The sequence below is a fragment of the Lytechinus variegatus genome, chromosome 12 (assembly GCF_018143015.1).
Source record: "Lytechinus variegatus isolate NC3 chromosome 12, Lvar_3.0, whole genome shotgun sequence".
Lineage (NCBI taxonomy): Eukaryota > Metazoa > Echinodermata > Echinoidea > Temnopleuroida > Toxopneustidae > Lytechinus > Lytechinus variegatus.
In genome coordinates this window covers 21,495,256-21,609,295 of record NC_054751.1, presented here as the reverse complement: position 1 = coordinate 21,609,295, position 114,040 = coordinate 21,495,256, and the positions used below count along the sequence as shown (strand labels likewise).

At 37.3% G+C, this 114,040-nt stretch overlaps 2 protein-coding genes across 7 annotated transcripts; both read right to left on the bottom strand.

Moving 5' to 3' along the window:
* Window positions 1–22,107: 22,107 nt before the first annotated feature.
* LOC121424809 (neuroblast differentiation-associated protein AHNAK-like) lies at window positions 22,108–66,057 on the bottom strand. Of its 2 annotated transcripts, none has more exons than XM_041620598.1 (6): window positions 64,659–66,057; window positions 37,455–37,987; window positions 36,427–36,523; window positions 27,961–28,235; window positions 27,115–27,394; window positions 22,108–26,612 (listed from the first exon to the last, which is right to left on the bottom strand). In XM_041620598.1, exons 1-6 carry the CDS (start codon window positions 65,695–65,697, stop codon window positions 22,123–22,125), a joined length of 6,714 nt encoding a protein of 2,237 aa, XP_041476532.1. In that variant the 5' UTR covers window positions 65,698–66,057; the 3' UTR covers window positions 22,108–22,122. The 2 variants fall into 2 exon arrangements, with proteins under 2 accessions (XP_041476532.1, XP_041476533.1); XM_041620599.1 differs by having other exon boundaries at window positions 27,961–28,232.
* A 6,848-nt stretch (window positions 66,058–72,905) lies between these two features.
* LOC121425637 lies at window positions 72,906–104,964 on the bottom strand. Of its 5 annotated transcripts, XM_041621761.1 has the most exons (11): window positions 104,676–104,964; window positions 101,805–103,056; window positions 94,391–94,699; window positions 91,247–91,294; window positions 88,332–88,466; window positions 86,225–86,233; window positions 83,581–83,788; window positions 82,881–82,997; window positions 80,418–80,637; window positions 79,520–79,720; window positions 72,906–78,527 (listed from the first exon to the last, which is right to left on the bottom strand). In XM_041621761.1, the coding sequence occupies exons 2-11, from the start codon at window positions 103,042–103,044 to the stop codon at window positions 78,243–78,245; spliced, it is 2,772 nt and encodes a 923-aa protein (XP_041477695.1). In that variant the 5' UTR covers window positions 103,045–103,056; window positions 104,676–104,964; the 3' UTR covers window positions 72,906–78,242. The 5 variants fall into 5 exon arrangements, with proteins under 5 accessions (XP_041477695.1, XP_041477696.1, XP_041477697.1 ...); XM_041621762.1 differs by lacking the exon at window positions 86,225–86,233; XM_041621763.1 differs by lacking the exon at window positions 91,247–91,294 and having other exon boundaries at window positions 104,676–104,963.
* Window positions 104,965–114,040: the final 9,076 nt, after the last annotated feature.

Genomic DNA, 114,040 nt, shown 5'->3' with positions numbered 1-114,040 from the left:
CCCCAGCCCCGTCGTTCTTCGAATGTTTTTGCGACATGTGAATTGTGATTGATAAAGTCTTTGATTTGAGTGAAAAGAAGCATTTTAAACGTATCCTTTTCAAGTCGATCATATCTTCAACGACCATGACGACTGCTGGGATCATCAGCATTCTTTCAGAATCTGGGGTAACTTCAATTAGCGCGCGCGAATTATTCGGAGCCTAGATCGAGAGCGCCTTTTAAAAGTGTCAGCAATCGGATGCCGCTCGAAACAGTACAGATAGGGCGAAAGGGGAGGGAATGAACACTGTGATGTAAACAGACCACATTTCGGACTCGGTCCGTTCGCGAAGCTAATCCACCAATAATCCAGTCAAGGTTGCAAGTGGACTCGGTCGGGTCTCGGGTAGGAAACTTTCAGATGTAACAGGGTTGTCTATAACTTCCTTTGAACTTTTCATTTAAGGGCATGAGTGCCATTATAAAAGGCAAGGAGTTGAAAGAGCCTACACTCTGTAATTCACTTTGGGTGATGCTAAGCATCAAGTGAAAAGGGGAAAAGTGTAAATAAATTTTAACCAGTTTATATCACAAGTAAATCAGAATAATTTTTTGTTCTGAAGGCATTAAAATGCAATCTTTGTGGGGGTTTGATTCATACTATTGACTGAAATGACAATGAGTACAAGTCTATTTTTGTTTTTTTTTAATGCTAAATCTGGTAAAGAGTTGAACATGAACGCATCCCAAGGTTACTCAAGTCAGATGGCAGTGTATAACCCTAGAAATCTGCAATGATTTGACCCCCATGCACCCAGGACATACCAAAGATGATACTCTAACCCTGGAATATCAAATCTCTCAGTTCTGATTCTCCTTTCAACTTCAAGATATGATTCTACTGATAATTGTAATTTCTAGGCTCAGTTTGAGAGGAAGGGATGGTAGGATATGCATGATTGGGGAAAATGGTAACTTGACTTTGAAATGGGTTGGTTGTATGGAATGAAGATCAAAGCATACAGACCAGTTCGTAGTTACTTATGGACAATTTCGGTCAAATGACCTTTTATTTGTTTCAATATGATACTTTGATAGGCAGATTTCAAAGCAAGATATTACATAAGCTTGCCTTACATAGCAGGATGAAGAAATTGAATAGACCAGGTGACTAGAATAGCACACCAATGAACACTTATGAAGGTATTTGTTGAATTCCTACTTTGAACAAGGAGATATCAATATCTCCTTGCTTTGAATGCATATCATTAGCATGTTGCACAATGTACTTGGCAAACAGTAAAATACCAGTCGTTCGTGGACGCATTGTTTTTTTTTGTGCATATAAATGAATATCACTATTCAAAAGAATATATGAATAATCAAGACATCAAAGTTGGTGCTTATCTCATTAGATTTTAAACCACAATGTCACTTTAGTACAAATGACCTTCCTCTGATCATGTGTAGAATCTTTTGATCATGGGCAGAAAGGAACTACGAACTGGCTTATTGCCCTAGTACAGGGTACAAGTTATGTTGACCCTATGACTATTATCTAGATTAGGCCACATGCCATTATTGATAATTCAATAACTAGGCTTAAATGGTTCTTTGGTAATCATAAGAAGTAAACAGTATAGACAGACAAATAACCTTATTAATGTACTGAAAGAAAAAAGGAGGCCATGTGTATGTGGGATGATATCAAAACTTTCATGTTTTCCAAATTTTATCCTCTGAAAATTTTCAGCAATATGATTTACTGACAGCTGATAACTTGATATCTAAAGTGCACAGTTCTGCTATGTTAGAGGCAAAATATTTCATGAAAATTTCGTCTCCAGGGGTTCTTATGAAATGAGTTATTTCCTTTCTCTTGAGTAATATTCAATACAAAACTTCACTTATGACCATGAAATATAATCACAAACCCTCCACCAGGAGCATCACCATACTTATAACTTCTCAATTGAATGAGAAACTCAACTGTGACATCAAGTGGTTTAAAGGAGAAAATTGAGACAATCAAAAATCCACCAATAAATAAGTTTTGATTTTTAAAGTAATTTTGTATTATCACATAACAGCAGCACTCCATATGTCATTATTCTATAAATTCTACTTTCATCAGAAAGTGCATTCAATTTGTAATAAAGGCCTACTTGAAAAAATTCAATGAAAAAAATATTATTAGTTATTATGAACCATAAAATGTGATTTATCGAAATTATAAAACATGACCTCTAAAGAAATTGCTTGCGTGTCGCGTGATGTCATTAATTAAAGAGCAAAATGAAATGTTATTTTTTGATAGAAATATTTGAAAGAAAATTCCAATAATGATTTTAATCCATTATCAAAATTCAATCAATACTTACTCACAGTAGGCCCCCCCTTGATCTAGGGCTTTGTTATATCATATTAATTAAACAAAATTAATTTAGATAATTGAAAAAGAGTCACAAGGAAAAAATCTAGAAGAATGTTTAAAGAGAAATCTTACAAACTTAAAAAAAAACCTCTTGTAATATGCAGGTTTTTTTTATCATTGGATATACTCTATAATTTTTATATTTTGAAGTGGTAGAATCATTGCTATATTAAATGTGTTGCTATGTGGATTTTTGTAATTTAGGCTTCCAGCCAGGACCTATTTGGATCCGGTCTTATTGCATCCAATAGCAATCTATTGATCATGAAAATTGATTGAAAATTGTGATAGAAACCATGAAAATAACCTGCTCTTCTAGTCCACACATCTGGCAGACACATGGATTTCATCTAATAAGTATTTGGTTTTGTAAGATAAGAACAGATACTTTCAAACATCACTCTACTGAAAGTCCTATGATGGAAGTGCTTTGAGCCAAGTTTTGCTTCTGTTGCTACCTAAAGTGCCATATTTCCCCCCATGTTCCAGCTAACTTCCAACAGGATATCAACTCTTTCAAGCCCCCTTCTTTATCTATCATCACAACGTCTCTGTCACAACCATCATCAACTATGTCAAGTTATTTTCAGAAAAATGAGAAGTATGATACATGTATATCTGTGAGGGAGGCAAACTTAGTGCCCCCTTAATATCCACACCCTCCCCCTCCTCCATACAGATGAAAGTACACATTTCAGATAGCAGTTCACTTCCAAATGAAGTTATCGTGTGTTTTTTAATTGATTTGATTTGAAAATAAAAGTTTCTGGAATAATTCATATGGCAGCCTGGTGCCAAATTGTGAACACTACAAGTAGCATTAAAGCATTTAAAATCAGATTAACATTTAAATGTGGAGGTAAAAAAAAATTTCATTTAAAATAAAAACAGATCGACTTTAGAAATCCCCTGGAAAGAAACCAACATGGGATTAAAATTTGTTGATGAATTCTAGTCTTAGATATTCATCGTATCTGGCTTGTGTCATGTGTTGTTTTGTCTCATGTTATGTTATATATTATATCAGTTCATGACAATGTTGTATTTTGCTGCATAGCAATAATGCAAAAATGAGTCAAGTCAATATCTCACTTTTTCTGTACAGTCACCCCTAATGCACACATTTACAGAACTACAATATCACCTGTATGAGGTCATCTACAAAGGGGGTGGATAATAAGCATCTAGGGAATAGGGCGTCTGAGGAAAGAGAAGTTCAGCTCGGGATGAACCAAAATACCTTGTATGATCATGATACGATCACAGTCAAAACAAATATCACTACCTGTAGTATTTTCAAAATAGGTTATTTCCCTATCTGTTGGAGCTGAAATAACAATCCACAAATATATGGATACTACATGATAGTATCTACCCTCAGAGACACTACAAAAGCTTCACTCAATCTTGTTTTTCAATCAGAGGGTCATGGGTTTAAATCCCAGCCATGGCATGTTTTTCTTCAGCAAGAAATTTATCCACATCGTGCTGCACCCAACCCAGGGGGAAGTGAAAGATGGGTACCCAGCAGGATCCCTGAATGCACTGAACACAGGAGGTAGCAGCTCGAACCAAAGCCAAGGAATAATAATACTATGCATCAGAATAGATTATAGCTCGCTAGATCTTATTATCTTCATTTAATTACGGATTATAGTCTCTTAATGAACAACATATTTACACATATATATAATTACCATATTTATAAAATCTACACCTCAATCCTTTTCTTTGGAAATCTATGATTTATAAGACAAATGTAGAGTATGCGAATCAAAAGTTATTTTCAGAGAGAGGTCCTATATACTAGCCTCATGAAATTGAGAGGTGAAATGAGTACCAGGGGACTGGTTTTTACCTTGAAATTTATTTAGAATGGAAGAGGGCAGAAATCAGGGAATAAGCTTGTCTGCAGATACAATCTGCACATGAATGAATAAATGGCAGTTAAGAATGAAGATAATATCTATAACAGACATAATTACTGCAAAGGCTTGCTAAATGTCATAAGTTATCAACTCATCTGCAGAAACTCGACTGCAAGAATTGTGTTTGTGGCTCATTGAAAAAAAATTAAGGAATATTGGTCTTTTCCAATCATAATAGCTGAAATGGCAGGCATTGACATTCCACGATAACCATTCAACAAATTGAAAGTATCAAATTTCTCATATGGGAAAGAAAAGCTATTCACAAGGCATCTCTGTCTCTTTACAGAACAACTATTTTAATTTTTATCAATTTCAAATATCTGTGACAATTCAGCATCTTAACAAACTGTGCCATGCCTTTTATCAAGAACCAACACTCCCTATTGTTTTCTCTATGCTCAAATGAGAAGATTAGCAAGGGAAGATTAATGAGCGGGATTCCTTGCAAAAGACGCTGCTCAATCTGATCTCAGGTGCCAGAAGAAAAAGGTCTCACAACTTGCATAATAATGGACTGGGTTTAGTTTTTTTTTGTTTTTTTTTTTGAAAAATGATTAGATCCCATAAAAGAAATGAATAGGCCTAAATCAATCTTTGAATGAAAAAAAACTTCCTGAATTACCAGAATACTATACCATTAATCATCAACAAGTGGTCTTTCCACACAGAATTCATCAAACCTGAGATGCTCAGTACAAGTTACAATAGAGCAACCCAATTATTTTCTAGCAGGATTTGTTCATTGCTTGAGGTTTTATTTCACATTCCTAGGCAAGCTTCAGTATTGCCTTTACGTGTAACATCATAATGTTAACCTTTTGCACATTGTTCAAAGCTTATGATTGATTCTAAACGTGAGAGGACACCAAGGTCATAACCACTTCTGATCCTGGTAGAATTACCATCATAATTCACATACATAACCATGATAACGAGAACCTAAATTCAATTTTTCAAACTCGTTTACACTGGTAAGAAAAGGAAAATATCAGTCCAATAATTTGAAACGTATAGGCCTAGACATAATTTCAATGAATTCATTAAATTATATCATGTGAATTTACCAGGTTGGGAAATATTACCTGTCCTTATTTTTTTATAATTAAAATCAAAGTGAAGTCCCCCCCCCTCTTCCCTGCCATCCAATACATGATGACATCGCAATCTACAAATCTCTCGGGTGCAGAATGATTCTGGGACTACTCAACAGATCCAGATTCGTTGTTTGACACAGAAACTTTTGGTTGCTTATGGAGGTCACAAAATTTCAGTAACTATCAGTTCAACAAGGATGTTGGCAACAGTGAGAGAGTTAACTTTCCGATGCCAAGGCCAACGATGCCCTATTGTTGGCTTTGGATAATTTTTGTGCAAATTTTTCTCTTTTTTCCAATATTGAAATACCTCTTTTGGCCTGTATAGTCTACGGGAGTCACAAATATTCAGAAATCGATCAAAGACAATTATTTACATCATTAAATTATACTGTATAATAATGGGAGAGTCAATTTTCAGGGCTAAAGTTAATCCATGGCCATCAAAGGCCTTGGACCCATGAGGTGGTTTCAGAGCATCTCAAAGTTCCTTGGTTCAAGGTATTTTTGCAATGTGAAAGCAAATTACGAGTAATCTCCCTGAAAGGAAATATCCGCTAAATAATAGGTATTTGTCAATGTATTTGGGGATATTTCCAAGGTCATATGTATTTTTGCAGTGTGAAAGCAAATTACGGGAACATTTAGCCCAGTGTGTAGTTGGCGCGGGCTCCATGGGTGGCTGCAGAGCTAGCAATTTGAATCTTGCACCTTGCTTGCTTCAGACCATACTGTGCATGCTTGTAACTTCAGGAACTTTTTCCAGACGGTATGTTTCGGGAGCGGTGTGAATGCAGGAATAATTAATGGCTATATTTGAGCCTGAAAAAGTTATCGTAATTTAACAGGGATTCTTGTGATCAAGGCGGTTTAAAACCACCTAGTGATACCCTATTGACTGGCCTAAAAATTCAAGACCCAAACTTTGTAGATGTAAATTGGGTTCACATGCACATGTAGCATACTGCAAACATAGATATACCATGGGAGATGCCAAGCCGTGGGGGATCGGGTATGTGTTGATTCATGCTCCCCTCATGTCCGATAATATTACCCTTTACAAGGTATGAATGTGCGATAAAATCACATATTTTCATTTCTTCTTTTTCTTACGGAGACAGAACACACAAAGCAATATCTTTGTGCCCGAAATATCCGAGTATCATTTTTCTGCAAGGTTATTTGGCAACAGAGTCTGGTAAGGTAATGTAAACCAGGTCAAGTTTTGAATAAAATTCAATTGCTGCCAAAGGCAATTCAGGTATACCTTTCTGTTTTGTTTGCTTTTGTTTGTTTGGTTAGTTGGTTGATTTTTTTGTTTGGTTGTTGGTGTATTTTGGGGAAGGGGGGCTAAAGTTATCAAAATTTGAAGGATTCCAACTGCAATCACCTATGATGAAGCAAAAGAGATTTGCCTCGCCAGATGCTTTGAGCCTTGTATGGAGAATGGTTTACTGACAGTTGGTCTAATATCACTTGGTCTAATCTTCAGATGGGCTAACAACATTCGAGCTAAACCCTCGGGTCTATCCATTAGGCCTATCCATTTTGTTATATGTTAAATGAGAAATGAGAGGGGATGGGGAAGTAATAAGAACAAGCAAATAATACATTAAAAGGAAATGAGAGTGATAAAGGTTGAAAGAAGCCCGGTCTACATTTTTAAAAAAGTTGAAGAAAGTTTTTTGAGGAGGCGAAGGAGTAGAACAAAAAACAGAATGAGAAGATAAGATGAATAGCGACTAACAAATGGCTTTGTAACTTTTCGAATCCCCCAAACTGCATTAACAAGGCCTATTTGCTTATTTTCTGTCAAGTTCAAGTATCGTCTGTACTGGTGCATAATATTGATTATAAAAAAAGGCATAAACATGTTTACCAGATACGTATCCACACAATCAGTTACATTATATTTTCGTTCCTTTCTTCATAATGTTATTCTGATGAAACCCCTGCCATTTGAACATGATAAGCTACAAGGTCCCCAACTTGTTGTTCACCAAATACTTAGAATCTGTAAATGTGCATGCGGTGATGTAATGATTATGAGTATGATATAATTTTCAGCATCACAGACATAATCGATATAGGCCTAATTATAAGAATTATATTTGATTAGAATAATTCATTTGATGAGTGACTATCTCGTCATCGATAGTCCTTCACAGAGAGGTTTTGCGTCCGCCACCAGCCCTTCCCCGGTTCTACCTCTCCGGATCCTATCAACATGTATTAAGTGATGCATGGGGCATTTATTTATTGATGACCATATTTGTTAATTTTAGATCAAATCACTCATAATGAATGATTTTATATTAGACTAAATGGACATTAGACCAAGTGCAAATTAGACAAATTATCATGACCATATCAGGCCTCTACAAAAAATTTTTTCGTCACTTGCCCTGTTGGGCAAGTGATGAAAAAATTTGCTTGCCCGATAGAAAAAACTGCTTGCCCAATTTTTTAAATAATACCTGTTCACTTATTAATGAATTATTAGTAACATTGTTTAATATTGTATGATTTTTAAGTATTTTTTTTCACTATGCTTAGAATCTTGGGTGTGTGTGTGTGTGTGTGTGTGTGCGTGTGTTTGTGTGGGTGTGACTGTGAGTTGAACTTTGATTTAAATGAATTCAATATCTAATTTCTACTTCGCCTATTCCAGTACAATAACCTGTACTCGGCCATGTAATAAAGGCCCACATACCTTAACTTTTCCTGAAGTTCTTTGAAAACGCAGACTTCTACGAAAATTGCATTTCTCTATGGGGGAGTCTTAATTTGTTGAGAATGTATTCATTAATAACTTAAATATACATGACAATGAAGAAATCATCAAACTTTATTGGAAGTTTTGAATAATATACCCGAAATGTAAACTCTGTCTGAAACAGAAAATCACCATCATTGTGGCCTTTACTGAGCGAATTGTCCCCCAGAGCTCTGGCAGAGAGACAGAGCTCAGACTGGCTAGCTAGTATGCGCACGTGTGTGAGCCTCCCGCCGGCCTTGTAAAATAGATGGAGCTTTGTTTGATGATTTATTGTCTGATATTTACCTCATCCCCTCAAAAAGGGAAACAAATGAATTTTAAGTTATAATTAACAAATACGGCAAGTTATTTTGGATGTTAATAGGCCGTTTTGAAAAGCAAAGCCGAATGACATGACAACTCACCAATGCGAAGTTACTAGACTCTGTGATTTATTTCCTGTGTAGTTCTAATTATTTTATCACAGAATTGTGATATCGGAAGGTGGAAAATGTGCATTAGAAATTGCACATGGTGGTAGTCATAATGGACCCCTATACTACATTCAACTGTTTCCCAGCCATTGCGTTGATTTTTTTCATACCTGGTACCACACCGTACCATGTATGGAAATACGTGGTACAGAAAAAATAACGCAATTTCGGAATTTGAAACGGCGCTACTCCTATTTTTTAAGGCTTATTCATGATTTTGAGTGTGGATTTTGGATGATTTGTGGAAAAACGAGGTACGGTACAGAAAACAAAGACGCAACAACCACTTGCCCGATCGGGCAATTGACTTTGAGAGGTGCTTGCCCGCACGTCATTTTCACTTGCCCCGGGCAATCGGGCAAGCGGGTTTGTCGCGCCCTGACCATATGACAATTAGACAAAATGAAAATTTTACCAATTGATGATTAGCCCAACTGGTCAATAGACCATTGGCTATTAGACCAAGTGTTCATTTGACATTAGACCAAGTGGAGATAAGACTAAATGTAAATTAGACCAAGTGTAATTAAACCACAGTCATTAGACCATATGACAATTAGACGAAATGAAAATTAGCCCAAGTGGAAATCAGTCGAAGTGGAATTAGACCAAGTGGTGTTAAACACACTTGAAAATAGACTAAATGGTTTTAGCCCAACTGCTCATTATATGAATTGGATATAAGACCAAGTGGAAAATAGACGAATTGGATATTAGACCAAGTGAGAATTAGCCCAGCTGGTCATTAGACCAAATGGGAAATGAGAATTAGATGAATTGGATATATCTGAGGAATACTTGATTACTTAATTGATTTAATTCTAAACAATAATGTTTCATTAGAAACATAGGGCTGAGCTCTGAAATTTCAAAATTTGAGGATGGACTAAGGTAGAGTCGCAATGAAAGTGATATAATTTCAAGATAGTGATAAGGGAAATCGGAACCATATTTTTGGCACACAGGCACCATTGCCTTGGAGGATTTACTCTCAGAAAACTGGTTTCATATGGAAGTAGGTCATATGATATTCCAGCAAAAATGACAAGTGTACAATTTATGAATTGAACATGTAGAGGAATATATTGTTGCCCTTAGTTTCTGATATTTCATATTTATTCTACATTCCTGGCGAAGTTTGTTTACCATAAATTACAAGCCCTCATCATCACCTAATAGCCCTATAAAATGCAAGGTATGCCAAAATAGGCTTTTAGCTTTATGCTTATTCCTTTCAATGTCAGGTAGATTAGTCTACATTACTCTGCAAAGTTTAGTTTTGATACTCTGCTCTCAACCACACTTTCACTGAAGTAAAGTCTATCCATTTCACATTGCACTCATGTACACATATCAAAGTATGCACTAAATGATGAAGACTGACAAAAAAAAGGAATGAAATCATGACAAAACTCAACTGTAACCTTGTCATCAGCAAGTTTACATTTCTGAAACAAAATTGCATGAAATGAAAATGCTTAATAAATGGATGAAAATTTAAAGCCCTATTCGCTACAAACAAGAGAAAGAGACAGACAGATTAGGAAGAAGAGAGTAGAGATGAAGAAAAGGGGAGAGAAGAGAGAGAGACAGGGAGAGGAAGGGAGTGAGAGAATAGAGTAATTAAACAGAAAAGGGAAATAGAAAAGGAAAAATATGATTTTGTGACAAAATTTTGACGAAACTTCATGTTTGGGGAAGTAAAGACAGGCAGTAAACACACAAAGATGAAAGATGATATAAACCCAAGACAAGAAAGTAAAATACCATAAAGAGAGAGAAGACAAGCAAAAATGTCTAGATTTCATGGGAAAATAACAAGAATCAGAGCATAACCAGGATGAAAGATTCACAGCTAAATTATCATTCTTGATCTAGAACCTGGGGCATCTGGGGTCTGAAGCCAATACAGAGGTCACTTAGGGTCACCAAAGGGTCATCTGGGGTCATCAGGAGTAGTTAGTCCCCAGGGATATGAGGACAAGGCTTGGGTTGTTGGTCATTGAATATTTGGTGACCAATTAAGATGTTATGGGAAGAAACAAGTGGCCTGAAGCTCTTGATAGAAGGAGTTTAAAGAACTTCTGCAGTTGGCTGAATTACATGTCATGAGAGTATCGGTTTCTTTATTAGGCTTCTTCGGTTACTTTCAATTTTGGTAAGATTTTGTTTCACCTGGACCCCAATTTGATGAGGTTTTGATGGAGCACTTAAGAAAAGGTTTAGTGAAGTTATTCATGAAACAACTAAACTGAGAGGACAGATAGAGATAATTTGGTTTTAAGTTTATGATGATTTGCCTGAACTAGAGTTGGGACACTGAACTTGTGAGATTAAAGCCAAGCACAACAGATGGTGCCAGAAATCTACATGCCTGTATGAACCATTTAATTCCAGGAAAGATCAAATGAAAAGATCACAATTTATTTATATGTAATGTATAGGCTATATATCTGGGGGGGCGCTTCCACTGATTAAGAAATAAGGCCAATTCGTGTTGAAATGTCAATGAACAATCAGTTTGCTAGATATTAGTTTTCAGTCTACATTCTTGATTTTTTTTCTGTTTATTTGAAAATTTGAAATTAATTAATAACTATCTGTTGGAATTCATAAGTTACATGGTGGGTGTTTCAATAAGTTGTATGTAAAGTCAATCATGCCTTTACACACGACTGGAACATGTTCTTAGTTTAGTTCAGCTATATCGAGATATTATTTAGAAAGGGTCAACAGTGCATATAATAAAGTCATCCACAACATATTATGAACAGCTTTATGAAACACCCACCAGCATCTTAATGCTTGTGGGTGGAGATAGAACATAAAAATTTGTATCACAATCTAAGAAGATTCTTCCTTCTGTATAGGTTCTGTATCATATAGAGGGGTGGAAAATTTGTGGTTGAAAATTGTTCTTTTTAATTTGATGCAGATAAAAGTATTTAGGATGAAGGAAGTGACGGAAGAAAGGGAGGAGCTGAAAAAAACGAAGAAATAAGAATCGAACAGGGGAACCTGTACAGGAGCAAAGGTTGCTATGTTCACTAAACAATCTCACATTTCCATGATGACACCTACAGTACACTCACCTCCAAGTATGCCCATTCCGGCATGATCCCTGAGTCTATGCATGAAATGTGATAGCCACAGATGAAAATGGATACTGCTTAAACAATTGTGGCCTAGATTTTGTCCCCCACTATCATGCATAGCACAGAAAACACAGGGACTTTGATTGGATCACACTGATTATCTCTGTTTTCCCAATGTCTCGGCAAAACGGCCTATCATCCCTATAGATGTGATCTATGTTGTGGCTGACTCGACCACAAAACAGTGAATGTTTTGTGTGGTCATATATCAGTAATAAGCTTCAGTTCAAACCTTGGTGCCTTCCTGACTGCAGAGCATTTCTTCAGCAAATCTGTCTGAAGTATACAATCATGTAGTAGGCTTATCACTTGAGACAATTTGACAATATCAACATGTTCCAGGAGTGACAAAACGTCCCATGCAATAATATAGATATATAGACCACTATGAAAAGCACTGTTGTTTCTAGAGGTTCAACGGGACCACAACGTGAATATCCCCGAGGGCTTTGCCCGATGGCATGATCTTGTTACCCGCGAGCCAAAAGAAACAATTATGTCTCTAATATCAATCCAGTCCATATATATTAAATGAACAGAATTAATAAGTTAACTTCTCCAAAATAGTTTAGATCTATGTCAGATCTAAGATTAAACGGAACAGCTATTGTGAACCTAGATCTAAAAATTAGGCCTAGATTCTAGGCCTTACATGTCACATTGGGTCTCGAATATCAAATCAGTGTATACAATATATATTTTATGAACCAAATTAATAATAAGTCTAACTTATCCAAAATAGTCTAGATCTACGTCAGATCTAAGATTAAACGGAACAGCCAACGTTAGATCTAAAACAAAGTAGACCTATCATTACTAGGTCTAGATCTACTCTATGTTAGTCATAACGTCCCCTACCGTAACTAGTCGAACTCACCTTTTGCGAGCATAAAGCGCTAGGCTTGAACAACTTCAACAAGGCTTGAAGATTGATACAACCGTCATGTCCGCAATACGTTCCCTTTAGATTCTCTCCAATAATGTCTTTATTTTTTAACAATACTCAATAAAATATTGGGGATAGAAGCAAAAGTCAAGAATCTGTATCATTCCATCGATATGTCATAACCATTGCGCAAACTTGTACGATAAACGCGTATATGCGCGAGTTGCCTAATTTTTCTTATTAAATCGCGCTGATATTTATGGTATTCACCATCACCACAGAAAGCAACATTTTGCACACAATCATATGGGGATCTCAGCCAGATTTATGCCGTTCATTAAATGGCGGATTAGGGGGCAATGGGCAGAAATCTTGTTAACTATGCCCGTTGCCCTTGGTAACCACCTTAGTTTGTTGTTTTGCAGGTATGGTGAAATACATTACCAGATTTTGACCGATCAGAGGAATGGATTATTCAACATAGTTAAATAGAGAGGTTTATAAAAAATTCTACTATTTTTCTAAAGTTCCAGAAAAGAATAAGTAATGGTCTTTAACCAGAATTTGGCAAAAAAAATTGTCTTACTTTATTTGTATGTTTGATTGATTTTCTTTAAACAGGCTGACTTAACCAAACAACTTTATAAAGAACATATCATAATACCCCGCTTCTGAAGATGTATTCAAAGTTAAACTTTTTCAATGTACCCTCTATCTCTATCTCCTTAATAAGGAACTAACATTAACAATAACACGGACAATATGTTGTTCAGTAGTGAACACCATATCTACGAAGTAGCCATACTTACCTATTCCCTTAAAAGCCATTCGATCGCCACGCTCGAATACACCCGGCAAAAAATTTCTCCTATAAAAGGAGAATAAGTCTGCAATGCAGACTAGAGCCCCGCACGACAAGGAGGGAAACCCCGCCCTATATACTATAAGTATCTTGCGTGCGTGGCTCACTTCCTCTTTCTTAGGCAAACCAACCTCAGATACAGAAAGAGGGGAGGTGGGAGGGTAGCATAGGTAAGTATGGCTACTTCGTAGATATGGTGTTCACTACTGAACAACATAATCTACTTCAGATACGCCATACTTACCTATTCCCTTAAAAGCCAGATTCCCACGGAAACAACTATGGGAGGTGGTCAGGCCAAAGGCCAAAGCCAAGAGGCCCTACAGATCAAATCTATTATACAAGATACTAAAGACAAGCTTGTAAAGTTAAACTCATACCTTGGATTAGCGATGGGAACCGGACAGGGTGGCCCTCGCAAACTTGGATTCATCACCGAGGACATCCGAGAGGTAGCAGGATGTGAATGTATTAGCGTTGGACCAATATGCCGCTTTCATTATATCCTCCATGGGTACGCCCTTGAATAAAGCCCAGGAAGCAGCCAATCCTCTTGTGTCATGGGCTCTAACTTTCTGGTGGACGAGACGGCCCTGTGAGGGGGAATAAAACTAACAAAAAGTTGATCGGAAGCACGAAATTGTTTAGTCTTATCAAGATACCATTTTAATGCTCTTACCGGGCACCAAAACCTATCCTCCCTAATTGAAGAAAAGGAACTTATGGATGGTAGAACAATTTCAAGAGGGAGAGAGGACTCCCGTTGATTCTTGGCAAGAAAACGACCATGAGGAATAAGTCTAACCTTGTTTTTCTCCCAACGAATATGCCCAGGAGCTGTGGTAAGAGCATGGATAGAGCTACGCCTCTGACCAGAAGCCGCTGCCAGAAGGAAAACAGTTTTTATGGTTAAATCCCGCAAAGATGCATTATGCATTGGCTCAAAAGGGGGCTGACTGAGGGAGACTAACACCTGGGGAAGGCTCCAAGCAGGAGCAAGAAGCCTTCTACTGGGTCTGTTAAGAAAGAAGGACTTTAATAACCTTGACAGAAAAATAGAGGAGGAAACAGATTCATCATTGTCAAAGCCTTCATGTAGGACAGCTATGGCAGACCTGTAACCTCGAATAGTATTACATGCCAAATTCTTGTCATACAAAGATATAAAAAATTCAGCAATCTCACCTACAGATGCCTTGCATGGATTAGTCTTAGCCTGCCGACACCATCTAACATAGTGACTGAGTCTGGAGTCGTAGGTTGATTGTGTGGAAGACCGTAAACATTCTGCCGAGAAATTGGCAGCCCGTTCAGAAAGTCCAGCCTTGATTGCTGCTGCCCTGTAATGGGCCACAGTGTGAGCCTCAGTTTGTTGGGCTCGGGGTAGTAGTGCTGGGTCCCTGGTTGACTCAGGATGTCCTGCCTCATCGGTAGAATCACTGGGCTCCCCCACAGAAGGCTGACTATCGTTGAGAACCATGGTCGGCGGGGCCACCAGGGGGCGACTAGTAGTATGGTGGCTCCCTCCTCCTCTACTTTCTGAAGTACCTTGGGGATGATTGCAAATGGAGGAAAAGCATAACCGAAAACATTGTCCCATGGAATTGAGAAGGCGTCCGTCGCCACTGCTATTGGATCCCTGTGCTTGGTGCAGTAAGTAGTGATCTGCTTGTTTAGTGTTGAGGCAAATAGATCTATCTGTGGGTTGCCGAATTGATTGAATATCTCCTTGGCCACAGCCTCGTGGAGCATCCATTCCGAGGGGAGATAGCGTCCCCTCGATAAGAAGTCTGCTATGTGATTCTCCTTTCCTGGAATGTGGGATGCCTTCACCGTGATGTTGCGACTGTCGCACCATGTCAAAATCTCTAGAGTCAGTCTGCAAAGGGTCCTTGACCGAGTTCCCCCTTCTTTGTTGAGATATGTTACCACCGTCTGGTTGTCTGACTTTATCAGGACACACTTTTCCACTATCTCGGATGCAAAGTGTTGGAGGGCTAACTGCACCGCAATCATCTCCAACCTGTTTACGTGAAAATTCAGCTGATGACCAGTCCAGTCCCCCCACACCCTCTTCGAGTCTATGACTGCGCCCCAACCTTGGTTTGAGGCGTCGGTTAGGATGACCACTGATGGAAGGGGACCTCTGAAGGGCTTCCCTGAGGTCAGAGACAAGGGAAGAAGCCACCACTGAATGGCCCCTATTGACTCCGGAGATAGAGGGATGTAGGTTTTCTCGGCGTCCATGGGTGGGCGAAAAAACTTGAGGAGATGTAGCTGGAGTAATCTCATCCTCAGTCTGCAAAGGGGGACTGTATCCACTAAGCTTGCTAAGAGTCCCAGAAAAATCTGCCAAGTCTTCGCAGTCGAGAAACGACTGGACAGGAGTTGCTCCGCGACTGCTCTCGTTCTCTGAACCCGGTGGGGAAGGGGGGCTGCCAGCTGACGCGGGATGTCTATAAATGCTCCAAGGAAATCCGGAGTCTGAGTTGGAGTCAATCTTGATTTTTCCCAGTTTATGAGAAGGCCTAAATTTGTCGTTAACGCGATAGTGACCTTCAAGTGTCTGTGAAGGGATTGTTCTGAGGGGGCGAGGATCAACCAATCGTCGAGATAACAAAAAATTTTTACCCCTCTTCTTCTTAGCTCTGCAGCAATTACCCTGACGAGCCTTGTAAAGATGCGAGGAGCAGAGCGAAGGCCGAAAGGGAGGGCCTGATACTGGTAAGTGTCCCCTCCTATTGCGAAACCTAGGAGATGCTGAGAGGACCTTGCTATTGGAACGTGAAGATACGCGTCGGATAAGTCTATAGATGCCGCCCACTCGTGGGGGCGAAGCAGGGCAGGATCTTGGAGAGGCATTCCATCTTGAATGGCTTGTTTTCGATGAACCTGTTTAGTTTCTTTAGATTCAGGATCATCCTGAATTTTCCGGACCGTTTCCGAATTAGGAAGACATTTGACAAAACAATCTTTCGGCTGGAGGGCACCTTGGAAATTGCACGCTTTCTCTCCAGTTCGTTGATTTCCCTTAAGAGAGCCTCTCTCTTTTCGAGAGAGCGGGGGAGGGCAGAGGTGGTTCTTAGTTGTGCGAACGCGTCCCGATAATCTGGGTCGATCTCGACCCGGTATCCCTCCCGCACTATCCTGAGAATTAGTTTGTCTCTTGTTATGAGGCTCCAATTTTTTGCAAAGAAAATGAGTCTTCCTCCTACGGGGGCTATGGGGGCTTGTAAGTCTGGGGAAAACGGTCCGGCCAAGGAGTCACAAGTGTTTAGGGGGGTACTGAGAACCGCGGGACGATCTGCGTCGACCCCGAAAGGGCTTAGGGGTCCTTTGATTGGTCTGGGGCCTCCTATCCCTGACCTCGCGTTGTGGGGGGGCCTGCTGTTGCTGGTTACTCGGCCCAGAGGCCTGCTGACGTGAGGAGGAACGTTGGCCATAAGAATGTGAAGACAACCTGTACACTGTCTTATCAGCCGTGGAAGAGGCAGAGATGGAAGATTCTAACACTTCCTGAAAACGACCACTGAAAAGGTCATCCCCCCAGGCTGGCAGTCTTTCGAGTAGTCGAGTAGCATTTTTTTCAATCTGAAGTAGGTCAATGACCTGTGAACGTCTTGCTCTCGTGCAAAGTATGGCCGTTCTCGACGCCTGTTCAAACTGGTATTCTGCAATCTTCATAACACACTCCCATATGTCTCTGCGATCCTCTGGGGAGATACCTAGTCTCTCAGATTCCCGAAAGGCTGTCAAAAGATATGTGTGATAGGTTGCTAGGCGCATAGATGCCCTGGCTGCCTGGTCAATAGAGGTCAACTGACTCTCCATACGCTTAAATCTACGTGACCCGAGTGGATTCTGATTAGAGTAGCGCGATCTCTTAGCCCTAGCATCACCAACACAAAAGGCTGCATCTGGGACTGTGGGAGTCTTGAAAGCGTGCTTAAAGTCTCGTTCCCCAAAGCGAAAGTGCTTCTTAACAATTCTGTTGGTAGGACGTAAGTCCCTTCCCCTGTCATTAAGGTAATTCAGGCAGGATGAGAAGGGTTTGTCAAGCTTCACCGCAGCTGAGTTGACAGATTGTCTCCCAAGCTCCGAATCGAGACAGAAAATAGGCTTAGATTCCTCTGAGTCGGTAGTCTCTGCCTTAAGCTGGGGGCAGTATTTCGTAATCAAATCTGCAGCCGAAACAGGCTTGCTTTCTACGCTATCATGGCGAGAGTTGGGGCTGGAAGCAAAAATAGCTGAAGAAAAACCCTCACTAATCACTGAAACCCCCTCCTCCTAACGACCGCTAGCAATGCTCTGTCTCTCTGATCCTGAAGTGGAAAGTTGAGACAGCAAAGAGTCTGCCCATTTTCGCTTTCGGGATGCTATGGGCCGATGGTAGCCATATTCAGAGTTTGAATCATCCTCATTTATATCAATAGAGGGAGCATGACAGGTACTTGGGCTTCTCCCCCGAGTACGGCTTTCAATGTCCCGTAATCCTGGCCGTGGCAGCTTCGCTGGTACTCCATCACGCCTCAGCGGCCCGTCCGGTGTCGGGGCGCATGGGCTGTCGGGCCGAGTTTTGGTCTGCGCCACTGATCTGGTAGGGGCGCTGGTGTCGCCTGCAATCGGCTGATTCGACAAGTTCATACATTTTTGCGCCGCCTGGAACATCTTCATGAACCATGCCGCCGAGGCAATGTCCGTGTCGTCAGGGGGATGAAAACCCGTTTTTACGTCCTTCCCTGATTCCCCCATCTTCGCTTTCTTGGTGACGGGAATCGTCTCGAAATCATCCGAGTCGTCCAAAGAAAACTCGGCCCCCTTCGGTATCTTTCCCAGTAAGGTGACGGACGTCCCGAGGGTTAATTCGTCCGGAGTAGGGGTTTTAGCTGTCTTCCCCTTGGGTTTGGCCTGGGAGGGGGTCTTGACTTTTCCTTTGAGGGGGATTTTGAACCCTGTACCTCGTTTAGACCTGGCTATGTTGGGGGTTTTCTTTCCTCCATCATCTTTCATAGCTCCATCCTCTTTCGTATTGTTCTGGGAAGTGTTATTACTGGCTTGATTGGGGCCCTGACGGGGAGAGTCTTTCGATCCAGTTGTTTGGCTCATTATGGTGGATAATATAGACGTGGGGCCTGAAACGTACCTCCGTCTGGTTATGGCTGTGGGATCGGATGAGGCGTGGGTACCGAGACCTCTGCCTACTTCTGTGATGAGACGTGGGTTCTGAGACCTCTGTCTACTTTTGTAATGAGACGTGGGTTCTGAGACCTCTGTCTACTTTTTGTCATGAGACGTGGGTTCTGAGACCTCTGTCTACTTTTTGTCATGAGACGTGGGTTCTGAGACCTCTGTCTACTTTTGTAATGAGACGTGGGTTCTGAGACCTCTGTCTACTTTTTGTCCTGAGACGTGGGTTCTGAGACCTCTGTCTACTTTTGGGAAAAGTCCTTTACTGTTTGGGTGTATAGAAACTCTAACTGAGCGTAAGCGCCACACAACCGTTAGGTTCGGGCGCCGGCAAAAGAAAGAGGAAGTGAGCCACGCACGCAAGGTACTTATAGTATATAGGGCGGGGTTTCCCTCCTTGTCGTGCGGGGCTCTAGTCTGCGTTGCAGACTTTTTCTCCTTTTATAGGAGAAATTTTTTGCCGGGTGTATTCGAGCGTGGCGATCGAATGGCTTTTAAGGGAATAGGTAAGTATGGCGTATCTGAAGTAGATAAGAAGTAGCGGATCATGACAGTCCCTGAAAAATTTGCATAAAATTAAAGTCATTAACCATCCAAAATGTGCCAAAATCAATCAGGTTGATTGTAAACTGTACACCAAGGGGGCCAGTGCGTAGAGCCATGTGTGGGCTGGAGCAGGTGGCTGTGACACAGAAGGTGGTTTCAGACCGCCTCGAAGTTCATCAGTTCCAGGTATTCTCTGATCGGGAAATTTACCCCGATCAGAAAATACCAGGTATTTTGGTAATGTGAAAGCAAACTATGCGTAATTTCCCCGAAAGAAAATACCCGCTAAATAGTAGGTAGGCTACTTGGCGAAACTAAGAGAACTTTCGCGGGGATTTTTCCAAGGTCGCAGGTATTTTGGCAATGTGAAAGCGATTTTCGGGAACTTTTAGCCCAGCGGCTGCGTGGGTGGCTGCTGAGCTAGTGATTTTGAATCTCGCGCCTTGTCTGCTTATCAGACCATACTGCGCATGCTCGTAACTTAGGGAACTTATCCCGAAGGATATGTTTCAGGGCGGTGTGAATGCAGGAATAATTAATGGGTATTTTTTTAGCATTAAAAAGTTCTCATAATTTAACAGGGATTCTTGTGATCGAGGTGGTTTGAAACCACCTAGAGAGTTATGTCTACCAGAAGGATTTGGTATGGTGGTATGCTGAGACATACTGGGATAACTGCTCAGTCTGTATACATGTACCTCAGGCAACTCCTGTCTCACCGAAAGGTTTGCAATTATGACTACAGCAGTAGCTGGAGAGGTGACTTTGATTTTGAATCTCACACAAATTAGCTCACTACATTGAACAGGATCAGTCAACAGCCCCCTTCCTCATACCAAGTACCCATAAATGCATATCGATGGGCATACCAATACCGATAACACATATCACCTCTTTCCTACATTGCTGGGCCCCCTGACCATATCTTGGGAGAAAACAACCTCTGCTGGTATAAAGGCAGAAGATAAATACAAAGTGAGAAAACTATGGTAAAAAAACCCTCAGCCAGTAAAACTGTCAATGGTTTCCTTATCCTCTTGAGTTGTAACCCCAGGAGCAAAGTGGGATAGATGCAGTGTCCATTTTTGCACGTATACCAGTCGAATACCAGAACAGGAAAGATAGGACTCACTGATTCTGTCCTTTTATCATATTTTCATTTGATATGAAGGTCCATCACATACCAAAATGGCATGAAATGGAGGTAAAAGCACTTTTATCAAGTACCCCAATGACAGAGATGTGAATGGTTGGAAGAAAGAGAGACAGAGGGGGGGGGGACAACAAATATCTAGACCTATTCATTACATTACGGATTAGAGGAAAGAATGTCACCAAACATACAAGCCAAATTCCAGAGTAAATATGATTATTTAGATATTTCAGAAGCAAAATTCCAGGCATTCTCACTCGTTACTATTTTTGCTCACTAGGATAGAAATATCACATCAGGAGAAACTTCCCATATTTATAGTGATACACAGCATTGGTTGCTTAGCCTCAAGAATGTTGGACAAATCAAATTAATGAAATGAAGACAAGAATAAAGGAAAGAAAATGTTATTGCCACTAACTACAATCTCTACTTTTACAGAAACAACTTGGTGTAGTTTCATCTCATCATTCATCACCCTAAATCACATGTCAGTAAGTAAACTCTACACATGACCTCTGACCCTCTTGCCAATGAATGATGGACACTCTTGGCCTATGAAGGGTATTCGAGAAAGAATGTCTAAAATATAAAGTTTTAGATTACAGGACAGACATAAAAGTCATCTTTCATATCAAAACAAACAAAAATACATGTTACTCCCTACCCCACTTCAAAATTCAAAGTAAAACATTAAGAAAGTAAGTTCACTCCAAATCAAAATGGTGTAACTTAGAAACGAAAAGGTTCTGTGAAATTACTCAATTGAGGGATCCTACACTCATTGACTAGCATTTGTATGAATAAAAGTCACACACTAAATTGTCACTATTTTTATATCGTATTAAGATTGAAGGTAAAATTAAGCAGTTTCTGCCATTTGTTTCAATGTACACACATCAAACCATGACATCAAGATCACACTTTTTAGTAGAAAAGTCTGTATTTTTTTCTTCTAAATCTGAATGGATCGAGCAATATAAAATTCCAGAAAGCTGGATTAAAAAATTTGAGATTTTTTTTTTTTTTTGCTCAGCCACTAGTCATGCGTAACCAGGTTAGATTAAGTTGACTTTTACATAAATGTAGGTCCACAAATAATAGTAGAATAACTTGCCATTTTTCTGCTGAAAACCATTCAATTAAAAACTTATGTAACATTTATTTCTGGGGAACTTCCTTTTTGTGTTATATTTACATATAATATGGTGTACTTTTATATTTACTACTTTACACAAAAAAGAAAATAAAATCTCCACTGACAGAACAAGCTTACTGATACAAGCTTTTAACTAGCCTCAGGTGCGTAGCCAGGGGGGTAGGGGGAGGTCACCTTTGCATGGTATTAAAAGAGGAATTATTTGAAATTCCTCAATCTTTTCCCATTTGGGGGGCAATCATAATTTCTTTCAAAAACAATTTTCATTTTTAATTGCAGCAAATTAATTGAATTTGACATCTTCTTTTGATTTGAATTTGATGAGACATCAAAAACTTTGCGGTTCACGCAGGAGGGAGGAGAAACACCCCCCTCCCTCCTAGGGAGCGCACTTCGCGTGCACTTACCGCCCCCTCCAAAATGAAATACTGGCTACGTGGTTGACTAGCATGCACCCAAAACATGTCGTGTAAGCTGTCAAATTATAGCACTAAAAAAAAAATGTGATTGAAAGTGTAGCGAATTACATATCGAAACTTACCAGTGTCGAGAGTAGTATCAGCTCCAACATCTGCATCCTGTGTACTGCATAAGCCACAATCCAGATCTTCCTCATCACCAGGGATAGGTCCTATCTTCCCATTTGTATTTGGATCACTGTTAGCTTCTACTGACACCCCAGCAGTTAATCCTTCTCCTTTGATGTTTTCCGATACAGACACCTTTCCTTTGCTCTTCCCTCTGATTTTCTTGAGCTTACCCCCTATCCTCTTCCTGTATTTTCCTTTCTTGGCAGAAGGGGCCTCATCAATGGCTACCTCTGTACTGACCCCATTGACTTCTACAGTTGGTACAGTAACCTGTGCTTGACCTGATGGAAGGGATTCCTCTATTTTTTCAATTTCAGCAGGAGTCAAAGAATTGTCATTTTCCTTTTCTGTATCTTCTGGTGCAGTTTGACTTGGCATTTCAGATTTGTTAGGAGACAATTTAAAGTTCATTTTGGGAAAATTGATTTTCGGCATTCTAACCTTTTTTGACTTGGCTGGTTTGGAGGTAGATGAGTCGTCTAAAGAAACCTCAGCATCTAGACCGCTATCGTCGACTTCAACTTGTGGGGACACTAACTCTGAAGTTTCAGTTACAGTTTCTATTGTGACATCTTTGCATGGAGCATCCTCGGACATTGCCATGTCTGGCAATGTCTCTGTGACCGCCTGCTTGACTGAAGGAACAACTTCTTCCACAACTTGATCAACTTTTGGAGCTGCATCTATCTCTACCCTAGCATTCTCTGTAATGGCAGTTGTATCAACCGTGCCTTCCACAGATTCAGGAAGATCTGCATTCAGATCAGCAGCCAGAATTAATTTTGGTTCTTCCTTGGTGGATGGCAATTGAACTTCAACTTCAGCTTCTGGACGACCCACTTCCATTGCTACACCTGCTACAACTAATGCAGCCTCTAAAGCAGAAGGAGGATCTCGCTTCATTTCAACTTCATTTTCTGCATCAGCCTTGCCCTCAACATTCACTTCTGCTTTTTCTGAAAGTTCAGTTTCTGATAAAATAACCTCTGGTGTGATTGCCTCTAGTTTGGCTGATCCATCTACTTGACCATTAGGCACAACTACATCAGGAAGCCTAGCATCTACACTTGCAGGTTGCTTCTTCTCAGGCCTGAGATGAAATTTTGGCAAATTAATAGAAGGCATATGAAGTCCCTTCCTCTTTTTCTTTTTCTTCTTTCGTTTTTCTTTTGTATCACTGTCCTCATTGTCTGATGATGAGATGTTGAGATCAGCAATGTTTCCATCAACTTTCAACTCCTGATCTGCACCACCTAATGCAAGATCAAGTACATGATTTGTAGCCCCAGAGCTGACTTCCACATCCGGTGTTGGGACATCTGATTCAATTTCCAATTTACCTTTTCCATCATTATTACTGTCTTTGGTTGCTTCAACCACAACATCTGACTCGACTATTGTGTCATAAGCAATGACTACAGTTCCTGCTGCTGGTAATAAATCTGCTGATACATCTACATCAGGTACTGATGTCTTCTCTTCTTCTTTGCCTTCCATTTTAGGAAGATCAACATTGATATCTGGCACATTACCCACTAATGCATCAGCTTCAATACTTGGTGATTTGACATCAACTTCAGACTTCTTCACCACAGTATCTACGTCAGCACCAACACTAACCTGAGGGATTTCAATTTCACCAGAAATGTTCTGGTTGTCTTTGGCTTCAATATCTACATCTTTGCTGTCTCCTGCCACACTAGGTTCTCCAGATGTATTGACAACCATGCTCAGGTCTTGGGAAGTTGGGGTGTCAACGCTTGCAACGTTAACATCTCCTCCAACTTTAACATCACCCTCAATGTCTGTAGTCTCTAAGGTTCCTTTCTTTCCCTTTGATCGAAACTTGATTGGTGTTCCTTTTATGTTAAGCTTTGGAAGATGCATATTGGGCAAAAAATTTCTTTTCTTGGTTTTCTTTTCTCCACTGATATTGTTTGCATCTTGGACATTTGCCTCTGGTGATTCAACAGGAACATCTTCAGAGGATAATGCGTTTCCTCTTACTTCAATGTCTGGAACACTAGCATCTGTACAAAATGCACCTTCAACATTAGGACTATTAGCGTCTGGGATATTCAATCTAACATCTGGTTTTTCTGGCTGCTCCAAAGTACATTCTCTTTCAATATCTGTAGAAACTTTTTCACAGATGACTGGCAACTCTCCTTCTACACTCACTGGGTTAGTATCAAGTTTTATTTCAGATGAAGAATCTTCAATTGCCAGTGAAAGTGGGCTTGTAGCCCTATCTACATCTGTTGGCTCTGCTTCTGAAATTCCAGATACTTCAACCCCACCAACTGCTCCTTCAACATCTACCTCGGGGGAAGACTCTGCCATTCCTGAGACCTCGGGCATAACAACATCCAAATTAGTCTTAGGAATGTCTGCTTCTGCAGTGATGTCCACAACTTCTATGTCTGCTTTGAGCTCAGTCATCTCTGGCTCTTCCATTTCCTCATTCTTTCTGGGTCTATTAGGTGACAACAGTGAGGAGAATCTTGGCAGAGAGAAATGGAGGCTTGGGAAGTGGAATCTGCTTCTCTTTGATTTCCCAGGAGTTTCATCGATGTCTCCGGCAGCACTTATTTCATGCTCTGTTGCAATGTCTGCAGCAACTTTGGGATCAATGACATCAGATGCCCTTCTAGCCCTCATCTCTTCCCCTGACAGAGGTGATTCCGAAGATGTAGCTGTTGCAACATTAGGTAGGCTTGTTGTGACTTTACCACTAGCACTTAAAGATTTACTATCCTTGGCTTTTGATCTAAATCGTGGGTGTCTGGTCCACTTCTTTCCTGTGAATTTTGGACGAAAATGCATTGTAGGAAGGGATAGTCCTTTCTTTTTAGCTTTGATGCTGGCATCCTGATCAAGAGCAGGTGAAGGTGGTTCTTCAACCGTAACAGACACACTAGGACCTTCCACTCGAGCTTTAATCTCTGGAATATCTACATTAGCAGAGATGCCTTGCTCTTGCACTGATATTTCTTCACTTTCACAAGGAATTTCAACATTAGCTGCAACTTCTGGGACTATTTTCTCAATATTTACTGTATTAGTTGCAACTTCTGGGACTGTTTTATCAATGTTTACTGTTGCATCATTGCTAACTTCAGGAATCAATGACGGCGTATCAACACATGTATTACAGGTATCAATGTCAGTATTTATAGATGCTTTTGGACAATCCGCATCTGTAGAAACAGCTACAGCTGCTACCTCACCAACATGAAGAACTCCTGCATCAAGCACCACCTTGCTACATTCTTGCGCTTCTATTTTGCATTCTGGAATTTCTGCGTTTGGTACCTCTGGATCTATTGATATGTCTCCACTACCAGCATTTATCTCTGCATCCACCTTAGTCAGCAAATCACCTTCAACGTGAAGCGATTCATTTCCTTCAACCTCTGGAACATTTCCACCTTCTTTTTGCATATCTGGTTCGATCACTTTGTCCTTTCCTTCATCAATTCTATTCTCAGAACTTGCTTTAACATCTGCATCCACCCTGTAAGATTTTTTGCTTCCTCCAAATTTGGGCATGTGGAAATTTATGGAGGGTAACTTGAAACGTCCTTTCTTAGGTGTTGTAATCTTAGCATCACTTTGCACCACAGAGGTATCTTCTTTCTTATCTTCCAACCCATCATCTTCTTCTGATGTTCCCTCATTCATCACCACCACAACCTCCTGCTTCTCTGGCTCATCTATAGCAGTATTTGTGTCAACAGAAGGGCTGTTCACTGTGACAGCTTCTGACAGACCAGAGGTATCAACATCAGCATCTAAAGATGGTAACACAGCTGATACATGCACCCCTCTATCAACTTCAGCACTGGGTATTTCTGCCTCTATGACAGCATCACGTATAGGTTGATTGGTTTCGTCAACTTCTGTAACAATATTTAGGGCATCAATCCCAACAGAGACTTCTCCTTCAGCACTACCTGCTACATCATTCATTTTCTCATCAGCAATTTCTTTTTCTTGAACCACACAATCTGGGTCATCAAGTCCATCAGCACTGACTGCAACCTTATCAAGGACAGTAGCTCCAACATTGGCAGTGACACCTACATCAGCAGTGACGCCCACATCAGCAATGACAGCTCCATCAGTTCCAACATCAACATCCAGTCCATCTGTATTCTCGGCTCCATCTCCATCAAGTCGCTCCAGAACTGGTGTATCAGCCTGGGAAGGGACATCCTTGACCTCCTCTTCTTGTGCAATCTCCTGTTTCTTTTTGTCTTTCTTGCCACTCAGGTGCATCTTAGGGAGATGAAACTTAGGCAGATGAAGCTTGAACCTTGGGCTCTTTCCTGGTGATGACACACTTTCAACTTCCTGAGTTTCCTCTCCATCAGTAGCACCTGAAATTAAATAAGCAAAGGGGATGTAATTGAATAATTCCATAATAGTACCGACCAACTTTAAACAATGTAATTATCTGATGTTCCATGCAAAAGATATCTGATTCCAAATTATTAAACTACAATCATTCGGAAAGTCAAAACTTGTTTACTTGTTTACATATCCTTATATGAATCCATCAAGGTTTGTCTGGTATAGGAATCTAAGAGTAATAGATAGTGGCTTAATATATAAATCATACCATTATCAGAAAGCAACTAAAAATTTTGCATATATCAAAGAAAGTCTGGAGACTTCTCTTTATATTTCTTTTTTTTTTCTTTACCCAAGTTTGAAATAAGAGCGTATGTCAAACTTTTCAAAATGGTGATAAAGATGCTTATGATGGTGTCGATGGTGACGATCAGGAAAAGGATCAAGATAATGTGTATACAAATTTTACAATTTCAGTAGTTACCTCATTCATCTAGAAAAAATTACATAATGGTGGATAATCCATACCTTTTTCGCCATCCTTTTCTGTTGTGTCTTCTTTGGCTTCTTCCTTTGCTTCTTTTTTAGTCTCGTCTACCTCTACGGGCTGGACATCTGATCTATCTTCCTCTGACACTTCAAGGAGAGTACTCTCTGTTGGTACTGCTAGGGTTATCTGAGCTGATGGTATATTGATGCCCTGTTCATCCACTTGACTTGGGATATCAGCCTGGAGATCTAGTCCGGATCCATCTTCCTCCTCCTTGCCCTCTGGTGCAGTGTCGGCTAAGACATTCACATCCATCGCCTATAAAATATGAAGAATTGATAAGAATCAGGTAGTGATGATTCCAAAAATGTTGATTCATTCTCTTAGGTACCTTAACATATAATTGGGCCATGTTTAACCGTAGCTTGTAGCGGGAATTAATCCCAGCATCTTTTCCTTTCAATTCCTCTAGATTTCTGGACAGACAAACAATGGGGATCAGGAGAGCAGCTCTATGGACGTAAAATTTGTTAAGGTACCTAAATTTATTTCATGATTGATTTTCTTGGATGCTCTTATTTTCAATAAAGATCTTAATCTATTCAAAGCATAAATGTACAGTCTACATCTATGACAGCAGTTCAAAAGCATTTTAATGATTTTATTTGAACACCTACACTGACTCATAAATACTCAACTTACAGTCTAAAGTCATACCCAATTTTTAGACTAATTCATCACTGTTACATTTCAAATGACTTCAAAGACATGAACTTCCATTCTTCAAACTGATTATCCTTTTATAATAGTTAATTGTTTGAGTGCTTCATCTTAGAGGGAACGTATGAATGTTAAATGGGAAACTATTTCAAGTAAGATCTTACCTGTGAAGCTCTGAGGTTTTGTGCTTTTTCAATTGAAGTGATTGTCTCAGCTATCTGCTCCAAGAGTGCATCAGTGGTAGTAAAATCCTCCCCTGTGCTCTCAAATTCTCGGTTACCTTCTTCATCCTTCACCAGCTCTGCACAGTCTACAAGGACCTTCTCTTCAGGTCTAATATCCACATCAGCAGACCCTTGCATGGTCGCACTGGTCTCTGGTGAGGATACAGCAACATCTGGACCTTCGATGGCCACATCTCGTGAAGCAGTAACACCTACTGTATACAGAGAATACATGGAATAAAACATTTCCAGTTGTTAGAGAAAAGCTTTCTCCTGTACAGTACTGTAACAAAAACTGAGCACACTAAGGAAATCTTATGAAGCAGTCATACAAAATGTGGTGCAAATTTGATTGCAAAAATCATTCCCTGGAATACCTGGAATATTGATGAAATCAACTATTTTTGCCACCTATCCTATAGTAATAAGATTCTGCTTTGCTGAATAAAAGTTAAGTGGGAATAATCTTTCAATTCTGCTTTCATTGGTCCAATAATAATCCTAAGAAATCTTTTAATGGAAATATATGAATCAATTTCAATCATAAACCATGCTCTGCTCTGATCCAATGGGAAACCGTAACACAATTGACTCATTATTTGAAAACCATCAAATTAATAATCCTTGGTTAATTCAATTGTGTCAGACTACAATTCAATTTGGCAGATCCCAATTTTGCATGCCAACAACTTTAAAACGTCAGACGGAATCTACGGAGAGGATATAAAGTGCAATATGAATATATCTAGGGCGGGAATGTAACGCCCCATTTCACCTGAAACCATAGAGGAATCTGGATAACCACAACCAACTTTTTAAGGACAATTTTCTCTTTGGCTCAACTCTTGCAATTCCCCAATGATTTCAAGCCAGATCAGATTTATGAATTCCTTTTGAAATGCTGAAATGTGGAAAGTCAAAACTATTGCTGACAACACAATGTAATCCTAACACCATTCTATCCTTGTTTGGGTTACACAGAGCATTTCTGTGGGAAATATTTCTGATTTCATTTCATTCTCTGAGGCAATCATACCTGGTATTTTATTTAGGGTTCAACCCCACTTTGAAACCTATTGGGAGAAATCAATCTTGCCTGAGAGCTTATTTCTATATTTTGAAAAATGTAACTTGTTAAAATCATTTATATTGGTACAATATTTGTACTTTCGCTTGTTTAGTTTTTTTTCATGCTGGTCTATTTTTAAGAGAGAAATAGTAAAATCATTAATAGTATTACAAAGCCAGAGCAACACACTTAATCAAAACAGAACTTTCATTCGACAAGTCTTGCAAATAGAGTACAGAGTATTATTCTTTTAGTTAAACTATTCTTGTTTCCATATTTTGCTATCAAACTTTTTTGAACCATAATTTAATGAATAGCAATACAATTAATAGTATCAATAGTTTTACATTTTCGTTAATTGAAAATTTCCCCCTCCATCTGGGAAAGACTTCAATCTTTCTGTCACATTTAACTCTGATGACCGAGGGACTTTTTTCTCTACACAACAGCAGATATTATTTCTAGCCATAAGAGTTAAACCAGAGCACTATCAGATTATTTTCTAATAGTGGAATTCACATCAAAATACAGGTAAAAATTTGAACAGCAATATACCATGGATTTCAAAACATGCAGGGCTCGGGAGAGAAAAGATATGTTCAAAGGGAAGAGATGTTTGATGACAAAATATCTGTAGGCAATATTCAAGATCGGGACTTTCACTTACTTGAGGAGTTTGGAATTTTATTTATGACTACCATCATGAAGAAAGAAATAACAATTACATGAATGGGAACAAAGGTATGCAGGATGTTCTCTGAGCTATATGTGACATGAAAGCTTTGAAAAGAAATCCTGAATAAGCACAATCTATCTCAGATCAAGTTTATAAATTTCATGCTTCTTTAAAGGGGCATGATATATTTCTACATACAAATATGCATCAAGTTACAGAACCTTTAACAAAAAAAAGGTCTTTTAGACTTTAAGTCTCATGGAGAGCTAAAAGTGACACAAATATGTAGGCCTACTTGTAGACAGTCAATTTATCTAGAGTTTGATAATAGTCTATTCAAAATTAATGGTTGGTAATTAAAATAGTTTAAATTAATCTTTGCAGCATGGTACCAGAATCCTATTAATCATGCATTAATTAAGGAAAATGAAATGAGATATTTGACATATGTGGAACTAAACCACAATTGATTCTGAGAAATAAAGAAATAACACATAACATTCATATCATGCTTTATGAATGCTGCAAGTTATAACCAGGATTTAACACAGCTATCCTGATCAGTTGCTCGAGCATTCAAGGAATTCTTTCCTCCCATTTAATACACCTGGGTGAAGAGTGGTAAATGTAGATAAACACCCTGCCAAAGGATGCAAACTTGTGCTGGGTTGGCATTCGAACCCCAGACCTTCTTCAAAATCTGCAGATTTGTTGACTGAGCTAAATCTTTTAATCATAATATGTACATTATTCCTTTCGTTCCGAGTCCAGGGCTCCACACTTAACGTTTTTTCTACTGGTCCAACCTCTTCATGTCGGACCGGTAGATCCCCAAATATTCAATTTTTTACTGGTCCAAACCTAAAATTTTCTGGTCCCTCAAAATAAAGAAAAATATAAAAAGAGAGTTGAGTTTATTTTGCTGACTTTAATTGCCTTTATTGCCCTCCCCCCCCCACAACATAGTTCATGAGAGCCATTTCTCATTTTCGGAGAGCCATTTTTATAATTTACAAAAGAGAAAATATCATTTGTATCAGTTTGATATATTTTTTACTGGTCATGTTGGACCAGTAAATCTGGCTATTTCTAAAAAACTACTGGCCTGACTGCTTCCTCTTTAAAACTCACTCAGAGTGTAACAAGAGTGTGAAATTGAACTTCGCAAGGATGACTGCATGCTGCTCAGCCATGCAAATGTTTCTTCATCAGTTCACAGTGCAGTCAAACACTTCAGTGAGAAAAAATAAATAAAAAAAGGATTTCATGGACAGTATGTTTATAAAAAAACATCCTTATAAAATGGGGGGGGGTTAATACATTTAAAAAACATGCCATATCATTTCTAGTTTCCATCTATAGAAATTGCGAACTTGTGAATCCAGTTAGGGTATGGATGTGTCAAGCATACTCCCAATTATGAAAAATCCCAAAATAAAACTGCAAACATCACCTGTAAAAGCGCTATAAATATAACTATTATTATTATCAATAGGACTTTAAACTGTGCGACTTTGAGTTCCTCCCAAATGTTTAGTAATAATGAACTGATACCAGGTTTTGAAATCAAAAGCAAGTCCACATCCCACCTGTAATGGATGCCATAAAATAGTCATCATCAAAACATAACTGAAAAAACAGAACAATTTTAAGTTATTTAATATACTATCAGAACAAATAGGTGATTTATGACAAAATTAGAAACTACACAGGGTCGCAATTTACTTGTTTGAAAGGGTTCCTCAAAATTTTGTGTTCTCAAATGAGCGGGATGAATTTGAACTTTTCTCCATAAATTCCAGATTTATGCTCCCTGTCAAACTGGGCATGTTTATAAGCCACACCCATAATAACAAAAAATAAGCATAACCCTTGCTAGGCTGATAAAACCTCATATCTCAAAATTCAAAAATTTTGAGGGCAGCTTAGAAAAAGCTGTATTTTAGAAATATAGCAATGGTGGCAGTCTCATATTGTCTGAAAATACAAGTAGTCTCCTGATACCTGTGAAGAACTCTTTCAATGAAAAAGAAGGTTGCTACCCATGTAACTCGAAAATCTAGCTCATTCTGAGCCGTCATCAAATTATTGAAATTTTTAAACAAGGTTTTATCAGCCCAGCCACGATAAGTGGTTTGTGTTATTTCTATTTTTGAACGTAAGTAATTTTCAAACAAAATAATTGTGCACTTTTTATGGAGTATTCTTGAAACTTCAATCAGTTAGAATGTGTTTGCAAGTTTGAGCTCCACATAGAATAGTGCACAATATTATCGAAACATCACAAATAAATTATTCTGAGCTGAAACCAGAGAGCTTTTCCAAATGAGACTTAGCTGGATAAATTTGTGAAATAGTTTTTCATTTGCAGCATACTTTGCCAAAGATGATTTTGGGTTACTAAAGAAATCTGTTTGACTTTTATTGGAGTATAATTTGGTCTTGGAAGGTACACTTTACTACATGTAAGACTTGAGCAAGTTTAAAATCTTAAGTTGACTTAGGATTGCAATTTTGAAAATAAGCCAAAGAAATATCACACTTAATTACATATCCCTTAAGAATTATATCACAATCGATCTGATCAGGAAAATTTTCCAGATCAGAAAAAGAGGGATTATTTGAAATCTTGAGGTAGTGGAGAATGTATATTATGGTATTCATAGGGAAGATAATCTATCTTATGATACATAGACTGGCAGATGATCAATCACTGGACTGCAGGATGAAATAATCACAATATTGTCTGTTATCCATAGGTAATTCATTGACCAATACTAAGAACAATGAAAGTTGTTTGACCTAATTAGGTATTATTGTTATTTATGTCTGGATTATATTTACACCACCATTGATCCCCATATACATGTAGGCAGCGGAAGTAAAGAAAGCTAATTGATACAGAATTAGAACAATAATCAGTAAGCACTCTTACACCAACCAAATTTTAAAATATCTCTGGTTATTTTGAATCTCATACCCCAAACATGAAAAGAAGAATGATAATTTAAAAGATACTTATTGAAATTCTAGATATTTGCAGTGTGAAAGAAAAAATACAAGCAATCAATGATAAATTCTGGGAATGAAATATTGGTGCAAGTTTCATACAGGTCTTGTTGAACAGTGAATGTCCAAAGTAATTGTTTGAGGCCGGAAACAAGTCCTTACTAGTAAATGTTATATCATTAGTTTTTTGTTATAAGTTCAAGATGAATCATATGTGGAATGGTAAACAACAAAATAAACTATTTATCTTAAGTTTACACACAATTTCTGATAAGAGAGGTGTAAAAGCACAAAATATATCAGGGTTCTCTAGAGATACAGAAATTCACTAATTGAGAATGGATTTCAGTTAATTGAGTAGAGTACACTGAGCCAGAAGGGATATTGATCCAACTTCATCAGGGTCATTTGGTGTGTCTCGATTATCATTTCATGCAGAGTGTTTTGAACCAAACAAGTTAAACACATCCGCATGTACACATATCATGTCAGTATTCAACACAGAGTAAACCTTGCTCAGCTAAGAAATTTATTCAAGTTTTTTACTTCTAGATTCATTTTAATACTGAGTGAACATTTTTCATCATGTTTTCAAAGCGCATAAACTTGGCTTTTGTAATAATGTAAGGCTACACAGGGCAATTATTTGCACCTAAAGTAGGTAGATCTGTTTACCCCCCCCCCCCCCGACCACTTCTTGCATAAGGCAACAAAAAACAATTTCTAATTTTCAGGGGTACTGTTTGCAAACTGCCACATAAATCTGCAACATTAGATATATGTATGCTTGATTTTCCCTGGCTCTTCTTTTTTTTTCCAGGGCACTTTTGATCATTTCTGTGTCATAATCGCCCGTGTGATTATTTTGCCCGTATTGTATCATACATGTATATACTATCACAACTGATTTTTTTTGTTCAAACCAATGCCAGTGCACATACTTTTTCAAAGTGCAAATGCCTCTGGTGAGGCAGCCCGATAGAGTCATGGTTGGGAACTCAACTGTGAAATGGGAATTCATGGGCATCACTTTCAATGATACTCCCAAAATATATGGTTATAACATCCAGAAAAAATCACATCCTGAATTGAGAACATGGGGAGGGTTTCATGAAGAATTTTTGTTGGTGGTTTCCCAGGAAGATGTTATAAGCTATTGAAAATCCTTTCAAGCAATTGGTTGAGAGAAAATCAATCAGTGAAAATCAGACAGTAATCTTCATGAAATGCTCCCCTTGTTTTTTGCCATGAAAAGAGGAAGTTATTTAAACATTCAATGGTGCCATACATTTCCATAAAGATGAAAGGTATAGAAACAGAAGGGATTTTCATAAAATGAATTGGTTATAATTCTAAGGAAATAACATCCCGACAGCAACTGTATAAACTCAGCAGCAATCCCTTTTTTCCCTTTTTCTTAAATTTTCTCATTTTGGCATTCCTAATCACACAAATTATTGCACCTTAACCCACAAACACCACCCTCTTTCTTTACACATTTTTTTCTGGTCAAGCATATTGTGTACCCTATTATAGTTCAGCACCCCATCTCCCTGTTTTGTAGACTGGAATTGTGAAAAGATATTTTGCTGAACTAGAGAATCAAGTAAAAAGTGTACTATCATAACAGGAGTCAATGCTTTTCTAACTTAAAAAAAGTAGTCCCTAATCTATTTGTTTGTAAAACATGATGTTGGTCCTATATATTCAACAAGAACGTCACTAAGGTGAGCACATAATATGCCTGCATGTAACGCGGAAAAAGGAGTTATTGGTCAAGCAAGAAAAGTGGAAGGTGGCGACTTCACCTTTGACCTTCTGACCTCTAAATTGATAAAATTGCTTGTGTCTATGCTGAAGTTATCGCGTTTACAAGGACTGCAGAAGGGTAAGATGAAAACATGTCAGTGTGACGTTGACCTTTGACCATTTGACCTCAAAATCTAAAGGCTTCCTGGGATCCATGCTAGTATCATACACACCAAATTATATGCGCCTAGGTTAAGTCAAACTGGAGTTATCGCGTTTACAAAGAAAAGTTAACGGACGGACAGATGGACGGACGGACACTGAGCGTGATACCATGTCCCTAAGATGATGATGATGTGTATAGCTCCAGATAGTGTGTTTTAGTGTAAACGACTACATAGGGGCAAGGACACCTTATTTTTCATGAATGAGAATTTATGATGAAGCAAAGGTAAATGTTGTTTTCCGATGCCCTTGGAGTTTTGATGGAGATGAACCTTTCACTCCATAAATTTCAGAGTTTATCCTACCTCCCAAGGGTATTTGGAGTTTCTGAGCAGTAAAAAATATATATAGTTGGTCTTCACTCTCTTGAGATGGGGGAGTCTACAATTTATGGATATCATGCTGTTTGAGAACATGCCAGAAGAATAACACTCTTCTTTAATTGTAACCTATCACATGCAGGTAGAAGATGAGGTGGAATCTGGAAACATTTCATCACATACCAATTTGCATCCTAGCTGGTACACCTCATATGACCCCCAGCACTTTTCTTTCGTTAATCTTAATACACCTTTTCCTATAATTTATGAGTATTGTGACATCAGATGGTCTACAATAGCATTAATTTTCTTCAAACTTGGATATAACTATTTCCATAAAAGTTGAGCACATTTTCTCGCATCTGGATATTCCAACAAAAAAACTTGAAATATCCCTTATTTTTACTTTTATTTCTTGTCAAAACTGAACAAGGATAATTCATTACTACAGTCCACAGGCTGGAAGTGTTCACATTACATTTATAGTGTATCATGACAACAAAGTAAGAAGTATAGGCTAGGACACAGGTTGGAGAAGAGGAAAGAAAGTGTATGGAACAATTCGAGCTGAAGTGCACAAGTGCCATCTAATCAAATGAAAAACTTGTGACATTTCAATTAGTTATCACCTGTCACTGACTTCCAAACTATCACAGGAACAGAAACTGCTTATTCACACTTGCCTGGTAAGGAAACTACAGTACCTTATTTTTTTTTACGGCATTCAACCTTGGCTAAATTATTCAAAGTTCTTATAATTGTGAAGCTGGAACAACACTTTCGCTTTCCTATAGTAAAATATTCACATTCTTGGCTAAGTCGAATGATCTCACAATTCGCTTTTACTTTGTAAAACCCCTGCAAAATTTGCCATTTTCAAAAGTACCTGCTAATCTGCATGTAATTTCTTATAACAGTATCTCAAAAATGCTGCTTTCAATGATGGAGATTTTCTAAATGGGGTCAAAATCAGATAAATAAATGTGAGTTATTTTCCCTGATCTGGCAAGTGTGAGAGCACCATGGCATAGGTGTATCCGAAGAAAATTTCCCACCAATCTGAATCACGAAGAGAATGTGTATCACCCAGAAAAAAAAGTATTTTGATTTAGGGATCAATTCTTAAAAATTGCCATGGAAACTGGAGTTGGGTCAGGGATGCATAGCAACCCTGTGGTGATATGCTGAATGGAAGTCCTACAGACCAAGGGAATGTTTTCGTGGACATCAGGAACTTGAATAGATTACTCTTGTAAACAAAACTTCCTCAGCAGCAGAAGTTCACTTTCAACCACCAAAAAGGAACAAAACAGACAGTGCTCATCATGCATTCTTCCTGAACACATCACTTAAGTTACCTGATTGTGTTTCTCCTTCCTGCTGCTTTGGTTCCTCAATGGCTGTTGTTGCTTCTGCTGTAGCTTCTGCTGGATTCTCTTGTTCTTCAACCCGAGGCTGAAATTGGGAAGAAGGCATTCATAAATATGAACTTCAGGATATTCTTATTAATTTTTACAATGCTAAATACTATGAGATGAAATAAACATGTTTTTTTCATGGAATAGTTCCTCTTGAATTTTATCATACTTGATGATGAATGGTAATTAAAGATGTTATTCCATCCTCACAAAAATAGTATTGTTGACAAATGTTTACAGTTGCAATCTACATTAAGCCAAGAGTTATCAAATGAAAAAAAAATTGTCTTTCACAACAGGATCAAGCAACTTCTTTGCTGAATTGCTATGTTTTATCCATCTTCTTTTTTTCAAGAACAAGTGCTTGTTTATTAAATCCTAAATTCTACATAAATTAGGTATGGTCAAATTCCTTACAAAATCCCTTAAAAATGAAAACAAAAGGGAACATGTTGAAGATGTAAAATACATTCCATCTCTGGTGGTCTCTCAACAAGGAACTGTTAAAAAGGAACAAGAAGACATTCAGACTGACATAACTCTGTATGATTGCTCTTTTGGGACAGATTATATTTGTCCAGGACACAATCAACTTTACAAGAACATACTTGGTCTTTAGGAATAGGAGGGAAGCTGCAAGGACACCACTGGGAATTCATATACTATGATCTTCCTTATATTTCACAGTTGTTTACACATACGTCAAATGTGTTCCTAAAATGTCACATTAATAAAAACATGAACTTTATGCCATTGTTTTTCTCTATGAAGTTTACATTTTCTTAAACCTTTTTGATTATTTTTGATAGAATATTCCTTTTTTTAGCAATCATATAGTCCTATATGCCATTTTTTAAATTCTATTATTACTCATTTTAGACATAACAAATTCAATATCACCAAGAGAGAGAGAGGTTGAAAAATCATGAATAGGCATTATAATATCATTAATCCTCAATAACTCTTACTTCTTCTTCCTTATCCCCTTTCCTGTCAGGTGATCTAGCATCCTTCCTTTTCTTCCATCCAAACCTCTTTGGTGATAGGGCACGATCAGAATCTGAAGATTGATCAGATGATTTCTCTCCGGTATTTCCTTTTTTCGCTCCAAAGTGTGGAAAATGGATATTGAGAATGCCTTTCCTCTTCTTTTTCTTCTTTTGCTTGCCCTCTTCTACTTCCCCTTCATCTTCCTCCTCTCCTTCATCCCCTGAAGAGGTGGATGCTTTTTTCTCCTCTCCTGTTTCCTCATCACCCTCCTTAGGGGATGATGAATCCCCCGGGCTAGCAATGGACAGCTCCACTTGTTCTTTAGGAGGATCTTCTGGTTTGGATTCTTCCACTGCCTGTGTAGGGGTATCTTGGTCTGCTGCTGATTGATCCGTTGCCTCACTGGTGGGTAGAGCATCTGCACTTGAGGGTGCATTAGAGACTTCCTCTGATTGACTTGGCATGGAGCTTTGGTCCAATGAAATTTCAGTTTTATTTTCAGGTTCAGTGTCTATAAACAAACAAAAAGCAAAAACAAATTTTGTAAGATAAAGATTTAAATCAATTCAAATCACATTCATAGAAAGATTATATAATACATGCATATACCACTGAAATACATTCACCTTAAAACAGAGACTGCAGTCCAATAAAATAACATTGAACAATACCTTTAAATACAATGAGGTCCAGTCTCAAACTTACAGATCATTTCTGACCAACAGGAAATTGAATTCAATCTTTAAAGAAAGAGCAGCAATCACAACAGTCAGATTTTTAACACAATCAGATGAAAAAATAGCAATTAGGATGTTATAAGTTTTGCTACAGTTTGTCAGAGACTGCAGTCCAATAAAATAACATTGAACAATACCTTTAAATACAATGAGGTCCAGTCTCAAACTTACAGATCATTTCTGACCAACAGGAAATTGAATTCAATCTTTAAAGAAAGAGCAGCAATCACAACAGTCAGATTTTTAACACAATCAGATGAAAAAATAGCAATTAGGATGTTATAAGTTTTGCTACAGTTTGTCATAGTTTTGCTTACCGTAGTTTCACAACTTATGCATATCAAAGGTGATATGCAATTGAGAGAGCTGACAACATTAACAAAATTCCCATTTCATTGCAGAGGGTTCATATGAAATTTACATGTTTCAATTTTGTACCTTTGATAAAAAAGAAGGTCTTGAATGATAAACAGAATACAAGATAGTGGCTTCAGATGCAAAAAAAGGATTTGAACCATTTATTACGAGGAGAAATATACAAATATTTCATATCTTAACATATGGTGAATATAGCTGTATGCTCTCTCATTTGCTTGCCACCCGCGACGCACATAAAAAAAAATTAGATACATGTATGATTTAAAAAGTTTAGTGAATATAAATGTAGGCGTCATAAATTAAATCAGTATTGTTTAATTAGCCCTCGGGTTCGAACTACCAATAAGAATCTACGAGATGATAATTGAAAGAGACGCAACATAAATGCGTATTGCTCTTGAGACAAGAGGTTTATTAAAATCCTATCACTATGTTTCAATAAACAGAGATATATGTTTCAACAAAAAAATTGACACTTGTGTAAACAAATGAAAATAAAAAAAAGAAATATGACACAAATTAAAAATCTAATACTCAAAGAAAAATAACCAATACTTAAGAATGTCTGTGTAACTTGCGAGTGGCCACTCTATTAACCGCGGAAAATGGAATCGATGATAAAGAATAATGTCTTAACAGTAGCTGTCCTCACGAGCAAGATTTCCAAGGGTAGACATATAAAACACAACGAAGATAAAATAATCACAGGTGTCCACAAAACAAGCAGATCAGGGATGAAGAAGATGAAACACTCAAAGTCTTCCAAGGGTTGAGCAAAATACAGAAAAGCATGAACTAATAAGATTTAGAAGAAACTCAGGAAACGTTCTGGAATAGATGGGGTCCACAATAATCATGTACGTCTGGAAAGCGTCCTTCATATAATATATGTAGTATAAGCAGTTCACAGTTTACTTGTAATAGTAACAAAATGGCGAAGAAGTAACATATGCTGGATAGCGTCCACTCTCTATATCAATATTCTTCTTAGTTATTGTTATTAGTGAAGTTACTCCGTGTTCTATAGACCTTTTTATCCGTTAGCACAGCAGAATAGCAGACCAGGCACAAACAATGATAATAACAATATTACGGAAGACAGTGATCATGAAAAACCAATACACAGAAAATACCCTTCCTTCTCCTGACGATCTCTACACTGCTCTGCCCTATATTGTTCCCTTCCCAATATACCACACCCAACTTTTCTGGGGAGCATAAATATATTGAAAAATGAAACAGCAGGGCCTTACAAATTCAGAGGAGAGAGATAGAGAGAGAGGGGGGGGGACGAGAGAAGAGGGGTAAAGAAGAAAGTGGTCATTGTGCATTACATTAATGCACTACACTGATAGATTTATGGTCCAAGGGGGCAATAGCCTTAACCTCAGATCCCTCTTGTGCAGAGGGCTAAAGCCCTATGAAAGACATGAATGTATGGAATCAGGTAATGAAAGTTTGTTGATACATAGGTACATGTATTATTAAGTTGTGGGGAAAATGAAGTTTTACTATACATGTATGTATGAAACACCGCAACTTACACACACCCCTGCAAAGTTTTATCATGACTTCCACTGTCATGATAGAAAAAAAAAGATTTTTTTTTTTTTTTTTTTACAAAGAAGTAAAAGCAAAACACAGCTAAGCTCATTAGAAAAAAATGTTAACAGAATATTTTCAGGGCTACACAAGAGAAAAAAATAATAGAAAAGTAACAGCAATGATTGAAATATACATATATACACTACAACTAAAACAAACATTAAGAAGTCGCACGTTATATACATTACACTCCCATGGCGAGGATCATCACCAATCCTACAAATGTAGTTAGCACAGTACATGTAAAAAATGTTTTAACTCGCAACTTCAGGTAGAATTTCATGTTTATATACAGTGCCATTTGGCCCAAAGAGAGCAAAGATTATTGTTTGTCTCACGATATTCTACCACTCTGACTTAACACCAAACAATAATGATTAAAAACCTCATGATTATAATCCATATAGGAACACTCAAGATATATTTTTTTAGCACAAGGAAAAGGGACAACAACCTGATAGTAGAAATTGTACTCCAGACTTTTACTATTGTGAATGAGGTACACATCCAGGACTGGGTTTAGTCTTATACATCTATTATGTTTGTAATTGGGGGTTGGGTGGATTTTGGTTGGGAGAACACCATGGAAAGGGCAGATAGTGGTTTGTGAAACCAGCGATCACCATTTGAAGAGGTTGATCTGGCACATGGGGCTACATGTATTTGGTAAAGAGATGCATCATAGCGTGTTGGAGGCATACCTCGGGTCGACCTAGAAGAGGTCCTAGCTTGGGGTATGGGGATTTGGGATGGTTCAGTGATTTGTGTACCTGTTTCCTTAGCAAGGTTTGGCTTTTGAGGGAGGGATTCCTCTTCTTCACTAGGAGGAGGTCCAATAGAGCTCTGACGGGAAACTGTATCGGGGGACGAGGTTACTGTAGCTACGGTGTCTTGAGGGATGAGCACAGGGTAGAGCATGAATGGTTCATGTTGAAGAGGCAGGGGTTCTTCGTCGTGAAGGGGCTGATTGGGGGTTGGTTGTTCCTGGTCAAAAGTCTCAAAGCAACAGGGCTTCAATTCATTTCTGTGCACTAGCTTCTCCGGTCCATCTCCTCTTTCTGGCTTGATACAGTAGACAGGATTATCGGGGTTGGGCTGTGAGACTATGATGTATGGGTTCGGTTTCCAGAAGGGACCGATCTTCTTATCCTTCCTTGGGTTATGGTTGCGAAGAAGAACTCGTTCACCATCTGCTAGTGGTACCTCTTTTGCTTTTCTGTCGTACAGCATCTTTTGTCGATCTGCTGCTTGAGCTGCACTCCCTTGAGCCAACTTGTGGACGAACTTCAGCTTCGAGCAGTGGTCCTTCACCCATTCTGTCGATAATGGTGGCGTTTGGTCCACCGATAGGGAGGGAGTACTGAAGTGTAGGGGAATTCGGCCATGCCGACCGAACATCAAGAAAAATGGTGTATATCCAGTGGACCGATGAATCGTATTGTTGTAGGAGAAAATCAGTTCTCCAAGAAACTGTGCCCAGTTGGCTTTCTTCTCTTCATTGATGGCAGAAACCATCCCGATCAATGTCCTGTTAAATCTTTCACACAAGCCGTTTCCCTGTGGATGGTAGGGAGTGGTGTTACTCTTCGCTGCTCCATATAGAATGCACATTTCCTTCATTAGCTTGGACATGAAGTTCGCACCCTGGTCCGTGTGCACTCGCTGAGGGTAACCATACACCATCACAAAGTGTTTCCAGAACGCGTAGGCTGTAGTGCGTGCAGTCTGGTCACGTGTTGGGACTGCTACGGCTAGTTTGGTAAAGTGGTCTGTGATGACCAGTACATTCTCATACCCTCCCGATGAACGCTGTAGCGTCAGATAGTCCATCATCACCAATTCAAGAGGATAAGTCGTGGATATATTTACCAATGGAGCTCTGGTAACGCCGGCCCCTCCCTTCCGCAGGCAGCAGTTCGGGCATTGGCGGCACCATTCAGTTACCTCTGTCGTCATGTATGGCCAGTACCAATCTCTCCTTAGGACGTCGAGAGTCCTATCCGCAGCCATATGGGCTGCCTGCTCATGTCCGTGCTGGAAAACATCTTTTCTAGCCACAGGTGGTACAACCATTTGTTTATACTCCATTCTCTCCTTGTCATTGTAACAAGTGCGATACAGGATTCCATTGAGGACTGTCAACTTTGGCCACTCCCCTATCAACCTCCGAAAAGACCTGCTTCCAGTCTGGAGTACCTGTGCTGATGGGCCTCTGTTACTACTCACAAGTTCGGCGACGAAGGATGTCGTAGGGTCTCCAGCCTGGAGGTTGGCTACCCTCTGAGACAGCGATTGGGATCGGTGAGTAGGTCCAGTGATAGTCTGAGCATGTATGTTCAATAATTCCCCATCCTCCTGCTCTTCATCTTTCTTCATTTGTTTTTGGGTCAGCTCTTGACTGAAGTCCTCGCTAACCGGTAAGCGGGATAAGGCATCTGCATTTTGGTTAGCATGGCCAGGACGATAATGGACCTTGATATTGAAGTTGGCTAACTTTGCAGCCCAACGCTGCTCGGTGGCACGGAGGTCTGCCTTGCGAAGATAGAGGAGGGGATTGTGATCGGTGTAAACGTCTACTTGAGATCCAAGTAGGTAATCCCGAAACTTCTCCGTCACTGCCCACTTGAGGGCCAACAGTTCGAGCTTGAACGCACTGTAGTTCTCATCGTTCCTCTCTGACCTCCGGAGACCCCTGCTGGCATAGGCAATTACCCTCTCCTTGCCCTCCTGATTCTGAGCAAGCACCGCCCCGAGTCCGTGGCTGCTAGCATCAGTGTAGAGTCGGAATGGTGCATTGAAATCAGGATAGGCAAGGATTGGTGCAGAAACAAGGCATTGACGGAGGGTGTCGAAAGCTCCCTGACATTCATCTGACCAGATGAAAGGTGAAGGTGGACCTCTAGACTTCCGGGAGCCCTTCTTCGGTTGACCTACAAGGGCGAAGAGAGGTTTAGCGATTTTAGAGAAGTTCTTAACAAACCGCCGATAATACCCAGCGAAACCCAGGAACCTGCGAGTCTCTTTGGCATTGTTTGGGCATGGCCATGTCTCCAGTACTTTGCATTTATCGGGGTCGGTTGCAATGCCTTCTGCTGAAATCACATGTCCTAGGTACTGCACTCTCTGTTGGAATAGGTGACACTTGCTTGGTTTCACCTTAAGACCAGCCTGATGAAGTCTTGAAAAGACTACATCTAGATTCCCTAAGTGCTCTTCAAAATCTTTGGAAAAGATGATGATATCGTCTAAGTAGATAAGCAACGTTTCGTAGTTCAGGTCGCCCAGACACCGTTGCATGAGTCTTTGAAAGGTGGCTGGGGCATTCGACAGACCGAAGGGCATTCTATTGAATTCAAACAGCCCCATGGGCGTAGTGAAAGCTGTCTTTGGCTTATCTGCTTCCTCCATCTCCACCTGCCAATATCCACTGGCAAGATCAAGCGTCGAGAAGTACTTGGCCTGACCGAGGGCATCCAGTGACTCTTCTATACGTGGGAGGGGGAATGCATCATGTCTTGTTTTGGCATTTAACCTCCTATAGTCAACACACAGTCGCATGCTGCCATCACGTTTTCTTACTACAACAATTGGTGATGCCCAAGGACTGTATGACTCTTGGATGATATTTGCGTCAAGGAGCTGACGGAGGTGTTCTTTGACTTCTCGATACTGTTGAGGAGGGATTCTCCGGAATGCTTGTTTTTGGGGTGGGGCATCTCCAGTTGGGATACTGTGTGTGGTGAGATTTGTGCAACCGTAGTCATCACTTCCTGTTGAGAAAACATGTTCGTGTCGCTGTAGCAAGTCACTGGTCTTGGCAACCTGATCATCAGTTAAGCCATCTTGGCAGATATCAATCTCCGAAAGGAACTTCGCTGGGAGAGGACTTGTTTTGGTCATTGTCACCTGCAGTGTCTCGGCATCCACATACTCCAGTTCTATATCGTGCTTAGTAAAGATTGCACCCCTCTCCACAGTGTTGAGTATCGCCAGCTGTGTGTATCTCGTGAGAATGATGTCACGTGGGCTATGGTTGGCAACCCGAACAGGAACAATTCCTCCATCAACCATCACCAAAGAGCGGGCAGTCATTATCCCATTGGGCAGTCTGTTCTCTTTCATTGGCTCTATGACAGCCAATAGCTCCCTTGCTGATTTCATAGGATGGCAATACCCACGGACAATCGATTCATGGCCCGCCTTTATCCGTACCTTTCCACCAGCAACTCTTACAATGTGCTCACCATTGTTGATAGCATCAGACTCTGTGGTCGCAGCCAAGACTCTGCTCCACGCCTCATCTTTTCTAGCAGACTCACTTCTAAGGTAGCCCTTCCCTTCCTGACTGAATAGCCGCTCTTTACACTGGTCGATAATGTTGGTACCAATAAGGCAGGGGCACTTAGACGAGGTCGGCTTGTCCACCACTAACATGCTAACAAGTCCCAAGTCCTGTCCAAGAACTGTCATCTTCAGCATCACACAGCCTAAGTAGGGGACTCTCATCCCACTTGCTCCTGTTAACTTCAACCAGGGTATGCTTTCTGGAGTGTGTCCATTGCCCTTTAGGGCAAGCAAGAAATCCTTCCCAATGGTGGAGACCTGAGAGCCGGTGTCAAGAAGACAGGTAACGAGCATCCCTTCAATTTCGGCATCGGCCATCACATGTCCACCCAGGAGAGGGGGTCGATTCTTTGGAGGTGTCTTTGTTGGATCCAAGAGGGGGAGAGGGTCATTAAATTCTTTTTCCGGTATCAGACCCTTGGAACCGGAAGTATTTAGTTTCCCTGGTGGAAGTGGGGTGGGTACTGTGGCTGATATTGCTGGTAGCTTTCGAAAGACCCTTGTGCATGAGGATTAAATGAGGAGGGTGTTGGCTGGGCAAACTCCTGATAAAGAACCTGTTGCTGTTGGGTTGGTCTAGCCCTGGGTCTAAGAGGCTCCTTACACTCCCTTTTCATATGTCCTGCCCTACCACAGTTATAGCAAAGAAGTGATCGATTGGGGGTGTTTGATTGGCCTGCTCTTGGCGGTTGCCTATTGGGTGTCAGCTGGTCTACCCGCAATCGCAGTGCTTCAACCTCCTTGGTTAGATTGCGAAGGAGCTCTTGAGTTTCCTTCTCCCCCTGCCTGGTTGCTTGATTCTCACTCTCCATAGCTAGGACAGCACTCTCCACCTTGGAAAACTCATCCTGATTTCCCTTCTCTTCCTCTTCTGCAATCTTTGTGGCCTCATCCTTCAGATCTTCAAAACTCCCACCTCTGTTTTGACGCCAGTAGCGTGACACCGCAACCTTCACTTGGCCTTGCCGTAAACCTTCGACAAAGCAGCTTCTGAGTAAGTCACTCATGTCTTTTACATAGTCTTTGTTAATCGTTTTAATCCTTCCCCCAATCTCTTGCAATGCAAGCGCATACCTCCTCACAGATTCTTCTCTGTGCTGGCGTCTTCCATGTAGCCTGCCCAAAAGAGAGGGGATAGTTTCCTTGTCCCCAAAAGCACCGTCAAGGGCCTTGAAAACCTGCTCTGGGGTTCTTCGCTGGTCTTCGCTCAGTACGAGGATCTCCCTCTTTGCCAAACCTGCTAGGTGGTAGAGGATGACCCCCACCTGCTGATCTGTAGGTGTCCGCCAAGACTGGAAAGCAGCCTTGACTTGGGCGATCCACTGATTTAACACCACCCCGTCGTTATCACCAGTGAATGTGGGGATGGTCATGTAGAGGGGCACATAACTAAACGGGAACATTTGGTTGGGGGCTGAGTCAGCTCGACTGTCGGGATGTTGGGGCGTTGGAAGAGACATGATGAATATAATAAGAGTAAAGTTTATGGTCAAAAGAATACGGAATTTGACTTGGGCAAATTAATATTATCTTTATCTCTACAATTAGGAAACAATTATATCGAAGCAAAGTAAAGCTTTGTAGTGTAATATGTTATACTATACCCCAAACACTTGTCATACAAAAGCAAACCTCTTGTCCTATTTCAATATCAATCCCACCGCTGCCACCAAATTATGTAGGCGTCATAAATTAAATCAGTATTGTTTAATTAGCCCTCGGGTTCGAACTACCAATAAGAATCTACGAGATGATAATTGAAAGAGACGCAACATAAATGCGTATTGCTCTTGAGACAAGAGGTTTATTAAAATCCTATCACTATGTTTCAATAAACAGAGATATATGTTTCAACAAAAAATTGACACTTGTGTAAACAAATGAAAATAAAAAAAGAAATATGACACAAATTAAAAATCTAATACTCAAAGAAAAATAACCAATACTTAAGAATGTCTGTGTAACTTGCGAGTGGCCACTCTATTAACCGCGGAAAATGGAATCGATGATAAAGAATAATGTCTTAACAGTAGCTGTCCTCGCGAGCAAGATTTCCAAGGGTAGACATATAAAACACAACGAAGATAAAATAATCACAGGTGTCCACAAAACAAGCAGATCAGGGATGAAGAAGATGAAACACTCAAAGTCTTCCAAGGGTTGAGCAAAATACAGAAAAGCATGAACTAATAAGATTTAGAAGAAACTCAGGAAACGTTCTGGAATAGATGGGGTCCACAATAATCATGTACGTCTGGAAAGCGTCCTTCATATAATATATGTAGTATAAGCAGTTCACAGTTTACTTGTAATAGTAACAAAATGGCGAAGAAGTAACATATGCTGGATAGCGTCCACTCTCTATATCAATATTCTTCTTAGTTATTGTTATTAGTGAAGTTACTCCGTGTTCTATAGACCTTTTTATCCGTTAGCACAGCAGAATAGCAGACCAGGCACAAACAATGATAATAACAATATTACGGAAGACAGTGATCATGAAAAACCAATACACAGAAAATACCCTTCCTTCTCCTGACGATCTCTACACTGCTCTGCCCTATATTGTTCCCTTCCCAATATACCACACCCAACTTTTCTGGGGAGCATAAATATATTGAAAAATAAACAGCAGGGCCTTACAAATTCAGAGGAGAGAGATAGAGAGAGAGGGGGGGGGGGACGAGAGAAGAGGGGTAAAGAAGAAAGTGGTCATTGTGCATTACATTAATGCACTACACTGATAGATTTATGGTCCAAGGGGGCAATAGCCTTAACCTCAGATCCCTCTTGTGCAGAGGGCTAAAGCCCTATGAAAGACATGAATGTATGGAATCAGGTAATGAAAGTTTGTTGATACATAGGTACATGTATTATTAAGTTGTGGGGAAAATGAAGTTTTACTATACATGTATGTATGAAACACCGCAACTTACATAAAGAGAAAGAGAAAGTGAAAGGGGTTTGTCCGATTCTCAGATGGATGCCTTTGACCTTGACTGCTCTTAAGGTCACTTTCTTCCTCAAAGAAGTGTGAGAGGACACCTGGCATGTCACCTGTTTGCCCAACAGGAGAAATATTATTTTTGTGGGGGTCTTGCAGCGAGGATATGAATGTGGTGCATATATTACACCCGAATCTTTCACAGCTTTTAATGATGGATAGTTTCCAACTTTCCATGCCCTGCTCCGATCCCACGTTTTGATCAATGACTCTTTCAAAAGCTTGGCACTTTGGGCTCTAACTGCATTTAGGCCCTAATGTCTTAAATGTGCTTTATTAAGCTTTTTAGTTATTAAGTGCTTAATAATAGGCCTGTGGATATGTAGCTGACTTAGCACTTTAAGAACATTTACGAAACAGATTTATGAAAACACTCACCTGGGTCCCGTAACACAAAGGTTAATGACCAATCGCTAATTATTTTGAAAGAACAATTCTGAATGGTTCCTAATGAGTCTACTGTAACAAAATGCGCATGTAATGATCTTGAAAGGCCATTTCATTTAGCGATGAATTGTTAACCTAAGTTGTGTTATGATGCCCTCGCCCACTCTCCCAAATGTAGTTGTCACAAAATTCAAAATCATGAGGTTTTGAAGAAAGTTTGGAATATAGGCCCTATGTAATACTACTCTCCCAACTTCTTGCAGATTTGTGGGTGTTGGAAGCAAATGATAATAATGGAGAAGAATGGAGAAGAAAGTGGGTCGAGAGATAATCGCCTGAGACATACAGCTAAATTTGAGGATGGGGATGATGATGCTCTATTCAAAGCAAAATCTGCCTCATCATCATGGTCAATAGGAAGTTCAGATATATGAAATATGTTTTTTTTTCTGTTAGGCAGATTGTTTTTAAACCTGAAAGTATCAAGCAACATTACATTACACAAATCATATTTCGAATTAGAGGCATAACCATACCCTATTCTGTATTGCTTTTATGTAAATATTGTGAGAATTAATAAAAAAACATTTTAAAGCGTAAAAATGAACATATGCGGGGTGTTTTACAAAGAGTTAAGTATGACTTAGAGTCACACTTAAATGTCAGTTTCGCGCCGAATCAAAGGCATCACCACACTGGTCAAATCATGCTAAGAGGATGCGTTATACTGTGTATAAATCAATAAGATTGCGCGTTAAATAATCATGTGCGCGTCGGCACTAATCACGACTTGAAGTCATAATTAACTGTTTGTGAATCACCCCCTGTTTTATTTTGAAATAAACTTCAATACTATAGGTATTGCTTTATAAATGTAGCAAGCAAGCATGAGACTTGAAAGTGACAGAGTTCACACAAAACAAAATGCACACACATTTGATATGACTGGTGAGTTCATCAACCAGTGCTAACTGCCATTTCCAAGAAAAATGTAAGGTTTGTGTGGGTAAACATGGAATGTACTTAACTCATAGCATCATTAGGTGGTTTCAGACCGCCTCGAAGTTCGCCAGTTCCAGGTATTCTCTGATCGGGAAATTTACCCCGATCAGAAAATACCAGGTATTTTGGTAATGTGAAAGCAAACTACGCGTAATCTCCCCGAAAGAAAATACCCGCTAAATAGTAGGTACTTGGCGAAATTACGAGAACTTTCGTGGGGATTTTTCCAAGGTCGCAGGTATTTTGGCGATGTGAAAGCAAATTACGGGAACTTCTATCCCAGCGTGTCGTTGGGCGCGGCGGCGTGGGTGGCTGCTGGGCTAGTGATTTTGAATCTCCCGCCTTGCCTGCTTATCAGACCACACTGCGCATGCTCGTAACTTCGGGAACTTATCCCGAAGGATGTGTTTCGGGGCGGTGTGAATGCAGGAATAATTAACGGGTATTTTTTAGCCTTAAAAAGTTCTCGTAATTTAACGGGGATTCTTGTGATCGAGGCGGTTTGAAACCGCCTATTCATTTGTCTGTACTTGCACAGCCATCCCCTCCCCCTTTACATTCTACCTCAGTCTCAACAAGAAAGCTGAAAAAGGATATTGCTGATAAAATGATCATGGATCTATTTTTCTATTTTATGCATAAAATAAACAATGGAGATTTAAACTGTTTGGAAATCCTTTCAATGATGGGCAATGATGGGATTTGTTTAAGTGATGATAGCATTCTGAAATCTTAAACTTCACTTTGGCAAACTTTTTGGCAACCAGGAACTCTCTGTGAAGAAAAATAGCACTTGGTCTGGACGAGAGCATCTAAAAACAATAAATAAATCTGTGGGAAACTGGCCTGGCGCGAGGATCTACGCTGGTTGTAGGGTGGCTAACTGGGATGTAGGTCAGCGAGCTACCTCCTATGCTGCTGGGAGTGTTGCATCTCAGTGGTACAATATATCTGGGCAGGGCAGGGAAGGGCAGGGATGGAATTCAAGAAGTCCCGGATGATTTATGGGAGATCTTATAAACTTCTTTCTTTTATGTCCAACTGTCATATATACACACAGATAGAGAGATGCTCAAAGCAATGACATATGGGTTGGAAATATTTCATGAAGATGGTCAGAGCAGCTGTTAGTTGTTATCAAATTGTTTATGTTGTAAATGTAAGTTTGTTCAACGGTACAATGTAATATTGACGTTTTTTCTTATTGCAAGACTATTAAAAAATTCAAAGTTTTATGAGGTATTGCAAGATTAAACTTCAAGATGAATCCATCATTTTGTAAGGGTTGAATTTTGCCATGTTTAATCTAATTGTTTATTTTACACTTTACTTTCCATATCCCTCTTCACTTACATTTCTATGCCATTGTCACACACCTGTTTCTCTCATTCCTTAATTTCTACATCACATCATTCCATTGCCATTCCAACTCCATGCGGCTCCACATGTTTCTATTGTTCTTTTCTCATTTATATTCAGAACATTCTTCTTCATTCATATCATCCTATCTCATTCTCATCGGTTCACCTTTCACCCTTGGTTCTTCCACTTTTCTGGGTTCTTCCATTCTTTTTTCTCTATTGGTTGAATCGATCATATGACATTAATTTTGAATATATTTGAATATATTATTTGTAAAGGCAATGCCTATATAGTGAGGTCTGGATTTCAGGCCAATAAATCAGAGCATCACTGGACTTCATTTTGTCAACATCTTTATTTTGAGTTTAGTTCAGCTTCAATTTAATTTATTGTAGGTTCTCTTATTTGGTGTTTCTGGCTGTTTGATATGATTTGAGTTTGCTTGTTTACGACTGTTTTTTTTTTGTGTATCTTTGAACATTTGGCCACTCTACAATTTCATGTCCATGACTATGTAGATACATGTATTAGACTTTTTAATAAGTAGGTCGTACATCAAATGTGTCTCTCTGATAACATTATTGAACAAAAAAGGACTAATTTTGATCATTAAGAAATGTATCGACATAGTGAAAATCTCTGACAATGTTTGAAAATGAAAGCAATGATTCATTCTTCCAAAAGACAATTTAGAAATCTCCTGGTGACAACATATTCTCAAAGTCTGTTATAGCAAAACCTTTCCAACATACCCCTTACAATTTTTTGTTAGTATTAGGGGTTTGAACAAAATATCAAACCATTTAGACACATTTGAAAAAATACATGATAAAGGTGATTTATAGGAAATATGTACTTGTGTATTAAAGAATACAGTAATACACTCGTATCAGTGGCCCCGAGGGGATAGAGATGCAAACAATATTTGTGCTTGTATTTGTATGCATAGGCCTACATTTATCTACAAACTTTCTCATTTCCTCACTAAATTTTTTGTATGACGTCACTGAGATATGTACACTGTCTATTACACAAGTAAGCTTTATTATCCTCTGCTTCCCTCCTAGACATTTCTGTAAAATTCTGTTATTTGAAACTTAAATGAAATCCATTAACTTCATGCTTTGTGATAATCATCAAGGTCATTAATTTAGCAAAATGGTTGTCATTCGATACGACTTCCCCTTGAATACTAGAACTTGTAATTAAACTTTTCCTTCCCCTCCACACAAGTAATCTGAGCTTAACTTCCTCCCATCAACAAATCAGCATTGATGATAGATGCAAGTATTCCTGGTGCCAAACAAGGAAAGCTTAATAGCTACGCAAAATATGCTGACAACTTGCTCGCAAACTCAGTTCAGAAGCAACGGTAGTGATGGCCGACTGCCTCATCATTAGGAAGAATGTAGAAACTGAATTTTTTTTAATGAAAATGCTGAGAAGTTATATAGAAGAGCAGCAATCTATTCTTCAAAGTGAAGCCTACATAAGCTCAGATTTTTAATTTGCCAAATCTAAAGACAGGCTTCACATTTATTTGGATGTCCCATTTTAATAGCCACCCCAACAAAAATGATGATAAATATATTATAAATACATATTTTTCTATATCTTGCATATAGGTCCTATGCATTTCATCTGGATGGATGGATAGGCCTATTGCATTCCTTTTTAATTCTTCACTTGAACTTGGCATTTCTCTATTATGATCCTTTTGTAAGTGCAAGAATTTAGGTCAGCACATTTTTTCTGCCCCTGTAAAGTAACATGGGTAAAATTAAGATTCAAGCACTTTAAAATAGATTTCAATTGTGTGAAGAAAGTAATCCATTTCTATAAAATATTGGAAATTGGAATGCTCACTATTGAAACCAATCTCTTTTCAAAAATATTTTTTCGGTTTCTTTCATTGAAACTGTAGATGATTCAGCTTTATATTTTTCACTGGAAAAAAAGTGAAAGTACCCTAAACTTTCCTGATCCACTTGTCACACAATGACATTGAGCTTGGACCCACTTCACAGACACACACTTAATTACATTTTGCTCCCAAGCACTGATTGAATTTGACAGAGTTAGTTGTTGTAACAAGTGGAATTCCAACTTTGTGTAGGGGTCAGTGGGGTCACCCGCCACTTACAGGTTTTGTACTGTGACAGGACAAAAGAGGCGCGAGGGTGGAATCACATGGGTGGAGATGGACTTTGCAAGGAGCAAATTGGAAGATTGGGTCCTCCCATGGCGAACAAGTTCACGTTCCCATCATGCAACCATGACTTGATTTAGATTTGCAGTAAATATTCTGTTTTTATAAATAATGCTTACAACCTGTACAATTTTACATACAGGAGAGGTATATGGGTCCAAAATTCAGATTTTCGACCAATAACAACAACTTTCTTTTTTCATCATTTGATACATTTTTCAAGCAAATAATGGGTTTCCTACCTTTTCTCTCAAGGCCGAATTATGAACAACAAAACATTTGCAAGTTTCAACTTATCATGTTTCTTGGAAAAATCATCATCCTAGTACACAGAGTATTTCCCAAGAAAGGACTTTCAAGATCACTTTGGTAAATAACCAAAATACGGTAAACCAATCAGATTGGCACATCAGCTGAACTAGCCCTGTTATGATTAGGTGCTAATTGGTGTGACTACCATCGTCATGGAAACAGCCAAGCTGCTGTGCCAACATCAATTGTTGGCTTCAAGCTGTGAAGAAGAAAGAATACAAGTCTAGATGTATTCCTGGACCCCCTGATTTGTTGAAGTTTGTTTTGAACTCAATACTTCGGTTGTCTGAATGGATTGCCGATTAGTGAAAACAAAACATGTGACATGGTGACATAATGTAGTCCTACAGTGTACATGATACATTTTCAAGCACCATACAAAAAAATACAATCCATATACATATCAAACAAAAAGATTTTCAGATGGTCTATAGATTTTAACCATTTCCAGTATCAAAATTGGCAAAGGTAATCGGGTGATTCTTGGTCAGTTCATGGGAAATAAACAAATCGGTTATTTTGTCAATGAGTATTGCAGACTACACTAAAAATTCAATCATCTGACATAAGCAGGATTAAAATCTTTCAATGTTTGTCCATTCTGTATTAGGAATTTAAAGGGATGGTCCGGAATGAAAGTATTTATAGCTTAATAAATAGAGTAGAATTCACTGAGCAAAATCGGATAACAAATAATAAAGTTATTGAAGTTTAAAGTTTAGCAATATTTTATGAAAGCAGTCGTCATGAATATTCATTAGGTGGGCTGATGATGTCACATCTCCACTTGTTCTTTTGTATTTTATTACATGACTTTAGGTTTATTCAAATTTTTTCCTCTGAGAACTAGAAAAATTGGATTGACAACTGGTTTAGTGCATTAGATATATATTGCTGCAAGTCTGCAACTTATTTGATTATAAGGGAGACATATTATTCACAGAAGTATGAAATAATGAAGAAAAAATTATTTTATGTAATAACATAACAAAACGGAAAGTGGAGATGTGACATCATCAGTCCACCTAATGAATATTCATGATGATTTTTTTTTCACAAAATATTGCTAAACTTTTAACTTCAATAACTTTATTTGTCATCCGATTTTGATGAAATTTTCAGGATTTTGGTCAGTGAATTCTACTCTATGCATTAGATATAAATATTTTCAGCCCGGACCACCCCTTTAAAGCCGACTTTGTAAATTCCATGAACTTCCATATATAGTTTTACAAATTTTAACTGAGCTTAAATTAATCCAAGGCTAACTAGGGCTATGGCCTTGGATGCACTACTCATTCAATTTGCCTTGATGCCCCTCTCAATACATGGTTTCAGACTGCTTGTCAGTTCCAGGTTATTTGGGCAGTCTGAAAGCAAATTACACATAATCTCCCCAAAGAAAATACCCGCTAAATAGTAGGTTCTTGTCAAAATAATGAGAAATTTTGCTGGGATTTTCCCAAGATCGCAGGTATTTTGGCAGTGTGAAAGCAAATAACAAAAACTTTTAACCCAGCGTGTAGTTGGGTGCAGGCGCCGTGGGTGGCTCAGTGCTGAGCTAGCAATTTTGAATCTCGTGCCTTGCTTGCTTATCAGCCAACACACTGCGCATGCTCACAACTTCAGGAACTTATTCCGAAGGGTATGATTTGGGGCGGTGTGTATGCAAAAAAAAATAATGGGTAATTTTTAGTCTGAAAAAGTTTCTGTAATTTAATGGGGATTCTTGTGATTGAGGCGGTTTGAAGCCACCTATTGGCCTTGCTTGTTTTTTGGGGGGTGCCCCTAAGCCCCTTTCTGTTTTTCCATTTTTATTGAAATCCTAAAAATTTTGCATTCTAAGGTCAGACCTACTGTAGGGGACTATACATAAATCTCTGATGTTATAAGCCTCCATATTTCATGAAGGATACTAGTTGTTCCATAACTTTCTCCTGCATATATGATTTTAATCAAATTGTTGGTGTAAAATTTGCCTCTTTATGTCTTTTTATTCAATTAATATTAGACAAGGTTTTCCCCATTGATTACAAGAGCTGCTAATCCAAAACTAAAACTAACTACAGAATAAAATGCAACAATTGGGACTTAATATTTGAATTTAATACCTTAACAAGTTTAATATTATGAAAGTTATTTCAGTTTGAGGCAAGCACACTTCAATGTTCTATGAAAATGAAAATATCAAAACTAGCACTGAAGAAATTTAGAGCCTGGTGCATTTTAAAACCAAAATACCTAGTTACAATCAATGTTTGCCTTGGTAGGGAGCAAATTTGTGCAACACTTGTTATGTTTGTGAGCAGTAAATGGGCCTGGTTTAAATGCAGGGAATGGAATCAACAAGTTAAACTGAGACATCAAGTTCTCTGTTGAACAATTTCAAGGCTTCTTTCCTAAAATATGTCAGGTATGCACATATACTGATTACAAGGCCCAATGTCAATTGCTTAATAACTTTGACACACAAACAAAGAACTTCTCAAAGTCATGGAAAATGGAGCAGAAAAATTGCAGAGATTAAATTAAGTATTCTGAAAATAAAGATGTCAACATAATTTGGTTCATAAAGAGCTTTCACTTGAACTACCACTTTTTTTTAAGTCAAGGACAGATGTTTTGTACATGAATGATGTGTATACTTGAAAGTCTGAAAAATACTATCAACGAATTGAATTGATTTACACTAGACTTGTAGCTACAATGAGCCAAAATGACCATGGGTTGTTAAAACAAATTACGAATGCCAATCCAAATTGTTAACACTTAACATGACAACCCCTCCCCTGAGCCAAAATTATTTGAATGTTGATTGTTTCTATTTTAAATAAGATATTTGTTGTCATTTCCATGTGGCTTTATTTTATCAACTGACAGACTTCCTCTCTAGATGATAGGATAGAGTAGACTGGAATCAGATTAGGGAAGGATATACATGAATAATCCAAACGTCATACTAGCACTTGCTGGAGGATATCCACTCTGCTAATGATTGCCAAAGATTGTCATTCGGCCTGTTTTCATCAACCCTTATTCAAAAAGTTGAGTGCACTAGATGATCTGGGTACTTATAAACCTGACCAGGGTGCCATTTCATAGCTACACACGACCTCAGAGATGACTCAGACTGGTGACTTTTTCTTACGCTAAATGAAATCATATTGCACAAACTTTTCATTATAACTTTTAACATGCTAGAATGACAGGGCAGTTTCTATTCTAACCCTAATCAAATCTTGAAAGATACAGCTGATTGTTGGTAATAAGAATTGAATCTAGTCAGTCTACATGGATTGGATTCATATCTAATGGAATCAAAATGATTAGAACTCCAAGAAACAGTCATATCAGTCATCAGTCATGCATAGAGACATGCCTATTATCAAAACTTATGAGTGGCTTTTCATGAAACACCACCTAGAAATTACAGATTTGTAAAGAGGTTGCAATTTGGGGGTAATTTGTTGGTTTCATCTTTAGATTGCAAGCTGTAGTATGGCATGCTCCAGAACAAATTCCCAGGCGAAGGAAGATCTACTCAGGGTTTGGCCTGGGTTAATTCTTTTCATATTGAGGACATTTGAAACACATATCGCGTTTACATGCTACCCCAGCTTCTGGGACTAACCCACAATGCAATCTGACTCGCCTTTTTTTCTGTGTGTGTAAACGCGATTACCTTGCACCGCAAGAAAGAGCTGACGTGCCCTTTTTGCTTCGCCGAAATAGTAGAATCAGACCTGCAAACTTGGCCTGATGAAAACCCATCTAGTGAGGATTGAGCCTTGAAAGGTTGTTCACAATTCATCCAATGGATCATCAGTGGTCTCAACATCAAGGATATTTAATCCTTATTTTGGATAATCCCGTGCAGATCATCAATATTTTTGAAAAGCATACATGTATAGAGAATGACATTCATTTCATGATTGTGATTATCAAGTGTCTACAATCTAATCTTTCTAATATAGTGCTGATAATACACTGATGGCATGGGAATGGTGCACAAAGCTCCAGCCTCCAAATAACTAAAATATTTCAATACATTTTAGAGATTTGAAATATAGACAAGACTGAAAAATAAATGTCAAACAAAATAGGAACATATCCTCTCACAAAATTCAGATTAGTTGACAATTTTAGATTCATGGATAGACACATAAGTTGCATTTTAAATTTACAATTCCAAAATCTCAAATTTCAAGTCTATATCTCTGGAAAGTTTGTTTATTCACTGAAAAATCTTACTAAATATTTCTAAACTACATAATTCTGATAAACTTCATTTTTAAACTCTAAATCAAGCATATTATGCAAAAGGTTTAGACTGACGATCCAAAAGCTCAAATCATATGCGCCACAAAGAGAGAAGGTTCCCATGACCTGGAATCTTTACAAGTTGTCATCTTACATGGAGAAGGTCAAATTCGGGGTCACTTTGTAAAAACTCAAATCCCCCAAAAGTAAAAACCTATATAGCTGGCCAGGTCTAAAGCTTCATTTGCACTTGCGATGTCTTTTCTTCATAAAGTAAAAGAAAAAGAGACACCGTTCTCACTACCTTCCTAAAACTAGTTTAGTGGAAACTAGTTTAATGTGTAATGAGAACAGTCGAAGCAATCTTGGAAGCGATCTTCCAAACCGGTTCATAAAACCACCTCTTGATGTAGTTTTCAATATATTTGCCTCGTTATTGGTTTTAGCGTGAGGACACAACCGTTCTCTGGGAAGTAATCTTCGCACATTTTGAGCACGCTACTCCACACGACAGGTGTAGAATGCCTACGCTGCGATTTCTAATTTCATGCTAAACGTGTCACCCCACTGAGAGCGTTTCCATAGCAACAAGATTGCTTTACGTGAAATTATTTTGAAAACCACTTTCGTGTGATCAAATGGGAACGCTAGCAAAGCAATCTTCCAAAATGGTTTCCTGAACCAATATCCAGTAAACTAGTTTGAGAAAGGATAATGAGAACGATTTAATGCAGGTATTTTCACCATTTATATTTGTCCATACAACAGGTTATTTGAAAACAGTCTTTTGACTTCTACAAATAAAGGATGGTTATTTGGTAAATTCTTAACAACTAAAAGTGTGGAAGTAGTTGCTTCAAAAAAAAACCTAAGGAGGAAATACTCAAAGTCTATCATTTATTCATTCCTTCATGTAGGTCTACAATATGTATAGCTTTGTGCTCGACTCCTCAGGCAGCTCATTCTCTTCAATTTGTCCCTCTTCAAAATACAGGCACACACATAGGCCTATTTTATGAGCATGTACAGGCCTAATAGCATCCCAACATGCCTGCACTTGACATTGTGAGGCTTTGCCTTCTTCCTCAAAGAAGGGGTAAATTCTCAAAGAGGGAGTACATTATGGGGATAAGCAGAGGTGAAAAGGGGATGCTAGAGAGGGGTGGATTTATATGATCCCAGCCACATGGTACACAAGTGAAACTTTCTGAAACTGAAAAGGGAAATATGGAGGTATATTTAGATGAGGTACAGAACAAGAGAAGGGAGGAAGTGAGAAAGAAATCTGAACTAAAGGTATCAAAGGATGAGCAAAAGACTTAGGAGGGTTGGCGGGGAAGTTCACCCTGATAACAAGATGGTCTTTCCAAAAAAATCAATAAAACTTACTGCTTGCTGTGAAATTTCTTGGACTTATGAAAAGTAAGGCCTGAAATTGCACTTCAGACTTTCTTTTGGGGAGAGGGGTATTGTATGTACTTTGATTTTAAACTAGGAAATGCCTTGTTTTTCCGTTCTGATTGAGCTATAATTCCTATGGCATATTTTCTTATCATGTGGGTATGAAACCATCTAATGATTTGGGGTTAGTTCACATTACAAAGTGTGTTCAGGCAGCGCATGTTATCAAAGATTCAACGTTGCAGGACTGAATTTGTGAATGTTCCATCCTGTACCTAATGTTGAAAACTATGAAAGAAAATGGGGCAATTTCTATGCACAATGTCAAAGATTGTCAAAGTTGTTGTCAGAACCTGTTTGCCATTTTTTTCCTGTTCAAGCATTCTGACAAAACGAAGCTGGAGGGCTAGTAATAGGTTTGTGTTGGTTGACCTCGAATGACCCTTTTTACAGATTTCCACCACTAAGCAAACAAGAAAAGACCTCTTGTTCTGAATGGAGCACCGAAAATGGAATAAACCCCCATGAATTACTCTGCTTAGCAAAACCCCAAAGGAAGAAAATGCCGAACTTGATTAAAAACAACTGGTCTCTGCATTTTTTCAGTTACAAATTTACAATCCACATGATAAGGCATGGAAGAATGAAGACCTTTTTTATTTATTTTGTGCAAGTGAAGCTGTGTATATAGCCCAGGCCTACATGCATCAACAATTAGGGCAGACAGGCCAGTATAAAGAAAAATTATGGAGAGCAAAAAAATATGCCACAATTTGTCCTTGTTAAAGGTATTGTTTAACTTTGTGAGCAGCCCATTTAAAAAAATTCTCAAACCAAGATGAAACATGTGTACAAGTGCATGTATTAGAACTAATAAACCCTGAAAACAACCATTATTGAGAATGAAAAGCAAAAACTACAAGGCAAACCCCGATTTTGTAAATAGGCGTCTTATAGACACCTAAATAGTACACATAAGTGTATGGGATGAAATTAAGATGGTGTTTCCGGTCACTTTATATTTCAATTTTTGAAGCACTGAATCATTATTTTCAATAATCATTTTTGTAACATATCACACACACAGGTGACAAGTGTGACCTTCTAGCTAAGATTTTTTTTAAGTCAAACCAATGTTAACCAATTACTTTAACAGTGCATTAACATTTTGTTATGTAAAATTACTCAGAATAAGATGGTACTGCACAGGACTGCAATGTATTTTCATTTTGCTCACACTCCAGATGATGGTAACGATGTTGTTTGCCTTGACTATACAGACTTAACTACAGAGATCAATGAAAAGCAGATCACCAGCTTGCATTAGATACTCAAATCTACATTTCATCATCTGGTTCGCTTTTTAGATATCAGACAGCAACATTATAGAATTATGCTAATTACTCAATGCACTTTGTCCTACATAAATGTATTCACAAATAAGCTTTGAGCAGGGAGGTAGAAAATCAAATGTGCAGATAACACCAACAAGAATCAGCAGTGAATTATATTTTACAAAATAACCTGCAACCTGACTGACTCTGATCATTACATTTAAATCCCATGGGATCAATCAACCCCCTTTCCACCAATCCACAGGTAATCTGCACTATCAGCAGTAATATAATCCCTCCCTAAATAAAAATACTTGTTCAAAATGTACCTTTCAGCAAAAGAAATACAAGGTTTATTCATGTAAACATATCAATACATTCTAATCCTCATAAAACAGCTATGCTACCATAAAGAAAATCAAGGAAAATCTTGCAAGAACATGCATCTTTCACATATTTTCTAAGGAATATCCAAACAGAAGCATGAAAGTCCATTGATGTCCAGGGTGAGAGCGCTTTCGACCACCCAAAAAAGGTATTGAAATGCATCCATTAGGCTGAGATTATGAGGGGCCCTGGCAGAGGTAAATCAAATGGAGAGATAGCAGGGAGGAACCATGCTCCAACCATGGTTTGTAGTCAGTTTTCGATAGACATAACCAGATTATGATGGGCGTGGCAGCTACATGTAGTTTCATAGTTCTATTAACAAAGAAACACTGAAGAGGATCTAGAGAGATGGCGGCGTTCCCGATTCGCGACAGAGGAAGTGGATCCCCCAAGTTATGAACTTTTATGCAAGACTGGTGAAATGTTCTCCAGCTATGCCCCAAACTTTTTTTTTTGCTGTAATAACCTGCAAACCAAATCAAGTTTTGTCAAAAAATGAACTTTGCAATTCAGGCATTCAGTTGCTTGATCTCATAACACAAAATCTAATCTATAAACATTTCAACTTTCAGAATTAGAATTAGCACTCAAAAACATATCCCCCAGTACCAGTAAGTTACAAGCAGCTTTGAGAAACTGAATTCATACAATTAACATGCACTAGTAACTGTCACCCCCCCCCTCCCCCGGGAAACTAAAATTCAGATGGTAAACTAGCACATCATTAGGTGGTTTCAGACCGCCTCGAAGTTCGCCAGTTCCAGGTATTCTCTGATCGGGAAATTTACACCGATCAGAAAATACCAGGTATTTTGGTAATGTGAAAGCAAACTACGCGTAATTTCCCCGAAAGAAAATACCCGCTAAATAGTAGGTACTTGGCGAAATTACGAGAACTTTCGTGGGGATTTTTCCAAGGTCGCAGGTATTTTGGTGATGTGAAACCAAATTACGGGAACTTTTAGCCCAGCGAGTCGTTGGGCGCTGCGGCGTGGGTGGCTGCTGGGATAGTGATTTTGAATCTCGCGCCTTGCCTGCTTATCAGACCATACTGCGCATGCTCGTAACTTCGGGAACTTATCCCGAAGGATGTGTTTCGGGGCGGTGTGAATGCAGGAATAATTAACGCGTATTTTTTAGCCTTAAAAAGTTCTCGTAATTTAACGGGGATTCTTGTGATCGAGGCGGTTTGAAACTACCTAATGATGTGGAGCTCATCCAGCATCTCGCAACAAAATTTAACACAATTTTAATTTCATCCCAGTTGACACTGTAGTGAATTATATTGGTGACATAAATTGAGGATATAGCATTGAAATTGATGAAGAAATGACATTGAAGCATTTTTTTGTGATTTATGAATAAATTTTATTTGAATTAAGTATTAATAATTATCTAGTCAAGTTTCTTTAACTCTGTGTAGATCCTTGGTGAACCTAATGTAGCTCTCAGATGGAACAAAAAATTCACTGCAATCTATTTGTCATGGATCCCCCTGCTTTTCAAGCCTCTGGCTTTTCTAGGGTGTTTGATCCTCACATTTTACAATGTACATATCTACTCATGTGATTTTTTACCTAATAAATAAATTGAATTAAAAAAAAAATGATTAAAGAAGAAAAGCATTTTATGTGAATTTTTAAAAATATGAATAAATTTCCCATTAATTAGCATAAAAATTGTTCTAATCAAAATTTCAAAATTCTGTGAAGAAGATTGGTGAACCTCATGAAGCTCGAGCAGATGGAAGAAAAAAAATCTAAATCGGTCAACATATAAAGAAGAGGAAGCATTTTATGTAAAATTTTAGAAATATGAATGAATTAATTTCCCATAAATTAGCATAAAAAATGTTCTAGTCAAAATGTCAAAATTCTGTGAAGAAGATTGGTGAACCTCATGAAGCTCTACCAGATGGAAGAAAAAAATCAAAATCGGTCAACATATATAGAAGAAGCATTTTATGTGAATTTTTAAAAATATGACTAAATCAATTTCCCATAAATTAGCATTAAAATTGTTCTAATCAAAATTTCAAAATTCTGTGTAGAAGATTGCTGAACCTCATGAAGCTCTTCCAGATGGAAGAAAAAAGTCAAAATCAGTCAACAAATAAAGAAGAAGCATTTATGTGAATTTTTCAAAATATGCATAAATTAGCATAAAAATTGTTCTGGTCAAAATTTCAAATTTCTGTGTAGAAGATTGGTGAACCTCATGAAGCTCTACAGGTTGAAGAAAAAAAATCATTCCACAAATAAAGAAAAAGAAGCATTCTATGTGAATTTTCAAAAACATGCATGAATTAATTTCGCATAAATTAGCATAAAAATTGTTCTAATCAAAATTTCAAAATTCTGTGTAGAAGATTGGTGAACCTCATGAAGCTCTACCAGATGGAAGAAAAAAAAATCAAATTCGGTCAACAAATAAAGAAGAAGAAGCACTTTTTTGTGAATTTTGAAACATGTGCATAAATTAACATATTTAATGGATTTCAAATTCTGTGTAGAAGTTTTGAATCCCCCGCCTAGTGCTATCATATAAAGCAAACAGAATTGAAATCGGACTTGAAATGGAGAAGTAGTAGCATTTTAAAATCGTGGACGGACGACAGACGCCACGGCATAAGCTCATCTTGCCCTTCGGGCCGGATGAGCTAAAAATTATGTATAAAAATTCTTTCAGTTTACATAGTTTCATTTCAAGCTAAACATCTTCACATTAAAATAGGCAAGTCAATACACTACAATATGTCAACAGGAGGTACATTTAGAATAGCAATAGCTCCTGTAAGCCAATTATTGTAGGATGCTTCATCAGTTCACCTGGTAAGAAGGTTACTAAAAGTGTGCAACACCAGAGTTTAGATAGAGACTATTCAACTGGCCAATGAATGCAGACCTACAAAAACTTTGCACCAATCAATGAATGGTATTTGTGTTAAGGTGACAACAATGAATGTGCTGAACTGAAACTGGACATTCAATTTAGGACATTCAAAGCAGACTTATCAAGTATAGTACTAGTATCATTTGCAATGTGCAATGCAACTATGCAAGAATGCATAACTTGTTGATTAGGTAGTGAAATGAAAAGCATCATATAAGATACAAATCTTATATCAAACAGTTCTCAGATAAGTATCAATAAAGATTTAGATCCTTGGTGTCTTAAAAAAAACACCTCACAGTTTTAGTTCAAAGCAGTATGTACACTTCAATACATTGTCCTATACCTGGTGCCTATTAAAACCTGGTGATAGCTTCTAGGATTAACATATAACTTGCCATCAACACCCATGACAATGAAATGAACCTCAACCGGGAAATTGGAACAATCCTTACTCTCTCATTTCTTCGTCTTCTCGAAGAGCCTCTCATTTTGTGTGAGCTTCATGATTGTACAAGCTTGCCTACATTACAATCATCATTTCCTGGCAACTACCATGTGTACACTGTGTAAACTGCACCTTCACTCAGGTCAATGACACTGTGTAAATTGAGTCAATCTTTAGCAAACTCCATGTTTAACCACACACAGATAACAAATAGGAGACTGCAGCATCTTCTTAAAGTTGGTTATTAAAAAAAAACAGAAGTTCACACAGATCTATCTTAAGCCATGAAACAACCACAGGTCAATTCCTTAGCAATATAATGTGCAAGGCCAAGGCCGTGGTCAATATAATACTGGAACATATGACCTGAAAATTTAAAATAGGAATTCCAAATTCACATAAATTTTTAAACTAAGGTCAAAGTTAGAAAGGAGGTCTAAACCTGATTTTACTTAATCTGTAGAAATTGTATTCAATTCATCAAAATGCATGAAGTATTAATGAAAATCTAATTATGAGTTCTACAGATCAATAGGCCTAGATATCAGTAAAATGGTTCAGGAACAGGTGTGAAGTTTTTTTTTTCTTCTTCCTTATTCTGGTAATCTCTAAGCAGCAATATAGAGCTAGTACAAACAGAAAAGAATCACATATTCACAATCAAGTTGTCCAGGTGTGGCTCAAAAGGATGTACAACACACATAAGACCAGTCACAATAAACCATCAAAACATAATTTAAGATGTTGAAGCAGTTCTGCAGATGATTTAAACAAATTTCATAAGGAGCCATGCCATGTTTTTCATTCTTGACACAGAAAATGGTTAATTTATAACACAAATTCATGTCATATTTTTAATCTGATTAATCCCCCCCCCCCACCAACAGTTTGATCAGACTCTTGTTTAAATAAAAATCAATGTTTTTACTCTTTCTCAAAGATTTGGAAATTTGGCTTTTTAATCAACTTGAACTCAAGGTATACTATCCCATTCTGCATCATTTCAGAACAAAGAATACATCTAGAGTTATACCAGGAAAATGTAGATTGAGCGATGGAGCTATCAGTCTCTGTACTACATTTCCATGATTCTTCCTCTAGACATTCCAATAATTACCTGCTGTGGTAGTTGACTCTGGTTCCTTAGGTGTCACATCCACCTTCACCTCCATCTCTTCAGTCTTATCTGGCTCTGTTGTGTCAGTGTTCGGTACTGGTTCTGGACTTGGTATTTCCACTGCATCAGAAGTAGGATCTACAGTATCTCCAGCCTCTTTTGCATTTGAAGATACAAGATCATCACCACAACCAGAGGCCAATTCTTCTTGGGTTTCCAACTGACTATCAAGTCCTGTATCATTCATAGAAACTGTTCCATCAAGTTGATCTAGGCCTATTCTATCACTTGCAATACTTTCACTGTATTCACTGGGAGTAGCATTACCTTGATCACCCAGATCATTGGTTTTGATAGTTTGCTTCTTCCTGTTTTTCTTATCCTTTTTCTTTTTCTTTTTCTCTGGTGAAACATCAGGATCACTGCCCGTACTTGTGGCACTCACATCACTACCGAATGACAAACGGCTGCTGAACTTTGGCATGTGAATGTGTAAACCACCTGAGAGAAATCCCTTCTTCTTCTTAGGTGATTTACCCGAATCAATGCTGTCTGTTTCTTCATCTTGGCCATCATGATGTTCCTGCGAAATGGGCGATTCAGATGAGACCTTGTTATCATTCCTGAGAGAATCCACGCCTGCGGGAGAATCACAACCACCCGCCGGTGAGGGGCAAGCCTCGTCGGGTGTTCCTTCCCCGTTCACTACGACACTAATTTCGGCAGCGTTCATTTTCGGGTCCATTGAGTTTAGAGTTTCTCCTCCATTCACATGAACTTGAGATCCAGAGACACTTTCTTCCGCGCTCACATTGTTATGTTTTCCCTCCCCTGATCTGTGCTTTCTTTCTTCTGCTTCGTTTAGCTCCGACAGCATCTCATTCTCAACCTCGCAAATCACGGAATTACATTTTACTCCATCCACCACTTTCCCGTCGGGCTCCGCCCTGTCACCCAGTTCATTCTCATCATCAATCCTTGTGTTGGAGTTCACCTCAAACTTTGAAATGATCGAATTTGATTCTACACTAGTCGACATTTTTCAATCAAGATGAAGAATCTAGAACTCGATATACAACAACGGTGTCCATGAATGAAGATGAGACTTCATGATCTCCAGACTCTCACTCAAATCAATTCAATTTTCAGTTTTCGGCAGGGTGCTAAGGCACTCTTGTTTCAAGACCAATGTCACAATCAGAGATGTCCTCAAGTAGACGAGATCAAATTCTACACTTAAACAAGAACCAAAACCAACATTTGTAGAGGACTAACGATGTTGGGTCTTGGAGTTGGAGGTTCCACGAGCCTTTTCAGAGTTGTGTAGTCTACGGCAGTACACACATCCAATGCCAATTCGAAGCACTGAATGATCAAATTTCATCCCGGATCCCATGGCCGTCGCCAAAAATGGGACGAAACCGCGATGATGATGTTGATGTTGTCAAACGAAATCGGGGTGCTCACACACAATTTGGGAATCCAACCACATGGATTTTCACACACAGAGAAAGTTTACTACGAACTCGGTTGCAGGGTTATCGAAAAACACAATCCAACAACAGTTATTTTCATTAACTGCGCTTCGTGCACGTAACATCTGTATTCGAGGGTTGGTGCAAAGCGTCGACTCCAAATCAGTGATAACTTTCTGCGTATAAAATGGATAGCTTGCGCGCGTCAGCTGTTCCAAGCTTCGACAGACCCCCGCTGATTAAAAGTTTGCTCACTATTGATACCATGGAGCATCCACGGTGATGAATTCAATAATAAAGTAACATTTCAACCCCTAATTTCATAAACGGAACATCCAGTTGGTCAAACCTCATCATCACTTCCTCAACCTCAAGATTGTATACAGAATAATTGGTATCACATTTATTCAATTTGTCTTTCAAGTAAATTAGTACAAGAAAAAAATAAATCAAGAATGATTGGTTGATTGATTAATTGATTGATTGATAATGATTGATTGATGGATGGATGGTTGGTTGGTTGGTGGGTGGGTTGGTTGGTGGGTGGGTTGGTTGGTGGGTGGGTTGGTGGGTTGGTGGGTTGTGGGTTGGTGGGTTGGTGGGTTGGTTGGATTATTATAAGTAGGCCTACTGATTTGATGTAAAGTATCAAATTGCATTGACAGGATAACCCATGAAAACAGATGACTTTATTTCCAATGGGGTCCTTATGCAGAAATTGATGACAAAGTACATTTATGAAAACATTTACAAACTATACGTTAAAAAACTTGGCCACTAAATTATTTTAAAAATCGTAAAACTTAGGCACAGTACATAAAAAGAAAAAGACAAATAAGTTTGATATCTAAACTTTCACGCAAACAACAAAAATGATGAAAACTATACAACTGGGCCTATATCACGCTTTATAAAATGCTTAACATTTCTGTTAAAGAGTGGTGACCTGACGTTACTTAAATACATTTTAAAATGTGAAAAAGTTTTCACCAATCTAACATGATTATGGAGAGAAATCCAAACCATTAAAATAAAATGCGTTTCCAATTTGACCCGTTCTCTTTGGTAGGTCTACAACAAAATTAAATTGACTTTTTCTCTTTTTGTGCCAATTAATAAACACTAGATGACCGAGTAAAAATGTTTGAAATATTATCAAAAAATATTATCATGATGCTCGTTTGAATAGAAAATTTATGGAAATGGTGCAGTACAGTGGTTGAAACCTGAGGTAAATACGAAGAAAACAGCTCTTACACTTCCCAACATGATTGTGTTTTGAGGTGTAACATAAGAAGTTGATAAATCTTTATACAATCTTAAATCATCTTTAACTTTTACAGCTCTACCCTGCCAAGACTGCTGGGCCATGCTCAGTGGTGTAACTACGGGGGGGGCACGTACCCCCCCCCCATCGGCTGGCAAAAAAAACGGAGAAAAGAAGAAAGAGGAAGAAAAAAAGAGAAACGTAATGGGGAAGAAGAAATGATTGTATTATGTATATCATTTTATATATATATTATATTAGATAAGAAATATTTTTTCATAACTTTATGAAATTAATTTGCTTAGGGTCTATGTGTTCATCATTCCTGGTGCTCGCATTATCTGTTAAATGAGATATATAATCCCGTACCAAAACATTCCGCTTTCAAGTCGACACCAAAAATATTTCCTCGCACTTCGATATACAGTGCGTATCAAAAAAAGATTACACTTTGAAAAAGCCCTGGGAATTAAAAAATATACTACATGTGGGTAATTTTTTCACATATAATCTTGGGTTTGGGTCTCATCTAACCAATGAAAGTAACAGTTTTGACAGAATGTTTCACTTGAGTGAGCACTGTCCGTTTTTGTAAAGCTCGCAGAAATCTGTTTGCGCAGAAATGCTTGTTTCACGCTGTGTCAAGGGGAAAGGGCGAAATCAAACTTACCCTGCACAACATTTCTCATACATTTCCCATGCAGCTTTAGTCAACTGAAATAAAACGGACATTCAAGCAATTTGTAACAATTTTACCACCCAAATTTATATTTCAACACTTAATAAGCACAACCTTAACCCTTTTTGTGCCAGCTGGATCTGAGGACATAACTGAATCTGAACAAAAGTTTATATTAAACATCTCCAGCATTTTTTCATTATGTTTTTATCATTTAAAGTGGGTTTACATTTCATTAATACTTGTTTCATAATTTCATTAACACTTAATACTTGTTTCTCCACACTTTTTCCAAGCTTGACAATGATTAACAAAATGAAAATCAAGCCTAAGCCTTTCATGTAAATCACAGCTCAGTGTAAAGCAAATATCGTCACGATGGCTTCGGTGTGTGGGGGAGTTGGGTGGGCGCAATCCAACTTTCGAAGTGTTTTGGGCAAGAAAAAAAGTTTAAAAAGGTAAAAGATATCTTCAAATCAATTTTACTAGCTAAATTCGATGTGTTCTTTATGATTATGTTCTAATTTTACTCGCATAACTATTTCAAAGTTCTGCGCAAATCACTTTTCACTAACTTTTCAAAAGTAAGAGGTGCTCACTCAAGCGGAAATATTTTTCGACAGTTATATCGTCATTTGCTTAAATGGATCTGTACCAATGTTAAAATGTGGAAAAATCTTCAGGATATTACAAATTTATGATTGTAAAGGATTTTTTCTAAGTGTAAACCTTTTTTTAATACGCGCTGTATAATTGTTTTATGTAGTGACATATGCTTCTTTTTCATGACTTCTTAAAGTGATTGCCCCCTTTTAAGGCCTGAATATAAAACATTTTCTTTCCGTGCTTCCGTTCACATTAGTGAATTGATGAGATATGTCTGCTCTCATAAGTTCCTAAAAACGGTCCTTCAAATGTCACTTTTTTCTAGTCTAAATATTAAAAAACAATTCAGCTCGCGCTTCGCGCTCGCAATCTTTGATTAGTTAGATACGTATTATAATCATGATTACAATGACTACAAAAAGTGTTTCATGTGTTAATTCAAAAGTGTAATTCTAACAAATTAGCAAGCGCTTGGCGCTCGCATTATGTTGAGATATATGCTCTTATGAATTCCCAAAATATATGTAATCCTTAAAATGTCCTCAGTTGGGGTCAATATACAATCAAATTTCAGTTCGCTCTTCGTGCTCGTATTACATGTTTAGTGAGACAGGTACTTGTCTCTTTTTAAGGTCTGAATATCAAAGATTTTCAGCTCGCACTTCGCGCTAGCATTTTTTGATCAATGAGATACATATCCGTTTAATGACAGTTTTTAAAATGTCTTTCTTTTGTCAATATACCTAGCAATTGAGCGCGCTTCGCGCACCCACTAAGTGACTCTAAAATTTTGCTGATGCACCCCCCCCCCATGCCTTGACCCATTGTACGCCACTGACCATGCTGCATTAGCATGCATGTAAAAATTAAACAACATTGTATTAAGGAAAAACTTAATACACGGGTCTATTATAGATTTCATGTTGATGCAATTTTCATAACGATAGAATAATTTCAGTCGAGCATTATACCCTTTCTGACGATAATTCAACCATATAGATGTGTATGAAAGATAGCTTCATCAATAAAGGGCAAATCAACCCCAAAAAAAGTTGATTTGAAGAAAAAAGAAAAAATCAAACAAGCATAACACTGAAAATTTCATCCTAATCAGATGTAAAACAAACAAGTTTTGACATTTTGAAAATTTCGCTTAATTTTACAAAACAGTTGTACTCCTGGTTTGTATGAGACCGATGACATCTTTTGTATTTCATTAAAATCATTTTATTTTTCTTCTTACTGACATGTCAAACATTTTTCCCTGAAAATGTGGAATCACAATTATTTTAACATTATTTTGTGATTCAGACAAGATGGTCTTTGTTGTCAAATATATTTTGAAAAAATATTGTATAATTCAAACAATAAAAAAAAGGAGTTAGGAGCATCATCGACTCTCCCGTTTTGTGACAAATAAGCAAACCTTTAAAAATGCCATAACTTTTTTATTTTCCATCCGATTTTGGTGAAGTAAGTTTTCAGCGTTATGCTTCTTTGAATTTTCTCCATTTATTAAAATCATTTTTTTTACTGGGTTGGACTAGATCTTCAAGTCAGGTGGAAATAATGAGAAAAGGTGAACTTGAATCTCATATAGGGTTGAAAAGTGCAGCTACAGAGTGATTTGCAAAGGAATCCTTTAAGTGCCATCTCACAAATTGTCCATTTTGGAAAACAACACTAAACAAACTGATTAAGGTGGATAGGGCGGATATCAAACAAATTCCCTTACGGTATGCTATTTATAGGCCACTGGCGGATCCAGGGGGGGGGGGGGCATCCGGCTCGTGCCCCCACCCCTTGAGAGCCTATATCAAACTTTGTAATGTATAAATATGCCGTTTTTTCCCAAATGTGCCCCCCCCTGGGAAACCCTGGATCCGCCCCTGAAGTATATAGGCCTACTCTGAAACAGAGAGTCTATACCGTGAAAGCAATTAAAGACCGGCGCACTGGAACCGTTTATTTTTTAGGGGGCCAAAAATCTTGAAGGGGGTACAGTTTTGTAATAATGGGAGATCTACGGCGAGTGAGCGAAGCGACAGAGCGGATGGAGGTTGTGGGAGGGGGACCCCCAGGCGGATCCAGCTATATGGGGGGGGGGCACAACAATATTTTCATTTAAATTTCTCTCAATTGGCAGCTAAGGCTGATTTTTGCTGTAGGTATTTTTGAGGGGGAAGTCCTAATAGAAATAATAGAGCTAATCATTCTTCTTCGTTTTCTTCTCTCCTTCCTTTTTTTTTCTAGGCCGCCAATAGGGGGGGGGGGGGCGGCACTTCGCCCCCCACCCCTGGTTCCGCCTATGACCCCTTCCCCTAGGGACTTTGTGTAAATTGAACATTTAAAGGTCGCAATATAGAGCATTAAAAATAAATCTTGGGAATCAAATATAGTTAAAATTTACTGATTTAATCAAGATGAATTTGTTTGGTTGAGTTTTGACATAACTTACACTTTCTTTAAACTCTCTTGTGGATTAAAACTTTCTTCTAGTTTTTGAATGGCAAATGCTATAAGCAATCTCAGAATGTAAAGGATAATAAAAGAAAATGTATAGTAATGCAATGGCGATTTATTATGAGTGAATTAGACCTAAATATTTAGGTCACATTAGGTTTTGCATGGATGAGAAGTTAATTTGGCACTACGTAGGTGATATTCTATTAAATGAACGTGTAATATCATTTCTCTGAAAATAGTTCCATTCCAATTTTTTTTTGACAAGGGAACTTGACTTTTAAGGATCGTTTGTTATATTATGTGCACAATTATAGTGATCATAATTATAAAGCTGTTCTTCAAGTACAAATATAACAGTGTTGGGTTGCATGATATGAATAAGGAGCTCTGGTAACATTTTTAGAATACTTCAATTGATTTAAAAAGAAACTGCATCAGCTTCAAAAAAAAAATCGAAAGAAAGATTTATAAAGTTGAAACCAGGGGAGTGCTTCATGAATGGACTTCTCAGACGTTTCATCCGACAGTTACCGTATTAACGGTGCTTCTCAGCCAATCAAAGTCAGGGAAAGATGTCAGATCTAACAACTCATCGAATGAAAATGTTGATGCAACGCGCCCCTGGTGAATACGCAAGGTGGGGGTAATCATCATCTTCACAGCTTAGGCATATTTGCAGAATATAGATGGCGACATTTCGTTCAAGTAATAGCGTAACATTGGGCAATATAATTTTTTTGTGACCTCATTTTGCCCTTCATGACAATGAACGAAATTTGGGAATAAAAACAGCAGTTTCATCCTGGATTCTGGACAAACGACAAATTTGCAATTTGTTGTCAGCTCCGAAACCTAGGACGAAACTACCGTTTGGGTTAACCAATTTCAAGGTCAATGGCAGATTGGGGAGCCACTGGCGGATCCAGGGGGGGGGGGCAAAGGTGGCCTGTCCCCCTTTGAGAAGCCCAATTAAAATTTGTAATGTAAAAAATGCCATTAAAATAGAAGCCCCCCCATTGAAAGTGAAGACCTTGTGCCTCCCCCCCTTTGGAAAATCCTAGATGATCCGCCCCTGGGTAGAGCCATAAAAATGTGCTTCTTGAATAGATGAAGGTCAATCATCGTAACTCTAGTAATCAAACGCAAGCTACTTTGTTTAACCAATTAGAAGCACACACTTGGAACAAACTTTATTGAATGATATATTTTATCGCCTTATTTACTTCACAATTTAACAGGCATGTTTACATGGTTATATCCCTGGTATAATCAAGGAGATTTCACTGTATCTCTCCTTAGTATAATGGTATGTTCGAAAATATATTTGCACCAAAATGTTGTTCCAACATGTCCGACGCCAAAGTGAAAACCACAAGCACTTTGTTTCAGGTAGGAAAGTTATTTGACTCTCGTAAAAAGACAATCTCAGTATACAAAGGTTTATTTTTTTTCATAAAACTTAATTTTTTATTCTTATGTCTACATACTGTCGAATGAATCAGATTTGGTTCCGACGAGGGTGTACCACTGACCAAACCTGAAGAGATCAAAGGCAAGCATATATTTTTTTGAAATGAAAAACTGTATTGTTCATTTTCTCACCACTCTGCTTATATCTTATTTCTCCTCTCTCTTTATAAAATCATGGATAAAGCTCAGATCAATATTTATTCACTGTTCTTTTTTAAATTCTCTTCTTCTTGCATAAAACATATCAGACATTGTAAATAAAAAGGCAAAACACATAAATGATGACTAGCAATGAAGACATATTTCTCATGTCTTTCCTTTTTTCCATGTTTTTATTTTTGTAAATTTCATACAAAACGGCAATCCTGCACCATTCTTTTATCAGGTATCAAATCCTACTTACATATACCAGATTTTTAATTTCATTGATTTTTATAAAAGTTACAAACCACATACAAAATGTCACAACTAATCACCCTAATTCCATATAATACACTAAAACATTATGAAAGAAACTAGATGGAATAATAATATTTGGAATGCTGTCTGATCAGTTGGAAGGGAGGTGAAAATCTCAAATAATAAAATATCACTTCCAGTTGTGTCAGATATTTATGATAATTGCAGAATTTTACAAAATGGTGTTTTAAGTGGTGTCTTTTTGTCAAACCCACCCTTAAAAAGTTACACTAAAAGGAAGATATTAATCATGAAAAAATGTTGCTGTTTGATAATTAAGTGTATATTGTGTCTTTGATAAAATATTTGTCTTTTATTACTCGATAGTCCTTATCCATGGATTTGATTATGCGAGGGAGGGGGGCACATGTCCCATGAGCAATATCTTGATGGGGAGGCCAAATTAAAATTGAAGAAAATCTTTTTACAAAAGATTCAAAACTAAAGCAAATGCTGTCTGATCAGTTGGAAGGGAGATGGAAATCTCATAACAATTTAAAAAACAACTCCACTTGTGTCAGATATTTTGTGTTTGGGTGCCCCTGGATTTCTTTCTCCATGGTAGTGTATCACTTTCATCAATAAACCATTGTGACATGGCTAAACTCCTGTTTCTTTAAAGAACTGACAGATTATCATAACATAATTGCTTTAAAAAATAGATGTAAAGGGAATAATCTGAAGAAAACACAGATTCATGATTCATAATATGACATCAACGTGATCAAGGGATACACAATTTCAGTGATAATCTTGGCACTGATTCAAAAGCAGCTAGCTTGATTTTCAATAAATGTCAATTTTCGTTACAAAACAAGTCATCAGATATTAGGGCATTTAGATGTATATAACACATAACTTTGAACTGGACATGACTAGTGTAGGCATTAAAAAGATAAAGGCATGTTATTAATGTGAATAATTATTTTCTGGATTATTCTAGTAACAATGGTATATCTTATAACTGTGGAATGATATTACAAATGGGACAATAAAACTATTCTTTAAAGAAAATATGTCACACATCTTTTGACAAATTTTCTTTTTAATCAGTCAGGGTTGTTTTAACAGTGCATGGTCAGTTGGACACTAGTTTTAATCTTCTCTCATGTCCTGTATTCATGCACTAATGCACTTTTGAGGAAGAAATGATAATTAGTTACAATTACATTTCAAACTGTGAATGAACTGAAAAGTCCATGTTAGAGGGACATCACACAGGCATCATCAGATCATTCCTACCTTAGTAAATTTTTAATCATTTGAAAAAAATACCTGGTTACAGGTGATGTCTGTCTATGTAAGGTAGTTTTCATCTAACAAGAAAAATAGGATTACTATGATAATCATAATCTGCTTTTATTGTAATCTGTGCATCAACGATGTATCAAAATGCTTATCAATGGTGGAGTAGTATTGTATAATCAGAACAAGGATTTTCTGAAATCTCTAAGAGGATCAAGCACTCAATACATTCATTATCAGATTTACATCAAACATGAAGTGACTATACCGTAAGGTATATGCATGTAGGCTCAACAGGCCTATATGGGCCTCATATTATAACACTCAATGCTCACATATAAATCATAAGACAGTGTGGCTGATAGAACTTCAATACCAACTTTGAAGATGGTTTCACTTCTTACAAAAAGCTTAGTCAAACAAGCAAAATGGATATCAAGATATAACATCACCTTTTTTCCTCTTAAAAAGAAGCAAATTTATGTTAAACGATTCATATCCATATTACAAGTATCCAAAAGTAAGCTGCATTTCTGAAATACAGGGTCAAATCATGTCTTCACACAAAGAACATCATCATTATTTATAATTAAATTAAAGAGTAAGCACTTAATGTTTACTTTAAACAAGCACATACATGTCCTGTATATTTCATTGGTTAATTTCATCTTCCAGTATTTCATCCTATTTCAACTGTTTTCAGCTTGCATAAATTGAGTGTACTACACAAGAAGTTAATATACTAACGCAATGGGAATGCAATAGTCATGAGACTATTGGGACAAAAGTATTTGAAGACTTTCCACACACAAACACCATAGAAATTGAATTGACATTCAGAACACTACTACAATAGTAATCTCCATGGAAAAGGTTAATATTCTTCATAAAAATTCTGTACATTTCAAAAGTAGTTAGTACTGACACAGCTTGTTATATATTAACAATACACCTCTACACAATTTGTAAAATCATACACAACACTGAATCAAACCTATTATCATTCAACATTAAATAGTGCAATGATGAAACAATTTTTTGTGAGATTTTTTTCCTAATAATTAATGTATTCTAATTCCTTTCCATATAAATGTAAACACCCATTCAACATATTTCACAGATCATTTTGAGGTTCTGTGTGAGACTTATTTAATCAGTGAACTTTTGGCTAAAAGGTGCTGTGTTTTTTCTTCTTCAGGTACTGTAATGCAATGGGGGGGGGGGGTGCATCAAGTGAGCACCGGAATCGATAGCCAAGCAAAGTGGATACGTGGGGTACATGAAAGTTATAACATGGACTTGCATACCAAAGTAACTGGCTCATTGCGTCATTAACTGCAAGTCCTTTTATTTTTCTTTGGAAGCCTCCCCCTTCCCAGTTATGGCTACCATAAGTTCAATCATCTGAAGCAAGATTCATCTAGAAAGAACTTCACATTAACTTGCATATTATTGTTTTTATAGCACTAAATCAATAATATGTGCTTTGAAGAGGTTAATACTACATACTATAAATTGATAGTGTTTCATTCATTGTGAAAAACAATCCAACAGAATACATTTTTTTTTCATTAAGAATACTTATCATACAGCCTATGGGACCAGCCTATTGACTTATGTTAATCATAGTTTGAAGGAAAATCAAGTAAACCAGAAATATGATTGTTGTATAACATTAAAAGCAATGTACTCTCGTCTTTAAAATGCTAGACAAAGCAATACCGATAAAATATATGTTTATAACTCACAAGCAATGGATAAATATTAACCCCAAAATACACTGTTTTTTAACTAACAAAGTCATCTCCATACAAAATAATATATAAATGTAGCTTAGCAGATATAAAGTTGGTAAGTTACACTCCTGTAAATATATGCTGAACCTGCCATTTAAAATGGTTAAAAAATGATTAGATGTTACAATACAAAAGATACATACATAATATTAGTTTTACAGTTATTTCACTGAAATAGGGGTGAGGGAAATTGGCATCTATTGCATTTCTAACCTCAAAAACTGTATTATGTACATCAAGTGAAAAGTACCCTTTTTGTCACATGTGTAAAAAAACATTCAAATTGAGTACCATTTTCCTGGATACAGTGACAATTAAGACATGTAGTATCATATGAAATGTTTATACATTGATGGGATACTCACTAATAAAGATACCTTATTTGGTGATAGGTTCATTCTTTATGATGGAACCGGTTTGATTTGGATTAGAATAAGTGTATCACACACAAATACCCTGTAATTTGAATAATTTGAACACAAGATAATGCCAATAGTATTTCATATAACTAAGTTTCTTGAATACAGAATTTCACACGTTAACTAGTTTGGAAGATCAAAATATGTTCATTCATGATAAGTATAGCAAATCTGAGAAAGGACTAATAACGTGCAGTTTTTATAACAAGTATCATGAATATCATTAAAATATCCTTACTTATTTCTTTCCACCACCTGTGTTTCTGTATACCCATAAAAATATTGTATCATTGTGTTTTTACTTTATATTTATATTCATACAGATGGTAAAAATAGATTTTCACAAGAATATAAGCAGCATTTGATGGTGAGATTATAAAAAGGCACTACATGTATCAAGGTGATCTTTTGCATTTTTGATTAGATTTCACTAAATCTATTTCTAAAGAGCTGATTTCAGAACATCAAAATTATATATTTCTCTCTATTGTCGGCGGTCACATGAACCATTGTATTGCAATAGAAACTTGTGTAAAACATAATGTCAAGAAAACAGAATCATATTGGCACTGTTTGTGAATAGCCATCTGAAAATTCCCAAGATCACTTCTTAAATTTTGTAATTGTATCTTTATTTACCTCAAATTTGGGAATTTGAGGAAAAATTGCAAGAGCTTTAGCTAAACGACTGAATTTTCAGTTCGAGCGGGGAAGCATTTCTGCGTGCAAAATCTGCAATTGGCAATACAACACTACTGACTGCACATTCATCCAAACTGTTGTATCACTCTTGTACTTGCAAAGACAATAAAGACAAATACAGCAGCTAGTTGAGGTCTTGATGAAAACTTTGCATATAAAATGCATGCAGTTGTTGTATGGCTTTATTATAGTACAAGCTGTCAATGAGAAAAATGTTTTCTATGTCCTTGCATTGAAAACATTTATGTCTCTGAAGATAAGAAGATTTTTTGCAATATATAATACTGCCTCCTCTTTTATTTTCTGGTAAAACATCAAAATTTCTGTTTTGACCCCAAACCTACTGCTTGAAAGATTCATGTGATCGCCGATGATATGTATTGTAAAATTACTGGTAATGGACATGAATTAATCATACATTACAAAAAATAGAAAACATCATGGATTTAAGGATGGATTCGGAAGAAATAAGTCACATGTGTAGACTGTAATGCATAGGGTGGAAATAAAACAATTTGCCAATTTAGTTGTATGTAAATTAGGAGGAAAGGTAAAGGTTAAAGTGTAAGAAAGGACTTAAGAGATAGAAGAAGAAGAGGAAAAAAAAGTGGCAGCAAAAGAAGTTACATAATTACACAGAAGAAGACTAAAATGAGAAGAAAAAATGTACACTTGGAAAATCTGTAATGAAAATTGTAAATGTAAGGTCGAATTTTCCCTAGTAAAAAACTTCCTGATATACTTTGATTGTCATGATCGTGCGGTACTAATCTAGTGACTGTCAGGAGAGCACTTCATCAATTTTTGCTGGCAGACAAAGTGTCAGATTTGACGAACTTATTCCATTTTGGTTGCTGAGAAGCATAGGTGTCCGACTGTTACTATGGTAACTGTTTGATTTAAAAAATCTCTATCGGGGAGAACATCCAACAAGTCCTTTCATAAAATCTTCCCAGAGGATATGCATTTAGTAGCAAGGGATTAAAATATCCTTGAAGACTCAGGTCAGGACTACTCCTTTATACACACACATTCCTGTACTCTCCTCAACAAGACAAGGCCATAGATATGATCTAATCGTTGTTGATCTCTTGTTCGTGGCTGGCGCCCTCTGGTGAACATCCTGGGTGAATGTCATGTTGTCGTAGGTGATGGTCAGTGGTGGATCCTGGATGGTCAGTCTCCAGGCCAATGACACGCAGCGTTCAATGAAGCTACCAAGCTCAGCCGACGTCTTCAGTTTTGGGTAGTCGTAGAGCGCAGTGAACAGCTGCTTTCCAACATCCTGTTTAAAGAACAATAGAAATAATTGGAATTAAGTTAAGGGCATTTCTTGTTACATATGAGGGTTTCTTCTCCACTAAACAATTCATTATATTACTCATTGGTTCCCAAACAAAACAAGAAGTTACCGTCAGTGATAATCTTAGTTCAAATAACGTAAACATATACATCTTTGGTGGAGATTAACTTTGCTTTGTTAATATTTGGTATACAGAACCTTCTCCCTCTGATTCAATGGTGAATGACCTTCATTTGGGGATTTGAAAATCAAGTTACTGGCTTTATCCCATTTATTATTATCACTGTCATTATTCATTTATGTCTTTACTTTTATCTTATATATCTAATCATTTATTCATAAATATAAAAATATTCATTCATTTATTTATCTTATTTACTTACTATTTTCTTTCCTAATATTTAAAATATAAAATTAATCAATCAATTAATTAATCAACTAAAATAATCATTTATAATAAATAATATAGGATTTGTATAGCGCACGTATCCACCTTGCTAGGTGCTCAAGGCGCTCCTATATTACCTCGGCTAAGCTAGTCTACTGATTCTGGTGTGCACAGCTTTTTGAGGAATTACTTCCTGCCGGTACACATTTACCTCATCTGGGTCGAGTGCAGCACAGTGTGGATAAATTTCTTGGATTCGAACTCATGACCCTCTGTTTGAAAGGCGAGAGTCAGAACCACTAGACCATGACGCCCCCACATTATTTCATGTATTCATTTCATAAAACTAATTTTTCTTCTATATATTTCATTATTATTATTACTTTTGGGGGGAGAGTGATGGTATCTTGGTTGAATTAAAGAATTTGCCTCCACTTTGGTGGTTAAACACAATTTCTTTTCAATTCCTTCCTTTTGAAAAAAAAAAAACTTGGATATTCTACAGGACAAATGTCAAAGCATGTATCGAAATGCCAGAGATTTGCCTCCTTGTAAAATGAAAAAAAAAAAGTTATATATCCTTTACCTTTACCAGTGGACTCAGGTCATAGCCCTCCCCAAGCCTTCTTAGGAACTGAAGCAACTCTCCATTTGTCTTTTGTTTGCTTTGGTTGTTGCCATGGTTACCACCAGCTTCACCATTTGTCTGTTTATTTGAGTTCATCAGTAGCTGCTGGACCCCACCCTGAATTGACTCTAGGGTATTCTTGGCAGTCCTGAAGGCAAGCTGTACGGGGGTGGAAGGGATGGAGGGATGTAGAATGTAACCAAATAATCATTAAACCCTATCCTGTATATATTTTGAAGAAAAAAAAACTCTTTAGAAAAATAAACATAGTTCAATGATAGATGTTACATACATCCAAAGTACAAACAATCAATTCAGCAACAAATATTTCCTAATTTCTCCTATTCTCTTTGAGTTGACGTCTACGACCTAGAGTCTCGAAATCATCCTCCATTATTCACATTCATCATTCATAAGTTGCTCTTAAACCCTAAATGAATAACATTTATCATGACTTTATAATACATTATATTGAAGAAGTACAGAAAGCATGAACAGATAAGCCTTTTAAAGGAATAGATGTGATGTCACAATTATCATTATTATTAGCATTATCATTATTTATTCTGCCATAATAAGTAAACTGACAGAAAAGAAGAAAAGAGTAAAAACAGATTTCCATGGGCAATGACTCACAAACCTATAAGTCAATACTGTTGCCAGATACATGTGAACCCTCACAGAAAACCATTGAGAAAATATTGCATGTTTACCAGTTACACAATTAAATTCAAATTTAGTTTAAAACATTCAACAAATATCAAGCATCACAGGGCAAAAGCAAATAGATTTCTAAACCTATGATTTAGCAATCCTTCAAAGTTTACAATAAAAATCAATGCATGTCTATAATTACCACAATGACAGAGAAGAGAACTTTATCCTTCAGGTCATCACTGTCCTCAAACTGTTTCTGTTCAGACATAAGGTTGAGAGACACCCATGCCTCGGCACGGTCATTGGTAAATAGCTTGTCATACTCGTACAGAAGATCACCCACGATGGTCCGTTTGGACTTCACAACATTGGCGTCATTGTTGTTGGTGAGTCCAGGATGTGACGAGAGCTTGGTTACTCTGAAATATGGATAAATGCAATGCAAAATTTCTAGTTAAATGTCAAAGGGATGATAAAGGATAGCTGAAATAAGCATCTTATTGAAAGAAACCCTGTCACTGACTCACTTTCATGCCTTTCACTTTTCTACAGAAGGTCACCAGTCCCATTGCAACAGCCGCAGCAGCAGTATTCATTGGAATACACATGTACTTGCAGTTATCGACAATAAAAAATAATTTAGGTTGAATCTTATCTGGAAACCGGTGTTGCTGAGAAATTGTAATATTTGCTCAGTGTTCCAGGATCACACACAGGAATTAAATCATGTAAATTATTTAAATTATGGACAAAAACATAAATAATAATAATACGCATTTATATAGTGCCATCTGTCTTGAAATAATTTATTCCGAGGCACACTGTTATTATTATTATTATCCCGGGTTAAGATGGAGCTGCCTTCCAGCGCTCCGTGCATTCAAGGAATCATTCCTCCCTGGTACCTATTCACCTCACCTGGGTTGGGTGCAGTACAATGTGGGTAAATTTCTGGTGACACAACATTTGCTCCTGTGACAATTGATTCGGGCTTTATTTAGTCTAAGATATAGGGTAGGGTTTGAATTAGGTTTTTATGTTAGTATAAGGATCCGGTTTAGGATGGGGTATAGTGTTAAATCCAGGTGGGTGTTTCATAAAGCTGTTCGTAAGTTAAGAGCGACTGTAAGAATGACAGGTGATCTTTTCTTGTGGAGAATGGTATAGTCATTGGCGATGATTAAGCTTGTAAGAAAGGATCACCAGTCGTTCTTAAAGTCGCTCTTAACTTACGAACATCTTTATGAAATGGCCCCCAGGGTTCAAGTTGGTCATTCTATTAGTGTGTGGAATTTAGAGCGGAGCAATTATCGCCGGAGCAAATGTCATGGAACCAAATTTCTGGCTGAAAGAAAATACACCATGGCTGAGATTAGAACCCACATCCCTCTGAATGAAAGACAAGAGTTGTCACCACACCATCACCATGCCCCCCCCCAAAAAAAAAAATACTGATGAGTGATTGATACACTGTACAAATTTTTGTATAGTGACAGTTTCTTAAAAGGACAAGTCCACCCAAACACAAACTTGATTTGAATAAAAAGAGAAAAATTCAACAAGCATAACACTGAAAATTTCATCAAAATCAGATGTAAAATAAGAAAGTTATAGCATTTTAAAGATTCGCTTCATTTCACAAAACATCTATATGCACATCTCGGTCAGTATGCAAATGAGAAACTGATGACATCACTCTCTATTTCTTATGTATTCTATTATATGAAATATGAAGTTTCATTCCTCCCTGAACAAGTGGAATTCCATTATTTTAACATTTTGTGCTTCAGGCAAGGAGGTCTTAATAGTCAAATTCGTAAAAAATGAAATATTGTGTAATTCAAACAATAGAAGACAAAAAAATAGTGAGTGAGTGACATCATCGACTCTCTCATTTGGATGTAACTGGCTCGTTCATATAACTATTTTGCTAAAAATAAGCAAAACTTTGAAATGTCATAACTTTCTTATTTTAAATCCAATTTTGATGAAATTTTCAGCATTGTGCTTGTCTGATGATTCTCTATTGATTCAAATCAAAATTTTTCTGAGGTGGACTCCCGGGGGGGGCCACTTACATTGATGAGTGGATACCATGCGCGACCAAAAAAACACGCAAAAAAGATTGTCTTTTTCACGATAGGGCACGTTACACACGTAACGTGATAAGGGTGTCAAAAACACAAAAATAATGAAAAAAGGTTATCTATTTCGCTAGGAAAATCATGTGTTTAGGGTCGAATTTGCGGGGATGATAAAACAAAATTAAAATGTTTTTTTAAAGGATGTCCTTTTTGCCCTCAACACTTCGTGTTTAGAGTTCGATTTGCGCGAGGTGTAGAAGGTGGGGTCGTACAAAGGTATAGCCGACGACCGAAGGACCCATAACAATAAAACATTCCTGTACTTGTTTAGGGGTTCATTTCAGGGAATATTTGCCAAGAGTATCGTTTTGTTTCCAATACTTATTAAGGGTAGGGTTTCACACGTCAATACTTGTTAAGGGGTGCATTTTCAGAATATGGAAATTACGTGTTTAGGGTGCTTTTCGAGACCCCAGTCGCGCATTGTATCCACTCATGAATGGAAGTGGCCCCCCCCCCCGGGGGTGAACTTGACCTTTAAGGTTCTGAGAATCAAGGAGGCAAACTTGTCTTCTTACTCTTGATTCAATCTTCTCTCATTCTCTTGCAGTCTGCTGATCTTCTCTAATGCTGTATGGAGATCCTCTTTAGTCTTGTGCAGTTCAGTCTGCGCCTGATAATGCATCCGAATAACCCTAATAGGAGAGATAATCATTGAGATAAAGGATGACCAACTTTATCCAGAAGCCCATCAAAAAAGTAACAATGAAGCCAAAATCAAAAGTATTAGCACCGTAAGTTGAAATGGGCAGCTTTTTCATTGCCCTACCAGCAGGCCCTACTTTACACAGTGTATAATTCTAAAATCATTAAAATAAAACACGGAATGGATGAAATCTATCATATTAATAGTCATCATTTATTTTAGCTTATAGCAAATATGCTGCTGACCAGTTCTGATGAATAGTTCTATTGATCAGTGATGTTTTTTTTTATAAGCATGGTTTGTCAACCATCCACCTCACTACAGCATGGAGCTATAAAACACAATAGCTCCCCCAAATAGCTCCATGCTAATAGTATACATCACTTTGCTTGGGCATGAGATTAATGACACACAATTGTTGCCTTCAAAACATTCCATCTGTTCAAAAAGTACCCTGTACATACAATTCTTAGTTATGACCTCAATGGAGTGCATTATTGTATATTATCACCCATCTCGGACCTTCATGCAAATGAAAAATATATTAGACAAGTTTGATTTTATGTACTTACTTGTCTCTCTCTTTTTCCACTGCTTCTCTCTTAGAAGATTCATCCATAAGCATTGAGTAAGTATCATCGCCATCAGGGCTTACGGACCCAGTCACATACATGGAGGTTGGCCTGGCTTGGCGACGGGATGAATTGGTAGACTTATGAATGTCCGAGGTGGACGACAAGGATGATCTCCGACTCTCTCCCTTAAGCTGATCTTTTTCAACTGAAACGGGGTAGAAAGTGTTTGATTAGGAAGAGAATGCGTAGGCCTCCAGCATAAAAATTACAAGAACAACAGCCTTGAGATTGAGACCAAAAGCCTTTAAGATCTTCTTAGAACATGCTCAAGTTTGTTTTACAGTCGTGCATACTTTACTATCAGCTTCAGATAACAGCCTCCAGGGTGTTGCACAATGCTGTTTCTTTGTTAAGTATTAAATGCCATTTTAAAATGATTTACATGTAAATTACAAACACATGAAAAGTCATATCATCTCTAGCAATTTGCATCAGCAAACACAAGAAATTGGTTAGATATTTTGTGTTTTAGGACACATTTATTCAAGGTTTATTTGAAATAAGGTAAACATGAAAGTTGCAATTGGAAAAGGAAATCTCATGACAAATCATTTGACATCTAATAATTCAAGTCACTCTCAAAGCCATGTGAAGCTTTACAAAGAATCCTGATAAGATGGGAGAACAAGGGGAGAAAAGGGAGAGATACACTTTAAACTTGCAAACCAGAATTTCACGGTAATCATGAGGAAAAAATATTAAACGATGAATAAATTTCAAAATACAATGCACATAAATATCAAATCCAATGTCATTGCACAGAATGACTAAATTTTTCAGTTTCCATGGCGACTGATATATGTAACAGCATTAGGGCATTGAATTACATGTATGCATGAAATGAATTGAAAGTCTGATAAAATGATAAATAGCAACAGTAAATGGACAATTTCAATACAGCATCCATGGCCAAATTTTTAAGGTATCAAGGATACAATGAAAAAAAAAAAAGATTTCTCTGTGGGCTATGTATTTTACCTTCTATGAGTGATACTATACTGCACTATTTGAATTAATATAAGGGGACTCATCTCTTGCAACTTAGCTATTTTTACAACAGGGAAATCACCCTCCAATTCTATTTCATTTTATTCCTTTATTGCTCTTTTTATTGATAGATATTGTGGTACATTTATAAATGGTAAATAAATGGTTTAGGTATCTGCAGGATCTACATGTGGACTAAGTAAATAATACATATGTATACTGATTGATGGTACACTCTAAACTGCATGGATATAAAATAAATCCAGACTGTCAGTAGTTATTATGACCAACCAAATTGTGTTTTTTTATTTGAATCATAAAGATTTATTTCTAGGATTTGAATTCAAATAACAAATATTTAGGATTCAAATGAAGTCTAGAAATTGATTTGTTACCAGCTACAGTTGGTTTGGATTTATTTTGAATCCCTGCGAGTTAGAGTGTATAACAAAAATAAAATGTGCTACAATTGTTAAATTGGCAGTATAATAATGCTAAATAAGACTGAATTAAAAGTATAAAACATGTATTGGGATTTATAAATGTATATAGTACATGAACAATAACTAAAAACAGCATTACAAACCTACACACAGTATTGTGTGGGATAATTTTTCATTGCTTAATACCCTCGGTCAATAAATCTATTATACTATTTCATATTTAGGCCTACTATGGTAAATGAAAGGTTACGTCCAATTCAGCCTTGATTGATTGCCGCCAACTCAATGCATACCTAAATCAGCCAGCCAGCTACCTTGCATACAATGCAGTACATTAATTAGCTAGTGTGCGCAACTCTATCCTTGCCACCCTAGTGCTAAGTGATAGTACATGTAGTAATAATGACTTCAATAAAAGAACAGTCACTCATGCAGAAATAAAAAATGAAATGAGAATCAAATCGAGCCACTTCAAGTTGATAATGTAAGAAAAAAATTGATACAGCGGTGGTGGATCCAGGGGTGGGGGGCACATCCGGCCCTTTACCCCCTTTTGAGAGCCATTATTAAAATTTTAAATGTAAATATGCCGTTATCCAAGTGTGCCCCCCTTTTGAAAGTGAGGACCTTTTTTTTATTGGTGTCAATTTTTTATGGACAGAATGACCTTCATTTTTTGGTGAAAAACCTTTTTTTTTGCTTGTCAAATTTCCATCAGGAAAATGTGCCCCCCCCCCTGGAGAATCCTGGATCTGCCACTGGGATACAGTATGGGTGTGTAAAAATGAACACTGAAGAAGAATTGAGACAATATTCAGAAAAATCTGCATGGAGAAAATTAGTACTATGAATATTCTAATGCACATTACCTCAAAAAAAAAGCCATAAGGGCAACAATGGAAAATGATATGTATATCACATAGATTCCAATGCCTGTATAGAAATTCATTGGAAAGTAGAAATATGCCTCTATCAAAAGAAAGCTAACATAGATGCATATGAAAAGTTGCATGATTTATAGCAAAATAAGCAAAGAAATGCAACAGAGAGGAATATAGCACCATGTGAAAGAGTATGGGCGTATCACCATGACAACTTGGCATAAGGATGGATGATGGAATAAAGTATAGGATTCACAAAGTTTTACTTACTCTCAGGCCCTAACGTACAAGAAAAGGAAATAAACAAAACAAGGGAGAGTTGCAAGACATTTTTTGTTTGAATATAAATATAATGCACACAAATTTCAAAAGCAAAATCAGAAATGAGCAATATATATACTTAAAAATCATAATTTAGCAATAAGTGAGAAAGGAAGCAATACCATTTTTTCTCTAAAAGACATTTCAAGTACAAACATCTTCATCATTTACTGATTTTCATAATATCTAGACATTTCATAAATAATAAAATATGATGAAAATTGATCCGTATCCTGAATTCCTGATACATGTTTACATACTATATACTACATTTTTATATAGTATACTAATTTCAAATGTAAATTTCATAAACAAAGATGTTTAAAAAGTGTGGAACAAAGCTCAGCAACATAGTTGAGAGAATATGAAGTTACCCCCCCCCCAAAAAAAAGTTACAATTACAAGAATTTTTTTTTCTTTGAATTACTGTAAAAGCTATTAACCAATTAAAATCTTGGAGTTTTAGCAAAGAACGTCGGAAATTTTTCTACACAACTTTGGGTGAGGGAGATGATATGACGATACACAATTGTCTCACCATGTCCAAATGCAAGAAATGTTGTTGATATTTGCCACACTTTATATAAACAAAGCTTGGGGGAATCATCTCTTTTCTTCTCATTTGGCTGTCAGAGGACTGGGGCGGTATTCTGAGGTCATTTTATCTTTAAAATATTCTATTTTATCTCTTAAAATGAAATTGGTATTCTGAGATGACATTATATCTCTCAGATAAAATTTAAAATTTAATCTTGCGTACAAATTTTATCTTGCGTATCTATGATGATACGCAACAGAGCAGTGGCTGCGTAGACATACCTATCGCGTATCTGGACATTGCAACGCGGATGATGTGCTTGCACCCAAGTTTCTTTGAAGAAAAAATAAAATAAACTGAAAAGAGGGTAGCGGCTATTTTATCTCCGCGACGTTGATTTCGTCAATATTTGTACATGAATTAACCCCAAATTTTGACATGAAAATGAAGAAAAATTATATATTCATTGAGAACAACACCTTAAAGTTATTCCTGTACAATTAGAAAGTATTTCATAAGACTTTTCTTGACTAATATTGTCTTTGTAATGATGCTTGAAAAGATGCGAAATAGACTTCGAAAAAAGATGAGAGTATTGTCATTTTTGGAAAAAGAAATCTCTGAAAGACGCACAAGCGTATAGTGCAAGCGTATTGAAGTCAATAAATTGACGCAATCTCACTTCTTTGTCACACCTCCTAGCGGAATGGATTTTCATTGGCTGAGTGATATGAGAGAGCTATAAAAGCGAGTTTCTAATTGGATATTGATTAAAAAATAGGTGTGTCTTACAGAGATAAAATAAAGATAAAAATGTTCTTAGAATACCAATTCGGAGAGATTTTAAGGGTATTTTATCTCACTGATTTTAATGGAGATAAAATATTTTATTTTATCTGAGATAAAATGGATCTCAGAATACCACCCCAGATCATTAGCATCAATCATTAAAATCAGGTATATTACTTCTAAAGCGTTTCAAGCTTTGCAAGCATATACAACATTTGCAACAATGACAGAATAAATACTTTGTTTGTAGCATAATATCGATAAAACAGAGACAAGGTTTTTATGAAAAGATTTGATAAAAGTGAAAAAAATTTCATGATGAAAACTCTGAGTGGAAGAGACTGAGAGAGGATAAAAGAAGAAACAATTAAAGTAGAAAGGAATGAAAGAACTCAGAAGATGAAAAAGTCAGAGACAAATTGGTAATGTGTATCTGTGCGAGTTGGAGACATAAAAATATAGGGGGAGGGAGAGAGAGAGAGAGTGTATCTGTGCGAGTTGGAGACATAAAAATATAGGGGGAGGGAGAGAGAGAGTGACAGAGACAGAAAAGGAAAGAGAGGGAGAGAAACAGGGGAAAGATAGTGAGAGCAAGAGACAGAAAAAAGAGAAACACAAAGAGAGAGAGAGAGAATAAGAAAAGGGAAGGATCATGAAAAGAGATCTACGATAATGAATGAATTAATTAGAAGCAGCAGTGTTTTGCATGATTCAAAATCAAATTCTCACTCTGCGATAGTTCAGAAAGAGGCATATCTTCTCCGAGGAGATGGCGTCGATACGATGACGGAGACACGGACCCACTTCTTGCTCCATTACGCATCGGACTGATTCCTCGTTTCTCCAGCCCACGTCGCCCTATGGCTGTTGGAAGGGGAAACCACACAAGTTTGATGGAGCAGCAAATAAAAAGTTACAGTGGGGTTTTGAAATAAACTGAAAAATAGTAAAATTCTTAACATATATTGAACAAAGACAAGTAAAAAGTATGTCAGGTAGCCAAACAAAGTTTTTGATGCAGTCGATAACAGATAGCCCTAAAAACCTAAACAGCAAAAACAACATCAAACATTTTGCAATTGTATAATTTGAGATGCTTGCAAGGCTTCAATTCCACACACTTTGAAATCAAAAGAAGATATTCAGCAGAAAAATATATATACTTGCATGAGATGACATTCATAAAAGAAAATTGGAAAAAAAATCAGATTTTGGTTGAGTTTTTCATTACCAAGGCTGAGAGTAGATAAATTACAATGAATTTCCTTTTCATGTTCAAGATTTTTGCCTTCATGAACATTCTTGCTGCAAGCATCTTGTCGAAATGAAATATTCTTCCACACAAGTGCTCACATACACACAGGGTGTCCATGCATTCAACATCCTTGTGAGACATTATTTGACAAGCTAACAACCATGGGTATTGTCTTGGAATTTTAAATATTCCCTACATGTTGTTTTAAGAGGAACATTCTTACCGAATGTCCGTCATTAATTCTCTACAAAAGTCAGTCTGAAGTAGAACGGATTTACATGACTCCTTTTCAAAAGCATTATTTTCATAATTTTTCTCCATATTCATCCTCCCTCTGCATATTCGATACTTTCACAGATGTTTACACAGATGATATACCAGTCTAGGTTAGCAACGCCCCCTCTGGGGAATGGGGAGGATCATCATGCAAAGATTGAAATTCTACATACAAATAAAGTCTATTTTCTACCAACATGTATGGTTCAACAATTTGCATCTTTAACAATGACGAAAATGTGGGTGTATGACTGCTTGTACCAAACATATGATATTACAACTCCATAGGAATTTAATTATCTCTGATATTTCATTATGTAAGTGAATGTGACACACAAATTGGCTTTTAAAAATGAAAAGTGACACCAGTAACAAAGGATATGGATATCAATACGGAATGGATGATCCACAGTGAAATAACTCATGACTTATTCAAAGCAGAATGATAGAAAGCAAATTTTTTTGTCAATTTCTCTGAACGTCAATGACATAGGTTGTGATCAGGAGGGGGGGGGTCCCCTCAAATTTCAAATTTTGTCACCCCATTCCCTCTTGAGGGACCAAAATCGTCATGAAATCACCGCCTATGGTCAATAATATACCTGTGTATGCACAATGAAATTGCCTTTAATATAAGAAAACAAGTAATGAATGGTTGCAAATTGCATGCAAAAAAAGAAAATCATAAGCCACATTTTCATGGACACTCCCACACAGAAATTGTTACAATGATCATATATGAGGAGCAGACATCTGCTCTCGACACATACTCGCACATTAAACTCTTTTGGGGTATATTGTAATATAAACACATTTGACTGTTACTTCAGTGACTAATTCTTTATACACGAAGTTGGCTCAAAGTCTAAGCAAATATGATTAGAAACCACCATGTGTTTGTTTGGTCATGGGAACACACACATCACAATATCATCACTCTCAATAATAACCTTTGAATTTATGCTGACAAATTGTCAACATACTACATGTCCATGTATAGAAAGAGGAAGAATTGAAAGAATTTCAAACTGTGTGTTGCCACACAAAAATATCATATCGTCCAATGAAGCAGTGCAAGTTCTATATTTCAATAGAGAATTATTTGGTTTGTTAAACAGAGGAGTGTTTGGAAATAAACAGTAATGCATTGAGCATGTCAGCACAGGAACACAGATTTTACATGCAAATGATAAAAGAAATAACAAACAGATAGCACAATGACATATCACTAGCAAACATAATATCAGCAACTATCTCCAAAATTAAAATCACATTTTGATTTGCAGTTTCAAAGGTTTGCTAGGGGTTCAGTAACATTATGTTTAGAATTTCCTAACATCATTAAAAATAACACATTATTCTTGCATAATTATCATGGGCGAAAATATCAGGGGGGACATGTCCCCCTACTATTTGTGGTCTATTATACATCATTCTAAATTTTTGATACTATAGAAAAAAAAATGTTTTTTCCAATTGTGCCCACCTCCTTTGAAAGTGATAACCTTTTTTTTTACTTGTCAAATTTAAATTATCCGGGGAAAGTTTGCCCTCCCCCTTTGGAAAATCCTGGCCCTCCCTACCTTTGGGGAGAGCTTTCTGCCCATGATAATTACAATGTATGATGTAAATATGTTACAAACTAAATTTTTTTTATCTCTCAATATTCTTTGATGGATTCTCATTAAATCTTCACCAATATTTTCTCTTATTTTACTGCTTTTATTAAAAGCAACTTATTGTCAGGGTGACCTTTCCCTTTAAAGCTGAATCTTCTTTATTGAACAAGTACAGAATGTTAATTGGAGGATGAAAAACATGTAGCCAACAGAATCTTAAATATGATGACTGCACACATGATAACATGCATTGCTGTATGACAGGAGAATCCTTCTGCTTAAAAAAAAAGTCATGAAGATAACTTTCCGATGATACATGTGTAACTACAGAAACAAGATCTGAATAACATTTAAATAACAGACAATAAGCAACCTTAATCAATGTTTGATTAATGTTCGGCACTTTGTGGCATTCATGCAATGTGTGATGGGTAAAATGTGATGTTGACATGGGCTGATCATGCAATAGAAGAGGAGACGAAGAGAAAACTTACATGGAATTGCTCCAAACTGGGAGAAATATTCCCTTTCCTGTGGAGATACTGGTAACAGCATGACAAATATTACAAACATTTGGAATAATTGCTATTTCATTTCTTTTATTTCTGATTGTCATTTATTTCTTGGGAGGAGAGAAATATATTGACAGATATCTATCTATCTATCTATCCATCCATCCATCCATCCATCCATCCATCCATCCATCCATCCATCCATCCATCCATCCATCCATCCATCCATCCATCCATCTATCTATCTATCTATCTGTCTGTCTGTCTATCTATTTATCAGACTTGACTGGATATGAAAACAACAAAACTGAAATAATGTATATGTGTGTTCTGTTCATTATGCTGTCTGCAGGTGGAGGTAAATAGCCCTCAATCGTTTTAATGATAAAAACAGTGTGCACATTAAATTCTGAATATCTAACATTCAATCTAAATGTATATTTGCTTGAAAATGCTTCAAGCCCCTTAAACAATCAAATGCAATAAAATGCCAAACTATGCAACTACAGGGGTAGGTGATAATAGTGACTATTTCAAGAGTTTAAGTGCACTTCAAGAAAGCATACATTCCAACCTTCAGCCCTAATTAGCTACATTAAACTCAGGTAACTATGTTTTGACAGAAGCTCAAAGTCCCCTCAGCTTCTCAAATGAATCCAGGATTGATGTACACACATTTCATTATATTTCAATTCACAGTTATCACGTATCCTTTACTTACAAAATTTTACTTGTATGTGTCGAAATCACAACGAAGTAAAAAAGTTTTTTTTGTTCTTTTTAAGTATGCACAGTTTATGTGGGGCCAGGCTCAACTAGTACTTGTGCTATTTTCTGGTCCCAGCAGTTACCATTGTATGTTTCTCACATGGATGTGTAACTATTATGCATGTTGTTTCATAACTGGTAAACATGTGAATATTGTTGGTAAACAAATTAATAGATCAAATCAAATCAAGAATGAGCTAGTTCTCAATTCTCATTAGGCCAAATTAAAAACTCAAAACATTTATCTTTGGCCTGATATTCTCTCAAGCAAGAAATGTTTTTATATAAATGAATGCAGATAAATGGGTAGACTTAAAAAGGCTAACTTTCAGTGACCAGAATTGATATATTGATCTTACTTTGCTTATTCAGAAAATCCCATATAAAACCTAACTCGATCAGCAATGAAAAGTAATATATTTTAAGAAATCTAATCTTAATATTTTTTTTTTATTCTGGAGGAATCCCGAGGTTGAAAATCTAACAGAAGGATTTGGTAGCCTTAACATATATGTAATAGAGGAGTTAATTATGATACAAGCACAGATAAGTAATAAGTTGCAGGTGGAATGGTAAGGTTGGATAAAAAAGATCAAAAGAATTTCAGGAAGTTCCGCACGCTTGATTCCCGCTGTGTCTCATTGAGGATGAACTACTGCACATCATGAGTAATAAACCAAGCAAATAAAACACATTTGACAAAAGTTTGCTACCGGTATATTGATGATAGGAAAAAGTAAAGGGATCACTATTATTTCATTATCATACATGTGTAAATATGTATAATATCAGCATGATGAATAAAAAATTATTTCTATGCAATGACGAAAAACAAACAGTTCAGAGACAAAGATTGTATTACATATACATGTATATTTGTTTGGTATAATATGCATGTAATACATGTAGGCCTACATGTACATGTACATACATGTATATGCTAGTAATAAAATACCGGGGGGGGGGGGGGGTCAACCAATTTGCTGTATAGCCTAAGATTTAAGAAATTTCTACATTAAATTGCAATATGAGAATCTTATAAGTAACTAATAAGTACTTTACAAGTTTTAATATTGAATTTTACACATGTGTTTACCTGCATACATGTACATGTATTCTTATTCTTCATTTTGAAAGTGGGATTTACATGTATATCTTTAATTCTACACGTATTTCAATTCAGAAATTAACTTACTGGAAATCTCGGCATAGGCCTACAGTGACACTCAAAATAATTGAATGGATTGAAAAGTATGGACGGTCCGAAGGGAAGAATGGAGACCTGTCGGAGCCATTTATTCTCACATCTCTCCCAATTTAATACTAACCTGGTTTACTTTTCAACCTTAGCCTAGTTTAGAAAATCTACATGTGTTTCAGACAGATCTAAAAAACCATGACAGACTCAAAAACCCATGACAAATTGGATTAAACTCATCCTGTCTCAGAGTGAGAAAACCAATGTTTGTTCGCGATTGATCTTCAACCCTGACTAATTCTTTCTGGACTGTGCATTGGCTTGAAAACTATCTGAAGGACATACATGTATCACTGAATTTGAACAATAATATGACAAGATGTTCATGGTTTTATATAGATGGTTAAGAAATATACTGTATATAATACATTAACAAAACCAAATAGCAAATATTCACACAAGCAGAAGCAGAACTGTTTCAGGTTGCTTGCACAGATATTATAGGTATTATCCAGAAGTTGTTATTTCAAAGTATTAATGTCATACAATGAAAAATATGATATGCATGCATGCCTTCATAATAGAAAAAAATGTATACATGAATGACAGAAAAAAGTCTGCAATAGAGGTATATACATGTACTGCATGTGTAAATTTATATCTACATGTTTATAAATCTAAATCTTTTTTTTTGCATGGTCAGCTGTCTACTTTTACTTTCAGAACTGTTTCACAGCCTCTGATATACATAAAATCCTAATACAAACAATATTTTTATGACAAATTTAAGTCTAGGAAAATATATGGAAAACCTTCACTGATTATATATTTAGAATATTTCTTAATATATGTAGATATAATTAGAATATGTATGAATTATGAAATATATAAACCATTTTAAAAAATAAAAAATTATACACTTGCTAAGTGACTATCTAATAGGCACAATCATTATAAGCCAGTGAAACTATCATTGGAATGCTCCTTAGGAATGGCAAATGCTCTTGTAACTCGCGAGGGCAAGTCAGAACCGATGACTGGGGTAAACAATGAATCTGGAAAGCAATTTAGAGATAACTACACGATGTAAAGCACTTTCTAAAAATGGAATAGTATTACTATTTTTGTTGACGATACTTGAATAAAAATAATAACCTTACCTGGTGAAGAAGCAGAAACAGAATTGATCCTCTTCATCATCACCTGAAAGTCCCTACTATCTTCCACGCTCTCCCTCTCTGGCCGCGATATCACCACCTGGCTTCGATCCAGCGATGTTGCCCTCGATTTTGGTGCTTTCTTCCTCCTGCTACGATCACGGGATCGGGCTCGCCTGCGCTGCACCTCCTTGGATGGCATCGAGGAGTTCCCCATCTCTGTCTCGGAGTGGGGTGAAGTGGGCGGAGTCATGGGGGGTATTGGAGGCGGGGAATAATTGGGCGGAGGTGGTATGTCAGCATCCGATATACCTATAGGTTATGAGCAAAGAAAAAGAAAACAAAATTAGATCATTTATAGTTTGAAAATTCATGGACTTGTATGAAATATATAATGTTAATCTGTACTTTTTCATGCTTGCAATTCTCCCATTTCATTTTATGAGATGGTTTCATATGAAAAGCCTTAGATAACAGACTCTGGTTTTTTTTCTTGATTGGTTTGCTTTCGCTTTATGAACAATAGAAACCCTACATAAATACCAGGCATTTTCTCCAACAATACACCTCTTTTAATGCAAGTCACACAAGATAGTTTCACATAGATAAATGGGCAAAATCAAACATTTTGTATGAGGCTCTCAATGTTCATTGAACATGTCTATTATATAGTGATCATCAATCCTCAATATCAGTCATTAATTTTCAGATCATTGGGGATTTTCAATGGCTAATAAATTCCTTGCATGACTGTCCCATATAATAACTATCATTCTTTTATCTTTGGGTATTTTGTGATCTGTCAGATGCATTATTTCAACATTTTTCACTATAAGGGAAGCCAATGCTGTGGATGAGTCATTAACTCACAGGGGATTTCATGTTCTTTTTTTTGCATCTTTTACAATAAGCCTGCTGGAGCCAGGGGAATACCTGTATAATGAATGTTTTTACACACTCTGTTTCCAGATCTACTAATTTCATACTTTGCAGTAGATTATCTCAAATGCTATGTCCAATCCAATGAGTTGATGTGACAAAAAAATAAAACCCAGACCAGAATATAAAAAAAAAATCAAGAAAAATTTGTTAATTAATCCAGGTGAGAAAATCATGACTTTTTAAAAGTGTCATTCTTTTCACCAAAAAAGTTGTGCGCAAATTTTGGTCAGTATGCAAAATTACAAATGGGGAAGCAGACTATCTTAATGTATGTATTTTGTTATGATAAAGAAAGTATGAAATTTTTCATAAATTTGAAAATAAAGATGATCTCTACCAAATCTAATAATTTGAAAATGATTTCATTTTTTGCTTGAGGAATCAAACCATGCTTTACAATACAATATTAGAGGAAAGAATTTGAATATTTGTATATAATACAAAAAAAGCTGATTGCATGACATCATCTGTTACCTCATTTGCATCACCTAGGAGATGCATATTTTTTTGTTTAAATGAGATCTGATTCCAATTAAATATTTAGAGTTTTACTTGTTTGACAGCCCCAACCCTGCCCATTTATTCAAGAAATGTGTTTTTACATTTTTTTGGAGAGGGGGCGGGTGGGCAACTGGGCATGACCTTTAATACTCCAGCAAGAATATTTTTTTTTAATTCCTTTACCCAGTTAAACTGTCTATTTGACAAAATTGGGCAGTGTCAACATACTATGCTTTTCGTCATGTGTTTGTATACAAAACTTCACTACAAAGTAGCCATACAGGTAAAAGGTAAACAATGTAGTGAAGGGCATTATCAAGACACAACATCTGCCCTTTAAAAACTATCAAACAGCAAATATGTAAATATTTGCAATCCACTGGACAATATGGGTAGGTATGTGTATTCAGCATCTTTTAAAACTTATCACATTTAGTTTTTAGATTAAGCTAAGCAAGGTCTTTAAAAATGGAAGAGTTAAAGTAAGGCATGCATGTAATGATTTTGATGTATCTACACTGTATATTGTAGGGTTATGTACATCAGCATTTTAAACCATAAGTAGTTCTTTTTGTACATTGGTTTTGAAATCTTTGAACAAACAATATATCAAGAGGACTTTGTAGTTTCCTGAAATTACGAAATCATTGATTTGTTAGAATTAAGTCTTTAAGGAGAAATCCAAGAATTAATCAATTATGTTTTTTTCTAGACTTAACTATTGCCCAGGGGTTGTATTATCAGAATGTAAATTTGAGCTCTACATTCATGTATGTCTTCTGCATTCTTATTTAATACATTTTTTCAAGGAAAATACAAGATTATGGAAGCTGCACTGAATAACTCCTTAAAAAGTAGATCTTTTGAATGCCTTGAGTCACACTCCTCAGAGCAGGAAGTACCAAAAGCAGTAAGATCTATTGTAATACCCTTTTTTCAACCATCCATTCACTGAAGTCTTATAGCTAGACAGACCTTCTTTACGAACAATGGTCCTCGAACCTCCCAAAGCCATTCAGAACTGTCTAAGTCCCATTCCTATGCAAATTATGACAAATAGCTGGTGTATCAACTAACACACCTTTGAATATTGTGTTCCAAAAAAGCGTGGGAATGTGAGCGAATTCAATGGGTTTTCCATAGCTTCGGATCATTGTACACTCTTATGAAGTTGTCCACGGTATATTAAGTTTGAATTAGTGAGGTGATAATGGAGTCAAGTCCAATATATAAAAAGTCGTTCTGCATCAAAACATTTCATACACTATATTTCTTAGGAGTCGTTGCAGTATCACAACAAAATCATAAATCATTGAACTGTGTACATGTAGTTACAATAACAGCGTACATGTTGTTCCTTAGCTTTATTGTTTAAAGGTCAAGTCCACCCCAGGAAAATGCTGACTTGAATAAATAGAGAAAAATCTAATTAGCATAGTCCTGAAAATTTCATCAAAATCGGATGTAAAATAACAAAGATATTACATTTCAAAGTTTCGCTTATTTTTCACAAAACGGTGATAGCACAACTAGCTGAGTCAGTTGATGATGTCAATCACTTAATATTTCTTTTGTTTTTATTGTTTGAATTATACAATATTTCATTTTTTATAGCTTTGACATTAAGGACTAACTTGACTGAAACATATAGTATTAAACAATGCTAATTCCACATGTTCAGGGAGGAATTAATTGTTGTTTCACTTGAAAATGAGGAGAAAATTATAATATTTCATATTTTATATAATAAAATACAAAAGAAATAATGTGTGTGTGATGTCATCAGTCTCCTCATTTTCAATTGAAATAATCGACATTGTCTTTAAGTTTTGGGGGTAATTAGGAAGAGTGCAAGTAGACTCCATCTTCCTTGCCAAACATTTAATGAATTATAGTCTCCACATTTCATACCAGGCATCTAGGGGCGTTTCATGAAAGGACTTGTCAGACGTTTTATCCGACAAGTCCCATTTTATCCGACAGTTACCATAGGAACAGTGCCCCTCAGACAATCAAAATCATGGAAAGATGTCAGATCTGACAACTTGTCGGATGAAGATATTGATGAAACACTCCCCAAATGTCTTGTATAAAGATATCACACACTGTACATGTACTTCATGTAAATGGAAAAGTCAATGAGCATTCTTTTCAATAAAAGCTTTTGTCTGGTTTGAAATGATCATCCACCGCTAAAGACTGAATAACCTATTGGCCTTTGATATCAAAAGCTTGACTGAACGTTTTAATCAATGCAGTGTATTAGAAGGCAGACAAGGCAACTATTGATTATTTATTTTATGAGACTGTCTGTTTTGTGTTTGCCCACCACCTACATGTAGCACACATCTATGATCATTCCCTAGCATCCGTATACTGCAAACTAGGGAAACTATTACATGTATGTGCATTATGCATCCATTCTCTTCACCAGAAATAATAATCGTACAAGAATAAAATGATGCCTGCTTTTTGTGACAGGAGCTTCTTATTCAGTTTGTATCTGTCTGATTGTATACAGTTCCCGGGGGGGCCACTTCCATTCACGAGTGGATACCATGTGCGACCATGGGGTCTCGAAAAGCACCCTAAACACGTAATTTCCATATTCTGAAAATGTACCCCTTAACAAGTACTGGCATGTGAAACCCTACCCTTAACAAGTATTGGAAACAAAACGATACTCTTGGCAAATATTCCCTGAAATGAACCCCTAAAAAAGTATAGGAATGTTTTATTGTTAGGGGTCCTTCGGTCGTCAGCTTTACCTTATTTGGTTTAGTACGACCCCACTTTCTACACCTCGTGGAAATCGGACTCTAAACACGAAGTGTTAGGGCAAAAAGGACAACCTTTATAAAACATTTCAATTTTTTTTTATCATCCCCGAAAATTCGACCCTAAATACGTAATTCTCCTAGCGAAATAGATACCCTTTTTTCATTATTTTTGTGTTTTTGACACCCTTATTACGTTACGTACGTAACGTGCCCTATCGTGTAAAAGACATCCTTTTTACGTGTTTTTTTGGTCGCGCATGGTATCCACTCGTCAATGTAAGTGGCCCCCCCCGGGATACAGTTACAGACCAAAATTGTACTGTGAATATATAGGTGTGTACATGTAGTTTCTGATAGCCATGCAGGTTATTGCTGATTTGACAAAGTCAGAGGATGTGGTACAGAAAGAGAAGTCACTACCTGTACTTTCAACTTTATTTTTTCAATAATTTTGTCATATCATATTCAGCAAGATATGTGTAAATTAATGTCTACTGTCCACCCCCCCCCCCCCCCACTCAACTATACACCTGCCACCAGAAAAATTGTAAAACTTATCTACCCGGTTAAATCAGAAAAAAAAAAATGGCTAGCTTCTAGAAATTGGAGTATAAATGCAAGTATTACATGTATCTGAGCTTGTCACACATCACTTGCCATCTTTTCCCAAAAATTAGTCTGGATTTGTTGTCACTCTAAAAATCCTTGATTTGCAATATTTACGTATGAAAGGGTAACACATGTTCAGATGGTTATTAAACAGAAAAAAGGAAAATGTTCCATATAGCTTATTTGACTAATAAAAAAGCAGCATGGTTTGTGACGGCTTTATATAATCAATAAATATACCAATTCAATTGGGGTGAATTTACAACTTTTATAGCAATCTTCTATTCAGAATTAAGCTTTACATTAAGGTTTAAATGAAAAAAACTCAGGGGAGAAGACAATCTGAAACAAGAAGACATGAATCTCATCCAGGTAACTGAATTGGGATGAAAAGATAAGATGACAGTGATCCAGTATCTTCTCAAGTCCACTTGGTACGAATGGGATAAGATTCTGGATGTCTTCATATCTTCCCAAGACAAGTGAGATCCCCGTATAAATCTTCTTGAGACAAACAGACAAAGTTCTTCTTATCTTCTCTAGATAAGGAGACAAAATTCTGTATCTTAAATATTTGGTGAGGATGGAAAGTTAAACATTATGGATTTCTCCTTATCTTCCTGAGACAAAAAGACAAATATTCTGCATCTTAAACACTGGATGAGGATGGAGAGATAACATAGATATCTCCTTATAATCTTGAGACAAGCAGACAAAGAAAACACTTTGTCACTTTGGCGGGGATGGGAAAAGGAGATATTGCTCTGGATATCCCCTTCTTGATACAATCAGACACAGATCTTCCTATCTTCTCTAGATAAGCCATAAGGAGACAAAAATTATGGATCTTAAACATTTGGTAAGGATGGGAAGATCAGATCATAGATGACTCTTTCTGAGACAAGGAGACAAAGATCCTACATCTGAAAAATGTGGTGAGGATTGGAAGATAACATCCTGAATGTCTCCTCATCTTCTTGAGACAAGGAAACAAAGATTCAGCATATGAAAACACTTGGTGAGGATGCAAAGAAGAGATAATGGATGTCTCCTTATAAAGCTTCTTGATATAAATAGACAAAGATCTTCTTATCTTCTCTAGATAAGGAGACAAAATTAAGAATCTTAAACATTTGGCGAGGATGGGAAGATCATTTAATAGATGCCTCCTTATCTTTCTGAGACAAGAAGACAAGATAACATCTTGGAAGTCTCCTCATCTTCCTGAGACAAGGAGACAAAGATCCTGCATCTTACAAACTTTTTAAGGAATGGAAGATAACACCCTGAATTTTTCCATAGATCTTCCCAAGACAAGCAAAGATTCTGCATTTGAACACTGTATGGGAAGATAACATCATGGAAATGGCTTTGTCCTCATCTTCCTGAGACAAGGCTCAGACAAAGATTCTGAATCTTAAAACACTTGGTGAAAATGTGAAGATAAAATCCTAGAGTTCTCCTTATATTCTTGAGACAAGGAGACAAAGATTCTGCCTCTTGAATAATTGGTGAGAATTGGAATGTAAGATCCTGAATGTTTTTTTATTCTTTCCTAGATACAGTAAGGAAACAAATTATAAATATAATACCCGTGGTGAGGATGAGAAGATAATATCATGAATATATAATTATTTTCTCAAGACAAGGAGACAAAGATTACAAACCGTATCAAGTAAAGTGACTTGATAAGGATGGAAAGGTAAGATCATGGACATACATGTATCTTCTTATCTTCCCATCCGACCAAAGTTGACATGGATCATCTATTGTTATCTTCTTAATTGATTCCCTTGTCTTTTCATTTTTAACTCATAATCTCAGTCCACCTTACTCCAACACAAAAGAAAACGAAGTGTGTGCAGTTAAAGAAAGTGACCTCTAACCTTTACAAAGATATATTGTGTCTATTTCCTCTTGAATGAATACCCTGAAGTATTCAAATCCAAACTCTGGCATAACACAGAGGATTTTACTGTATGTACTTAGTCATCGTCAATTGTATTCAAGGCTTAGTAAACTACTATACAGGTTTACTTCTTAGAGCTCCAGATAGTCTCTGTGTAATGCTTAGTGTAGAGACATGAGAGCGTTTGAGCAAGGAGCTTCAATCTTCAAACAGCAAAGAATATGTGGTACATGTAATGGGAAAACAAAGTGAATAATTTTGCAGCATTCTTAATTTTAAAGACAGCATGTATCATCTTTTCTTTTACAATACAAGGGCACTTTACCTTACCTGTACATAAACTTTAAAGATACATGACTATAGATTTGTTGTTACAGAAGTTCAGATTGTCACAAGTTAAAAACAGGCACCTGGAATACAGAGTCAAGGATTTATAGTTTAAAACTAATATAACATTTAAAAAAAAGTAATAATTCACGTGGGTAAAACTATTCCTTTCAAAATAACCCTGATTTCTTTTGTTTTATAAGGGAAATTGTATATTATGTATGCTCCTTCCAACTTCTCATGTCTTCAGCATTTTCATGTAACCTTCAGGTAAAACCATCCATTCATTGAGTGTACACCCACAGTTAGTGCTAAACTCACAAACCAGAAAAAAAATGATTATTCTTACCAGCATAAAAATCAGTAGAATTGCTTCTATCTGCATCCAAATTAGCAGAATCTTTAGATGGCACTCCCTCCACATCTTCCAGCTTTAGGACTTGGTCATCATGGTCTGAGAAGTTGAGATTCTGTGTCTTTTTCTCTGGGTATTGCTCTTCCAAGAGAACTTTGAAGACTTCTAGAACAGACCTGAGACTTTTTGAGTACTGAGTCAGTACAGGAGCTACTTTGGCATCACCAGCTATGCCCTTAATCTCCCGGCGTAATCTCCCAAATGCCAAAAGTGCATTCTTGTCATTTTCAATCCTTTCCTTGAGGTTCTGGATCAAGTGTGGAAGCTGACTGGTCATATTGGATTCAACAGCATTCAACACAGTCTTGTTCTTGAAGAGCCTTTCTTGGATTTCTCCTTCAGTGTATGTCATCAGGACTTGGTGGTTTGCAGAGGGAAGCGATCGATTTGCAAATGATTTCAGTGTGACCGGTTTTGGGTTGGAGAGGCTCAGCTGTTCAAGCTGTTGAATGGCTGTTTTGTAGGAAGCAGTAGTTTTCTCAAATTCAATTTTGAGACCATCATGAAGGTTCATGAGAGATCCTGCGACTTTGACCAAGCTGTGCTCACCTATCCCTTGGAGGGCATTGTCCATCATCTTTTTCCGAGCATGGACTACAGAAACAATGTCTGGCTTGACAAAGAGGACAATTTGTAAGATGTTTCTAATAGACTTGTTCGTTTCATCATTTGCTTCATAGGAGCCACCATCAAGCATGGAGTCTGCCAAGGCTAAGTGTCGGACAATCTGGAAAACTGTAGCTTCAATAGCTAGCTTTTCCACAGGGAAGCTCTCTGGGTCTAGAACAAACAGTTTAGAATACAAACTCTCTACTGCGACAAGGGAATCTGGGATGTTTTCAATAAAAGTATGAATAGGCAATTCATGCAGGACAGACTTGATGGTAACATTGTTGAGCTGGTTAATGAGTTGCGAGACGTCAACATATTTCTCTTTCTCTAGAAGAAGAACAATCTTCCGCAAAGCAAATGCTGGATTGAGGTCCTGGGGATTTCCTAGAGGGCTGGGTCCTTGGGAAGAGAAACTCTGGACCCAGGATGAATCCCTCCAAGGTCCTGATTGATTATTTGGAACTGGCGCTCTTCGTTTGGTCCTTCTCTGCCTGGGACCAACACCCATGCTATTGGGTGCAGAAGAATAGGCGGATGATGCTGTTGAATACATTGCTGACATGATTCCCTATCCCTAGAATGACAAGAAAATGGAAAGAAAACAAAGAAAAATTTTGTGAGTTAAGGAAGAATTCATTACAAAGTCATTACATGTTACACAAACAGAAATAATTCTGACAATGATATTGTTTTTAATATAGACATCACATGGGTGGTTGGCATAAAAAAATTGCATAAACCCGTTTCATAAAGAGTTACAACTGTTTTAACTTTGCCATTATGGCATCTACCATGCTAACCATGATTTTAATTGGCTGCTGAGACCTGTTGCCATGGAAGTTGCCGTAATGGCAAAGTTACAACAGTTGTAACTCTTTATGAAATGGGCCCATATCTATAGAGCTGAACCATGTTGTTTAAAAAAGATGGAAGATAGATAACAACATTTAGTATATTTAACAAGACTGGTAGCCCTTGTATTCACATAATGCCAAAGTGCCCAATGCATATTAAAAATATAATTTTTTAAGTTAAAGTTAGTCTAAGAACTAGTAATTGGTATTATTTCAATTCACCACTAGATGTGTAAAACTGTTATTGCTGAGATATAAAATATACATGTATAAGGGATAGGCCTACATTAAAATTGATATGATACATGAAAAATATATCATCTGTATCTGGATACATACGATGCAGGGCCCTCCTGGGCGTAAATGCATCAGGTACTTTACCTGAATTTTGCCGGGACCGGACCGGCAAGACTGGGATCAAGACCCAAAAAAATTAGAAGTAAGCCTACTTAAAGAATAATAACTTTTTAATATGCTATCACTTCACTTGTCAAATAAATGTTAAAAAACTTGGTTGAAAAACAAAAAAGAAATTGAAATGTTGAACACTCCGATATAATTTACATTACCCAAATCTTAGGCTTCTTAGCTACATGTAGTCGAAACATTCACAGAACAAAATAAGCAATTACAAATATATACAAAGTAGGGCCTTGACATAAAGGAAGATTAGATTTTCAGCACAATTAATAATTGAAATAACATCATGGGAAGAACAATGTACTTTGAATTTGATGTTAATAGAACCATTAGCACATGTATGCTAAATCATAGTTTGACCAAGTTCAGTTAAGACATGAATAGTGTCCCTCCATGTACATGAATACAGAATCTGGATTCCTGTTTGCGAACAGAAAACCCCAGTCCTTTCAAAATTAGGCCCTACATCGCACCATTACATTCATTTGTGAGTCAAGACAATAAAGTCAATATTCAATAATGATCATAATGTCATTAAATCAAAGCTTTATAAGAGTTATTTGGTGTGATATATCAACATGTAAAGTGCAACCTTACCTGGATTATACTTTTTGAAAACATACATTGAGATATTGAGTATACAGGCTGAATCTATTCAAAAGTTTCAAATTAAAACTTAAACAAAAGTTTAAAGTTGTATGGTACACATCTTAAAATCCCCCCACCAGAAAAACAAGGTCTAGATCTAGATCAAACATGTCAAACAAGAATAAATGTCGTTTCTGGGGATTTATTAGAAAATATCTGACATTTACTGTGAGTGGAGCCAAAATATTTCATTGAAACAACCAATGTACAGAAATTGAAGTTTTTGGTCTACAAAACAAGTAAAACCAGAAGAGTGGCGCCGTTTAATTACCTTGGTCAGAGCCACGGGAGCTCGAGGAATCAGGCCGAATCTTTAGGGGAGCGATCTTTGCCGATTCCGGAGGAAGAATTGACGTTCAGCAGAGATAGAGGCGATCAAACGGTACCTACATCAACACGGCGACTCTTTCAGCAAAACACCATCCTGAGACTCAGAATAGCTCTTAATTTCGGCTTTGTTATGACCTGATTCCATCGGTCGAATTGTGAAAAGAGAATTCAGTCAAAAATTATATACTTCTTTATCGCAGTCGTTCACACTTCTCTGATTGTCATAGCCATACATAAACGGTTCCGAGCATTTTCGATCGCCGCCGTATTCTATCCGCGCTGGTCACAAAGCGACGGATGCATGACGAAAAAAGAGACGCACTGCGTCTATCTATTCATTCATTCCCATTCAAATGCACGCAAGCGTGAAGACGAATTCGTCAACCAACAGCGTTGGCAGTGATCGGCATGGTCGGTATGGTCATGTGTTGAAATAATTTTTTTTGCGGCGTTTTGGATTGAGTGATCTGAATTATATTTGAAATAGTAAATGTCCGTTGTGATTTTAAAAGCAAGCTAGGGGAAAAAAATTATCAGGCTAAAGCGGCTAAAAGCTGCCCTGAAAGCTGATGAGTTCCTCCTGAAGTTTCTTCATTAAAAAAAAGAAATATTCTGCTTTGGGCAACAAAATTTGAAGTTAAAGTTCAATTTGTTTCACAAATCATTAAATCAAATAAAAAATACATTGATACATCTATAGCACAAATTAGGGAAAGGAAGGGGAAAAATCGAGAAATAACCAATGGAAAATAGATGAAATACAGGATGTAGTTGCAGGACTAGTGTATTCAATTCATTATCTCGTATGGTTTGGTTTGTAGAGCGCCATCTTCCGTTTTGAGGGGCACCAAGAAAAAAGGGGAACTTCCAAAAACACAGAAAACCTATTTTTTGTAGATCAGTGAACTGCTCCATCCGATTAATCATAAAAATAATAATGATGATGGTGGTGATGATGGAAATGATAATACTGATGATAATAATAACAATAATAATGATGATGATGATAATAATAATAATAACAATAATAATAATAAATAAAATAATAATAATGATAATGATAATGATAATGATGATGATGATAAGAACAAAATTTCACTGATTTTCTAGATGAGAATGTTTTCATTTACATTATTTTCTCTCTCCTCCTTTTTTTCAGTCGAAGAGTTTTTCATCTTAATCATGGCTGCATTCGACCACTGGCGGATCCGGCCCAATAAGATTTAACAGAATAAGCGACAAAATCCGTGGCGCATATTTATTTTGAAATATTTTTTATAACTTCAATACCGAGAAAGTGCTTATTTTGTACAATCGTTCATAATATGTAAAACGTATATCTTTTTACATTATTACGTGAAACAAAATTTGCTTCCATCCGTGTTATGCTTAGAAATGTTTTGTAAATGTAATCAAAACTTCGGATTGTCACAGTATTCCCAGTATACATCCGATGTGGATTAAATTTTTAACGTTGTTCGACCCTTTTCCCTATTTATTCAAATCAATTTGTTGTATGGTGATGGAATTCTCTTTTTCAAATTATAATTTGATCTTCATTTAGGGGTGCTCCCAAACGGGCCTCCACTCGCTAACGATATAATACAGGAACACTATTTGATGATTTAAAAAAAAAATCTGTCTTGACAAGTGTGGGGTTGATTGTACATGCCACACCCCCTCTCTAAAAAGTTGGAATATACCCTCGCACCCCCCCCCCCCCGAGATTTACGCCCGTGCAATATGTATCACAAAAATCAGCTCGCTCTTTGCGCTCACAATTTGCGTTTTTTAGTAGTGAGATACTTATCCTGCTCATAATTTTTTTTACAAATAGTCCTCAAAGTGTTCCTTTTAGGATTAGTTTATGAAAAAAATAGCGCGCGATTCTCGCTTGCACTTATTTTGGAATTTAGGATAAATGATCTGATGAACTTGTGAATACATAAGCTTTCCGTTTTAGCCCAAAATATGGCTCCATTTTTTCTTTCCTGCCCATACTGGACCGGCTTCTACCACTGGTAAACCTTTATCATAATAATCTAGAGGCCAACAACTTCATTATCTCCGTCGGGTCTGCATATTGTATTCATTTTGTGATATTGCGAATAGGCATGAATATATACCGGGTGAGTAGACAAAAATGATACTTCACAAATTTCCAATTTTAGGACAAATATGTAATGAATACATATCACCAGAAAAAGTATCTTCTCCAAAATATATCGATTTCATATTTATGTGGTATATCTTCACGCTTGGACCATCAGTAGGTATTCTTTGCAGTGATATAACTTTGATTTCAACTTGCGCCAAAATAGGCATGACTCCAGTAATGAATCCAGATGTCAATATGCAGGGGCCGCGGAAACCGGAGGGGGGGCACTATTTTCCCAAACCGTGTACAAAAACGTAAAAATGACCATCTGATTTTGATTTTTTGCATGGTCAGCCCCCCACTTTTGGCTCAGCCCCCTCATTCAAAACCGTTCCGCGGTCCCATATGCAAGACACTTATAAGAAACATCAATCGGAATTATCAACAAACTCAAAATATTTTCTTCCATCTCACACGCTACTTACACTACATTTATTATGGTATTTTAGCATGGGGTTGTGCAATCCCAAAACAAAGTATTACAAATGATACTGTTTTTGCAGAAGAATGCCCTTATATGTTCTCAATTCAGATAGCACACAAATATCTTATTTTTCAAAAATGATGAAATGAATGATTTATATCTTTTCCTAGTCGCTCGATTTATGCTTACACTAAGAAGCCTGATTTCCCCATATTTTTTTTGCAAACTCCGATACACGATTACCAAACGAGACAATGCAACTATTATCACCTACCCCAACGGACCCCAACGCGTACTATATTCGCAAAAAACTTGCCTTTTTTTGAGCAGTGCAAATTCCCTGCCGAACGACTTTAAATGACCTCTAAGCATATTGTTTTCAAACGCAAAATTAAAAAAGATGCTAATTTGTCAATACTTCACACCAACAGGTCAGGCTAACACAATATAACAAACACTGAAAGTATTTACATTATTTTGTCAAATATTACAATTAACGCACTGATTCATTGATTTGCCAATACACGCACATCATCCCCCACACCTTACGCACACACACACACACACAAAATATGGTGCCGGGTAAAAATGGCAGAGGTAAAACTGGCAAAGGTAAAAATTGCAGAGGTAAATATGGCAAAGGTAAAAATTGCGTAGTTAAAAATGATAGAGTTAAAGGTGGCAGAAGCAAAAATGACAAAGGTAAAGATGACATGCTACAGCAACAAGAGAGAGAGAGAGAGAGAGAGAGAGCCTTTTGATCTTGAACAGAGTCTTTTTGATGAAATGAGCTATATGAACAAATTACATATTATTTGTCTTATTTTTAATCATTATATTGGGTTTATAATTTATCGTTGATATTATTAAACTAAAAAAAAAGTCTTGCCAAAATTATTTCAATAAGTGAGTAATGAAAAGATTTTATCTTGGCCTGTTCGCAAGTAGAACAGCGCTTCACATGCAAACGCAACGAATTTAATATAAACACCAATACGAACCACCATGAACCATACTGAAATATACAAGTTGAGATTACACTTGCATAAATTAGATAACAGAAAAATAACATTCTGTAATAAAAATAATTGTCTTTACTTCCACATCATAATAGATCCGAAGAGATATAAATAAGGCACATTGTTTAATGGAAATGATGCAATGTTTTTAAGTAATGACTTATTGTAGCTAGTCCAAGTGAACGTCACTCGGTTCCCAAACAAATTTCTATGGTACGGATACCGCATGAATTTGGAAATATTTAGCGATAAAATGTATGGATGTTTCTTACACTCTTGAAAATGTTGGGCAACATACTGTCCACACAACATTGGTTAAAACTTTATCTAATTCTGGGCAGTTTTAAACCAATGTGTGCTTTGGGTGAAAACTGCAGCATTCGTTGAAAACTATACCAAGACTTGGATAATTTTTTTAAAACCAATATTTGTTGTGTGGACAGTATGTTGCGTGACATTTTAAGAGTGAAGGATCAATTCTATCGACCTCTTTTGAAGGGGAAGTTCGCTCTGAAGAATAGTTGTAAGTGATTGCAGAAAAATTATGTTGGTGAAGGTTTTAGGAAAATCCATTAAATATTGAGAACGTTATTAAAAGATTTTGATCTGTGGTATATATATATATATATATATATATATATTGGCCCTAATTATATCGTACAGCATCACGTATTGGATTAAGATAACAGAACAATCAAGACAAATGGGACAAATCCCGGAGACAAATCCAGTTACAATGCTGCAGACGACCTATATATATATATATATCCCAGGGGGCCACTTCCATTCACGAGTGGACCATGCGCGACCATGGGGTCTCGAAAACACGTAATTTACATATTCTGAAAATGCACCCCTTAACGTGTGAAACCCTACCCTTAACAAGTAACATTACGATATGTAAATATCTTGGCAAATATTCCCTGAAATGAACCCCTAAACAAGTACAGGAATGTTTATTGTTACGGGTCCTTTGGTTGTCGGCTTTACCTATACGACCCGACCTTCTACACCTCGCGCAAATAGGACTCTAAACACATAGTGTTGGGGCAAAAAGGAATCCTTTATAAAACATTTTAATTTTGCATCCCCGCATATTCGACCCTAAACACGTAATTTTCCTCGCTATAGCGAAATACCCTTTTTTCATTATTTTTGTGTTTTTGACACCCTTTTCACGTTACGTACGTAACGCGCCCTATCGTGAAAAGGACATCCTTTTTACGTGTTTTTTTGGTCGCGCATGGAATCCACTCGTCAATGTAAGTGGCCCCCCCCCCCCCGGGATATATATATATTTGGGCCCTAATTATATCGTACAGCATCACGTATTGGATAAAAACATCAAGACAAATGGGGCAAATCCCGGAGACAAATCCAGTTATTATGCTTTATTTGCCAATCAATTGCCTCAAATTTTCGACATGTCCATCTCCTTTTTTAGGAGGGCATGCACCCCCATACACACATTACATGGTATCTGCGGTTTTTGCACATTCCAGTTTTTACTTTTTGTAAGCCCAAATGTCATATTACTGGGAGAATACAAACAAAACTACTGAGCAAAAAGTGACAGAAGGCCTACAAGACGTTGTCCGATTTAAAACAAAAATTCAGCTTAAGAGAACCCCGAAGAGAACAGTTTTTTTTTTCCATTGATGTCACAAAATTAATATATTTTGAAAATTACCTTGGTAACTCATACAATACACCAAAATGAAGTTAACGAATGGAATGTTTATTATACATAAAATTACAAATAAAAGAGTACAGCTTTGTCGAGTCTAACTGCGAATGAGGTCAAAGTTGAACACCATAGCTTCCAGAACCCGGATGCACGCCAGAATTAGAAATCCTCGAAATCAACTAAGATCGAGCGACAGAATCTGATCTACGGACCGGTACCGGTAAGGTACGCCCCATGGCTCCGGTCGGCAGCTAGCGAGCTCCCGCTAGCGCTACGGTACGTGCATATGCTGTGTTGTGATTGTTGCATTGTTCAAATTAGGTCGGTCGTGACAAATCCATGTTTCACCCGCCGATGAGTTGTCTTACTTTATCGTTCGTGAGAGGGATCGATGTGTGCAATGGAAGTCTTCAAATTTTCTATACCTGCCCCAACGTTAGGATTTGGTCGAAGTTAAGACATTAAAAAACGCAGCGATAGACCAGTGATATTGATTGATAAATGAGTCTGAGTGATCCTGGGAGTCCTGGACTGGATGTCGATGGAGTAACGGGATGCATCAGCGCCCGAGGGCCGAGGCCGAGACCACTCTGCTCTGCAGCCTCCGCTACCTCGCTGACTCTGCGGCTGGCCTCATGACCCGACGCTATCTCATGTAAGAAGTTATTGAACACTTTCCATTAATTCAATCACATCAAAACAAACGTTAACATATGATGGTGGTCCCCAAGTCTGCACACCAAACGATTTGAGTTAAGATTTAGTCCTAACATGAATTTCTTTTTATTTCACAAAATCTTTCAGTTGAAAATGATCCTTATTGAGTTAGCTGCCAAATACAGTATCTGATAAAAATATGAAAGAAGTATGGTTGGAACTACCCCTTATCGACCACCTAATCTTCTAAGCATCGTATCTGCGAAAATATTCATCAATTTTACCCAGTTTTTGTCTCATTTGTGCAGAAAATTAAGCAGATCAGATTCCCATGTTTCGCACGGCGACTCCGATTCAATCCGCGTATATATCGATGAACAACGAATACGACGATTTTACATTTGCTCATTTGCACCCATCTTTTGAAACCGACCACCCGGCCCGCGATACACTAAGTTTATGGCCGATTCTTACGTCGCGGTGGCGAAGAATTTTTACTCTTCCAATTCAGTTCTATGATGTCAACATGCTAAATGATCGTCTCACTACTTCCATTGCGAGCTCCGGTAGGATGGGGGGTCGGGTGTCCGGACACTTTATCTTTTTGTAGCCTTCTTTTTTGTCTGTTGATTACACTAAAAATATGAATTCATTACTTGTAATAATTTTCTATTTTGTTCTTTATAATATTTCCTAACATTTTGTACTAATAATTGATAAAACTTCGCTTGTAAATTTTTCCAAATGACATTCCAAAATTGATCGTCCGGACACACAACCCGTCCGGATACACAACAACTGGGTATACATGATTCGACGACTGACGACGGAAATTTGTTCTGAAGCCGTTTCCTATCGGATTTCTTGGTTTTTCAGCGGGGTTTGGGTCTGGTCAATACAATTTTGATTAATTCTACTAAATTTATACTTTTTGTTGCTTCCATTTTTCTCGTAAAATCGATTCTTACCGTTTATGGACTGCACTGCGCCTACTCTCCCGCGCGTATCGTTTGTAATACGCAATAATTTTAACGCGCGCGAGGTGGTCGGTTTCAAAAGAGGTGGTCGATATGTGGTAGTCTCACCATACCGTACTGGTATGGTGAGACTACCACATATCGACCACCTCTTTTGAAACCGACCACCTTGCGCGCGTTGAAATTATTGCGTATTACAAACGATATGTGCTGGAGAGTAGGCGCAATGTCCAAAGAAACAGTAAGAATCGATTTTACGAGAAAAAAAGAAGCAACAAAAAGTAAAAATTTAGTAGAATTAATCAAAATTGTATTGACCAAACCCAAATCCTGCTGAAAAACCAAAAAATCCGATAGGAAACGGCTTTAGAACAAATATCCGTCGTTAATCGTCGAATCATGTGCCGGAGCTCGCAGTGGAAGTAGTGAGACGATCATTTAGCATGTTGACATCTCAGAACTTTTTTGAAAGAGTAAAAATATTTCGCCACCGCGACAAGAATTGGCCGTAAACTTAGTGTACCGTGGATGGTCGGTTTCAAAAGACGGGTGCAAATGAGCTAATGTAAAATCGTCGCATTTGTTGTTCGTCGATATATACATGTACGTGGATTGAATCATAGTCACCAAGCGAAATATGGGAATCTGATCTGCTTAATTTTCTGCACAAATGAGACGAAAACTGGATAAAATTGATGAATATTTTTGCAGATACAATGCTTAGAAGATTAGGTGGTCGATAAGGGGTAGTTCCAACCATAACCATACCGGTACGTAATTTTCTTGCGGGCAGTCATTTTCAGATTGAAAAAGAGAATGGTGCCCCATGTCTGCGCACCCATTCACTTTGCATGCCGTGTGCAGCACGCGATTCAGGGATTTTGATGAGAAAGACTGCATTTTGAGGCCGTCACAAGAAATGCCAAAATTTCATTATTTTTCCACCATTGCATTGGGTGATTTCAAGTACGGTGTTTGCCTCAGTGTTGGTGTTGGTGTTGAAATTTGGATTGCTTCCCCTAGCTCCAAAACTTATTCAGAGTTTGTAAAACGGATCCAGATCACATTATTGACATCTCAACAACTAGTGAGTGACTTTTTCGGGACCATCTTCATTTTATGTTTGGTGTTATAATTGTGTAAAAATTGACCTAACACCAACACCAAAAGGTCAACACTGAACTTGAAATCACCAATTGTGAGTCAGATTTTGTAATATCTGTCTATGCATTAGATGTGTAAAGTTTGTCACAAACTTTGTGTTCGTTGCGTATCTTCTTTTACTAGAGTCGCGCAGATACGTGTATGCGCAGACATGGGGGACTGCGCAGACTTATGATGGGGTGTCCAAACAGGGCTCGAATTAAGAATTTAAAGGGGCAAGGCCATTTTTTAAAAGGGCACTTAAGGGAAAGGGCAGGCAGTTTTCACTTTATGGGACATCCAAGGCCACCAAAAAAAGGGCATTAATAATACATGTAAATGCACTTTTCAATGGGGCACATGCACTGGATTACCGCAGGGCACCGAGGCCACAGCAAAATAGGGCAGTTATTTTGGCCTTAAGTCTACAAATATTTGAAAGGGCATCAAGGCCATTTCTGAGGGCATCTAAGGCCATGGCCTTGGATTAATTTGAGCCCTGTCCAAACTTCGCGCACTTTTCAAAAATATTCATCAGGCTTAAATTTTTTCACAAAATATTCATAATTTTTACAAAACCAATTCAAGAAATAATTACCACATTGACGGCAAGATTGTAAACTATAAAATCATAGACGAAAATGCAAAGTAGGTCAAGGGGTTTCGCCGGTATCGCGATCTCAAAATTCTATTCCAATCAGCAAATGCGCGCTGTGCTGTAAAAACGTTCAGAAAAAGTGTGACCTAACTTCGCGGACCAAAGTTTTTGTGGAGATTTAAACTAAAACTCAAGCTCAAAAAGTGAAATATTTATATCAGATTGATGACAAAATGCTATAGAATCGGTTAGTACCACATTTAACTCACATTTTGGATGATTTCTGCGTACAAAATGGTGATTTCGTGATGCTTGTTGAGAATATCAGATTTCTTCAAAACGTTTCGCAGAAAACAATGAATGCATGAATATTTATCACAGCTAGAATTAGAAAATATTTTGAACAAACCTGCATAATACTAGATGTTGATGTTGCTGGCCGTCCATAGTTGTGATTGGTCTGATCAGTCGCAACTATTGAAAGCCAGCAAGGTCAACCATAGAAACTACATGCAATCGATTCAAGCATAGAAACTAATCGATGTATCTGCAGATACACCTTTTTGCCATGATATCACCATAGGAATTGTAATGATGTATCTGCAGATACATCATTTTACCATATAAATGTCGGACCAATGTT

Bases quoted from the DNA above. Each gene is read 5' to 3' on its own strand.
- LOC121424809 (XM_041620598.1), bottom strand. From the start codon at position 65,697: ATGTCGACTAGTGTAGAATCAAATTCGATCATTTCAAAGTTTGAGGTG. The intron at 37,988-64,658 runs GTAATTATTGGA...GTTTGTTTATAG, and splicing joins AGAGTCAACTACCACAGCAG to ACACTGAACCTGAAAATAAA. The intron at 28,236-36,426 runs GTAACTTAAGTG...CTCTGTATACAG, and splicing joins GGAAGGAGAAACACAATCAG to TAGGTGTTACTGCTTCACGA.
- LOC121425637 (XM_041621761.1), bottom strand. From the start codon at position 103,044: ATGTCAGCAATGTATTCAACAGCATCATCCGCCTATTCTTCTGCACCC. The intron at 88,467-91,246 runs GTAAGTTTTCTC...CCCTTCCAACAG, and splicing joins CCAGTTTGGAGCAATTCCAT to CCATAGGGCGACGTGGGCTG. The intron at 79,721-80,417 runs GTAATTATAGAC...ACCCCCGTACAG, and splicing joins TTCTCTTCTCTGTCATTGTG to CTTGCCTTCAGGACTGCCAA.